Raw genomic sequence first — 144179 nt, 5'->3', positions numbered from 1 at the left:
ACAAGAAAGGAGCAAAGCAAACCGTCACATCCATAGTCTGGTGTGTACATTTGAGATTTGTAGCAGCTCTTTTTTCTTCCTCTTGGACCCAGCTTTGCTCTTGGACAAGCTGCATGGCAGAGGGTTGCTGGGCTGCTGTGGTATTGTCTGAAGAGTAGACAAAGGCTGGTGTTTGAGGGACACTCCAGGCAGCAGAGAGCTCCTGCCTGGGCTGCCTTTTGCTTCTCAGCACTGAACAGCTTCTCTGTTCTTGCTGCTGTTCTGTTCCTAGGGGTTTTGGAACCGTTTGTAAGGCCTTGGACGCTGCCACGGGACAAGCGGTAAGTGCCAACAGCCCTTGCAGATTTTGCAGCTCTTGAGCGCTTTCCCTTGGGATGTGATCTGTGGCCAGAGCGTTGTGTTACCTGTCTTTGCTGCAAAGGCTGCCTAGAGGCAGGCTGAAAAATGCATTTTGGACAGACTTTGTCTCGCACATTCTGAATCAATGTGAGGATGGCAGTGGTTTCTTTCCAAGAAGGCCATGCTATCTTGGACTGCCTGGATAAGTGTGCAGAGATTAGTTGATGGCAGCAGCCGTCATTCTGGCCCAATTCCTCTTAAGCTGAGGTTCAGACACAGATAGGATTTGCCATTGTTTCCCATCATGAGGTACACTTTGAAAAGACCTAAAGAAGGAGAGGCCTTGTCTGGAGCGCAGTTTTGCCTTTCAGTCCTAGGGAGCCAGGGTCACATAATTACACACAGACACTCGCACGTGGATCAGTGAGAAGAAGCTGATGAAGAGCCTTAAGTAATACCGCCTTGTGTTGGTCCTTTGTTGCTGACATTCCTTTACAGAGGTGCTTTTGGTACTGAACTGACATGCTGGTGTCTTGGAGAGTCCCATGCTCTTTGGGGCTAAACATTCAGAGTGCTGAATTCTCCTTTCTGGCTCTCAGCAAATACAACTCCATCTTCCTGGTAGCTCCTTATCCACCTGCAGTGCTGTGCTCAGCAACTGCACTTGGAGGGATGTCTACAAGGAGCCTGAAAGCCCTAAGCCCTGCTTATCACCTGGAGTGCATCCGTAGTGGTCCACAGAAAGGATTCCTCATTTTTTAACACACTCAATAATTACACATCTAAACTGTGTTTAGGCATGTTCTTCAGAGATGCAAAATCCAGAAGAAGTTAGGATGTGCTAGGATGTTAATTTTCCTTTGAGTTGCCTTGGAGTTGTTCTTTTTCAGACAGCATTTTCTCTGCAATGGATTGGTGTATTTACTTTGGAGCACAATCAAGAATGGCAGCAGTTTCTGACACACTGATCAAATTCCCTAGAAATGCTAATCTGTTTTCCACAAATTGAGTTTCATTTCACAGAAGCAAAATTCCTTTGGCTTGCAAAACGCGTGTAAATGATAAGAGTAGTGATAAAGGAGGTCTTGCGGAGGAGTCTGCGAGGGCTGAGAGTGCTGTTAGCACATTGTGGCTGATGCTTTAGAGTCCCTTTTCACCGAGGTGACAAGGCATCCTGGCCTGCGAGTGCACGGAGGAAGAGGCTCTTGTAATGTCTGTTGCTAACGGCTTTCAATGTCATTGTAGGTGGCCGTAAAGGAAATTGATCTCCGGCACCAGCGCTGCAAGGAAGTATTGAAAGAAATCCTGGTCATGAGGGAAATGAGGAACCCCAATATTGTCACCTACCTAGAAAGGTAAGTAGTTCTGTATTTTTATGGGAATGCCAGTTTCCATACTTGCCAGGCAAAGGTTTCAAGCACTTTGCTCAGTGGCAGAAAATTGATCTTGCTATGATCGTCAGTCCACTCCTGTATGAGGCATGGGAGGAGATGGCATTCTTCTGGTTCCTGGCAGAAATAGCTTCAAGATTGTTCTCAGAAACCTGGCTCTCTTACTAAGCCAGCAGCCTCTATGTTCACTTGCTGAATGTTTCTTTGCTGTTTTGAGGCCTGATTTTTTTTTCTGAGTGCCGGAAGAGAAGTGCTGAGAAAGCATCACAGAAATTACTTCCCTTGTGCTGTTCCCACTATTTTCCATGGCCTTGCATGCCAAAAGAGACACATTATTTGCCGGGTTTGAGGTAGTTTTATCCTGTTTGTGGCTGTCCTTTATGCAAGGCTTCCCAAAGGGTGTTGGCAGTGCTGCACCTGCACCTCCCCTCTGAAAAAGCTGTGAAAACGCTGTCTCCTTGCTGTTGGAGTTAATGGTGCAATTTGTGTATGAAGACAATGAAGCAGCTGCTGGGATGTGTCCGCTTCCAGATCTGCCTCTGCTATCACAAACTGCTGTTTTCCCCTGCTTGCCCCCTAAGCCGTCTCCTTTCCAACGGGTGTGCAATTAGATGGCACAGATTGCAAGCCCTGGATAGCCTGGGTGGAGCGTGTCTCCATTTTATTCCGTCTTCATTTCCCAGTGACCTGGAAGCAAAACTCAGCTGTAGTCTTTTCATCCATATGGCAATTTAGCTGTGCCCATTCAGCTCTACACTGTTGTTTTCATCTTCCAGCTACCTTGCCAATGGGTTTGTCCTGCTGGTGTTGGAGTACATGGATGGAGGCTCTTTAGCAAAAGTGATCAGCGAGAAGAGGATGGCCGTAGGACACATGGCAACTGTCTGTCAGGAGGTAAGGGATCCTGCTTGTGCTTGGGATGCCTTGGACAGCCTCATAGTTCAAAAGCGCTGCTAAGTGAGTGATTCCGCGTTCAGAGCTTTCTTTCTTTTGCTTCAGAGAAGAAAGAGCATCTGGACGGAAGTGCCTGCCAGTGTCCCTGCCCTTACTAGAGTCTGCTCTTTATCTGCTTTTGGCCTCTGTGCTCTCTGCCTCTTTTCAATTTTTTTTTTCTGTTCTGCACTTTGCCCCTCCAAGCCTTTGCCCAGAACCTTTCTGCATTGCCTTCTTTGCCGGTAAGCACAAAGATGCCGGTGTGTGAGTTTTAAACCAACAGCAAAGGCCAAGAGAGACTCATCTCTCATGGGTCTCAGCGTCAAAGGAGGGCATGGCACCCACCACGGTGCTTGCTGCTGAAAACTGACAAATGACTCAAAATGTCTTTCAAATCTGCTGACCAGGCAGCCTTACAGCCCTTTACCTCCAGTCTCCCAGCTGACAAGTGATGCCCTTGGTACCCAAAGCAGGGACTTTTCCTCCTCTTTTGGCCAACCGTTGTTTGTCCTCTGAATGGGGAGAGCGCATCCGCTGCAGCAGCGGTCATTCTGACTGGCTTTGCAGGGGACAGTCTCGAGCAGCACGTGCTGTTTCCCCCTCAAAGCCAATAGGCCTTGCCTTAGAGAGATCCTGCTCTCCCAGGGTTGCAGCAGCAAGCTCTTCCTCTTGCCAGCACTCGCTGCTCCTCTGACATCCATGAATCTTCAGGAGCACTTTCCTTTTGCACGTGATGAAATCAGATCAGGCTAACTTTTGGCCTCCTGTTTCTTTTTTTCTCTCTCAGTGCCTGAAAGGCCTGGCTTTCCTTCATGCCAACCAGGTGATCCACAGAGACATCAAAAGTGACAACATCCTTCTGGGCCGGGATGGCTCCGTCAAGTTGGGTGGGTATTCTTGCTCAGGGCGCAGCTGTAGGCTGCTGGGAGTCTAGAAGAGCAACAAGTATCAAGAGGAACTGTGGTTTGTGTGTGTCCCTTCCAGAGGGAGGGAGGCAAGCCGCAGTGGAAACCTTCAGTGTAGATGAGGAGAAGCCACCACCCTGGGAATGGTGGTGGGTTTGTGAAATGGACAATTGCTAGTTTTCTTGGCTGCATCCCTGAGGAAAGAGAGCACAGCTGCTTTTCCAGCTAGATTCAGTACTACATTCTGAGACTTAGAGTGAGGAAATCTTTTCCTTGGTTTCCTACTTGAAGCAGTGTTTGTTTTTCTCCTCAGCTGATTTTGGCCTCTGTGCTCTGCTCACACCTGAGCAGAGTAAACGGAGGTCGATGGTGGGGACAACTTGCTGGATGGCACCCGAGGTGGTGAGAAGAGAGCCTTACGGTCCCAAAGTGGACACCTGGTCCCTTGGCATCGTGGGAATTGAAATGGCCAAAGGAGAGGCTCCTTATGTTTGGGAGACCAGTGACAGGGTAAGGTGCAAATATGCTTCAGAATCCGGGATCCTTCTGGTCTGTCTCCATTTGACTAAATCCCATTCCCGCAGCTTGGATGAGTTCCAAGAAGGTGCACTCCTAAAAATGTCCCTGCAGCTCACATCAGCTGTCAAGGCAAGACCTGCTGCCCCTTGGAATAGCTGGAGTTGCACTGGGGCCTTTCTACTTTTGGGGAAGAAGGCTCATCTCTAACCATCTGCTAGGCAAGAAATTGCCACTGCAGACTGGGGCTTAAAAGACGGGCTCTAGGTGAGCACTGAAGGCTGTGGAAGAATCACGTAGAGTCTTGTGTTTCCTTTCACTTCAGGCTAACCACCTGATAGGCACGCAAGGCATACCAGATGTGCACAAGCTCAGCCTACCCCCTGCCTTGTGTGAATTTCTGGGCTGCTGCCTGCAGATGGATGTGGACAGGAGAGGCTCTGCCAAGGAACTTCTGCAGGTACGAGGCAAAGGGGCTGCAGGCCAAACAGCTGCTCCCTGTCTGGGTTTGCTCCTCGGCCCAACTCCAGGGCATCAGATGGGCCCCCCACAGGGTAATCTCTGCTCTGGCTGCTTTTCAAATGAGAACCAAGAAGGATCCAAGACTAGTAAAGCTTAGAAGGGAGTGGTGGAGGTCATCTAGTCCAAAGCCCCTGCCAATAGATCAGGTTGCTCAGAGCCCCAGCTCACCTGACCTCGAATGCTGACAGCGATGGGGCACCTCCCAGCTCTCTGGGCAGCCTGAGGCAGTGTTTCAGCACTCTCCTCATAATGAGTTTCTTCCTTAGAGCCTTTCTGAATTGACTCTCTTTTAGTTTAAAACCATTCTCCCTTCTTCTCTTGCAATTGGCCCTGCTAATAGATATGTTCCCATCTTTCTTCTGAGCCCCTTCAAATATTGAATGGTGTCCTTGGAGACCTTGCCCATCTGCAAGCTAAACAAGCCCAATTCTCACAGCCGTTCCTCAGAGGAGAGCTCCCACCTTCTGGTCATTGCTGAGGCCCCCTTTTGCTCTCGGCTGCTGTTTTCAGCTTTAGCTGGTAGCAAAGGAACTGAAGTACTGCAGTGCTGGGCAAGGAGGCCTGCAGTGGGGCTTGAAGAACACAACAAAAGCACTCCCTGCCAAGCGGTTCTAGATTGCTCTGTGGGAAGGTGGGGCCTTTGCGGGGACTGACTGAGCATCCAAGGGCTTCCAGTTTGTCCTTCCTGCCCCACTCTTAGAGGTTTCTGCCAGCCAAAGAGGGACAGCTGAGCAGGATTTGTGCCAGCCTCACGTGCTGCCTGGCCCGCTCAAGTAGATGAGAACCACTGCAGCTTTGCTGCCACCTTTTGTGGCAGACAGGCAGCTGGCGACGGCGCCACTTCCTCGGCTCTCCCTGCTGTGAAGGAAGATGCCAGCCAGGCCAGGAGGAGGGGGGCATGCCAAGGCAGACACTGCTCTCCTTGCAAGCCAGAGCTGATCCATCTGCGCTCTGCCCCTTCTGTCTGTGTGTTTCTGGGCCCTAGAAGAACCCAGCTTGACCCTGTTAGAAGCTCAGTTGGAAAATACTGGTTCCTTTTCCCTTGGTCTCTTTTAATTTGTTGCTTTGGTTTCTTTTTCCCTTTGGGCAGCATCCATTTCTCAAGCTAGCGGAGCCTCTCTTCAGCCTCCTCTGAGAGCCTGATTGCTGTCATCCCTGCAGCAAAGTAATGCAGGAAGCAGAGGAGATGACAAGGACCACTTCAGCACGTAGAGAACGGAGCCTCTGAGAACAGGCAGGAATCCTGAGGAGAGAGGGCCCAGCAAACAGGCAGACTGAGACAGAGTGGGAAAAGAAGGTGCCACCTCCTTTTCTCCCATCTGCTCATCCTCCTTCTAAATTTCTGCTTAGGACAGCATAGCTGGAGGGCACAAAGTCACTAGTGATGTGCAGATTTGAGCAAGGCAGGAGTGGCATTGCAGGCGTGAAGGGAATGGGAAGGCCAGAGCTGTGTCTCAGCAGGAGGGAGCTCCCACAGGATGCCACCGGCAGAGCCAGGCTAGAGCTGTGGGAGAGGGCTGGATGTTCCCAGCTGCGGAGGAGGTGCCTGAAGCTGCTGGGAACATCCTGTGCATTCTTTGACCCATTGAGCAGGGCGCTGCGTGTGTGCTCATCTGGCCAAATTGATCAGAATAGTTGGCTTCCTGGTTTCCCTTTAGACTCCTGACATGTTGGCAGTCACTGGAGACAAAATACTTCAGAGAAATGGATTGGCTTTGGGGCTGGTTTCATACTGGTGTTGTATCATGACTGTTTCATGACTTCTACTATTCCTCCTACAGATCACTTGGGCCCCCGCCATGCAAATCTCCACTCCAGGTGCTTTTCAAATGAAAAGGAAGGAAAGATCTTCATGACCAGGAGCACTTCAGGATTCCTTTCTCCGATGCCCGCTCGGAGCCAACCTCAGAAGAAAAATCCTAGACATCCACAAGCCATTTGGAAGAATCCCTTCCTTGACCATTAGAGGCACACCTCTGTGGCTCATTGGTACACCCATGACTGGCAGCAAGAAGGGGAATGTCCAGTGCCACACCCAGCTTGGGCCGTTTAAGGTTATCCATGAGATGTCAGGACCGTGAGCAAAGCCCTGGGTGGGCTCACCTACAAATTGTGTGCAGACTTGGAGGTAGGTGCCACAGGCAAAGTCCATCAGTTTTGCCTGTCCACTGGCCAGGTGGAGGAGGACGTTGTCAGCTTTGATGTCTCTGTGCAGGACCTCGCAGCTGCTGCAGTGCCTCACAGCCTCCAGCACATGGCAGAACAGCCCCTGCACCAGTCTGCCGACAGGAGTGCCCGCACATGAATGAAATCAAAGAGGTCCTGGGATCGCTCTGGGCGCTTCATCACCAACAAGAAGTTTTGGCAGCGCCTAAACCAAGCCAGGAGCTGGACAACAGCATGCAACCCAGTGGACACCAAGCCCAGCAGTTTGATCTGGGGCACGCAGGTGCTGTTGGGCTGCAGGAAGACCACGATGCTGTCCGTGGGACTGATGCCGTGCCAGGGGTCTGGAAGCTCTCAGCCAAACTGGGATGCTCTGTGCCCTCTGCTAATCTCCCTTTGCTCTCCCTCGAGGCTTTCTGGTGGCTTCCACCCTGCTGAGCTCAACTTATCCCGTCCAGCACACCCCGGTTTCTGCTGCTGACTCCACTCCCTCACCAGCTCACCCCAAAGATGGGTGCAATCCCCTGACACACATTTGACGGCCACCTGCTAGCCAAGGGGAGCAGCGGGCTGAGCTTCCCGCCCGCTCTGCCGAGCCCCATCCTCCTCCTCCCTCACCCTACTCTGCCCCCCGCCAGACCCCCACTCACCGGGGCGCTGTGCTCCAGGCACGTCCCCTTGCAGACGCTGCTGCAGCCGCTGCGCCCCAGCAGAGAGCCCAGCCGGTTTCACCCCTGCAGGGCCTCCTGCGCCTTCCCTGGGGCCAAAGGCGGCTGGCGGCGCTGGGCCCGGGTCCAGGAACGGCCCCCGACCGCCCCTCAAGTGTCCCAGGAGGGGAAGCTCTGTCTGAATGGGGCCCCCTATTTCTCCCGAGCTCTATCACCAGCTCTCCTAAGCAGAAATGGCAAGTTTGGAAAGAAATTGAAATGTAGGCCTTAAATGTCAGAAAGGCTCAGGAGACCCATTAGACAGTCCTAGGTGTGCTTCTGAACGAGGCATTTCACCCTGGCTGCAATAAGCACGCAATCTTCTCTCGGAAGATCTCAACTTTTATCTGAATAAACTTCTGAAATGGAAAATTCGAAATGTGAGTGTGATTCCTTTATTCCTACTGATGTGGCCACTGAAGTTTTACAGCCTTCACTGAAGAGCCTTCAGAGCAGAAGCCAAGGCAAGCACTGCAGCTGCTGCTGCTGTGCCAGACAGCCCCGGCTGGGCAGGGATGGCAGGACTGTGCCGCGGGCTGTTTCTCCTTCCACAGCTGGGCGGTGCTTTTGAGCCAGTAATGACAAGGGGTAGGAGAACAAAGGAGACTTTTCCTGTTCCAGCACTTATGGACGCATTAGGGCCACCTTCAGGGCAGAGTTCCGGCTTCCAAAAATAAAGCAGAGGGACACAGTTGGAAAATGCCTCCCTTGAGGTCTTCTCCTCTGTTGGAAAAGAGGGACCCAAGTGCCAGGAGGAGCAGCAGGGCCCGGTCCCTGCTCTGTGCCTGCAGTGAGGGGCTGCTGACGCTGGGCGGCGCCATGGGAAGGGAGAGCCCCTGCGCGGGGCGGGCGGGGCGGGGCAGCCACCAGGGGGCGCCCGGGGCGGGGCGGGGCCCCTCTGTGAGGGGGGAGAGCCTCGGGCAGCTACGCCAGGGCAAAGCACAGCGCCGGGGCAAAGCACAGCGCTGGGGCAATGCACAGCGCCGGGGCAAAGCACAGCTCCGGGGCAATGCACAGCGCCGGGGCAAAGCACAGCGCCGGGGCAAAGCACAGCGCCGGGGCAAAGCACAGCGCTGGGGCAATGCACAGCGCTGGGGCAATGCACAGCACTGGGGCAAAGCACAGCTCTGGGGCAAAGCACAGCGCCGGGGCAAAGCACAGCGCCGGGGAAAAGCACAGCACTGGGGCAATGCACAGCGCCGGGGCAAAGCACAGCACCCGGGCAATGCACAGCTCTGGGCAAAGCACAACGCTGGGGCAAAGCACAGCGCTGGGCAAAACACAGCACCCGGGCAATGCACAGCGCCGCGACAATGCGCAGCTTCAGCGCAGGCTGACCAGCAAGGGAATTTTCCCGTGGAGTTCAGGATTTAGGCCTTTTAAATGCCAGTCCTGCGCTGAGCTGGGCAAGCACAAAGCCTCCTGAAGCACCGCTGCCTCCTCTCCAGGCTTCCTGCAAGGCCTTTGCTGACTGGGTCCAATCAGCCAGGCTGGAGGCCGGCTCAGCTGATGTTGCAAAGAGCTGCTGTCCAAAACAAAAATCTACAAAAGCCAAACCAGAAAGGCAGTATTAGTTCCCAGGCCCAGTTCCGCAGAGGCAGAGCCAGATTCCTCTGCTTCCCAGAAGGATGCAGGAATAGGACATGAGGGCACTTTGTGCCCCTTACCTTCATGTCCAGCACCTTGCCATTGCAGGCCAACTTAGCTCAAAATCACAGTCACCCCTTTATCCAGAGTCTTCAGCTTGTTGGGATTTTCCCTGTGGGAGCAGCCTGGGAATGCTGCTTGCTGTCACAGGGCTTTGGTCCTTGCAGGAAACTCCAGAGACTCACTTAGGTCCCTCCTATCTAAAACATGGCCTGGGTTAGCTGCCATGAGGATGAGCAGTGTAAATCGTTCCTCAGCACATGCCAATCTCTGTAAGAAATGCTGATTCCAGTGGGATTTAGGTGTTGTTCTCAAGAGCACTGCAGGTCAGGCTTTCAGCAGCAAGACAAGAGCAGGCAGCTTGGCAGGCCTCCAGCATCCCCAGCACTCACCTGCCTTGCAAATTCCTCTGCTTCCTGTAGCCATGGGCTGAGCCCCTGGTGCTGACCTGCGGCCTTCTCCTGTTCCCCATGGCACTGGCACCTGTTTGCTCCTTCCTGTGGCATATTGTGGGGAAGTCTAGAATGAAATGACAGCAGAGCATTGCACAAAACATGAACTTTGGATCATTTGCCCCATTTGGTGGTTGCAGCCATCCCCAGCAGACATGGAGTTTGCAGTTCTGTGAGCTGTGCCATCCAGGAAGGGAAAACTAAGTTGGCCCAGGAAAAGCACGATCAAGCCACTGAGCTCCTGCAGGCCAGAAATGAGAGTGCAGCAAAGGACTGAAAAATGGAGTGCTATGCAGTATGCACTGTGGGCAGGATAGAGACTTAAAAGCCACTTCCATGGAGGAATCTGCCCTTGCCCATTTCCCACAAGCTGAAGGGAGTGGGGTTCTGCAAAGGCACCAGGAGTGCCTTCAGTGTTGGACAGAGAACTTTTTCAGGAGCAGAGCTGCCTTGGGAGCTGGACAGAAGGAGCAAATGCGCCCATGTGGGCACCCACAGAGTGAGGGCTGCTCCAAGGGCACTCCCTGCCATGCCGAGGACACGGGCACTGCCCCGTGCAGAGGAGGTGTCCCTGTCATATTGACAACACCAACGCTGTTCAGTGCCATGCAAACACCTATGGGTACTTTGTTCCTCAGGTTATTTTCCCAACTAAGGTGTTGTTCTTCCTTGAGCAAGCCCTAGAGTTTTCTGGTAGATGTTAGCCATGCAGTAAATGGGCAGGAAGGACAGGCATTCCAATTTAGGGAACTCTCAGGGATATTACCAAGGCGTGATTTTATCCACTGAATTGAAGCAAGGGTTGCTTGTTTCAGTCAGAAGCATTGGTGGCCAAAGTGCTGAGTGTGCGCTTGGTGCCTGCTTTGTGCTCCTTTGGGATCCTTTGAGCTACGGGTTATGGACTGAAGGAGAGGATTGTGCTGCTTTGGGACAGAGGAGAACTTTCCAGGCTCTCTTTTGTGTTAGCTGTAGAGAAGGTTTGGTTGCTATGCATGAATTCACAGAGCAACCCAGGGCTGCTGCTATTGTGATGTCAGTGCAGAGCTGCCACGTCACAGCATGGTGGTCATCAGGAGGTTGCCCTGGTGCACGCGAGGCCTCAGTGTCCAGAACAGCTCTTGGCGTTCTCGTTGCAGGAGGATCCTGTACAGAGGAGTTCTCTGGCAACAGTCTGTGCCCTGAAAAGGGAGTCTTTTTCTTTTGCCTGCCGTTGTACGAGTCGGCAGACTCGTCTAGGCATCCTTTTGTTTCCCCTGCGGTTGTAGGGTCTGCAGACACCTACAGGTGTCCTTTTATTTTCCTTTTCTTGTTGTACGGCCTGCAGACTTGTGCAGGTGTCTTTTGTTTTTCACTTTGTGTTTGTACAGTCCGCAGAGTGCCGCGGGTCTCCTTTTTTCCTCTTTTCCTTGCACAGTCTGGGGACTTGTGCAAGGTGGTTTTTCTTCCATTTTTGTTTTACGGCCCGACGACTGAAGCAGCCCTGCTGAAACGATGGAGCGAGTCCGTAGAGCAGTCAGCAGGGCTTTTTCAGCGATATCAGCCCGCAAAATTGTTAATGGTCTGAGACGTAAGTAGAAGTTTTTTCCTTGGGGGCAGAACAATGAAAGAAAAGTGCCATGAAGATGCCATAACTTTGGTAAAGCTCCTGGCAACAGTTTCAGCCAAAAAGGGGGTGTCCCTTGCCCAGCAGGGTGTGGACAACTTCCAAAATGCAGGCTGGAAGAGTTGTGCAGGCGTCCTTCTATAAACTGTGCAGATCTCTAAAGGAACTTAAGCAAGGCATTGTTTTTCTGCATTCCCTCCTTAAAGGATGTGCCTGTCTAACTGGCCCCCCTCTGTGCGCCACAAGAGGGATTGGCTTTGCACTGAAGGGCAAACTGCTGAGCAGATAGTGTGGGCTCCTGAACCCCAGAGCTGGGCCTGTGCTGTGTCCAAACAAAGCTGCAAGCGCCAAGAGGGGTTCAGTGGAAGCTTTTGTGGGGAATTGTTTACAGCAACCACGTGGCACATGCTGCATGCAATTTACAGAAAGAAAAGGAAGGGCAGGAAGGAGAAGAGAAGGAAGCTGCTTTAGTTGTAGGGCGGACAATGAGCTCCAATGCAGGCAGTGACTGCTAAGGAACAATTTGCATCTTCCCGGCCCCAAGTTTCTAGTTCCTTAGTGGCAAAGCCGAGCAAAAGGTAGACGCAGCCTAGGATAGTGGCCTGCAGTCCTGCTTGCTGGGCTACAGAACTGCTGCTCCCAGGAGGGAGGTTGTGAAAGGAAAATGCTCTCTGCTTGGCTGGCCTGGTTCTGTGGGATTCCTCAGCACCAGCAGTCTTGTAACAGCGCCTGGTTTGTTCTCTCTTGCCGTGGCAGGTCGCCTCAGAGGTGGAAGGAGTCAAGTCTACGGTTCAGTGAGTGGGACGGGCACCCTTGACATTCCTGGTGCCTGAGGATTATGCAGCAAGCTGCGGGCTTGCACTGTTGTAGTAGAGTGCCAGGCTGGCAGGCCAAAGGAAAGTCCACACCAGTCCACGTCTGCATGAGCACTACCAAAACAATTCCCTCAGTTTCTTCCTTTTCCCTTGAAGAGGCTTTAACTAATGTAACTAATGAAACTACGTTTAGCTGACAGAAGGCTACATGCTGATTGTAGCCTGGCTAAAATATCTCCTTCAGAAGCACATGGAGTCCTGTTGAAACATTAGTCTCATCAGCCCACTTGACATGAGTATTAGTGACTGAGGATCCCATTTGTAGTGAAATTCATGGCTTCTCACTAGGACCACTGGTGATAGAGCTCAGGAGAAATAAGGTTCTCTATGACAGCTTACTGCCTGTCCCTCATGCTGCTCTCTGTCTGCAGAGCAGCACAGTAGCAGCTGCAGCAGCAGAACCTGCTCTGGCTCGCTCTCTTCCACCAGAGGGTAAAGGGGAGGCAAGGGACAACAAACCTCCAACTGTGTTGTCAGTCCAGGCCTGAGCATCCTGCAGCAATCAGTGGCAGCTTTGGTTACTTCAGTGCAAAGCTTTGGTGCAGTGCAGAGCTGCAAGTTTCTGAGCACGCAGCATTTGCCCTTTGTGGCTGAAGATGCTGAGGGCTGGAGTTCTTCCATAACCTAGCGCTTCAGCCCAGCCACTGACACGTGGGAAATGGGGTCGGAACTCTCACACGCAGGCATCATTTTCCTGCCATTCTGACAGGGACTGTGAACTTGCCTTGGTGTCAAAAAAGCTGTAGCGTGATGTCCTTTAGTGCTGCTGGTGAGAAAGTGAGCCCCGTTGTGCACAGTGTCTGTGCAGGCTCCCTGCTGCCAGCAGAGAGAGCGGTGCCAAGGCGCAGTTCACAGCCTTGTGGGGAACACAGGAGCCACCGTTGCTGCAGGGACTTGCCCATCTCCAAGCACTGTCTGAGGAGCTACAGTCTCTGCTTTGACTACACCCTTAACTTTGACATGACCCAAGTTTGCTGAGAATCCTGAATAGCTCTGCATGGCAGAGACAAGGTCTGTGTCTGAAGGGCTGGAATGCAGTTCCTATTGGCTGCTTCCTAATGCTTGAAATCCTGAGGGGAAGCCTTCTGACCAGAGCTGAGCAGGGAAATGTTCCCTGCTTCCATTCTGAGACATTCAAAGCAACACAGGCTTAGTTGGTCACCCACATAAACAGCCCCACACAACAGCTTTTGCCTTCAGGTGAGCTGTGTGGCTGCTTGTTGCTTCTTGCAGCTCTCAGGAGGCAACTTCCCTGCTCCTCATTGCTTGTTTTCCTTTTTCTTTGTCCATTCCTTGCAGGCCCCGCTAGGAGAGCTTCTTGCCTCTCAGAACTCCTCGGCCCAGGCGGGAAAGGCAGAGAGGGAGCAGAGCACAGCTAGAGTGTGCAGTGCCCAGGAGTTCAGGTGTGGTTAAGCTTTCTCGCTTTCTCTGAGCAGGGTTGGGCATTGCTGGGCTTCAGGAGGTTCAGAGTCAAAGAAGAAATTTGGCTTTCTCATGGTTTGACGTGCTCAACATAGACAGGGGAAGGCAATCTGTGGGCAGGTCTGGCTGCCTGCTAGGACTCACTTCTCAAACCTTCTCAAACCTTGACAAAAAGTATGCTGAACTGGACCAGAGGAAAAGCAAGGGAGGTTCAGGCTGGGTTTATGGAAAGGAAACCTTTGAACTGCAGAGGCAGCAGAACAAGTGCCTCAAAGAGCTTGTGCAGATTCCACCCTTGGAAATTTGGAAACCCCGGCTGGATAGGGCCTTGAGCGGCCTGTCCAGATGCCATAGCTGACTCCAAGTGCTTGGAGCTGAAGATGGTCCTAGAGGCTCCCTGGGGTCCCTGCCGGGCTAAACCATCTTGGGATCCTTTGATTATTGGATTGCAAATCTGTACCCACGTCCTCCCCAGGCTCTAGCTTGCGGGCTCTTTCCTTGTTGCGCTAGTGAAAGCAAGAGTAATGGTGGGAGTGCTCATCTGGACTTACCAGGCCTCTCTTAGCCAAAGAGGAACTTTTGCAAGTCCGGTATCCACTGTATCAGAGAGGAGCACTAGGAGGCAGGAAGCTGCTAAGCTGAGAGTACCTGAGCTTTCTGGAAATGTTTTGTGGCTTCTGAAAGCTACTTTGACTTCCTCCCTGGTGATTCTTTCACCTGCAGAAATGACAAAGAGAGATGGTGGTCTAGAGAGGGAATGCCAGCACTCTCTTGAGGTGGAAGTAGAGGGCTGTTGGAAGCCCCTGAGACCGCCCTGTGAGGGACATGGTGTGTAGTCCTGGTCTTGCAAGGAGACTGTGTTTCAATTAAAGGCTTGCTTGTCTGTCCCCTTGTTGTAGAGGGAAGGAGCTGGCTGCATTTGAGAGCAGGCGCCACTCCTCACGAGAGAGGGTGTCGCAAGTGGCAGCAGAGACAGCCGAGGAACCACGGCTTGTGAGGAACCTGCTGAAGGAAGAGGTTCCTCTGGCGGTGCCAAAGGTACGCTCACCTTATTCCTAGGCAGCACTTAGGGACAGGGAGCTGCCCCTGGCAAGACGGGCCCCTAAGGCTGCTTCTGGCAGCAAGCCAAGACTGAGACTGTGCTGTTGTTGTTCCTCTTGAAAAATGGTGCCCCCTCCACTTCCAGGTTTGCCGCCGGCAGCGGCCACCCCACAGGGGTCTGGAGAAGCTGCTGCAGGAGTTCTCTCGCCAAGGGCACACACTGCCCCGGGTGTGCAGAGAAAAGGCGGCGCAGGCACAAGAGAACGCTGCCCTGGAAGCCCGACTGGCAGCCACGGAGCGGGACCTACGAGGCCTTTCAGAGCAGCTGGCAGAGGCCAGGTAAGGGCAGGGAGGAGCACCTGGGTGTGACATTCTTGAGGCTCTGGAATGACAAAGGGGGTGAGCATTAAGTCAGGATTTACTGCCTCCTGTTTGCGCTGCAGATGTGTCTCTGTCTGAGACGTGAAGAGACAAGAGAAAAAAGAAAAGGATACTGTGACCTGAGTGTTACTTTTCTGACAGCTCCAGCTGTCAAAGCTCTTCTGGGCGCCCGCCTGGGACCCCCTTGCACATTCCTGGGCCAAGTGCAAAGCAAGCCATCTAGGCACTGACAGGAGTACTAGGGAAACTGTGCGGATGTTTGCTGATCTCAGGAATTTCCCGCAGGCTTTGCTTTCTCCTTCAGTGCATCTTAACTTCAATCTTTCCTTGCCAAGTAGTTTAACATGGCATTCCCAGAATTCAAGGCTCTTCCATGTGAAGGTTATCAGTAGGGTGCTGATGCTTCAGGTGAAAGCTGCAGGGTTGAGCTGAAAATCTTGAGACCCTTCTGACATAACTCTTGTCAGTTATGGTGCAGGAACCTCAAGTTGCTTACAAGGAGCAGCAGAAGAAGGGAAAGGTCTTGTGGCTTCTCAACAATGTCCAGGGATTCTTGCTGAGCACTTGTCCACCCGCCTCTGTTACCTGTCAAGGTCCTTAGGCAGCTCCCTTCTTAAAGAGTGTCAAGACATTCGGGCATTGCTGGCTCCGTTTAGCAAAAATCAAGGGAGCAAGCATTCTTGTTCATGAAAATCCAGTAATTTAAATGGCAGGATAGCTGACAGCCCTCCTCCAAGACATTGCTAAATCAGAGAAAACCTAGTTCTGGTTTCTTACTCATACTCATAGAAGGTGGAGCTTCCATCTATCATTCCTTTAGTCCCTTTGAGTCACTTTGAGAGCATCTGGTAAACAAAGTATCTCTACGTGCACTAGGAATAACAGTAAACATTGAGGAGGCAGTGTTCAGGAGAAGACTGGCTTCTGTCCCCCTGCAGAGTGACTTGGAAGGGGTAATGAGCTCAGGGCTCTGAGCACAGGCTGGGCTTTTGCTTCTTGGCAGAGACTTTGTGGGCACAGCCACCCATGAGGAATGTGTCCGGCAACAGCAATTTGAGCACTGGCTGCTGAGATCAAACTCAGCTGGCCTTTCTGTGCTGGGCTAGGTCATGAGGAAAAGCTGGCCAACCACCTGGAGGTTGGCTGCTTTGCTATTTTAAGTAGCAGAAACAATCTTGCTGTAGCTGAGTTTGCATGCACACCCTTTTCCATGCTCAGGATATGTAACTGAAGGCATGTCCAGCTGGAGCAACTGCCCCTGTGCGCCAGGAACAATTTCTCTTCATCTTCACACCTTGTAGGTCAGAGAAGGAGAGCCTGCAAAGCAGCCTGCTGCATGCTCAGCAGCACGTATCAGAGCTGGAGATCACCAGGAGCCGTCTGGAAGCCCAAGTGCGCACAGCCACACGGGCCCAGGAGGTGATACTCGGTGAGAGCCTGGTGTGCTTTGTGTCTGGTGATGGCCCAGCCTAGTGCAGTTGCTCCAAAGGCAGCTCTGTCCACAGGGCTCCTGAGGAGGAAAGGAACTGAGCACAAGTCCCTCCTTGCCTGAAACTGAAAGGGCTTCAGGTCAGTAGAGTCTCTGCTAGTGTAGTCTCTGACTGTTGCCGTTTGTCATGTTTGCAGAGGATGTGAAGGGCCTCCGTCAGGAGCTGCAAGCTGTAAGATCTCTCAGCAAGCAGCAGTGTGAAGAAATGGCTGAAGAGCTCCGCTGGGCAGAAGAGCAGTGCTGCAAGGCTCTCAGACACTGGCAATCTGCTCAGGAAGAGGAAAAAAGGAAGCTCCAGCAAGAAATGGTAAGCGACAATACGTCCCGGAAGTTTTCAGGCAAGCTTGGTGGGCTGGCTTAGCAGAAGAGCAGCCTGGGTGACATGGCTGCAAGCATCTGCTGTAGGCTACACATTGCTGGGCCAGGCAGCAGAGGGCTTCAAGGGCTCCTACTAGAGAGCCTGTGAAGACCAAGAGGATGGTGCCAGGACAGTACCTGCAGCCACGGGTTCAGGCTGGGTATAAGCCAAGTTTCCCAGAGAGCGGGATGGTCACCACCCAAAGCATGGCAGCGAAGGATCTTGCCCACAGCCTCGTGCCATGCAGCAGACGGCTGCTGACCTTGCTGCACTCTGCTGCCCCAGCAACTGGGTTCCTTGCATTCTGTCCTTCCACGGTGGACAGAGAGTCTCCCCTTTGGGCTTGAAGCATATGCAACAGGCCCCGTGTTGCTGGTATTCCAGCTGGTGGCCTGTCCTGTGACTAGGGCATCGGGGTGCTGGCTTCCTCCTCATCCTGCAGTCCACCTGCAGGTTTTCCTTGATCAAAGGGCTGCGGCACTTTGAGAACACAGCCTGTGAGAGCAGACAGAAATGCTGAGCAGACAGGAAACAGGCAGCCTTCAGAGTGGGGAAGGAAGGCGGAATCTCCTTTCCTTCCACCTGCTGATGTTGGAAAAGAAATGAAATTTAGCAAAATATTTAATTATAGTGAGTTGTGTGTGAACTGGTTTGTTAAAAAGCAGTTTTGTAGCCGTTGAAAAGTGTGTTGAGTTTTGTGTGTAACCTAGCAGGTAGTCTTAGGGATTTAATAAATAATTAAACTAGTGCAAGAAAGTAAGAATGCTAACCTGTCTAGAGGCAGCATACAATGCTCTTAGAATAAGATAAGCAGAGGATTAATGATCTTGTTTGTGAACCAAGGAATGTATCACAAGGGGTCTGTGACCAGACAAGGGGAACGGGGAACTGTTTCTTGGAGGTTAGGCAAGGGGAACGGGGAAACTGTTCCTTGGAGACTTTGTTGTGAATCGCATGTATAAGAGGGAAGCACCCATACGTGAATTTGGGGGCTCGGACTTTAGGGACGTGAGTCCCCCAGTTCCCCGGGCCCTTAATAAAGCACCCACAAAACTTATCCGAGTTTTGTGTCATTTATCAATCGGGCAACACTGAGCCTCCTGTCAAGTTCTTGGTTAGAAGTGCTGGAGGGTACAAAGCCACTACTTGAGACTCTTCAGGGAGGGGGCTTGTGGCAGGGATGAAGCTGTCATTTTTTCTTTGGGGAGCACGGCTGGGACTTCATCTGGAAGTGTCTCTTCCTCTCATCAGAAGCAATGTCTGGAACGGCAGCACTTGGAGGCGCAGGCGATGCTGGAGGAACGGGAAAGCTTCCTGGCAGAGGTACAGAGGGAGCAGGAGAAAAGGCTGCTTGAGATGAAGCAGGATGTTGCCATCAGGCAACCTGAATAAGAAAAGATAGGAACCAGAGCCAGTCAAGAGGCAGCACAGAGTGTGAAAAGCGAGTTTGTGTGTTGCTTTGGTCTCCTCTGGGCTCCTTATGGGCACTGCTTGTCTGGACACTGTCTGTCTCAGCGGGACTGCCTCTTAGCCGGCCCGTGGTAAACATGAGGAGGAGAACAAAGTGTTTTTGGAAAGCGTGTGCACCTCAATCTTGGTTGCCACACAAGTGGTGTGTGGGACGTTAAAAGGCGTCTTCTCTTTGTTCCTGTGCAGCTCCAGGGTCAGAATGCTGCTCTCTTAGCCAAGGTGCACCAGCTGCAATGGGAGCTAGAGCAAAGGTGGCAGCAGCTGGAGCAGCTGAGGCAGCAGCTGAATGAGGAGCGTCTGAATGGGCAGGTGAGCGTGACCAGGCAGGCTGCAGAGGGAAGGGCAGTGATGGAGGCACGAGCTGGACATCTCAGGAAAGGGGAGGCAAGGACTACTGCAGGCACTGGGAGCACAGAGCCGGGCAGGCTCCAGCACTGTGCACCAGGAAGAAGAGTTGAGATGAAAGAGTGAGAGCTGGGTGGAGAAGCAGAATGGAAGTGCCTACGAGACTTGGAATAGAGAAGCCTGAGCATGATGGCAGGAGCTAGTGAGACTTTTCTTGACAGAATATCAAGGACAAGATGCAGGCAGAGCTGCAGAAAGCTTGGAGGATGATGAAGGCACTGGCGCAGAGGCACAAAGAAGAAATGGAAAGGATGTGCAGGATCCAGCTGCAGTACAGGCTGGCAGAACAAAGGCAGGTGAGTGAAAGAGCAGTAGGCACTGCAGTCATGCAACAAGTGGTCTCTGCTCTTCTCACCTTTCCCCTGCAGAGCAGCAGGTGGATGGGGGCAAGGCCCCTGACTGCCATGCTCTGTGGTCTGCGTTGCAGCTCGCCAGCACAACACCTACTGGGCCACTGAAGCTCAGCTTTGCTGCCCTGGGCATCAAAGCTTGTGCTTTGGCCGGTGGGCCAGCAATCCTGTGAATGTATTTCTGCTGGCTTCTTAGTGCCCACTTTGTTTATTGAGGAGTTTGCTCAGGTGAACATGGTGACCCATGCACATTCTGAACAAGTTGTCCCTTTCCACGGTGAATGCAGGTCTCAGAACGGGGTGAAATTTTAAGGTGTTCTTTCCCTTTAAGCATCTCTACTCTGGCTGGCTGTTACAAGCTGTAGTCTCTGCTTGTTTGGCTTTGACTTGTGCAGCCAAACACCAGTGTTGTTCCTGATGGCATGCCTGTGGAATGTGCTGTCAGGGGCATCTCTGCCAGCCACATTTCTGACACAAACAAATTTCTTGTCCCAGATGAACGAGGGCTCTGCCCTTGAAGGCGCCGCTGCAGCAGCACCCTCCGAAGAAGCCTCCCCTCCGCAGCCTGAGAGCCCGAGCAGGAGCAACTCGCCCTGCTCCGTCCAGGAGAGCGAGAAGCAGTGCCTGAGGCTGCTGAGTAGGTCCTGGGGATTCCTTGTGCAATCCAGCAGTGTATTATGGGGTGTGTGCCTCAGCATGAGCTGTAGCACATCTTCCTCCTGACTCTGGTGTCGGGGAGACATTCTGGACTCCCTACGGGAGCCATTGTTGTGCTTGGAGGCAGCCAGGGAGCATTTTGGGGCACTCCTTTTGCCTTTGAGGGCAGCTGGGTGTGGGTGGCCTTTGCCTGAGGTTCCATGTGCACTAAAGGCAAAAGCAGAGATTGTTTCCTGAGCAGCAGAAGGCTGCAACCTAGCCAACGACTGAGTCAGCTTGTGTGTGCTGGTCTGGCCTTATTGATCATGATAGCTGGCTTCCTAGATTGCCTTTGGACTGCATTTGGAGACAAAACACTTCAGAGAAATTGTTTGGCTCTGGGGCTGGTTTCATACTGGTGGTGTTTTCATGACTTCTACTATTCCTTCTACAGTTTGCTTGGATAAAAATTCTTCATTTTTGTTAGGGTCACCTCCTTGGAAGGAGCATCAGGTGATAGCAAAACAACAGAGGAAGGGGTCTTTTCAGCACACCCCAAATGTTAAGAAATTGTATTCTTAGAACAATCCCTGGGAATCAGAGAGCAAGAGGTGTTTTCAAAGTGCAGCCAACAAAGAAAAACACATTTTGATTTTCCAATCCCCCTTGGATAGTTCAGTTGTATGCCTAGGGAGACGCATCAAGAGACACTTCTATGTGGCAGGGCCAGATAAAACTGCCCTGCAGGCAATTGTCAGGAGGAAGCCTGCATCCCCTCTGCTGCATGTTTCTCCAGTACAAGGCACTTTGTCAGGGCTAAAGCCCAGCCGGTAAATGCTCTGGGGATACTAAGGATTGGCCTCAATGGCTGCACTCTTGGATAGCACAGCAAGGCCTTGGTGACTCTGCAGTGCAACTCAGTTGCTCCTTGACACTGGTCATAGCTGCCAGTGCAGTGCTGTCAGAGAATAAGAAGCGGGCAGGTACAGAACAGAGCCCAGTTTACTCAGTGTTGGCCATCAGCTGTAGGGACAAGAGGTGAATGGATCGACTCCTCCTTGGCTCTGAACTCAATGACACCCATGTTCTGTCTCGAGTGGGGTCAACAGCTTGTAGCAGTGCTGAGTCTGGCTCTGGCTTCTTCACAGTGCCTGTCAGTGGCCATTTGTGGGCTCTGCCCAGGTTTTTGTCATACCTGCCCTGCCACTGATGGCTGCTGTGACTGCAGGGGCTGGAGCCTTCCTTAGCTGTGAGGTTTCAGCAGCCACCGCGTTGCTGCAGCTTTGCCTGCACTCGTCAGAGGATCAGCATCTCGTTTGTGCAGGTGTCTGAGCCACGGCAGCGCCTGAGGAGCGGCGCTGTCCTTGTTCCATGTCTGGGCTGTGCCCTTTGGGAAGATGGGGCACGTGGCTGGTGTCCAAGGGGCCGAGGGCAGTGCTAGTGACTGCTGCAGCCCAGGCTGAAGACATGGACTTGTTGTTCTTCACTAAATGGGGAATGGGCAAAATCATCTTCAGAACTTAGCCTGCTCATCAAAGAAGAGGGTCCTAATTCTTACAGCCATTGTTCTTGGATGTAGCACAGCATGAGCTGCTGTTCTCTGAAAATGCCAAGGCATTCTTTAGGCAAACTGCTGAGAGGTAGAGGAAATCCCCTCCTCTCCTGGATTTCACTTTGCAATATTCCTTCAGCTCTGCAAAAAGCAGCTGTTGATAAAACTTCATCCCAGATCGCAAGGTGCATTGAAATCTTGGAATATGAAACCTTTTGTTGAATCTCACAAGAGAGTGTTATCTCCCAGGACAAGGAAGGGTCCTGATTTTTCAGCCCTCCTTCCCCTTTGTGGAGCACAACCACTTGCCACGGTGCCAGTTCTCTTCTGGTCTCTGTCTGCTCTGACGGTTTCTCCGTGGGCTTAGTCTCCTCTTCCAAGGAGTGTGCAGAATCAGACTCTGTGCAGGCCACGTGTGTTACAGAGCTGCCTGTCTTCTTACTGCGGCTGCTCTTGTTGTTGTTCTTGTTGACACTGTTGTTAGCCAACCCACCAGAAATTGCTCCGCGCCGCAGAAAGTGGAGCTGAGATTCTGATCCACTGGAAGTCAGGATCTCTGTTTTGAAGTTTGCTTCTTGCATTTTCTTTCTTTCTTTCAGGGAGTGTGGTGAGCGTGGCAGATCCAGAAAAGAAATACACTGGATGGAGAATTATTGGCAGAGGGTGAGTTCAGCCACGCTTACTCCTCCAGAACCATGGGTCACGTACGTGGCTGCTGGACTATCCAGAGGGAAGTCAGGCAAGCTGCAAGCATCTTCAGACCCTGGCTTTAGATTGTCCCTGTCTCAGTACTGGCCACAAGGCATCATCAAAGATAACTGCATGCTGGCAACCAATGTCTTGCCTGCCTCAAGCAGGCACGTGCCTGTCCCTCAAGTGTGTGGCACGAGATTCCTTATTTTCCCAGCAGACATGGTTTTGCATGATTCCAAGTAAGATGGCCCCACAACTGAAGGAAGAAAAAACTGAGAGAGCAGCTTCCCCCCTGAGAGCCGTCAGACAGCAGCTCTCAGCAGCATTTCTTTCCAATATTTTGCTGAACACAACTTTCAGTGCTCAGGACAATAGGACAGGCTGTGTGATGCTGCCTGAGTTTAGCAGACAGAATCAAAAGAGAGCTCTGAGTCCAACAGGATTGTGTGTGTTTCATTGCTTGGAAAGGCGCACCACATGCACAAGCACAACAAGAAAGGAGCAAAGCAAACCGTCACAACCATAGTCTGGTGTGTACATTTGAGATTTGTAGCAGCTCTTTTTTCTTCCTCTTGGACCCAGCTTTGCTCTTGGACAAGCTGCATGGCAGAGGGTTGCTGGGCTGCTGTGGTATTGTCTGAAGAGTAGACAAAGGCTGGTGTTTGAGGGACACTCCAGGCAGCAGAGAGCTCCTGCCTGGGCTGCCTTTTGCTTCTCAGCACTGAACAGCTTCTCTGTTCTTGCCGCTGTTCTGTTCCTAGGGGTTTTGGAACCGTTTGTAAGGCCTTGGACGCTGCCACGGGACAAGCGGTAAGTGCCAACAGCCCTTGCAGATTTTGCAGCTCTTGAGCGCTTTCCCTTGGGATGTGATCTGTGGCCAGAGCGTTGTGTTACCTGTCTTTGCTGCAAAGGCTGCCTAGAGGCAGGCTGAAAAATGCATTTTGGACAGACTTTGTCTCGCACATTCTGAATCAATGTGAGGATGGCAGTGGTGTCTTTCCAAGAAGGCCATGCTATCTTGGACTGCCTGGATAAGTGTGCAGAGATTAGTTGATGGCAGCAGCCGTCATTCTGGCCCAATTCCTCTTAAGCTGAGGTTCAGACACAGATAGGATTTGCCATTGTTTCCCATCATGAGGTACACTTTGAAAAGACCTAAAGAAGGAGAGGCCTTGTCTGGAGCGCAGTTTTGCCTTTCAGTCCTAGGGAGCCAGGGTCACATAATTACACACAGACACTCGCACATGGATCAGTGAGAAGAAGCTGATGAAGAGCCTTAAGTAATACTGCCTTGTGTTGGTCCTTTGTTGCTGACATTCCATTACAGAGGTGCTTTTGGTACTGAACTGACATGCTGGTGTCTTAGAGAGTCCCATGCTCTTTGGGGCTAAACATTCAGAGTGCTGAATTCTCCTTTCTGGCTCTCAGCAAATACAACTCCATCTTCCTGGTAGCTCCTTATCCACCTGCAGTGCTGTGCTCAGCAACTGCACTTGGAGGGATGTCTACAAGGAGTCTGAAAGCCCTAAGCCCTGCTTATCACCTGGAGTGCATCCGTAGTGGTCCACAGAAAGGATTCTTCATTTTTTAACACACTCAATAATTACACATCTAAACTGTGTTTAGGCATGTTCTTCAGAGATGCAAAATCCAGAAGAAGTTAGGATGTGCTAGGATGTTAATTTTCCTTTGAGTTGCCTTGGAGTTGTTCTTTTTCAGACAGCATTTTCTCTGCAATGGATTGGTGTATTTACTTTGGAGCACAATCAAGAATGGCAGCAGTTTCTGACACACTGATCAAATTCCCTAGAAATGCTAACCTGTTTTCCACAAGTTGAGTTTCATTTCACAGAAGCAAAATTCCTTTGGCTTGCAAAACGCGTGTAAATGATAACAGCAGTGATAAAGGAGGTCTCGCGGAGGAGTCTGCAAGGGCTGAGAGTGCTGTTAGCACATTGTGGCTGATGCTTTAGAGTCCCTTTTCACCGAGGTGACAAGGCATCCTGGCCTGCGAGTGCACGGAGGAAGAAGCTCTTGTAATGTCTGTTGCTAACGGCTTTCAACGTCATTGTAGGTGGCCGTAAAGGAAATTGATCTCCGGCACCAGCGCTGCAAGGAAGTATTGAAAGAAATCCTGGTCATGAGGGAAATGAGGAACCCCAATATTGTCACCTACCTAGAAAGGTAAGTAGTTCTGTATTTTTATGGGAATGCCAGTTTCCATACTTGCCAGGCAAAGGTTTCAAGCACTTTGCTCAGTGGCAGAAAATTGATCTTGCTATGATCGTCAGTCCACTCCTGTATGAGGCATGGGAGGAGATGGCATCCTTCTGGTTCCTGGCAGAAATAGCTTCAAGATTGTTCTCAGAAACCTGGCTCTCTTACTAAGCCAGCAGCCTCTATGTTCACTTGCTGAATGTTTCTTTGCTGTTTTGAGGCGTGATTTTTTTTTCTGAGTGCCGGAAGAGAAGTGCTGAGAAAGCATCACAGAAATTACTTCCCTTGTGCTGTTCCCACTATTTTCCATGGCCTTGCATGCCAAAAGAGACACATTATTTGCCGGGTTTGAGGTAGTTTTATCCTGTTTGTGGCTGTCCTTTATGCAAGGCTTCCCAAAGGGTGTTGGCAGTGCTGCACCTGCACCTCCCCTCTGAAAAAGCTGTGAAAACGCTGTCTCCTTGCTGTTGGAGTTAATGGTGCAATTTGTGTATGAAGACAATGAAGCAGCTGCTGGGATGTGTCCGCTTCCAGATCTGCCCCTGCTATCACAAACTGCCGTTTTCCCCTGCTTGCCCCCTAAGCCGTCTCCTTTCCAACGGGTGTGCAATTAGATGGCACAGATTGCAAGCCCTGCATAGCCTGGGTGGAGCGTGTCTCCATTTTATTCCGTCTTCATTTCCCAGTGACCTGGAAGCAAAACTCAGCTGTAGTCTTTTCATCCGTATGGCAATTTAGCTGTGCCCATTCAGCTCTACACTGTTGTTTTCATCTTCCAGCTACCTTGCCAATGGGTTTGTCCTGCTGGTGTTGGAGTACATGGATGGAGGCTCTTTAGCAAAAGTGATCAGCGAGAAGAGGATGGCCGTAGGACAAATGGCAACTGTCTGTCAGGAGGTAAGGGATCCTGCTTGTGCTTGGGATGCCTTGGACAGCCTCATAGTTCAAAAGCACTGCTAAGTGAGTGATTCCGCATTCAGAGCTTTCTTTCTTTTGCTTCAGAGAAGAAAGAGCATCTGGACGGAAGTGCCTGCCAGTGTCCCTGCCCTTACTAGAGTCTGCTCTTTATCTGCTTTTGGCCTCTGTGCTCTCTGCCTCTTTTCAATTTTTTTTTTCTGTTCTGCACTTTGCCCCTCCAAGCCTTTGCCCAGAACCTTTCTGCATTGCCTTCTTTGCCGGTAAGCACAAAGATGCCGGTGTGTGAGTTTTAAACCAACAGCAAAGGCCAAGAGAGACTCATCTCTCATGGGTCTCAGCGTCAAAGGAGGGCATGGCACCCACCACGGTGCTTGCTGCTGAAAACTGGCAAATGACTCAAAATGTCTTTCAAATCTGCTGACCAGGCAGCCTTACAGCCCTTTACCTCCAGTCTCCCAGCTGACAAGTGATGCCCTTGGTACCCAAAGCAGGGACTTTTCCTCCTCTTTTGGCCAACCGTTGTTTGTCCTCTGAATGGGGAGAGCGCATCCGCTGCAGCAGCGGTCATTCTGACTGGCTTTGCAGGGGACAGTCTCGAGCAGCACGTGCTGTTTCCCCCTCAAAGCCAATAGGCCTTGCCTTAGAGAGATCCTGCTCTCCCAGGGTTGCAGCAGCAAGCTCTTCCTCTTGCCAGCACTCGCTGCTCCTCTGACATCCATGAATCTTCAGGAGCACTTTCCTTTTGCACGTGATGAAATCAGATCAGGCTAACTTTTGGCCTCCTGTTTCTTTTTTTCTCTCTCAGTGCTTGAAAGGCCTGGCTTTCCTTCATGCCAACCAGGTGATCCACAGAGACATCAAAAGTGACAACATCCTTCTGGGCCGGGATGGCTCCGTCAAGTTGGGTGGGTATTCTTGCTCAGGGCACAGCTGTAGGCTGCTGGGAGTCTAGAAGAGCAACAAGTATCAAGAGGAACTGTGGTTTGTGTGTGTCCCTTCCAGAGGGAGGGAGGCAGGCCACAGTGGAAACCTTCAGTGTAGATGAGGAGAAGCCACCACCCTGGGAATGGTGGTGGGTTTGTGAAATGGACAATTGCTAGTTTTCTTGGCTGCATCCCTGAGGAAAGAGAGCACAGCTGCTTTTCCAGCTAGATTCAGTACTACATTCTGAGACTTAGAGTGAGGAAATCTTTTCCTTGGTTTCCTACTTGAAGCAGTGTTTGTTTTTCTCCTCAGCTGATTTTGGCCTCTGTGCTCTGCTCACACCTGAGCAGAGTAAACGGAGGTCGATGGTGGGGACAACTTGCTGGATGGCACCCGAGGTGGTGAGAAGAGAGCCTTACGGTCCCAAAGTGGACACCTGGTCCCTTGGCATCGTGGGAATTGAAATGGCCAAAGGAGAGGCTCCTTATGTTTGGGAGACCAGTGACAGGGTAAGGTGCAAATATGCTTCAGAATCCGGGATCCTTCTGGTCTGTCTCCATTTGACTAAATCCCATTCCCGCAGCTTGGATGAGTTCCAAGAAGGTGCACTCCTAAAAATGTCCCTGCAGCTCACATCAGCTGTCAAGGCAAGACCTGCTGCCCTTTGGAATAGCTGGAGTTGCACTGGGGCCTTTCTACTTTTGGGGAAGAAGGCTCATCTCTAACCATCTGCTAGGCAAGAAATTGCCACTGCAGACTGGGGCTTAAAAGACGGGCTCTAGGTGAGCACTGAAGGCTGTGGAAGAATCACGTAGAGTCTTGTGTTTCCTTTCCCTTCAGGCTAACCACCTGATAGGCACGCAAGGCATACCAGATGTGCACAAGCTCAGCCTACCCCCTGCCTTGTGTGAATTTCTGGGCTGCTGCCTGCAGATGGATGTGGACAGGAGAGGCTCTGCCAAGGAACTTCTGCAGGTACGAGGCAAAGGGGCTGCAGGCCAAACAGCTGCTCCCTGTCTGGGTTTGCTCCTCGGCCCAACTCCAGGGCATCAGATGGGCCCCCCACAGGGTAATCTCTGCTCTGGCTGCTTTTCAAATGAGAACCAAGAAGGATCCAAGACTAGTAAAGCTTAGAAGGGAGTGGTGGAGGTCATCTAGTCCAAAGCCCCTGCCAATAGATCAGGTTGCTCAGAGCCCCAGCTCACCTGACCTCGAATGCTGACAGCGATGGGGCACCTCCCAGCTCTCTGGGCAGCCTGAGGCAGTGTTTCAGCACTCTCCTCATAATGAGTTTCTTCCTTAGAGCCTTTCTGAATTGACTCTCTTTTAGTTTAAAACCATTCTCCCTTCTTCTCTTGCAATTGGCCCTGCTAATAGATATGTTCCCATCTTTCTTCTGAGCCCCTTCAAATATTGAATGGTGTCCTTGGAGACCTTGCCCATCTGCAAGCTAAACAAGCCCAATTCTCACAGCCGTTCCTCAGAGGACAGCTCCCACCTTCTGGTCATTGCTGAGGCCCCCTTTTGCTCTCGGCTGCTGTTTTCAGCTTTAGCTGGTAGCAAAGGAACTGAAGTACTGCAGTGCTGGGCAAGGAGGCCTGCAGTGGGGCTTGAAGAACACAACAAAAGCACTCCCTGCCAAGCGGTTCTAGATTGCTCTGTGGGAAGGTGGGGCCTTTGGGGGGACTGACTGAGCATCCAAGGGCTTCCAGTTTGTCCTTCCTGCCCCACTCTTAGAGGTTTCTGCCAGCCAAAGAGGGACAGCTGAGCAGGATTTGTGCCAGCCTCACGTGCTGCCTGGCCCGCTCAAGTAGATGAGAACCACTGCAGCTTTGCTGCCACCTTTTGTGGCAGACAGGCAGCTGGCGACGGCGCCACTTCCTCGGCTCTCCCTGCGGTGAAGGAAGATGCCAGCCAGGCCAGGAGGAGGGGGGCATGCCAAGGCAGACACTGCTCTCCTTGCAAGCCAGAGCTGATCCATCTGCGCTCTGCCCCTTCTGTCTGTGTGTTTCTGGGCCCTAGAAGAACCCAGCTTGACCCTGTTAGAAGCTCAGTGTGAAAATACTGGTTCCTTTTCCCTTGGTCTCTTTTAATTTGTTGCTTTGGTTTCTTTTTCCCTTTGGGCAGCATCCATTTCTCAAGCTAGCGGAGCCTCTCTTCAGCCTCCTCTGAGAGCCTGATTGCTGTCATCCCTGCAGCAAAGTAATGCAGGAAGCAGAGGAGATGACAAGGACCACTTCAGCACGTAGAGAACGGAGCCTCTGAGAACAGGCAGGAATCCTGAGGAGAGAGGGCCCAGCAAACAGGCAGACTGAGACAGAGTGGGAAAAGAAGGTGCCACCTCCTTTTCTCCCATCTGCTCATCCTCCTTCTAAATTTCTGCTTAGGACAGCATAGCTGGAGGGCACAAAGTCACTAGTGATGTGCAGATTTGAGCAAGGCAGGAGTGGCATTGCAGGCGTGAAGGGAATGGGAAGGCCAGAGCTGTGTCTCAGCAGGAGGGAGCTCCCACAGGATGCCACCGGCAGAGCCAGGCTAGAGCTGTGGGAGAGGGCTGGATGTTCCCAGCTGCGGAGGAGGTGCCTGAAGCTGCTGGGAACATCCTGTGCATTCTTTGACCCATTGAGCAGGGTGCTGCGTGTGTGCTCATCTGGCCAAATTGATCAGAATAGTTGGCTTCCTGGTTTCCCTTTAGACTCCTGACATGTTGGCAGTCACTGGAGACAAAATACTTCAGAGAAATGGATTGGCTTTGGGGCTGGTTTCATACTGGTGTTGTATCATGACTGTTTCATGACTTCTACTATTCCTCCTACAGATCACTTGGGCCCCCGCCATGCAAATCTCCACTCCAGGTGCTTTTCAAATGAAAAGGAAGGAAAGAGGCAGTGAATCAATCGGAGAAGGGGAGCACATGACCAGGAGCACTTCAGGATTTCTTTCTCCAATGCCAGCTCGGAGCCAACCTCAGAAGAAAAATCCTAGACATCCACAAGCCATTTGGAAGAATCCCTTCCTTGACCATTAGAGGCACACCTCTGTGGCTCATTGGTACACCCATGACTGGCAGCAAGAAGGGGAATGTCCAGTGCCACACCCAGCTTGGGCCGTTTAAGTTGATCGATGAGATGCCAGGACCGTGAGCAAAGCCCTGGGTGGGCTCACCTACAAATTGTGTGCAGACTTGGAGGTAGGTGCCACAGGCAAAGTCCATCAGTTTTGCCTGTCCGCTGGCCAGGTGGAGGAGGACGTTGTCAGCTTTGATGTCTCTGTGCAGGACCTCGCAGCTGCTGCAGTGCCTCACAGCCTCCAGCACATGGCGGAACAGCCCCTGCACCAGTCTGCTGACAGGAATGCCCACACATGAATGAAATCAAAGAGGTCCTGGGATCGCTCTGGGCGCTTCATCACCAACAAGAAGTTTTGGCAGCGCCTAAACCATTCCAGGAGCTGGACAACACCATGCAACCCAGTGGACACCAAGCCCAGCAGTTTGATCTCCAGGGGTACGCAGGTGCTGTTGGGCTGTGGGAGGACTGCGATCCTGTCAGTGGGGCTGATGCCGTGCCAGGGGTCTGGAAGCTCTCAGCCAAACTGGGATGCTCTGTGCCCACTGCTAATCTCACTCTGCTCTCCCCTCGAGGCGTCCTGGCGGCTTCCACCCTGCCGGGCCTCAGCTTACCCTGCCCAGCACACCCCGGTTTCTGCTGCTGACTCCACTCCCTCACCAGCTCACCCCAAAGATGGGTGCAATCCCCTGACACACATTTGACGGCCACCTGCTAGCCAAGGGGAGCAGCGGGCTGAGATTCCCGCCCGCTCTGCCGAGCCCCATCCTCCTCCCCCCTCACCCTCCTCTGCCCCCCGCCAGACCCCCACTCACCGGGGCACTGTGCTCCTGGCACGTCCCCTTGCAGACGCTGCTGCAGCCGCTGCGCCCCAGCAGAGAGCCCAGCCGGTTTCACCCCTGCAGGGCCTCCTGCGCCTTCCTTGGGGCCAAACGCGGCTGGCGGCGCTGGGCCCGGGTCCAGGAACGGCCCCCGACCGCCCCTCAAGTGTCCCAGGACAGGCAGCTCTGTCTGAATGGGGCACCAGCAGCTCGGGGTCGGTAGTTGCAATTCCGCTGGGGCCCAGGCCGGGGGACCCGTAACGCAGGCGGCGGGAGCAGCCGTGCTCCGAGTGTCCTCCCCCCGCCCCCAGACAAGCCACGGTCGAGGCGGGAGGCGTAACCGGAGCTGGCACAGGCGAGCCCAAGGGATGGCCGTGCGGCCCGAGGCCCAGCTACCGATGCCCCTCCCACCCAGGCGCGGCACAGGCAGTACGGCGAGGGCCGGCCGAAGGCGAGACCGCGGCGGGAGCCCCGGTCTAGTGAGGGTGCAGTCCCGCCCAAGGCCGGCGCGGACTGGAGGCGTGGTTCGGCCCGGCAGGTGGACGGAGAGACCGGGAAAGAAGGGGGTCGATAAGGAGTGTGCGCCGCAGCGGGAGAGGGACAGAAGGAGCTGGAGCAAGAGAGGCAGAGGGTCAGCAGAGCTGCTGCCGCTGCTGTCGCTGAAGTGCCGCGACCGTTTGTCCGTTCCCCGTTTGTCCGTTCCCCGTTCAGCCCCGCGCGCCCCGGGGCAGCGCTGGCCACTTCGCTCCGAGGCCGAACCGGGCTCGGCTGGAGTCACGGAGCAGCTCTCTCTGCCTCCCGCGCCGACGCCAAAATCGCCTTGTCGTTTAGCTTCTTCACTACTTCACAGCATAACTGTTATTTCCGGCAACCCTGCAGCTTCCCCCCGGTGCTCGCATCCCCCGGGCCTCATCCCACCCAGTCACGCCGCGCCGCCATCTCTTCCTCCCACGTAGAGTGCTGTCCGGACTTTCCCGGGGAGCATAAGTGCTGAATGAGGAGCCTGCCAGTGCCAGGCAGAGCCGGCCGCGCGGAAATGCAAAGCAGCAGATGAGGAGGGAGAAATCCAGCCCCTGCGGGGCAGCACTGCTCCCCCGACCGCTCGGGGTGGGGAGAGGGGACCGCGCCGCCGGTGCTGTGTTCTCGTCGCCGGGGTTGTTCGTGTTTTCTTGTCCAGTTCCAGGTGAGAATCGGAGAGTGTGGATAGGATTAAAAGAAAATAATTAAACCCTATTCTTGCCGTAGCTCTCACCCATCTCCCTCCTCCCTTCCCAATACTTTCACACTGAAGCAAAGGTCTTCTCTGCAAAGAAACTCTGGCTGGTTTATTTCTCCTGCTCTTTAGTGACACAGACAGTAAACCAAACCAGGTTGCATCCCAAGTCTGTTTAAACATGTCAACTTTGCCATGTTCATCTAAGACAAAGAGTCTTGACCTCTGCACAACGTCACACAAATCACCTTTGTTGCTGCTGTGTATTGTCACTGCTGAGGGTAAAATCCTATCAGAGCCTATTCCCTGTTTCTAGAACTCACACTCGACCAAAGCTCACACTGTACTCAAAGGTCTTACATTTGCATGTTTCTTGTGTTTCCAGCATTGCTTTCAAAGGAAAACAAAGGAAGGCAAATTGTGTGTAGCTAATGATTGAGAGTGTAAAACTTGCTGAGTCATGGATCTTAGCAGTAAGATGAATTTGGAATTTATGCCATGTAGAACTCGTGCAACATGGAAAAGGGGAGCATATCAGTAAAGGAACTCCTACATGTGGACATCTTGGATTCTTTCCATTTTCATTGCACTTTGGGAAAGCTGTTTCAGCTTTCCAAGAATCTTTTCCACACTCATGTCTGCTCTTTTCAAGCTCTTCTCTTTATTGGAGAGCTAGGTTGAGCTTCTGTCACAAGATACACCACCAATTGCAGCTTCTCTTGGCTTTCAACACTCTTGTGTGCAACAGGACTCTTGCAGCAGGACAATTGGTTTGAGAACTTGACAACTTGTCCAATGATTTCCTTATGGATTCGAGAGTTATGCCATTGGCTAGGTTTTCATTTAGGCTATTGTGCCCTAAGAAAGCAGGAGGTGGTACCAGGAATTGTTAGGGAATACCACCCTGGATGAACTCAGAAGGGAGCTCCAGAGCCTTCAGCCAGAAAGGCAGAGTTGAGCACTAATCATTCAAACAACTCAATATACATCTTGAAAGTGATCTGGAATATGAAGATGGTCAGACAGAGGTAGTTTGTTTCTGTGTTCAGTTTAGATAATTGTACAACTTGTGCATTTAAATAAATGCAGGGAATGACTTGGTTATCTTTATCTGTAAGAAAGGTTACTTTTCGTAAGAATTTCTAATACATTCCCTGTGCTTTTGATCTTCTTAACAAGGCCCTTTGCATCACAAATTTGTCAAGAAGTGAGAACCCTGAGCTTCTGCAACTACAGGGAAGCAAACTTGCTCCTCTGCAGTGAAACTCAGAGGGAAAGAAGAGCAGGGTGCCTGAGCACTCACTGCATGAGAGAGTTCCGACCCCATTTCCCACGTGTCAGTGGCTGGGCTGAAGCGCTAGGTTATGGAAGAACTCCAGCCCTCAGCATCTTCAGCCACAAAGGGCAAATGCTGCGTGCTCAGAAACTTGCAGCTCTGCACTGCACCAAAGCTTTGCACTGAAGCAACCAAAGCTGCCACTGATTGCTGCAGGATGCTCAGGCCTGGACTGACAACACAGTTGGAGGTTTGTTATCCCTTGCCTCCCCTTTACCCTCTGGTGGAAGAAGAGCGAGCCAGAGCAGGTTCTGCTGCTGCAGCTGCTACTGTGCTGCTCTGCAGACAGAGAGCAGCATGAGGGACAGGCAGTAAGCTGTCATAGAGAACCTTATTTCTCCTGAGCTCTATCACCAACTCTCCTGAGGAGAAATAACAAATTTTGAAAGAAATTGAAATCTGTGTCTTTAAAACAAACGTCAGACAGGCTCAGGAGACACATTAGGCAGTTCTAGGTCTGCTTCTGAACGAGACATTTCACCCTGTCTGCAAAAAGCAAGAAATCTTCTCTGGGAACATCACAACTTTTATAGCATTAAAGCCTCTGAAATGCAAAAATTTGAAACCTGACCATGATCGCTTTATTCCTACTGATGTGGACACTGAAGATTTACAGAGCCTTTGGAAGGGGAGGGATAGCACAACTGTGCCACGGGCTGTTTCTCCTTCCAAAGCTGGGCGATGCTTTTGAGCCAGTAATGACAAGTGGTCCTGCTCCAGCATTTATGGACGCATTAGGGCCACCTTCAGGGCAGAGTTCCGGCCTCCAAAAATAAAGCAGAGGGACACAGCTGGAAAATGCCTCCCTTGAGGTCTTCTTCTCTGTTGGAAAGGAGGGACCCAAGTGCCAGGAGGAGCAGCAGGGCCCGGTCCCTGCTCTGTGCCTGCAGTGAGGGGCTGCTGACGCTGGGCGGCGCCATGGGAAGGGAGAGCCCCTGCGCGGGGCGGGCGGGGCGGGGCAGCCACCAGGGGGCGCCCGGGGCGGGGCGGGGCCCCTCTGTGAGGGGGGAGAGCCTCGGGCAGCTACGCCAGGGCAAAGCACAGCGCCGGGGCAAAGCACAGCGCCGGGGCAATGCACAGCGCCGGGGCAAAGCACAGCGCCGGGGCAAAGCACAGCACCCGGGCAATGCACAGCACCCGGGCAAAGCACAGCGCCGGGGCAAAGCACAGCGCCGGGGCAAAGCACAGCTCTGGGGCAAAGCACAGCGCTGGGGCAATGCACAGCGCTGGGGCAATGCACAGCTCTGGGGCAAAGCACAGCTCTGGGGCAAAGCACAGCTCTGGGGCAAAGCAAAGCGCCGGGCAAAACACAGCACCCGGGCAATGCACAGCGCCGCGACAATGCGCAGCTTCAGCGCAGGTTGACCAGCAAGGGAATTTTCCCGTGGAGTTCAGGATTTAGGCCTTTTAAATGCCAGTCCTGCGCTGAGCTGGGCCAGCACAAAGCCTCCTGAAGCACCGCTGCCTCCTCTCCAGGCTTCCTGCAAGGCCTTTGCTGACTGGGTCCAATCAGCCAGGCTGGAGGCCGGCTCAGCTGATGTTGCAAAGAGCTGCTGTCCAAAACAAAAATCTACAAAAGCCAAACCAGAAAGGCAGTATTAGTTCCCAGGCCCAGTTCTGCAGAGGCAGAGGCCGGATTCCTCTGGTTCCCAGAAGGATGCAGGAATAGGACATGAGGGCACTTTGTGCCCCTTACCTTCATGTCCAGCACCTTGCCATTGCAGGCCAACTTAGTTCAAAATCACAGTCACCCCTTTATCCAGAGTCTTCAGCTTGTTGGGATTTTCCCTGTGGGAGCAGCCTGGGAATGCTGCTTGCTGTCACAGGGCTTTGTTCCTTGCAGGAAACTCCAGAGACTCACTTAGGTCCCTCCTATCTAAAACATGGCCTGGGTTAGCTGCCATGAGGATGAGCAGTGTAAATCGTTCCTCAGCACATGCCAATCTCCGTAAGAAATGCTGATTCCAGTGGGATTTATGTGTTGTTCTCAAGAGCACTGCAGGTCAGGCTTTCAGCAGCAAGACAAGAGCAGGCAGCTTGGCAGGCCTCCAGCATCCCCAGCACTCACCTGCCTTGCAAATTCCTCTGCTTCCTGTAGCCATGGGCTGAGCCCCTGGTGCTGACCTGCGGCCTTCTCCTGTTCCCCATGGCACTGGCACCTGTTTGCTCCTTCCTGTGGCATATTGTGGGGAAGTCTAGAATGAAATGACAGCAGAGCATTGCACAAAACCTGAACTGTGGATCATTTGCCCCATTTAGTGGTTGCAGCCGTCTCCAGCAGACATGGAGTTTGCACTTCTGTGAGCTGTGCCATCCAGGAAGGAAAAACTAAGTTGGCCCAGGAAAAGCACGATCAAGCCACTGAGCTCCTGCAGGCCAGAAATGAGAGTGCAGCAAAGGACTGAAAAATGGAGTGCTATGCAGTATGCACTGTGGGCAGGACAGAGACTTAAAAGCCACTTCCATGGAGGAATCTGCCCTTGCCTGTTTCCCACAAGCTGAAGGGAGTGGGGTTCTGCAAAGGCACCAGGAGTGCCTTCAGTGTTGGAGAGAGAACTTTTTCAGGAGCAGAGCTGCCTTGGGTGCTGGACAGAAGGAGCAAATGCGCCCATGTGGGCACCCACAGAGTGAGGGCTGCTCCAAGGGCACTCCCTGCCATGCCGAGGACACGGGCACTGCCCCGTGCAGAGGAGGTGTCCCTGTCATATTGACAACACCAACGCTGTTCAGTGCCATGCAAACACCTATGGGTACTTTGTTCCTCAGGTTATTTTCCCCACTAAGGTGTTGTTCTTCCTTGAGCAAGCCCTAGAGTTTTCTGGTAGATGTTAGCCATGCAGTAAATGAGCAGGAAGGACAGGCATTCCAATTAAGGGAACTCTCAGGGATATTACCAAGGCGTGATTTTATCCACTGAGTTGAAGCAAGGGTTGCTTGTTTCAGTCAGAAGCATTGGTGGCCAAAGTGCTGAGTGTGTGCGCTTGGTGTCTGCTTTGTGCTCCTTTGGGATCCTTTGAGCTACGGGTTATGGACTGAAGGAGAGGATTGTGCTGCTTTGGGACAGAGGAGAACTTTCCAGGCTCTCTTTTGTGTTAGCTGTAGAGAAGGTTTGGTTGCTATGCATGAATTCACAGAGCAACCCAGGGCTGCTGCTATTGTGATGTCAGTGCAGAGCTGCCACGTCACAGCATGGTGGTCATCAGGAGGTTGCCCTGGTGCACGCGAGGCCTCAGCGTCCAGAACAGCTCTTGGCGTTCTCGTTGCAGGAGGATCCTGTACAGAGGAGTTCTCTGGCAACAGTCTGTGCCCTGAAAAGGGAGTCATTTTCTTTTGCCTGCCGTTGTACGAGTCGGCAGACTCGTCTAGGCATCCTTTTGTTTCCCCTGCAGTTGTAGGGTCTGCAGACACCTACAGGTGTCCTGTTATTTTCCTTTTTTTGTTGCATGGTCTGCAGACTTGTGCAGGTGTCTTTTGTTTTTTTGCTTCTGTTTCAAAAGTCCACAGAGTGCTGCAGGTGTCCTTTTTTCCTTTTTTCCTTGCACAGTCTGGGGAGTTGTGCAAGTGAGTTTTCTTCCATTTTTGTTTTACGGCCCGACGACTGAAGCAGCCCCGATAAAAGTGAGCACAGCTGCTTTTCCAGCTAGATTCAGCACTACATTCTGAGACTTAGAGTGAGGAAATCTTTTCCTTGCTTTCCTACTTGAAGCAGTGTTTGTTTTTCTCCTCAGCTGATTTTGGCCTCTGTGCTCTGCTCACACCTGAGCAGAGTGAACGGAGGTCGATGGTGGGGACAACTTGCTGGATGGCACCCGAGGTGGTGAGAAGAGAGCCTTACGGTCCCAAAGTGGACACCTGGTCCCTTGGCATCGTGGGAATTGAAATGGCCAAAGGAGAGGCTCCTTATGTTTGGGAGACCAGTGACAGGGTAAGGTGCAAATATGCTTCAGAATCCGGGATCCTTCTGGTCTGTCTCCATTTGACTAAATCCCATTCCCGCAGCTTGGATGAGTTCCAAGAAGGTGCACTCCTAAAAATGTCCCTGCAGCTCACATCAGCTGTCAAGGCAAGACCTGTTGCCCCTTGGAATAGCTGGAGTTGCACTGGGGCCTTTCTACTTTTGGGGAAGAAGGCTCATCTCTAACCATCTGCTAGGCAAGAAATTGCCACTGCAGACTGGGGCTTAAAAGACGGGCTCTAGGTGAGCACTGAAGGCTGTGGAAGAATCACGTAGAGTCTTGTGTTTCCTTTCACTTCAGGCTAACCACCTGATAGGCACGCAAGGCATACCAGATGTGCACAAGCTCAGCCTACCCCCTGCCTTGTGTGAATTTCTGGGCTGCTGCCTGCAGATGGATGTGGACAGGAGAGGCTCTGCCAAGGAACTTCTGCAGGTACGAGGCAAAGGGGCTGCAGGCCAAACAGCTGCTCCCTGTCTGGGTTTGCTCCTCGGCCCAACTCCAGGGCATCAGATGGGCCCCGCACAGGGTAATCTCTGCTCTGGCTGCTTTTCAAATGAGAACCAAGAAGGATCCAAGACTAGTTAAGCTTAGAAGGGAGTGGTGGAGGTCATCTAGTCCAAAGCCCCTGCCAATAGATCAGGTTGCTCAGAGCCCCAGCTCACCTGACCTCGAATGCTGACAGCGATGGGGCACCTCCCAGCTCTCTGGGCAGCCTGAGGCAGTGTTTCAGCACTCTCCTCATAACGAGTTTCTTCCTTAGAGCCTTTCTGAATTGACTCTCTTTTAGTTTAAAACCATTCTCCCTTCTTCTCTTGCAATTGGCCCTGCTAATAGATATGTTTCCATCTTTCTTCTGAGCCCCTTCAAATATTGAATGGTGTCTTGGAGACCTTGCCCATCTGCAAGCTAAACAAGCCCAATTCTCACAGCCGTTCCTCAGAGGAGAGCTCCCACCTTCTGGTCATTGCTGAGGCCCCCTTTTGCTCTTGGCTGCTGTTTTCAGCTTTAGCTGGTAGCAAAGGAACTGAAGTACTGCAGTGCTGGGCAAGGAGGCCTGCAGTGGGGCTTGAAGAACACAACAAAAGCACTCCCTGCCAAGCGGTTCTAGATTGCTCTCTGGGAAGGTGGGGCCTTTGGGGGGACTGACTGAGCATCCAAGGGCTTCCAGTTTGTCCTTCCTGCCCCACTCTTAGAGGTTTCTGCCAGCCAAAGAGGGACAGCTGAGCAGGATTTGTGCCAGCCTCACGTGCTGCCTGGCCCGCTCAAGTAGATGAGAACCACTGCAGCTTTGCTGCCACCTTTTGTGGCAGACAGGCAGCTGGCGACGGCGCCACTTCCTCGGCTCTCCCTGCTGTGAAGGAAGATGCCAGCCAGGCCAGGAGGAGGGGGGCATGCCAAGGCAGACACTGCTCTCCTTGCAAGCCAGAGCCGAGTCCATCTGCGCTCTGCCCCTTCTGTCTGTGTGTTTCTGGGCCCTAGAAGAACCCAGCTTGACCCTGTTAGAAGCTCAGTGTGAAAATAATGGTTCCTTTTCCCTTGGTCTCTTTTAATTTGTTGCTTTGGTTTCTTTTTCCCTTTGGGCAGCATCCATTTCTCAAGCTAGCGGAGCCTCTCTTCAGCCTCCTCTGAGAGCCTGATTGCTGTCATCCCTGCAGCAAAGTAATGCAGGAAGCAGAGGAGATGACAAGGACCACTTCAGCAGGTAGAGAACGGAGCCTCTGAGAACAGGCAGGAATCCTGAGGAGAGAGGGCCCAGCAAACAGGCAGACTGAGACAGAGTGGGAAAAGAAGGTGCCACCTCCTTTTCTCCCATCTGCTCATCCTCCTTCTAAATTTCTGCTTAGGACAGCATAGCTGGAGGGCACAAAGTCACTAGTGATGTGCAGATTTGAGCAAGGCAGGAGTGGCATTGCAGGCGTGAAGGGAATGGGAAGGCCAGAGCTGTGTCTCAGCAGGAGGGAGCTCCCACAGGATGCCACCGGCAGAGCCAGGCTAGAGCTGTGGGAGAGGGCTGGATGTTCCCAGCTGCGGAGGAGGTGCCTGAAGCTGCTGGGAACATCCTGTGCATTCTTTATCCAATTGAGTAGTGTACTGTGTTTGTGCCTTAACATACACCTAAACGAAAACAAGCAATCGAAGCCCTATCCCTTACAGTCCTCCTATGGTTCTACTTTACCACCCTACAATCCATGGAATACTATCAATCCCCCTTTTCCGTTGTTGACGGAGTCTGTGGCTCAACATTCTTTGTTGCTCCCAGATTCCAAGGCCTGCACATAATTTTCGGCTCTATATTCCTTCTAGTATGCCTCCCACGCCTGATTAAGTACCACTTCACATTAAAGCCTGGGCCTCGCTTTGGTGTCAGAGAGACATTTTGGACTCCCAAAGAAGCCATTGTTGTGCTTTGATGCAGCCAGGGAGTGTCCTGGGGCACTCCTTTTGCCTTTGAGGGCAGCTGGGTGTGGGTGGCCTTTGCCTGAGGTTCCATGTGCACTAAAGGCAAAAGCAGGGATTGTTTCCTGAGCAGCAGAAGGCTGCAGCCTAGCCAATGACTGAGTCAGCTTGTGTGTGCTGCTCTGGCCATATTGATCAGAATAGTTGGCTTCCTCTAATGCCTTTAGACTCCTGCCCTGTCAGCAGCCATTTGAGACAAAATACTTCAGAGAAATTGTTTGGCTGTGGGGCTGGTTTCATACTGGTGTTGTGTCATGACTGCTATTGCTTCTATTATTCCTCCGAAAGATCACATGAGCCCCCACCATGTAACTCTCCACTCGAGTTGCTTTTCAAATGAAAAGGAAGGAAACATGCGGTGAATCAATCGGAGAAGTGGAGCACATGACCAGGAGCATTTCAGGATTACTTTCTCCAATGCCTGCTCAGAACCAGCATCAAAATAATAATCCTAGACACCCTCAAGGCAGTTGGAGGACTCCCTTCTTTTTCACCCAGGGAATAGTGCCTTATGTTCACTTCTGAACTGCCCATTCTTTCTTAAAAATGGACAGAAGAGCCTGGAAGAACAGTCTCCTGTGGCTGTTCTGGTGTGGCTTGGAATTGGGAATGGTGTCCTTCCTTTATCAGTTCCAACCTACACTGCTTTTGGAATGCCATCCACTGGCCAAGTTTTTTCCAGCCATGGACTTGTGGATGAGGAAGAAAGCACAATTGCATCTCCAGCCAAAAGCAATGAGGAGGTGGGCAGCCAAAATGTCCTGTGGGGACACAGGTTTTCATCTGTGCACACAGAGGCCTTGGTTCCTGCCCAGTGCAGATGGCATGTCTCCCCCGTGACTGCTCTCCCTTCCCAGGTGGCCATGGCTAAGAGATACAAGGCTCTGCAAGTGCAACCAAAGAAGGTGGGCATGTCTGCTGCCAGTACAGGAGAGGGGAAAGCAAAGAGCCTGGGTGTTGCCTGGCCAAGGAGGGACAGCACCTGCTGGACCAGCTCTTTGTCATCAGATAAGGACTGGTGGGTGGCGCCACTCCTGGGGGCCCTGTGGGGCTCAGTAATCATGAAAAGCCTCTGTGCTTGATTGATTTGTCCCTCTTTCTGTGCCTTCTGTTGTCCCAGTGCTCAGCGGCTGCTTCCCAGGGCTCTGTAGCTGGCACAGCTAATGTGCAGGAGAGCCTCATATGTCAACCTTTTCCATCTGGAAGGTCGGTCTGGAGAGTGAATTCTCCCCTCTGTTTGGTGGTAGAGGCCAGGGCCTGTCATCTGCAGTGCCAGATGGCACTGAGGGCTGCCCGGTGCCTCAGGCTGGTGTGACCCTAGAGCAAACAAGAGACAGTGGCAGGTGCTTGTTTCCAAAGTCACATTCTGCAGGGCCAATGTGCCATGTGTGTCCTTTGTCCAGCCCTGCCCCAGACCTGGGGATCAGATGCAGGCACTGCTGCTGCTGCAGTGAGGATTTGGTGGTTGGTTTCCATCCCAGCAGAACTGGTCACTTATGAAGCCGGGCGCTGATGGTGCCCTGCAGATCTCTGGGCTGCACAACTGTGAGAGAACTGTCCCTGCTTGTTGTTGCCCACCAGGGAAAGCTATGCCAGCCAAGTGTGCATCAACACAGCAAACAGGGAATACACAAGTCTACTCCATCTGTGTGAGCTGAGAGTGGTGACCTTTGAGATTAAGTGGCACAAAGTCAAATTGCTTTAGGTCCCTCTCTCTATCTCTGTGTGAGGTAATTCAGCTAAATTGGCCTTCATTACAGCAGCCTCTCAGCTCAGCAGGTTTGATAAGTTGCCATTTATCCTGAGGAATTTCTTTTTATAAATAGTGAGACCACAGGGAATTATGGTTCCAAATACTGGAACAGCTGTGGTTTCTGTTTCCCTAAGCCCTCCTTCCTGTAGCCTGTCTAACTAGTCTCTGCCTCACCTCTCCCATTTCTGATGGGGCTTGTCCATTTTTAATGGGTGGTTTCCAGGCACCATCATTTACTAAGTTCCACATTCTGTTTAAACTGTTTTGTCTTTCTTTCTTTCCATCCATTACAGCCTGTTCTCTACAGATATGTCCAGGGAAGAAATGTAGAAAATTGTTACATGCTACAATATAAAAGAATATAAGAAGAATTTTTATAAGGAGACCTAATTGTCCTTCAGGACAATTTATAGTGAGATTTAAGCACTTAAAATGCAGGCAGTATTAAGAGCTATTGAGTTGATGAATGACACTCCGATGCTTTAATTATGTGATATAATGTTCCAGGTAAAAATTTGCCACAGATGGAGATGTTCACATAAGTAAAAAAATAGTGATTTGTGTCTGCTTGTTAGAAATGTGAGAGTATGAGATGAGAACCTCTTTGTACCTCTGAAAAATTCTGTACAGAAATTGAAGCATTTCCAGCAGATGGTTTTAGCCACATTTGCCTGGAAGTCTAGAAAACACCTTTGGAGGTACATTCTTAGTCGTCTCACTGATTGGGAAGAATGTACTTCAAATTGCAATGCCCATGCTTCAAAAACCTCTGGCTAAGTAGTCTCTTTTGAAAAATGTGGTGGAATTTGTTTCTTTCTTTTTTTTTTTTTTTTTTTTTTGGAGCTGTGCTTTGGTCCAGTAAATCTGTTTGCTCTGTGTAAACTTGAAAGAAGAGATCAGACCCTGGGTTCTAAGGCAGAGTTGGTTTATTTCAGTTTGAGCTGGGTGCCACCAGAGAGGGACCCTGACCAAAGAAATCCCTGGGCCTTTATACCCTTACAGTCTGTGCACCCGACCTTCACGCACTTGTCACGTGCCCTGCATGAGCCTCTTAGTCCTATGGTGATTTATGGTCTGGGGTCTTCTGACACCTCATTGGATTCTCCACCAGGTTTGTGTGCCATTAACTGCTCTTATATTCCAGCTTGGAGCAGTCTTGGGACCCTCCAGGGTCTCAGCCCTTACCTGAAGATAACCAGTCTTTCTCTGTTTTCTCCCCTGCTTAGCCATTATGATGAGTTCATTTAAAGTTTGCCTATGTTAAGTTTTGAGCAGGGCCCTCTCATTCTAAGGTGAAAGCAAGTTACAATTAAACTTAAACCTACACAGATAGTCTTTAATATTCTATAAGTAAACTTATTTTAATCCCCAACAATAAACTCCTAGTTTACATCTAGCACCTGGTTTACAGTGCAAGTTCTGCCTATCTCAAGGCCACTCAAGTCATCTCAGCACCCTTGTTTGTTGGCTTATTTCCTTTTAATAGGGAATATTCTATTTGAGTCAGTCTGGTGTGTCATTAATGTTTCTCTTTACTCTGCTGTGATACCCCCACCTTGTAACCAATCACATACCCATCCACAAAGAATCACAAGGAGAAATCTTGCACTCTCTCAAGCATCTTTCTCCAAGTCTGAGGGGATGACCTGTTGCACCCAACTGGGACATCATTGTGGTCTGATGGACAGTTGTGAGCTGGTAATTCAAGGGCAAGAGGGGGACATATGTGCAAAACATGAAGTTGGCTACTATGTGAAATTTGGGTAGGGTAAATCCACCAAAACCCTTGTTCTTGGCTTGACACCAGAAGTTCAAACCAAGCCTGCCGTTATTTTTCTTACCTAAGGATTGGGACCTTTCTGGCAGGACAAATACCACTGTTTTGAAGCATTTGAGTATGATATTTTGTAAGAGGCCATACCACACTACAGACAGAATGAAAGGGTAATATAAACAAAAGTAAGTAAGCCCTGCTTGTATATAACAGGTAGTAATTTATAATTATGCATTGAAATTATTAAATGAAATACAAATTGAGTAAGTCTCATGTATATCCAGACGAGTTGTAAAAATGTGTTTTACAATATGTAGTATGCTCTTCAACACTATGCTTCATGAATATTGCTGTATGGCTTCCTCTGATAACATTAAACACTTCAAAATATATGTATACTTGGCATATGAGCAAAAACTGATAGTCATTCTAGGCAATGAAAGAACAATAGCATGCCTTTTATCTTACGAGTGTCAACAGAGCTTTTGACTAGATTACTTCTACTAGCTGACTTTTACATTCGAACAGGAGTCTGTCTTAATTATCCTTGTTGATCACACTGGATTACAACTTCCATTGTTGCACTGCAGCTGCCCAGCATTTTTGTTTCAAACACAATGAAATGTATATAGAATACTGCAATAAGTTACCACTTTGCTATGAGTAGCTCTTGGAAAATATAAAAAACCCTCTAAGATGTCAATAGCTAATGCATTACAATATGCATGTAGACATTATATCTACATATATCTACGAAAAAAGAAAACCCTGTGAATGAAACAACAGATTTCATTAGTTTAGTCTATACCTGTTTTGGACAATATATACACTTCTACAGCCTGTGAAGGCAGAGATGTATATCACTGTGTGATATACACATGCATAACTGTGGTAAAACAGTATTGCTGTATTATATATAGTTAGAGCTATACACAGTTCTACACAGCCCATCACATTTTGGACTCCAGCAGATTGAATTTTAGTTTTCTGTAATGCATCAATGATGAGCGAAGATTTTTTTTCTGTCTTAGGCAGCTTCTTCAGCGGAACAATCAATGCCTGCATAAGTAAATTTCTCATATAGCGTAGTATTCACATAGGTCTGGAAAGGAAATAAGCAGAGAAGATGTGATGCGAGGTGCATTACCTCAAGAACCCTAAATAATATTGAAATTATGCATAGCCTAATTATTTATATCATTTTAAGTATATATATTTACATAAAATAGAGTTTCATTCTTACCTTCCTGTCTTCTAACATCCTGTTCAGTGACACCAGTATCTGAGCAAATGATGGTCTTTCATATGGTTTTTCTTTCCAGCACTGCCTCATTAGGTCATACCTTTAAAAATCCAACACCAGCATTTGATGGTTTAGCTACATAGGTTAAAGTTACAAATACTTGATAATTTAAAGATTGTGCACATTCCACTTTTCAGAGGGAAATGGATTTCTACATAGCTGAAGTTACATTTTCCATAGTTGGTTGCTGTCACAAAAGAACTTTCTTTTACTCTGGAGTAATCAAAAAGCTCTCTTTGAGCTAAAACCCTGGTATTTTGTGTAAAGAACAGGATAACTGGCTGGAACAGAGAGCCTGAGAAAGTATTCATGGCAAATTAATATTGTATGTTGTATACAAAAGGACTTATGCACTTGTAAATTTTTTAATGTAGTTTTTATGTTTTGTGCACTTTTTAAATTTTTTATGTAGTTCTTAAATTTTCCAGTAAAAAAAATTGTTTGCCAGTTTCTTGTAGAAATCTTCTATCTTCTATATCTAAGGTTGCTGTTATTCTATTTCTTTTTTGGTTTTTTTTGTGAGGCAATACTCACACTTCATCATCACAGTTGAGAGGTTTTTCCAGTCGGTACCCTTGAGGGAGTTTTTCGTATAATTCTGCACACGTCATTCCACAATATGGTGTTCCACCTAATGTTTAACCATTGTCATAAATGGAAGCAGTTTTTAATTAAAAAAAAAGTTTAATTTCATAGTAGAAATTGAAATGACTAACATAGTAACAGCTAAATTAATCCAAAATTAGGAGGTATTATGCATCTACATTTTTATTGTAATGCTTCCTTACTGCTTGATGCACAATATGGAGGAGAAAAGAAAAATTTAGTGTCAATTTTCTCATCTGTGTGGCTGGACTAATTTTCTCTGCAATCTGAGGGCCAGGATCTGATAGTATTCAAAATATTTTTTCAATGGCATTGATGTCACTGGGCAAGTCATTCCTTCATTAGTATCATAATAAGATCTGGTATGGACTTGTGGAGCTCTTACTGTCAGCTGGTTTTGCCCATTTCTGTAGGTATTTGGTTGCTTAGACTTAATTTTCCACACTGCATCCATATCTAGTGCAAACCCATTTAGTAAGGAAAGCCAGGAACAAATCAGAAATTCAAAGTCCAGTTGGCAATGTGCACCTCAGTCAGTAGCCTCTCGTGGCCAGCAGACCATGGGCACATCTCCAGGGCAAATCACCAGAGAGGTGTAGCACAATGATTTTGAGTGGTGCAAGGCTGCATCACAGTCATGATGGGTAGAGGTATCTGCAGAAATGAACTCTAAATTTTATTTGAAGGTTAATGTTCAAAATTTTTCTTCATGAATATTTGGAGTAGGAGGTGATTACTTCCCCACCCTGCAATATGATTAAAATATAAGTCTTGATTTGAAATGCAGGAAAGCTGAGGAAAAGTCACCCACCAAACTCAAAACATGTTGTACTAAGGCTATATATCATATGATATCCTGGAATTTATATTTAGGTATGGCCTGGATTTTACAGTGTAATGAAAACATGGTCATTATGATTCTTTCTTATTTAAAATGGTACCTGGACTGAAAATTTGACAATTGCATTTCCAAGCATACTGAACCTAAATAAAATGTAGGAGAATAAAACAGAAATAAAATAGAAATCTATTGTGAAGCAATATTTTTTAAAAGACTGAGTGAATAGAGCTGCCTTGGTGCAGATTGTTTATTTGTGCAGTACAAAATTCAGATACTTACCTAAACTAACAATTTCCCATAAGAGGACACCATATGACCATCTGCAACAGAGGGATATTATGAAGTGCAACAAGAATTAATATTTTTAAATGGTAGGTAGTTTTGCTAGTGTTCAGGGAACACAGGGAAGTGTGATGTTTTTCTGTATTTTTTATAAAGTTTTGTATAATGATGGGGCTTGTAGAATCAGAAAACAGGAAAATTGGCAAAATTAATTCACTCTGAGTCAACCAAAGACATTTATCAGATTGTGAGCTTTCAGCAAATACTGAAATTACAGAATTTCTTTTCCAAATACAATTTCTAGTTTCCTAAATAAAATACTAATTTCTTCTGGATTTTCCAAATATTCATCAGGTCTCAAATTTTGAATAAGAAGTACAGCTGAAGTAGCAGGGCACATCCAAGTAGTTTGTAAACACAGAACTTGATCACACACTGAGGAAGAAATAAAAGTAACTTTTTTGTTATGGGTTTTATTTTTTGTTTCCATTGCTTACTTATGGTGACATTACTACTGAGTATTTTGAGTTAAGAGTGGATGTCTCATGCTAGTTACCAACCTTTCCTTCATATGGAAAAATATTTTTTTTTTAATGCCACTTGAACACATACTTACACATCACTATTTGTGGTGTAAACACTGTAATTCAAAGATTCAATTGCCATCCATCGCACTGGAAGCCGTCCCTAGAAATTATTTAATGAAATTTTATTTTTCACTTGCTGGTATAGCAATATTGCAGTTTATATGCCAACAATCATTCTGTGTTGCCTCAGTGAAAACTGACTTTATGCAAGTAAACTTTATCAAGTAAATAAACTTACTAAACTTGAGCTGTTTTACAGAAGAAATTCTGTATTGTGACAGTGGTGAGACACTGAAACAGGTTTCCCAGAGAAGCTGTGGATGTGGGATTGTTCAAGGCCAAGTTGAATGGGGCTCTGAGTAACCTAGCGTAGTGAAAGGTGAGGTTGGAACTAGATGGTGTTGAAGGTACCTTTCCTAACAAATCATTCCATGATCCTATGATTATATGATTTGCTTCCCAAAGGAACAGTTCACATGAAATTTAATAAAAGAATTATCCAATCAGCATCAAGGTGAAATGAAATAATACCTCAGACAATGCCTCTGACCATTGTGTTGCCTTGACAACACAGTGCTATTTCTGGTCTTTAGCTACATCATGCTTATTACATATCTTCTTTTAGATCTTCCAAGCACTAGTTCTGGACACATCCTGATGTACGTCTGGTTACCTTCTTGCTAATTTTGGCCTTGTTCAATAGAATTAGACCAGCTTGACTTATCTATTTTACTGTCATACATATTCATATAAATAATTTTAAATTACATTTTATATTATAGACATGGTATAGGATTTATTTACAAGTAGATGTATTTATGTGTATATTAATAAGTATTCATATTTTACATGGCAATTAATAAAATTTTAAAAATTGGTTCTGTAATACCCATAAATTTGCATTTTTCTTCATATGGAAACACATACTAAGAAATAAGAAAGCAAAATTAAGAAAACAGATTGTATCAATTTATGTTGATCCTTACCATGGTCTTCTTAACGTAAACTTCCTGACCTCTTGATAAGCCAAAGTCAGCTATTTTTGCAACATAATTTTCTCCAACCAAGATGTTTCTTGCTGCCAAATCTCGATGAATAAACTAAAATAATGATGATGATAATGATAACACTAATAGTAATTGTAATAGTAATAATAATAATAATAATAATAATAATAATAATGTAATAATGTAATAATGTAATAATGTAATAAAATAAGGGAATCAGTATAATTGAGTTTTACATGTATTAATTTACTGCTATATTGAAAATTTCAGCCCTTTGGAATAAGAACATAAAGAAATTGGCTTAGTATGTCACTACCAAGAACATTTAAACTTCATCTGAAAATGAAAGCTGTTAACTACCATGTTGTTTTAAGTTTTAATGCCTCTCCCTTGATTCCCCATGATGTATTTGATAAGTTTAAATAGAAACAACAAAATAAATCTCATTCAGTGTGTGCTATAGAAGCTAAAATTAAAAATTAATGTAATTAAAGGGCATATTCCCTGGAAAACTATTTTCCATGCTTTCAGTGGGTAGAGAGTTGAAGACTGACCTGTTTCTGGCTCAAGTAGTCCATCCCTCTGGCAACATCTGCTGCAAAATGCAGAAGTTGCTGAGAGGAAAGTGTAGATGCAGTACTGTTGGCAATAGCAAATGCTGGGTCTGTCTCTAGTACTCTGCTTTTCCGAAGGAAGTCCAGTAAATTTCCATGGGGAGCATATTCAATAGCAAGGTAAAGATATCCTAACAAAACACCAGATAATGAGCATATCACAAAGTAAGAGATGGTCAGTAATAGTCTTGGGCAATTTACACTACCTTGAGTGAAAAAAGAAAATAAACACTTGAGTGAAATGTCAAACAGGCAAATTTCTAGGAGTAAAGGAGAATTTTGAGCTAGTGTTGAACATAATTTCTGGAGTATTAATGTGGGCTTGTAGATCTAAACACAAGTTTATCTGACTTTTTAACAAAAGTTGCACAGAGGCCTGCTAGTGTTTCTCTGGACTGTGTGGGCTATATTGTGAGAGGGTTTTTTTAAACTAATTTTTAAAGTACATGCATTCAATAGCATCTTACCCCTATGCTCACATGCTCCCAAAAGATTGATGATGTTGGGATGATGACCAAGTTTACAAAGAACTTCAAGTTCTCCAGCAAAATCTCTGTGATCATCTTTTGAGGCATACTCTGAAAATCAAAAAAGCACACATTTACATTTTAGTTGTAACTGAGTTTATAACAATGCATTTTTTTAATTATGAGGACTCCAGGTTGCTTGGGTTATTACTTTTTCAACTCCGTAGAAAGAGAAAAACTGTAAGGTACATTAGTATTTACAGAAAAAAAAATAGGATTTTTCAATTAGAAGAAAAAATTGTGAGGAACAAGTGTCCGTAGAAGCTACTGCAGAGAAAGGAAGTATCTTAACATACCCTACCACTATTATTCTTACTTGAGAGTGTAAAATGTTGTAGCAGATAATATTAAAAGGAGCTGCTTAAAAATACTTCCATATGTGTGCCGTTGATTATTTCTGCCAGTATGCAGACATTGGCTATTTTTAAATTAATCATCACACTTAAAAGTGTTTTTCAATTTGCCTAGATAATGACCCAGAGAATTACAATAAAACATGTACATTCTTGCAGTATTGTACACATTGTAGCTCTGTCTGGAATATAGATGTCATGCCCAGTGAAGAAACAGAAACTTAATGATGCCCATGGTATGTGCATATATAGATGCTTAGATGCAGTTGTCTCTGAACAGCTGTAGTGAACAAGGTGAACTAATGCTGTTCCCCAAGACATGCTCTCTGCTCCTGTCTATCCAATGCACCTTGCCTTGCAGATGAACTCACGTGAAGCTCATACTGGTCCATGAATTGAAAAATACATGATGGTTAATCATATCAACCACTGAGGAGAAACGGAAACCAACTTTACCCGTCAGAAATACAGCTGTTGACAAATCTTGGCCTAGTGACACCTGATATAATTTAATTAGCAACTTTGAATATTTATTTTAGCTTTAAAAGAGGGCTGCTAAGCATTTTGTATGACAGAGAAACATTTGAAATACACAATCAAGAAATCTCTTTAGTCACAGAATCCCTGGTTTTTACTACCTTTCATCCTTTTTATTGCAGCATCCATGCGTAAGCCATCTTTCTTAATGCGTGCTTTCAGGACTTGCCCAAAATTACCTTCCCCAATCACATCTTGAAATTTTATGTCATTCCATTCAAGAACTGGATAAATAGTAGGATCTGGACTGTTTTTGGCTTTCCTACTCAGAGTGAGAGTACCTGAGTTAAACTGCAGAGCTGGCTCTTCCCTCTGCAACGGAATTAAGAAAATGACATTAACTGTGATTTCTACTTCACTGAGCAATGCCCTGATTGCATTTCCAAAATGCCTGTGCTCACTCATCTCCACACACACACGCCTCAATCCATCTCAATCCATCTCTTACACATACAGCAGACTGAGTACATTAGACAGTTACATCTACTTTACCTGCAACAAGCAGTTCTGCCCAGATCCACAAAATTAATCAGGCTTCTAAATTGATCCTTTTAGATCTGGGCCTCCTGAACAGTTTATAATAATTTTGAAGATGAAGTACATGGGCAAAAATAATGCGATAAAACCGATCTCAAAACCAGTTATAAGTTTCAGGTTTAAGCTTAATCTCATATTAAGTTTTAATTAAATATTGTGCTGGTCAGGCTGAGCAGGAAAGGTGATGCAAGAAGAAGCAAGAAAATAAAAAGAGAGAGGAAATTATCTTCCTCTATGCTTAAGGAGACATCTCCTCTTCAGTTACACATTCTCATGACATACTGCTGTGGGAAAAGTTTTAGGACTAGGAGACAAAGCTATTCTGTGTGGCCTGCAGTCTGATCATAGAATTGGGTGAGGTTTCTGAAAAAATCTAATTAGATATGAAGGAGCTCTTTGGGTCAGCTTCATTCTGCTCCACAGGTTCCCCTCTGGAGGCAGAGAAAAGCAGCAGAAAGTAGAATGATTTAGAGACTGCGGCAGGATACAAAGAAATATGTGTCTATAGAGAGATATCTCCTTGTGATGTTAAAATCTTCAGCAGTTTCCTCACAGCCAAAACTGTGATGTTGCCATTGATAGATCCCTGGTGTGCTGTCCCTAAGTTGAAAATGGATGAGCATGTATCAGCAGCTGCTGATGCTCAAAAGCAGCATTAAATATTCGGTAGTTTTCAAAATCAGGCATGATTTCATAGAGGCAGAACAGGCTCCTCTATTCTTTCTGGCTTGGTACTTGTTATACACAAGTGTGACAAGGCAGAAGAGGGAGCACAGCAAATGGTCTGCAAACATTTTTTCAAGTCAAGTTTTCTACCTCCTAGCCTGCAACTGTGCCCTATTAGCTTTAGCTTTGAGGTCACTAGTAGAGAAGCTTTACAACAAAGAGAAAACAGTGTTTGGGAAAGCCAGGAAAAAGAAATTGGAAGAAAACACAGGAAAAGATGAGCTAAAGTAAATAACCAAACTGACACAGGAAAGCTGGAAACCCACCACTACATTTTGGAAAGCCTGAGCCATTCGACGCTGGAAGTTGGCTCGCTTTAGCTGCAGCATGATGAGAAAGGCCAGGAGAATTGTTACACAGGTCATCCCTGCAGATCCAAGGATAGCAATAAGCAGCATTTTGCTTCCTTTTGATTCATATGGAGCTGTTGAGGAAGGACAAAAAATTCATCATGATTTTCAGCTTATTCTGAATTTAGCAATGCATTAGCCATGTATAATTGAATACTCCTCTCTTGTAAACTGTTTAAAAAGCTAAGGATACATCCTGTTGTTTTCCAAAAATGTCAGAAACAGTGAATGCTCTGAATTCCAGGTGTACAAGCACCTAAATATTCTATTTAATTCAGTCAGAGCAGAGATGAGGCCACATTCAGTGATCTAATGATCTTGCTGTATGCAGCTATTCATTTTTTGAGTCACTGGGCCCTTTTTAGTGGATATAGAGAAACGGTGCATGTTGTCACTTTATCAATACCATGCAGTGAAATAAGAATTAAATTTTGGTGGTGCTGTGTTGTGTGTCAGAATTAATAGCAAAAGAAAACTCAGATTAAAACATTAGTATTATGATAATGTCTTAGCTAACTAGTTTATACAACCAGTCCTGGTTTGTGCAAATCCAGTGTGGTGGATTAACTAACCTTTTGTTTCTGGAAGGGTCCTCAGTTCAAATGATGTGTTCGGGTTGCTCAAGCCAATGTTGTTCTGAGCATTAATCTGAACCTGGTACACAGTGTCTGGCTCGAGGCCCTTGAGCTGATATTGAGTAATGCTGGTGTTCTTTATGATAATGTCAACGTGGTTGTACCCAGCCTTGCCATAAATTTTGTAGCTGATGATGATGGAGGAGATGGAATGACCCTCAGCAGCTGTCCAAGAGATGACTGAGGATGTGTCTGTGGTGTTAGAAAACCTGATGTTGTTCGGTGCAGGAGGTATTCCTGAGAACAAACAAAACACACAAGGCATTGGCGTGTACATCCACCTCTTTCTCCTTTCCACAGAGAACAAAGCATTTTCCTCAGTGCTTTTGCTGTTCAAAGCACAATTTGTTGATGAGCTATGGTAACTGAATGCAATATGATGTGCTGTCATCCTTGTAGCAGTATTCCATACTTCCAGCAGAGGTTGGAGCGGCATTCAACATACTCTCTTGGATGAAGATACACATCCTCTGAGCTGTATGCAAGCACACCATATTTCCTTTCAGATTAATGCAAAAAGGATTGATATCCTTCTCTACTGTATCATCATTCCCTTGTAATTCCCATGTCCTGTACTTTCACTGCTTCAGAGAGCAATTACCTGTCAGGCTGTTAGAAAGAAAGGAAATTGATACCAACACTTCCAAAAATCTAATCAGAAAACCACCAGCAGGGGTGAGTGCTACACTTGCAGATGCAACCATGAATATTAAGCTAAGTACCTTCTCCTGGAAAACAGTACCCTTATGTGGTTCGTAGTGCAGTTTGGTGTCAGAGCTCAGGGAAATGGAGAGTCCCATGACAGCCATTTATACTTCCACTAACACATGTAGGATTTCAGTGAGGGCCTCCTTACATGACCTTTAAGGAGGAAGAAGCCCACCTTTCCAGTGTGTGGTAGGGGCAGTGTCACCTCTCTGCCATTCAGATGGACAGCTGTTCAGATGGTACTTCATTCAGATAGGGCGTTTGTTGTGGTGTTGTGAAAGCACAGTGCTCACACTCAGGGAGTTCAAGGGCGGTCTTCAATGTAGCACACTTAACTACTCTTTGCTCACAGGGGTTTTACCTTGCATTGTATCTTCTCTTCTTTAAGTGCTGACTATTTCTGTATGGTCATAGCCGAATTGAGTAACAAAAGAGCTTGGAGTAGTGAACTCTGATGGCTCATCATTCTGAGGAGGAAAAAATGCTACTTGTGTCAGAAGCATTAGTCGCACTGAAATGAACATGTGGATTCTCAAGCTTGTTTTTCTCCATTTAAAAGAAACCCACATTAGTAGTTCCTGACAATTTCCAGCAGAAGAATTCTTTTGGATGCTGAGCTTTCCAAATTATAGCAATAACAACCGTAAGTGATCATGAGGAACTAAGCGTTACCAAAATAAAGGATTACATTTAATGTAGTCATCAAGTGACAATTAGTCTGATCACTGGGGGTAACATGAAGAATTAAACAGAAGGATGTGAATCAGCACTTACTGTCACTGAAAGTCCATGCATATAGATAGTTGCTCCATTCTCCTTGGGACCTGGTGTTCACCCGTACCCTGCACATGTATTGCTGTCTAGGCTCAAGATCTTTAATGATCAAGGTGGACATATTTCCTGGCACTTGAGTAATAACACTGCTCTCGTCACCGTTGTCATTCACGCTCTTCCTTTCCACTTCAACACGAATATCATCCTCTGTCCTCAGTGTTAAGGGATGCCATGATAAATTCAGTGATGTCATACTTTTTGGAAAGAGAGTGATACCTTCTGGTGGAGGAAGACCTTGGAAAAGCCACAGTGAAACAGGGAACAACATTTCATGTCTGGTATCTAAGCTAAAGTAGGGGTACAGTTATTCCCAACCACTTGCCCCAGTTTGGGGTGACATAGGGTAATTCTCTCAGCCATCCTACATAATTTAGCTGAAGTTACATCTAAGAGGTGTTGATAGTCCCACAGTATTTTAGCAACAGATGATGTGCCAATAAAATGGCATCTTCAATGAGCTGGTGTTGCAGATGCACTTTTTAGATGTGAGAAGCCAACAGTTGTTGTCATGCTAGATAGGTCCTGGTGCAATCCTCATTTATTCTGTAGGTCTGTATTCAGTTTGTTTAGTTTGGGATCTGTCCTAAATTAACTAAAAACTGTCCAGCTTGTTAAACATCTTCAGTTTTAAAGTAAATTGATCTAACACTAGGAGGAAGGACTGCAAAAAAGTGATTCGTATATCCAGCTCTGTTGCATAGCCAGCCAAAATATATAATTTTTCCTTTCTTAGATGCCTCATCTCTAAATCAGGGAAAATAATAGCTCTGCTTTTTTCTGGTTTTCTTCACCTCTGTTTTTTGATTTGTTTTTTTCTTTTCCTTCCTTTTTTTTTTTTTTTTTTATAATATCCCTTTGCCTGAGATTCTTTTGAAAGAGTCTACAAGTTTTCAAGTGCAACTTTCTTTGCTCAAGTGAAAGTGTTATGACAGAGATCAGGGAACAGACAGCAGAGAAAAAGAGCTGAAATACCCCATTTGTGAGAAACCACAGTGATCCCTTACCAAGTGCAGCTGTTGTGAAGCTGGCCTGCGGTCCAGGATGGCCTTCTCCACCTTCCCCTTGCCGACTTAGCTGAACACAGAATTGATACTCTGTTTTGGGTTCCAAATTGTCCAGTCTTTTAGTTGTGCCTTTTACTGACAATAAAAGTTAAAAGTAAGTAAAGCCATGGCCTGTGTTGAAATATGTTATGGAAGAAAATGTTTGGAAAATACAAGGTAAGATACACAGACTCCTTTTTTTGTTGTTGTTCTTGATTCAGTAAGATGAACTAATTAGAAGTATAATGTAACTGTTTTTAATTTGAGCTCTAACCCCATCCAAAGGTTGCTTCACCCGCCATTCTTTCAGGACAAAACAATACTGATTGCTTAGTCAATGTCCTTTCTGTACACAGATTGTGGGTTATACTGATGTAGTGACAACTGTTCTTAAAGGTCCTGGAATGTTTCCTGTAGTATTTTAGGCTATGCATATAATTTGAAAGCATAGCTGGAGGAGGTCATCCAACTCATAAGCAGGTTTCATTTTGCCTATACCATTACTGATAAATATTTTGGTAAGTTATTAGTCTCTCTAGGGATACAATGAACACAATACAAGATGGTAGATGCCCCAGCATGTCTCCATACTGCCCACTGCTTTTGAAAATCTTCCATTTACATGGACATTTAAAACAGCTGGGCCCAATAGTGAGTGCACTTAATCCTAAGGAAGGAGGGGAAAACCTTTTGTTCCTGAAATGAATATACACTTTCAACAACCATTGGTGTAACACATCCACATGAACATTATGTGTAGTGATAAACAGTCACACATCCAGTCACAAAATTTCTATGCATTGTAGAGTCTTTTGAGGCTAATCAAGAACAGAAACACATGAAGTTTCAGTTGGTAGGTGGAGTTTGTCTTTAAGGGAATTAAAGAATATCGTCTTACCTTCCACAGACATCCAGGACTGATAACGTTTTGCTGGCTTGTACAGAAGTTTTGTTGACACAACAGGTCCATCTCCATTGTGTAACTCAGCATTGATATCAATTATGAGAAAATTATGTCCTCTGTCTGTCAGCCTCGGAGCATACTGTGGCACAGGAGGAACTGAACAAGAATGCATGTATTAAACTAATCTTTTAGCTCCCTATATCAGTAAGACTCTCGTTATTCATAGATCTGTAGGAAAATGAAAGATGCTCTTCAAAACTCGCATAAAATAGATGGGGCTTTATGCAGTAAAGCTGATAGTTAAGATATTTTAAAAAAACTTTGGGTGTTCTTCTAAATCTTGTCATCACACTAAGAATACTTTCAATATACATAATTAGTATGTTACTTATAATGGATTTCTGTTCCTATTCTAACTGTAAATATTTATTCAGGCATTTTCCAGCAGTGCAGAGAAAGCTCAGACATGCTAAAGTATAAAGCTGTGCTTAATATTAGAGAGACAAGGACACTTGAAGAAAGCTTTTACCTTTGACTGTAACTTGAAATGGTTTCTCTGCCATTCCTGCTACTGTCTGCACACTGCAAACCCAAGTTCCTGTATCACCAGGCAGGACTCGGTTAATTCTAAACATGGCTTCAGAACGATTACTGGTGGAAATTTCATCAGGCTGAAACAACAAAAAGATGTACAGGACCTGAAAAATTTGGGCATTTTGGAGTATTCCAATGATGCTTTGAGTTTAGTGATATCTATAAAAAGCATCTAAAATGGTCAACTTCATATTTTCATATGTGCCGAGAAGTTCATGGTGTACTCCAGAATACCAAAATTTCATATTATGCTTGAAAACCATAGTATGCATTAACTACAGAGAAAGTCAATATAAATATTAGAAATAGCAGAAAGCAATTGATCAGGAGCCTACCCTCAGAACAGTTCCATCTTGCTTCAAGAGTTTGAATTCTTCAGATTTAGGAAGTGGCATCCCGGTTGCTATACAAAACGGTTTGAACTCGACGCCAGAATTGAGTTCCACGGGATCTAGTAAGTTCACTATCTGAGGCGAAAGATCTGCTGAACCTACAGAAGATATATAGTATAATGTCACCCTTCTAACAGACATTTTAAAAGACAGGTTTAGGTGTGCAGGCAGTGTAGGTGTCTGGTTCTGCCTTCCCTCATGTGGGCATATGCAAGAATCACGCTTCTCAAAGACAACATTTTTGCATCATTTTATATATAATGTGAGAAGGAACAAACCCTGTGTTCACTCATCTTTCTTTTTCTGATCCCTCTCCTCTCTTTGTTGTTCACATTTTAAGCATAAACAGTCTAGCCATGGCAAAATCATGCACATATTTTGTTCTGGGTGTACAGTACCTCCTTGCTCTCTATTTTGACTGTTTGTAAGACCAGACAGATTGTAACAGTATAATTTGGCTGGTTGGATCTGGATCAGAGCCTTATTTCTCTATTTGGTTTTGTTCTTGAAAAGTTTCACAAATCAGCAGTGAATTTGTCACTTTATTTATCTAGCTAAAATAATAAATGCTGAGTGCATCTTATAGAATACCTTGTCTGAATCCAATGAGACAAGGTGTGTTCAGCTTTGTAAATTTAACTTTCTCCCAGAGAGACAGAGAAGTTTTAAACTTTGGTGTTGTCTTAGTGTCTCAGTCATCACTTTCAGGTCATGAAGCTCGTGGTATAGGCATGTATGCAGCCAACCAAGAGGTAGGTTATGATAAAATACCATGAGTTTATACAAAAAGCTGGATGTGCAGCTTCTGTCAAGGATTGATGTTAAGATCAATCAAGTCCTATGGAGTAAAGCTTGAAAATCTAATGATGTCATCCTGATAAATGCAACATGTAGGTCAGAGGCTTAAAAATACTGTATTACAATGAGGCTGTGCAGAAGTGTCTGTGCTCCTGGAAAGTAGTGCATGGAGCAAGAATACCAGCCTGGAATGGTAATGTTGTACCAGCTTTAAGATCTGTTTTAGTTACACTGGGAACAACCATTTAATACCTTACTTTACCTTTTTTTTCACATTGTGGACCATGCCATCCAAAGGAGCAGATGCAGCCCTTAAATCTGTCGCATGTTCCTCGATTGTGGCAATTACATTTGAGTTTGCAATCCGACCCATAAAACCCAGGTTTGCATTCTACAAATACATATGTTGCAGTTAGTGCAAAAGTGCTAGAAAATGGAAAATGTCTTCCAGTATTTTTCAGTCTCATTACAGAAAAAAACTCTAAACATGACTGTAAAATATATCATCTATTACTCTTCTCTGTTGGTTCCCTTCTGTATTTCCTGTGTGCAGAACATTAAGGATCCTCCCATTCTTTTTTTTTTTCACTATACCTTTATCACATTCCAGTCCCATCCATCCTGTGGCACAAGAACAACCATATGGATCTGGTAGACAGAACATAAAGTTTCTGCAGCCATAATTTTCTTTACAGGTCTCTTCACATGTTTTGCCAAAAGTGTTGGCTCCACAAGCTGTTGAAGGGAGAGAAGGAAATAATAACTCAATGGCATTGTCCATGAAAGAGCTAGTGCTTCTTATGATACTGCACTAGACAAGAGAAAACATGAATTCAAATTAAAAATAGCACTTTGATCATTCAAATATAGTAACAACCACAGCAACTTAAGCAACAGCTGTTCTAATAGTCGAGTACAGGCAGCAGAAACAATTTTCTCACTGTGAGGATCTGTCAGCCAAGTACCCTTGTTTTAGATCTATGGGGACATAAATTCAGCAATAAAGTGTGTTTACGAGTCTCTCTAATGTAAAATGAACAAGCAGTGCCATGAAACACAAATCTTAGTGGTGAATGCACACAAAACTGCTGATGTCAAGGTTTTTGCTTCGATGATAAGAGCAGCGCTATGCTGGAGTGCTTTAGTGCCAACTATTCCAACAGCTTAGCTCTAGTATTTTCAGCACTGCAATTCAGTCAAATAAAAGCATACATATTTAGCAATGAACCCAAATGATGCTTGGAGAAGTCAAAACACTGTGATGCCAGCTCTAACTTTTCCAGAATCCAAACTACTTGCCACACACACAGATTTGCACAAAAATATATACACTGTTGATGTCCCTACAGAGACAAAGCACCCTGTGAGCACATTAGCAGCTTCTTCAGAAGCAGCCAAGGAATCTCTAGCATATTTCCTAGTGCCCATGTATCCTTAAGGTGTCCTCTACCAATATGCATTTAAGTTAGTCAGCAGCACTGAGCACATGCATTTCAAGGGAGTCATAGCACAGCCCAGATTGGAAGTGACCTCCGAAGATCATCTGGTCCAGCCTTTTGTGAGAAAAGAAGCCTAGGAGATATTAGGCAGCATACTGTCCAAGTGCATATTGATCAAGAAGTGTTGGAAACATTCATCATCCCTAGCAAAATAGTCTCTACTAGGTGAAGAGAGAAAGAGAGAAATTAAATCACAGCTGCAAGAACAACCAGAACAGAATTCAGGATTCATCTCACCCAACTCTGTCCTATCTCTAGCACCAGCTGTAAATGCTGCAGCTTTCAAGAATAAAACCAGGTACTCCGTATGATGCTTCCCTCAATAATATGCCAATTTCTTTCACTGAGATCAAATTAATAAGCAATCCCTGAAAATATTATCAACTTACCTTTCTCACATGTTTTTCCCATAAAACCTGGAGGACAGATGCATTCCCCAGTATCTTCATGACAAATGCCATTGTTTGTGCAGGAAGGGCAGTGGAAGCTACAGGAAGGGCCCCATTTCTCAGCTTCACATCCTTTTATGGAAAAATATAATGACATATTCGTTGTCTTGTTATTCAGTAACCCTTCAAATTGTAATATTCTTTTCAGAGCAAACAGTAAAATACATAAAAGTGCAAGCTATATGGAACCCTACATGCCAGCCAACTGGACCATTGTTGTTAGTAAGGTAGCAGTAGCTTCAAAATCCAAATTTGGGGCATTACATTTATTTATTCACAACTCCTGGAAGTATTGTGTGGATATTCATGAATAAATGTGTATTACCATCACAAATATTTTCTATGCAATATAAGATATTTGAACAGCTATCTATTTTTTCACATCAAATTTATATTTCTTTCCAAGTTAACAGAATATAATTTTCTTTATATCTGATAGACACAGCAGCTGAGTAGCAAAGTATGTAAAATGTTTGTTGGAAAATATCCCAACTCATTCTTTCATCCAGTAGGAAGTGAACCTTAAGAGCTATTTAAAACTAAGGTAGTTTGTTAAGTTATAATAATGTATACTAAAGATGATGAACCCTAGGATAAGTGAGGTATGGATATAACCCACCATGGAGAACATGGAGACTCAGTGAAGAATTACCTCTTTTATTAATTTGTAGTGTTTGAAAAGCTGAGATGCTGAAAAAAGAGCTAACTGTCCTGGCAGTAGCTAAGATGAGCACAACTTAAATCTGATGGGGTGTGTGTTTTTTCTCTCAGCTGTTGGCATGAATATCAGCTTGTACCAAAGGCCCTTGGTACGAAACTTTCTTCTGACATAATCTGATAACAGCAAATGTCAAGAAATATTTTGGTCCTTATTTGGGCAATATGAATGAAACAAAGTGAAACAATATGTTTCATTTCAGATTAATTTTGACTATTAATCATCACCACATATTAATAGAACTTACGTCTTACAATAAGCCTCGTGTAAGCAGAAGTAAAAAGGTTTCCTCCTATGTATCTAGCAGAGTAAACCCCTGCATCTTGTGGTTGAACTTGAGGATAGGAGACTTCCAGCTCTCCTGGCACTTCATGCCTGGGCACAGAGTGGATGAAGGAGCCTGAGGAAGGAGCGCACAGATACCACAGACAGATGTCATTCACCCTCTAAATAAATACATAAGCTTACATTGGTAACCGAAGGACAGTTGGGGGAAGCAGCAGAATCTTTTTTAAAATTCATGATGAATTTTCTGACAACTCTAGCTACACTGGTTTTCCTAATTGGAGAAGTGCAAGTAAAAAGGAAGAGACATCTTGACAGGATTTAGTAGATAAACAGGACAAACAACTTCACACTCGGCTTTGAGCTTAGTGGTTAAGAGTGTTCATTTTGTTTCTTGGTCTTTTCTGAAATAAGGGATAACAATCCACATGGATTCTAGGGTGGCTGGAATTGAAGAGCAAATGCCAGCCAGGTCTAATTCAGTCTGACTAGCACAAAGATTTACTTGGGAGACAAAAGCAGGAAGAACTCAGCATGTTTTTATATTTTCCTCCCAGATTTAACACATTTCTGTTTCTTCCAGGTTTTTTCACCAAAGACCATTTTTATTTTACTCTAACACACCCTTTATTTAGATTAAAGCCATTCCCCATTGTCACTGTCAAAAGTCCCTCTCTAGGTTTCCTTCAGCTCCCATTAGCACTGGAAGGCTGCTGTAGAGGTCTCCCTCTGGACTTCTCCTGGCTGCAAATCCCAGCTTGCTCATATTAACAATCCAGTCTGATCTTAACAACCCAGATAGTCTGATCCTGTTCAGATTCACAAACTCAAATGGCTGAATGACCATTACCAATGGTACTGTCATGAATCAAATTGTCCTCATCTTCTACATTCCCTTACAGTCACACTGAAAATGCAACAACTTTTTTCTCTTTTTTTCCTTTTTTCACTTTTCTTAAATTATTTAGAAGGTAAACAGCATCAGGCAGGACCTCTGCTGTCTGTGACTATACACACTGTCAATTTGACTGTTGTCAAATTTCAGGCAGCCTAGAAACATAAAACTTTGCTGAGGATCATAACCAAAGCAGCTGAAAGACTGTAGGTCACTTTAGTCCATGACAGTCCATTCTCCATGAAAACAGGGCTAAATCAAAAGAACAAATAATTAAAGGAATTTATTTTGAAACTGTGGGGCATTTTCTAGTGTCTTTTGAGTTAAAAGTTGCAAACTTGACAACAAAGCATTAAGAAAGGCTTATGCTTACAGTCTGCTAAGCAAGGCTCGATTCTTATGACTTGTTTTCCAAGGTGTTCTGCCAATGTCTTAAAGCAACCCTGTTTAGCAGAACCATTTCTTTGTCTAGACAGCCATTGTGAGATTCTGTAAGGGGGGTGAAGTACTTGAAACAACTGAAGTGAAAGACTGCAACAGCTAAATATAGTAGAAACCTTTTCTCTTCTTTTCCAGTTTCTGTGTCAGGACTTCTCAGAAATGCTGTTTCAACATCAACCTCAGCTGAAAAACTTGACCTACTGTCTGGAGGCATTCTGAGATTTTTTGCTGAATTTCCAGATGGAATCGCAGCTAAGTGAGTACCATGATGTTAGCAGTCCTGCTCCAATATCTCATCTGGTTCTTTTCTGAGAAACTGGTGACAGGAGATCACAAAATTTTCCTAGGGACCCTGTAATGACAAGTGATGGCAAACTTGTCTGCTGTGCCCTGACACAGTTGAGTCTCTGAAGTTCAAAGAAACAGGTATTTGTGAATCTACTTTACCTATTGCCTCTTTAAAATACACCTTTTATCTATTTAACTCTTCCAGCCTGTTGAAATGCTCCAGGTAATCAGTAACTGGGGTTGAGGCTGACTCACTACATGAGTTCTTTGGCAGTGTGTTGTCCCGTCCTTACCTCATCCTGCTCTATTTACTCCCTGTTTCCTCATGGCTCACTGTAAGCTAGACTGTCAAAGATGGAGCAGAACATTACATGTGCTTTCCACAATCATAATTTGTTGTGGTTTAACAATTTGATTATGAAGGCACTATGAGTTATAGTGACCTCTATTTTTGTATTTTTCTACAGAAGGTAGAGCACAACCTGCAGAAATTTCTGAGCATCAAGTAGGAGCAACACACAGCTGAACAGAGATTACCTGTGGTTTAGGTGCCATGCTAGATAGAAGAGTTGGTGTTACAAAATTACAAAATTTACAACCGGACTAACTCTTGTAGTTAAATGAAACAAGTACTAGATTTTGTTTACAATTTTTTCTTTCTAATAGCAGAGTACTGGTGATTAATTTCTTAGCTTGAAGGGCATCATAGAAGGTAAATGGCCTCAAAAAACCTTCTGAAGAACTCAAAATATCACTTGAAGAACTGTAGAAATGCAACGAAAGATTCTGTAACTGGGCATTCACAGTGGCCCAGAAAGAAAAACAAACAACCTAAAAACAACCAGGCAAATATATGAAGGGATGTAGAAGGAAATCAAAAATTAAAACAAAAAACAAAGCAGAGATATAAAGAGAGGATCGGGCATTTTGGTGGAAAAGAAAAAGACAAAACATATTGGATCAGATCAACATATTGGATATGGAAATTCACCCCTTTAGGAGACATTAAATGTATGAGGAATGATGCCTGCTGCATCTGCACAGCATGGGAATCAGCAGCCATAACTTTCAAAGGCTTACTTGGCCCTCAACTAAAACAATTATAGCAGAAAGAGAAAAGACGAGATTCCATACCATTCTTGTAGATCACTGCATCTTCCTCTTTTGATGCCATTCTGATGAAGGAGATGTTCACATGCTCTCCCTTATTTGCTGTAACAGTTAATGCCACTGGGTGGAATGAAGCTGAAAACAGAAGTATGTGATAAATAGCAGTTACTGTCTCTATTTGGTCTCTAGCCTGATAGCTGAGAATGGTTTGCAGCATGAGCCTCACTCTGATTTTGACACCTCAATTTCTCTAGAGCATAAAGTGATTCTTTATCACCATCAGCAGCCTCAATCTATGCTTTGGCAAAGACAGAGGGCTTGCCTGTACCCCGAAACAACAGACTGCCCCTAGAACCTGAGGCATGAAAAAAAAAATTGGCTTCTGGCTAACTGGAAACAGTTTCTAACTAGGAACTCCAACTGGCTGTAAAATACTTTCCAAAGTTTCTTCATCTCTTAAGACATTTTTTAAGCAGACTGGGAAAAGTACTGGAAATTGTATTGTAGGGAACAAGCTGTCACTGGCAAATAAATACCTAAGGTGATTTAAGTTCTCTTCTACTTAAGCTTTATAATGCAGAACTGTGAGATAGTTCAGGAGACCACAGTCATGCAGGGCTGGGAGAAGGTGAGGTAGATGTAGTAGGTCTGTGTTTGTATTAGTTCACCAAATTCTGGAAATACAGAGCATGTTGGATTGCACTAAGAACCAAAGGAAAAAAATCATATTCACAGGCTGCGGGACTTTTACCAAAATACCAAAATGACGGCTTAATGAAAATAAAAATTCTATGTGAGAGACTGGTGTAGTTTAGCCAGTTTTCCAGCAGGGAAATTGAAATTCATTTTCCTGCTTAAACAGAAAGGAACTTTTCTACATTTGTTTGTAGATCTTGATTTAAACAAAAAGAAAGCAGTAGATAAAATGATTTTCCCAACATTTCTGTCTATTTCTTATCAGTACATCAGAAGATAACTGGAGAAGGGACAGAAAAGACTCAAGAAATAATAGCTCTTTCTTGAAATGGCAGTTTTAATGAAACTAGTGAAGTGATAATTTTAATTACCACATTACATTGAAACAAGTTAGAAGTTAAGGATGCTTCCTCTCATTTACTTGGAAAATCCAAAGGAAAAGTTATGAAGTGTTTTGAGGACAAATTCAGGTTTTCAGGCCATTTTTAGCTCTGATGCTTTATGTCATACTGTCATTTATATCCTCCTCTAGAATTAGCCAAATTGACTTCTTAACTATCAAGCTCCTTACCTGACAGAGAATTTGATACCTCTGTACTCTCCCTTTTAGAGCACTCAGGGGAATGATGTATTGATTTAAACCAATCCCTTTGCTTTTTCTAAATTTGGAATTTTTAGTCTTATGGGTTCCTCCTATGCAAGTTCCTCCATGTAACTCCATCTCTCTTTGTTAATCCTTCTGCTGCCACCTGCCTCCCCAGGCAGCTGAGTGGGACTACTCTGACATAAGACCCACCTGAGTTTCAGCTGAAAGGAATCCTTGAATACCCATTCATGCTCCTAGACAGCTCTGCATTTTCAGAGGTTTCATTTCACAGCAAATATTTTCGCAGCAAATATTTATTTCACAGCAAATATTTTTTAAGGAGCATATAAGGAACAGTTAATATAAACTGTTAGACAACTTATTAATAAAAAATTTGTCCTTTATCGAGAATCATGCCTCCTTTCTTGGTTTGTTTTTACAAAACTGTCAATAAAATATCCTTTGGTTCATACCAACAGTTGGAGAAAAAGAATTTGGAGCTTGTAGCTGGCTAAAATTTGGTGGGAAAGAAATACACAGAGATAGGATCAGAAAGCATAGAAAAAATTATAAAGTAACTTTCTGTCATATTTTATATGTAACAGAGCTGTAAAAATAGAGCAGACAGATTCTATATCAAAGTTTGTATGAGGCAGATACTGACAGTACCTCCACAACATTATTTTTCAAAATCTGAGGGAGTAAAAAGGATGATATTCTTGCAATAAAAGAAAGAACACTTTGATATTTACATTACAAAATAGAATTTTAAGTTAAAATAAAAATGTTTGTATCACATGATGTAAAATTAAAGAAAGAAAATCTGAGCAAGAATGAAGATATTTTTATCGATCCAAGTTAACGTCTCTCCTAGGATATTAATTCCTTGACAATTTTGACATTTTAATGTTTTATTTATCATTGGAAACAAGACAACTATTGAAAATACACAATTCTTTGCAGAATAGAGTTTCCATCCCCTGCACAGTTCTAGTGGTTTTGTTCTGAGACTTTGCCACACATTTCCATTCCTTTGTAAGCTATATACAATTGATTTCAGCAGGAGTCTTCCTGCTTCACATTAAGTATATGCTTTTGTCATTTTACCTAAACATTGGTATCTACATTTACATCTTGGAGAAACAGAAAATTCTAATATAGAATAATGAACTAAGTTTTCATTAGAAACAGGCAACAAAAACTAAAAGCAATTCCAACTTACTGTCAGCTCCCCAGTAAGAAGTCATTTATTAGTAACAAATGCATAGTGAAAAATCATTATCTATTTAAGAAAAAAATAATTCTACAGCTTTTGCAAAAAATACATCGTTAACTACAAATGATCCTAAGGGTTTTAGTTGCAGTCCTTTTTGGACCAAATTTAGTGAGACAATGCTAATTGTCTTAACAAGATATTGAACTTTTTTGTTCCATCTACTTTTCTTTGCATGTTAGGCTAAACCACAAGACTTTTCTACAGGGTATTGTTGCAATGGAAAGGAATGCACACTCCCTGTTGGGCTCAGCTCCAACGTATTTTTAGATTGTGACTTGTATTACATAATTTCACATCTCAAGTGTGTCAATTCCTTATAGAGACATAACGAACTGAGCTGCAGGACAAATGCCATAATACTCTACTACTAGCATTTCCATTATTGTCCCTTTGACAGCTCTGTGGTCGAGTTTCTGTGGGGAAAACTCAATCAGATATATTAAAATAAATATTTATTGTGTAGAGAAATTGAATAAATTGTATTTGACTAGAAGGAGAATACTCTGTGCTGTTTTATTCTAGAGATGTGTACTTATACAGAATAAGGACCACTCTCCATAAGAATATAAAGCATAAAGTGTTCCCTCTCCTTGCATGTATGAATATTACATTTGCAACTATAATGTTTCAGTATAAAAAATTCAGGAGAATGGACTTGTTACTTTCAGAATAGCAGATGGTAAAACAAATCAAGAAAATGGACCTGTTTCCATATTACACAGCAAAATTCTTCACTATATGTTCATATTTGATAATAGGTATACAATCAGGGAGATGGCAGTTCCCACTGAGTCAGTAGGGCTACCAAAATGATTAATGCTTAGTGAGTGTTTCACCAGCTTCTTGCCAGAAGGATGCAAAACAGTGGCTGGGTTTCCAGAAGTGTTTCTTCTTCCTTTGACTTTGGTGTCTCCAATGGGAAACTGCATATTTTGAACTCAATTTTTGCTGTTGAAAAACATATTCTGCCTTTAAAAATTACGAAGTTAACAACAGTTAAGTGGAAAAAGGTCTGTTTTCCAGACACATATGTTTTGCCAAACCCCACAATCTTTCCTCAACCTCTTTCTCCACTTTCTGTGCACTTTAATAGCTATGAGAATTTCTGATGTACCTCTCTCTCACCCATCTAATCTGATTAAATTATATACTTTCACTGAAGATTTGCTAGTTTGAAATTAGTTAGCGAAAACTTTTGCAGAGAAAAATCTGAGAAAGGTACTCAGACTTAGAAATTAACCTAAGAAACCTACCAACTACTGGTGTGAATGCTACTTCTGTTTAGAGCAACATCTGTCACATAAGAAGACTTCATAATTTGATTACTTAAAGTTCTCTGCTCCTAGGCCCACAGATGCCAAATGGAAAGAGCTGATCGATTCAGAAGACATTCTTCCTCCCATGCACGTTGCTCTACAACAGCTAGAAATGTGCTCAGCTTGCTGGCAGACTGCCACAGGCAGGGTCACAGTGACATTCCATGGACTATTATCTTATCTGCTCCTCACTGCACCCTCCTTTGAAACAATGGAGTTGTCAGTCTGCATCTGCAGATCTTTCTTGGTCACCAATCCAGCCCTTCAAAGACCACATTTGGTCAGAGAAAACATAAACCAAAGGAAAATGTATATATCCCACTTAGCTTGCTTTCAATCTACCCGTGTTCAAAGAAATAATAATGGGCACTAGCTGCAGCTCTTACAAATGAAAAAATCTCCTTTTATAAATTTGTTATGTAATTTCAGGAGATTCACACAACAAAAATTGCTCTTACTAAAATCTTATGAATAAAGATCAAAATTGTCAAACATCCTTACAGACCAGTTGCCAAGGCACAAAACATTACAGTACATTAAAATCTATTTTAAATTATCTTAAGTTTTGAAAACGTGATTTGCTGCAGAAAATTACTCAAAATTTGTTGTGCCTTTCTGTAGTTGATGGTGACCTCTGCTTTGGAAATTGTCCCAGAAGTCTAATGATGTCCAGAAACAAGAGAAATTTTGAACATATGTAAATACAATGTAATGGACCTTAGAAATCTCACCTTCTTGTCCCACCATATCCCTGCACATTTGCTTTTACTATTGTGCATAGCCTAAAACCAAAATCAAATGAACAGTGAAATCTGTACTGGATTTTTGTGAATAACCTTCTCAGACTGTGGAAAACTTCTCTGGGCTTCCTTTCCAGTGCTGAGAGGGATGCCTCTTTTTTTTTCCCCACATGGACACAGACAATGAAGATCCAGTGTTGCTGATCTGTAGTTTTACTAAACCTTAGGAAAGGCAATTACTTTCTGGGGTCAGGTTGCCCATTTACTTAAAACAGATAGAAAAGTGATGCTTAGCTATCTACATCTCAGACCTGTCAAACTTTAAAAATAGAAGCCTGTTTGAAATCAAGCGTCTGGCATGCAAGAAACCCAGTGGAGGAGTTGCCACATATATTATTCCATGGGGTCAGTGAGGCCACTTTAACTGCTGACTTCATGCTCCTGGCAGTAGCCAGATGCAGGCAGAACACTTAGAGATGTCTGACTAACTTCCACAAGGAAATGACTAGCACCTAGTACCAACCAGTTTCTCTGCACTGCAGAAAAATAAAAAAAAAGGCCCTGAACCAAGTCCATTTTTATTGACTCAGGTCTGGGACCCTGTTTGTGCCCACTTGCGTCAGCCAGGGGTAGCAGCCAGTCTGCAAGCAGTGCCATGGCAAGTTCAGATCTGACCACCATACTGTACCTCCCAGTGGCATCTTCATGGTATGTATCCTTGTCACCTCATCCTTGAGTTTCCCTTCACAGTAATATGCTCCAATAGTTTCACTGGCCTGTTCCCTCTTCCACACCACTGTTTTGGCTGCTGCTCTCTTGGAATCTTCATTAACTTCCAGTGGCTCCCGGTGCTGGTTTGCTACATCCTCCTGGTCCCGGCCTATCGTGATAGACTCACGGGAACGCCATTTCGAAGTGACACATGTAAGTGATGTCTCAGTGTTGCCCACCAGAGGGAAGGAATTGATCAGTATGAGGTCCAGTGCCGCTCCTACTTTGCCTAAAAAAAACCAAAACACATCAAATGGAAAAAAATTTTACTGCAGAAAGTAAAGTGATTTGATGTGGCCAATCAAATCACCAGGTAAGCTGTGTCACCCAGTGCTCAGGGTTTCTCTGGATGTTGCCGTGCACAACATTCGTGCAAAATTGGATGAACACAGATTAAGTATTCTGTTACAATGACTTGAGGATTAATTTTTTATGACACAAACAGATGGAATTTGCTCTTCTTAGAAAAGGCAGTGTGTCTTGCAAACACGTTGAATTTCTTTCAAGAGGTGTTGTAGAAGCCCAAGGAAAACCATAGATTGCCAAAGCAGATTGATCCGTGTATAGTTAGACATGCACATAAATGCCTCAAGTATGGTGCTTTTCTGGCAACAGAATTGGTGGATGATAAGATTGTCAGTTTAATAGTGTTTCCTCAATCTCCCTTACATGGATTTAGTACACATGAACTGATGTAAAGCAGGTATGACGTCAGTTATAGGAGATGGTAGTACTTTGAACACTTGCAGTATTTTTTTGCCGCTGTTTTATGAATTTGGACTAATGATTTCACAGTCAATCACATTAAATATTTGAAGCCCTAACAGACACTGACAAGGCCCATGGCACAAAGCAACTTATGCAAAAACAAAGAGAAAGTTGGCACCGCTAGTTAAATGAGGTCAGGTTTAAATCACTCAAAATTGCTTCTTTTGATCAATAGGACTGCCAGAAATACACAAAGGTGAAAGTTTCTTTGAAAATGAGAGATGCAAGCCTAATTAAAATATCTTCTAGCAGAGTGTCACAGTTTTAGCTGTTCAAATGTGCATAGTGGGAGGGAAATTCAGCTCTCCTATAATGAACAATTGGCAAATAACAGGCGTTTCCCTTTATTTTTTAAGTTCAGGGTAAGGAGAAGGGAAACACTAACATTTTTTCCAGCTGAAACAGGAAGAATAATTGATTTCTTTTATTCATCACATCTATTTTCCTGATTTTGATACAAGTATATTTTGTATTTACCTAGAGAGACCTAATATTTAGTGCCGGTCAGCTTGCAAATGTTCTCTGATGGGAAGGAAGGGGTATAGTCTTAGATAAGGAAGGTCAAAAGGTCGCAGTGCTGACTGCAGTCTTTGCGTGTGTCTGTGCAGTGCTCTGGGCCAAGGGAGGAGGTCCTCCTCTGCTTTCAATGCAAGCAACCACTCTGGGGACTGAAGTATCTTGACAGCCCATTGACGCTCACCACACCCAACCAGTCTTCCACAGCCTCCACCCTTTCATGTGCCAGCCCAGATAATTTGCAGTTACATAATGGAGAAATGAAACCTTCTGGAAACGTTGTGACGAACATTAAAGCAAATATTGCATAAACGTGCAGGTCAGTAAAGTCAGTTCATCCTGCTGCACATTGCCAACGTGAATCCTTTGAACAAAGTTAAATAGTTATGTGATAGAAATGAGGCAAATTCACACATTCATTTTATGGGACATTTGTCTCAAGGCCCTTAGTTTTGTATGAGAAGCATTTCTGTGTTTGAGAAACACAGTGTGCTTTTACTGTGGATCTGATGCATCAGCCAAAGGCCAATATAGCTCAACAATCACCAGCACTGAAAGAAGCTTCAGTTTAGATCAAGCAAAGCTCACATGCCAGGTAGAGAGATTCTTAAAATCACAAACTGCAAGATCCTGGTTTCTGCAAACTTTTGCGAAACTCAGAATCAAATCTGGATTCAAATTCTGTGACTTGACATGATTTTCTGCACTGAGGTCAGGCCCAGTGTTAGAAAGCAGAAGTGAAATATTTTTCTGCCTGGCATCCACAGGGCACAGAGCTACAGCTGCCTTTCCAATACAAATGTGTGAGCCCAAGGGCTGGTGTCCTGCAGAGGACAGCTGGTCATACAGGGCTCCAGTTCCATTTCCCCTAGTATTTCTGCATTCCTATGACTTCCACCAAAGATTGAAAGGTGAAAATAACACCTCTTTCCTCCCCTGAATCTCAGCCTTTTGATACTCTGAGAAAAAACAGTAGGAGAAGCCTGAATTTTGAGTACCAGCTTTCATGCTGCCTTTGATCCATATGTGAAGCAACATTCTACCAAAACTGGGGTATTTGCTGCATAGTATTTTCCTTGTAGTAAATTCATGCAATAAAGGTGTAGAACAAGTACACATATTGTTTTTTTAAACTTGAGAATATTCTAGGTGAATCAAAATCTATCCAGTGAATGGATAGTGTTCTGATTCACTGTCTAAAGATAGGTGGCTGTTTGTCATATTAAACACTGCAGGGTAGCCTATACACCTCAATGAGGCAGATGTAACACAGATGGAGTTTCTTCCCAGATAAACATAAGAATTTTTTGCCTCTAAAAGGATTTTATATCTATGTGTAAGTATAGAATTATATGTCAAACATGACTTTGAAGCTAAGGTTTCATAGCTGGAATATATTGCAAGCAGAAATATAAATAGTGAAAGTTTTGCACTGAGAAAAACTATGGTTGAGATATAATTTGAAAAAAAAAAAAAAGGCATTTTAGCAATATAAGGCCTTGGAGGTGATAGCAATGTTTTCTTTGACTCCACTGGGTGAGGATTCATGCAGCATCTCTTTATGATAATGCAATTTCAAATAAAAAAACTGCTCTTGCTAGAAAGGAACTTTTCTAGTCTGGCAAAATTTAGGTCACTCATGTCCTAGATGCTAATGAAGGTTTTGAGTATGTAAGAACCAAATAAGGCAACAGAATTTAGCTTTGAGAAAAGCATAAAAAATAGAGAGAGGAAGCAGCCTATCTCAGCAGCAGGGACAATCCTTGTGCTGCCTTGAAAAAGTCCTTTCACTCCTGCCCTGGTTCTTGAAGAGCAGACCTTATCAGGAAGGCAATCTGCTGTGTGGGCAAATGGATTTTGAGAAGAGAAAGAGCTTGCAGAAGGCCAATGCTGTAAATGGGAAACACCATGCAAAGAAGACCCATTGCCAAGTATTTATGACACATCACTCACTGCGCTGCAGTGCTTTGAGTCTTTCCAGCACAATGAAAATGGCATCCTCTATACAAGTTTAAATAACAGCTCACTGACTGTAGCCCAGACAGCAAAATAAACGGAGGGAAACCCTTACAGTTCCTCTTGGCCCACTCCAAATTACAGGATTGTCCTCTCTCTTGCTGGGTGATAGCTGTGTCTTTGACAACTTTTCTAGTACAGATTTCTGCTGCCCAGAGAGCCAATTGTATCCTGTGCTGCATCCAAAGCAGCGCAGCCAGGAGGGCAAGGGAGGGGATTCTGCCCCTCTGGTCTGGTGAGAGGGGAACCCTCCATCAAGCTCTGGGGTCCCGACACAGGGAGGACATCGACAGGTCCATGAGAGGTTACCTAGATGATTGGAGAGATGCTGGAGCACCTCTCCAATGAGGAAAGACTGTGAGAGTTGGGATTGTTCAGCATGGGGAAGAGATGACTCCAGGGAGACCTTATAGCACCTTCCAGTTCCTACAGGGGCTACAAGAAAGTTGGAGAGGGACTTTTGTCAAGGGCATGTAGTGACAGAATAAAGGGTAATGGCTTGAAACAACAGGAGGGTCAATTTAGATTAGATATAAGGAAGGAATTTTTCACAATGAGGGAGGTGAACCTCTAGAACAGGTTACCCAGAGAAACTGTTGATGTCTCATCCCTGGAAGTGTACAAAGCCAGGCTGGATGGAGCAGCCTGGTCTAAATGAAGCTGTCCCTGTCCATAGGGGTGAGATTGGAACTAGATGACCCTAAAAAGGTCCCTTCAGCTCAAATTATTTTTTGATTCAATGATATTGATCTGGGGAAATTGTGCTAAACAGAGAATAAATTTGTCATGCTGTGTCTGTAGGCCCTGTGTGTTCTTATTCCCTACCAAAATGCCATTCATACAGGCACAGTCATCATATTTTCTGTGCTGCATTGCACCAACAAAACTCAGCTAGGATCAGCTGAAAAAAATAGTTCTCAGAAATTCCCTAGAACACATCCCAGACATAGTTCTACTCAAAGAGCAATCAAGTCCCTGAAAAAGATTAAAATATCACTGCTCTAGATGATTATTGGTGCCAAATACTAGGGTTCATGGATAAATGTGGCAATCTTGAGCTGAGATAGTTTGATGCCATGGATGAGTACATACAGCAACTCTTAGTTCAACAAAGTCAACAAACCAACAAAAGTCTTGATTTGTCCTTTTCTCTGACAGTCCCTGCCCATATACTTCCACTGTTAACCCTTGTCTTGTCTCCAGGAAAACATGGGAAAATTCTAGGCCCCTCCTATTTAGTGTGAGGCCTTTGCAAAGTTGTCTGTTATTTGGAAAAAATGTTCAACACAGTGGCTTATGCTCCTCTTCCACAGCAAGCAGCCAGAGTTTTGACTCCATCACAGGGTAACCACACCTCACTGTCCTTCAAAGTTCATATACCATGGATAGAAGTTGTATTTGCAAAGGGTATTGAGAATTCAAAGATCTGAGGAAGGCTTTAGTTTTTAATAATGATTGGTAACAGAAGCAAAGAAATTGTTTAGACATTACACACCTAAAGATATATTATTTCCTTATATTTGTAGAACTTTACAACTTTATAACTTTATAACTGATTGCTTGAAATTACTATAAGGAGGAAGTCTTCCTCCTGGTATTTGGAGTGTAACAGATCGAGGTGAAGATCTGTTGTAGAGGTAAGCAGAAAATTAATACTTTTAAAATACTAGTTATTTAAGAGAAGATGAAAGGGCAGAAAATTCCAATTCCAGTAAATTCTACTCCATTTTTCACCAGGTGAAGCAGAGAATAGATGTAATATGGAATGCTTATGTAGTTTTTTGTTGGTTTTTTTTTTTTTTTTTTTCACTGTTATTACTTGGAACACTAATGATTCCTGCTATTAGGCATCTGGGAACAGGAATATAAAACATATAGCTACTATATTGGCAGGGAAAAAGTAGAATCTGAGCTTAGTTTTGGTGTTATGCTGAAAGTGAAACAGTCAGTTGCATATGACACTCACTGCAGGATTTAAAAATAATTTAGAGACTGGTGAAAACTTTTAAGTCATCAATCCTTCTTCCTGAAAGTTTCTTAAAATATAACAATGAACACTCCGTCTGCTTGAAATAATAAGGTTTTTATTTAGAACAAACCCAACTTGCTAAATAGCCTAAACCTCAGTATTTCTTATTGTGTCCTGCTTTGTAGTTATAACTTCAGCTGTACCCTCTCCAGTCTTATTTTTTTGGTATAAAACAATGTATGAGATTAAAAGAATTAAATTAATCTATTTAGAAATACGAATGGCGACCATACAAGCAATTTTTCTGAGGAAGTATAGCATTTGATTAATTCTTGGGGAAGTACTGAATAAACAATGATTTTTAAAAAATCAATTAACTAGACAATGTAGAAGACAATCAGGCTGGAAATATTGAAAATTAAATATGAAGAAATAAATAAAATAGAGACTATCAACATGTCTCCTCCTCCAAAAGGAAAAAAATAAGGACTCCTTACTTAATATTAAAGCTGATCAGAAACTAACCTAAAACATTAACTGTTTGGGCATATTTTTCATAGGAAGAGTAGAACATACACCAAACCAGAATCTGGCAATTTTGGATGTTTTTTCCTGGGCTCTCAACACTTATAATATTTTTGGTTCGTTCTCAAGAAAGAAAATAATCCGATGGGCTTTGAAGCCATGTATTCATTTTATGGGCTCAGTGATCTTTAAGCGTCCTGCTATCTGGAATGCAAAGATAGCAGTGGCTCAGGTAATTTCTCCCAGTGAGTCAGATTCTCTTCTGACAGCTCATTCCTCCACAGGAAAACAAGGTTGAAGTTATTATTGTCCAAAGAAAGTAAGATTCTCTACCATAGAACTGGAACATTAGGGGTGAAAAAAATGACAGAAATGCTCCTGGAAAACATCTGATAAATGAGCCAAAACCAGGTGTCCCAATAAAACCTTTTTTGTTGTTTATGTAAAGAATCTTCTTGTCGTATTTTACATTATGCTACTGTACAGCTGTGGGATGCTTCACCATTTCAATACCAAGACCACTTGCCCTTAGAAATAGGGCACTATTTGTGGGGGGAAGGTATTGTGAAACTAACAAGAGAGGGGAAATTACTGACAGGCTGTCACTATGTTGTAGTAGGAAGACCAGAGCACATGTGTGAAAAACAAAATAGTTTCAAAGCTATGAGGGCTGCCTATCTCGGTATCTGCTCATCTGCCTTTGGGTACCTCTGGTGCAGCTTAAGGAAATACCACTGCTCTCTTGTTTTCTCTGCAAGTCTGCTGTTTCACAACCTGTCAAAACAATATTTTAAGATGAAAAAGCCGGAAGAGAAACAGTGCTGCAGCTTTGTTGGGGTTTCCAGGGGAGAAGCTGTGCCGAAATATGTGTGTGTGTGTGTGTGTGTGTGTGTGTGTGTGTGTGTGTGTAACCAAAACACAAGAAAGAAAGCAAAACATGGTTTGTCATGATTTTTGCTGAATTTTCATTTGAGGGAAAACTGAAGCTGTAATATTTTGCACATTGACCACAAGTGAGTAAAATGGGAAAGAGCATAGCGGCACCAATGGTTGTTTGAATAACTAGCTGACAGTATGCCAGGTAATGCTGAAAATGTTGAAAGAGGCTGAGGAATGTGGGAAAGCTCCAGTAGGATAGGCTTGTAGCTCGGGTGTGTATGGTTGGATTTGCAGCTAGCAAAATATGGGTATCATATCATCAAGAGTGCACGTGCACATCAAAATAAATACGTCCCTAACAAGGCTGGCCCTTGTCAGTTGCATTATGAAGCTCATATTGTACTGCAAATGTGCCAAGCCAAAGTAGGTAAAATAACACAGGTAAACAATTAACCAGTGCATACAATAAGCATAAGCTTGGCTGACTGTGAGCACTGACTGCTGTGAGAATGCATTCTAATGCACTCTTGCCTGTACAGAAGGGCACCCTCGCTTTGCCACTTACTGATGTTTCAGACTGAAGTAGCTGGGAGGTGTTTCTGGTGCTAAGCACATTTTGTGACTAAGGAGGCCAAGGCCCCTGAGCAGTGGCTTGTCTGCGATGAACAGCCAGGAAATAACACAAGGGAAAATCATCAGCACAATCAGAAGTGCAGTTGGAATTACATTGCCAAAGAAGGCTTGTTATACTCCAAAGGAGAAATTAACTAAACCACTTCATTAGTCATGCTGACAGCACAAAAAAATAAATAGCAGGCAAGAAAAAAATACCAGCCTTGAAGTAAAAAGTTTGCATTTCTGAAAAGAGAAATGTCATTTGTTAATGTATCTTTCAAAAATCCTTTCAGAACATAGCAAATGCCTTATATCCTTACATTGTAAAGGGGTTAAGGTTCCAAGTGATGAATTACAAAATGGATTTTTATAGCTTTTTAACTTCTTTAAGATATGACCCTTGTTTAACAGTTGGAGAACAGTTATCAAATCTGTAATATAAACATTCAACATTTTAAACTCTTTATAGGAAATTCTCTATTTTAGATATGGGTTATTCTTTTCTGTGTGGCTCCACTGAAACTACAGTGGAACAGCATCCTAAATATAACCTACCCAGTGCAGGATAGAGACTGTCTTTGAAGGGCAGTTCTTTACTGCAGATTCTCTAAGATTTTCGTCCCTCCACTCCCAGATAGATCTTACAGGGGGACGTGGTCATGAAACTAAATCAGTTTCACACAAGTGTAGGTGCATCCAGTTTTGGTTCATTGCTGCTGTGCCTAAGCAACACACCCTCCATACCTCTATGACTTCTTGGTCTTCCAAGAGAGCTGAACAGAGATTTTTGTTTGTTTAAGAGATGGATCTAGGTCAAGCATGCTTGTGTATGTGACTGATACAGAGTCACTTTCCAGCCCAGATAATTCTCACTGAGCACATGAAGGACCAACTGCATCTCCCTGCCCTAGAGACAGCTGTTCAGTGACAGTCAGTATCTATGACTTCTGTTCTCCCTCTTGTACAGTAAAAACTTCCAGATAAAAATCTTATGGGTATCAGACAATGGGTGCAAAAATATTACAGCTTCAGTTTTCCCTTAAATGAAAATTCAGCAAAAAAGCAATCGACCCATCTTAATTATGACTAAATATAAAAACCATACAGTAGATGTGTGTTCATGTATCTATAGATGAATATTGTATCTAAAACAATAGCATATGGTAACATTTACAAATGTATTGTGGCTTCATTTCACCCTTTCAGTGCTGATTCCTTTGGTCCTGATGCAATGCCTTTTCACTCCTGACCACTCCCAGCTGTTGAAATGACTTTTGGGAACACAAGCTTCCTGAGAGCTACTCTGCATCTCTGTAGGTGTGAACCAGGCACAGTATGGCAGGCAGATGCAATTTCTGTGTCTCACAATCAAACACACTTCAGGAACAAAAGATAAATTTGTTTAAAATTCCTCCAATTCACATTACTGGTTGGATAATTTAGGTGTCAGAAAGGTTGTGCATCAGTGTAATGTCTGGTCATGTGACAAATACCTGATATTAAAACCTCACAGTTACAGTTATGAAATATCTGAGATTAAAAGGTCAGAAGTGGTTTTCCTCCATTTCTTTGAGGAAGGTTCAAAACTCCAGCACTCAGCCACACGACACTCTGAAGTTCAGCTGCCACTTTGATCTGACAACAGCCTATTTGAAGATGCTCACAGAGGCCTAGTCCCTTTAATTGTGGGAAGAATGATATTCTTGTTCACTCTCACAGGCATGGATTAGCCACCAGTTAATAAAGGTTTTCTTTTGGTTAAATTAAGCTTGAAAAGAGAAATAAAAGTCTTGAAGCAAAATTGTTAGAACTTTCCAATCTAACTAAAAATTTTGACATGTCATTTTGAAAAGCCTACAGCATTATAAAGGTGCTTGTGTGTCTGGTAAGATGTGTTAAAAGCTGTTCAACTTTCCAAATATAAAAGTAAGTCACATAATACAGATAATTTAGATTATTTTCATAACACCTACTGATCCCAAAGAAAATGCATAGAAGCCATCAGCATGGATGATAGAGAGCAATTGAATGCTATTACACTGGTTTGCTCCACTGTTACCTTTTTCTAAAAAAGCTATTATGATCTTTTGAGTCTTTTACCATATATGGATCCAGCAGCTAAATCAGAAAAAAAAAATCCTGTATTTTTAGAGAGCCACTGGATCTAAGATTATTGGAAGAGAAAAATTGCAGCACAGAAAATTCTGTCTTGGAGAATGAAGACATTTGACATTATATTTGCTTCCTGATAGAAATAGTCAAAGAAATGTTCTTTCTAATTGCAATTGTGGCTGATTTTCACCAATCCTTTACTGGTAAAGGATAAATAAAATAAAGTTCACACTTGAACATTTCTGAGAGTTAGCTCACTGTGAGAAACTGCAAGTGTATTTCTAGATAATCTGAGAACACCTGAGGATGCCAGAGGCATTTCTGAGGCAAAATGCAAGTTGTGACACTCATTCCTTTCCTTCAGAGGAATAAATAAATCTGCAGCTCTTCTTTGGTCAGAACTCAACAGACTGAACCTAGCCACAAGGTTGGCATTTGAATCCATACTTCAGGATAGATGCCAGCACAATTTTGCTTGTCTAAAATGTCAGAGACATAAACAACCAAAAGAAAAAACATGTGGCGATACTCAATCTAGTTTGAAGAATCCTAGCAGGATTAGATTCAACTCCTTATCAGTTTAATTGAACATTTGCTGTGGAATGTAGAGAGTGCAAAAGTGAGCATTTTTGTATACTTTGAATGCCACCTTCCAAACTGGATCATTAGCTCTAGCGGCTAATAAAGTACTGCTATTAAAAATAAAAAGACATAAAATCAAAGTCCATTTCTCCTAATGGGAGCCAAGTCAGTGGTTTTCACCTTGGCAAAGGGTGGAGTGGAATTTGTGCCTACCCAGCAACACACCCAGAGAAGCCCACAATCACCAGGGACAAGGTTAAGGCAGTTCAGTGTCTGTGCTCAGTGTAGATCCTCCCCTGCTCAGGGAATGTCATTCCTGCTTTCCTGAACTCCGCCTGCAGTATCTGCAGAGGAAAGCAGGCTCGCATTGTCTTCCACTGCTAGCCCCAGGAAACATGATATCATTCTCAAACAAAAGCGGGAAAGCTGACAGATCTATTGAGATGGGTGTGACTACAGCACACACCTCGCTGGTCGGCCCCTGTGGAAAATTCAGTGACTGGCAGCTCATCGGCAATGGGCTGTCTGTGCTCGCCACATTTTAATCTCTGCAAATGACTTGTTTCTCCTGCACTCGTGACTTAATGAAGGCCATTGCTGTCTGTGTCAGATAGTATATGACACCATGCAGAGAAACAGGAGGGACAAGGAAAAAGGTTGGAATAACTGGACTTTCTTTTCTTCTCCATCCATAATGCTCACAGCACCAGATATTTTCAAAAAGTATAAAGCTGGAAATGATCTGAGGACTAAATAGGTCGAATCCATGTGCAGCTAAACAACCAAGAAACTGAAGCCACGGAAGAGGAGTTGGCAATAAGAATATGCAGCCTATTACAGCAATTGCTAGATAAGAATATTTCCAAACATGATTTCAGCAGATCAAAAACTTTTTTTTTTTTTTGGTCTGCATTAACCTCTAGCCTTTTATTGATGCCAAAAGTAACATCTCAAACTCGCAATTTTATTGTTAACAGCTGTTAGCATGCTGCTAATCAGGAAGATCTGTGCAAAGTAATCATGAAGAAAGTTGCATGGAAATGAGGACTTCTGCCTTTTCTTCCTAACTTCTGGTTTTCATTGCAGGACAATTTGCAGTTCTACAGCACATTACATTTTCACTGTGAGATGGACTGGATCTATATATATCTCAATACAATGGTCAGGGGTGAGTTAAGAGTCTAAGGTTATCATATGACTTGTATTTTTCTTTTACATATTTTTACAGAAGAAACTGACTAGAGAATCAAATGGAGGATTGTTAAAGTGATACTCAAATGTGGAGCAACTCTGAATCTGATGGCAGGAGGACAGTCATCCTCAGGGCTCTGCATGTGATAGATTCAGCAAGGTATCTCAAACATAATTGCTGAAATTACTGTTAGCTGAAGTTGAATCAGTATATTTCTGTATACCTTTCTACAGATATCTCTTATGGCAACTTCTGACTTGCTGAACTAATGACATTTCCTGATAATACTATATAACCATATTTGAAGTGGTTTTAATTGATCTTGTATTTTTTTCCTTTTTGCTCACTGACTTTCATCTAAATTCCATTTGTGGAATATTGTCTAAAATCAGATACTGGAATAGCTACACACATCAAGTGTACAGCTAGTTCATAAAATCAGTCACAGAAGAAATTGACATTTAATCTGTATTTAGAATAGATTTCTTAGGGAATGACACCAATGGTTTTAAAGTTATCAGCTGTATGAAAAAAATCGTGCCATTAGACAGAAAAAAACCCCTGCTGCAACATGTGTCAACAAATTCAATAGCCGAAAGCGGCAGCAGTGGATGCTACATGTAGTTAAATCACCCCCAGTTGCTTGGCCCCAGTCCTGCCCTCACTGGCTGTAAGAGCTCTGCACAGAGAAGTGGTATCACTGAAACAAACATTAGTCCTTAAATCAGTAAAGGTAAACGTTGGAGTGAAGGGTAGACAGTCAAAGGGTAGGTGCATACTCTGTGAAAAACAAAGAAAGGCATGACAGGTCCAGTACAGCAATTAAAGACAAAGTTTACCTGAAATCAACAAGCTGAATCCACAGAGAACTAGGTGTGCTAGAGGGTCCATGCTTTCCAAAGTGTATCCATCCAGTTCTTACAGTTGCTCATGGAGTATCCTTTCCCCGGGGCAGCCCTTTAGCAGTTATTCTTCTCCTGCATGGTACACTGTTTACAAGTCACAAGCAAGAAATCAGAGCACTGGCGCAGGCTGGAACAGTCTCATTGCTGTCTGAGTACAGGGAGTTTAAGTTCCTTTTTCCTGTTTCCTTTGTAGATTAGGATGGGAAAGGCAGGATCTTAAAGGCATTTTTGTATCAGCAGGACTGCAGAGCAGTGCAAATCCCGTCCATCCAGCAATACATCAAAACAATTATCTGGAGCTACGGGAGAAGCAGGGGACTGCTGTTGTTCATAGTCAGCAGAAAAGGAACAATGATGGCATCCTCCAGTAGGCGGGAGAGGGCAAGTAAAACATCCTCCACCTAGGTACAGTAGGTGGAAAGTGTTAGTGTCTCCTTCTTGGAGACCAGGTCTGCTAACTTCTCAGGGTGCTATTGTGTTTTCCCTTATTTATTTAATCCACATGTAAGCTGCTGGCTGCAATGCATTTCTGCACACAATAATGAAAATATGAAGTAAACAGTAACAAAGCAGCCTGCTGAATCCAGTATAGACCAAACCCATCCACAATCCAGTGAACTACTCCCTTAGTTCATGTGTTTTATTGGAAACAATTTTTCTTTACATTTGACAATTGGAACCAGACTGAAAACTTGTTGTAATAATAAAGCTCACACAGAGTTATTATTACTTCAGTAGGATTAAAATGCCCATATCACTCAGGGAGGTCTTGGAAGCTATAACAAAACCCAAAGAAAAAATACAAAGAAAAGCAGAAAAAAAAATTAAATAAATGGAAAGGCAGCACTCAAATATATAAACTGAATTGAAAATAAAGAGCAATCTTATTTACCACTTTACTAAACATGATCCATTGCAATATAATATTTGGAAGTTCTGTAATCCTGCCAAGATGCCAACAGCCAGAATTACTTTTATGGAAGTACAGAAAAAGGAATGTTCAGCTTAATTTTGGAAAGGGGGCATGGGTTTATCCTACTTTAATTTCCTTTTAGCTTTGGCTTGTAGTGTAGATTTCACAGAGGAAGTCCTGCATACCCAAGATCTATTGCCATGTGGAGAGAAGTGTTACATCCACAGAAAATGGGAAGGCAGCAGCCCAGAGTTCCTCACCTATGTGTCTCCTGGCCCTCCATATAACTGAAAGCCAAATCAAGTAGAAATTTATACTGAAAATACTCTTTGGGGGCAATAACTCAGTATGAGGTACAAACATCACTAAAATTCCTTTTTGATGCTTAAAGGAGGCAGAATATAAGATATTCATGTGGTTTCGTTTTAGACTAAAAAAACCCTATATATATATTTTGTCCATTTTAGATTTTGGAGAACATCTACTCTTTTTTGACTCCTAGATGTAAAGCAGCAGTGATTACCCCTTTCCAATTGGACTTTATCTTTTATAAGTCTGCAAGCAGCGATTCCCTCCAATATCAGAATACTTACTGTATTGGCAGATACTAAGTATTATCATACTTCCTATCTTGTGGAAAACTGTTTTGTCATTCATTTAACCTCTTTATAAGTTGGCCAATCCTCAATTATTTTTTTAATATCTTTTAATTTGTTGAGGGATGGGGAGCAGGGAGGAAGGAGAGGGGAGTTAAGCAACTGCAGTCAAGGCTGTGGTTCTTCAGATTGCTATTATAAATTTAGAGGGGTTTTTAAAGTTTTCACTTAAATCTCACTTTCCTGCTGAAGAGAAATGTGCCATGTCTCCATTTGCAATACACCTAGATACAAAGCAATGCTCCTGATACTGATTTTGCAGTATGAAAAATGAGCCAGGTGAGCTGTTCATTCTTTCTGACGAACCAACTTGTATTACTGATCATTTCATCTGCCATACTAGGGCGTTATTTATCTCCAGGACAGAGTGGACAGGCTGAATATGCTGCAGCATTCCACAAATTCAAGAAGGTTGTGAAGGCCTGCTGAAGCCAGAAGAGAGGAGATACATACTTACCCAAGTCAGAATTTGTTCAAGGTACCAGCATCAGCAGGACTGTGTATTTGATTTGTTTCATTACAAAATTTCATTTTCAAAGAAGTAAAGAATAGCATCTATAATTCAGCCAACAATAATGTACTCCACTTAGGTCTGTTTCTATTTGGAAAGCTTTTCAATGCCACAGTTTAAATACTCCTCCCACTGATGTCAAAATGAATCACATGATAAACTTTGTCTACTGCAGAATTTAAAGGATTTCAATATTCTGACTTACTCTCACTCAACATTAAGTGTCTGCTAGGTCTACCTTTATTATTTTCATCCTTATATTTCATAAGATTAGAACATAAGTATTTTTTAAGGTAGGTGATATCACTTTTTTGTCCCATGAATTAAAAATTGCATGATCTGATCACCCTCTGATTGGTGATTGTCTGTCACCACCACCAAAGAGACAGTCCTTAGCTAACAGGGATACTGAGTCTCAGCTGGGACTCACTATTAATGACCTGAAGGATTCTAAATGGCCTTTGGCAAAACCAGATGGCCAGAAAAACAAACTGGGCTAAAAGTAAGGATGGCACAAGGAATAAGATATGGTACTGAGTTACTCTAACTTTTATTCCATGTCAGGCTGTTGACTACTAGGCTGTCCAATGAGCATCCTTGCTACATCCTCAGTCAGGTATGTAGCTGTATTTTGGCCCCTTAGGCCACACTCTCATATTTTCTAAAGGTACTTGGAAAGACTCCAAAAATTTCAAAAGTGTTCCTCTCTAAAACATCAGGTTTTTTTGTTGTTAGCTGTTGATTCAAACATATTCACATCTTAAACCCTGACACAATGGCATGTGTGAATTCAAATTAGTTGCATCAGGGAAACAAATTTTCTTCCAACATGTAAATAGAACCCTAGCATTAAACATGGCTTTTCATAACTCTCTTTGCTGAAGGCTAATTTTATGATATGTCAAGTGCCCTGAACTCCTGACACCAGCTTTCCTCCTTAGATAAGCTGCATAGTTGTCTCAAGGACAACCCATTCATACAGGCTGTACCACATGGAAATATGTGAAGAGGAAAAAGAAACAATGCCACTATACTTCTTTAGTCAGGTAGATGTGTTAGCAGAAATCACATATCCTCTTGCAGTGTCTGGTTGTATTCTATTTTTTGGAACCAGGCCATTACTTTGGCCTTGATGTGATGTTAATGTGTTAGTAGGAGGCAGTAAAGGAACTTCAGGAATTATTACTCATCACAGTCAGCTAATGTGAAACAAAGGCTCACAAATGATAGGGTTTAAGCTTAATTTCCCAAACAGATCATGTTCTCCTCTGCAGCATGTCCTGTGCCACTGAGGCCATCTATAGCCCCTAAGCCATCTATCTGGGACCACCTGGAAGTGAGAGGTAGCAGCCAGGAGGCCAGGCAGAGGACACGTGCAGGCAGCTGCTGGTGCAAGCACTCAGGATGAGCACTGCCCTACCACTTCAGTGGCAGAGGCAAATGCAGGGAGGTAAAGGTTTCTGGGGTACATGTCATGCAAACATGGACAGGACAGTATGGAGCAATGGTGCTGTTGAAAAGGGTAGTTTTGAGAAACTTTAGATGAGGTAGAGAAGGTAACAGTGTTTTTTGCTGTTTCTTTATGCTTTTTCTACTGTATATACATACTTAGAAGGCAATTCAGGGTTGTAAACATAGCTATAATCCACTTGTTTTGCTCCATGTTTTTGTTTTCTTTTCTAAGAAATGAGTCTGTGTATCTGTGTTTAATGGCAACAGTTGTATATCCAAATATCTTTAAGATATTGATATTAAATCTCCCCAAATGATGTACAGAAATACTACTACTACTGCTTAAAGTAAAAGGGCATGAACAAGGCAAATTTAATATTTTTTCCATCTGAAGAAATAAAGATTAATTTCATAAGCCTCTTAAAACATGTGATCTTTGAAGACCGGACTATTGTTTTCAAGGACCAGGAAATGGGTCATGTCAACTGGATCTCAGGGGTAGTTCTCAGCCATTAGGGTTACAGAAATTCATTCTTAATATCCTGTGTGCAGGACCTACTATCTTCCCTGACTTATTATCACACTGTTAGTATGATTTGATGGTGCTTTTTAATAGTGATTTTAAACAAGTACAACTTAGTGATGAATTTGCTGTCTACCTGCCTCTTCTTCCAAATTTGGGATAAGAAATCTTACAGAAATCTTGGAAATCTGAAGGCTTCATTTAGAATTTTGTCTCTCATGCATAACTGTTAAAGTCACTGATACAACTGATAATTTCTACTATAGTCACAATTTTATTTTTCTTCTTAATTGTAAGAAGTGCTGAGCCCCCCTTACATCACAAGTATTTGTGGGCAAACTTGAGTTGTATGTTGGAGACAGAGGTCTTGTACCTTACTCATCCTTTGCTGCACAGCGGAAATCTTGGGGCTGATACAGAGATACCAGTGTTCAGTGAATCAAGTTCAGTCACTTTAAATGAACATAGCTTTCAAGGAATTAGCTTTACAAGAGGAAACAAGAGTGGATAATTTTACATTTCTGGCTCTTTTTCTCTCTTTTTTTTTTTTTTTTTTTTTTTTTTTTTTTTTTTTAATGTGGAGCATTTCCTCTTATTTCACACATTTGGCATATTGTCCAGTTAGTCCTCCTTCCTTAAAGGAGGACCTCTAAGTGTTGAGCACAAGTCAGGGTACAAACGTTTCTTCCTCTGCTCCAAGATTCTGTCAATCCCAACAAATGATTGATCAAAGCTGGGATTTGAATTCAGATAATCTCTGTAGTAGTGATTGCTTAAGGGCTTTCTTCCTCTTTAATCAAAAAGACAAAGACAATAACTGTTTTGTTTGGGAGGAATCCAGTTCCCTTCTGAATGCTTGACCTGCATTTCAGAGCCTTGCTCTGCACATACAAGATATGTATCATGTGGTGTTCAGCTGCTATTCACACCATGCAGGTGTTCAAGTGAGCTCCAATTTTAGCATGACTTTCAGAATCTGAAGGGTTTTCACTCCAATTGCTACACCCACCACACCCATTATCACCATGAGAGACACTTCCAACGAGCTCACTCAAAGCAGATATTTTAAGAACAGTTACAAAGGAAGTCTAATCTCTTTCTCCTCAAACTAAGACATTCTAATGGCTTGCACCTCTTCATTAGGCCTGCTTTATGCCTTGTATTTTTGTTTTATGCTTGCAGCAGGGAAATAGAAGTGTAGAAAGAATTTACAAACACTTCACCTTGGAAACATGTCCATACAATTGTGAAACAGCACATACTAGCACTTAGAGCCATTAACTAAAGTTGTCAGGCAGAAAGAATTCTCAGTGTTCTGCCTGTCTGGAATTGCTCAAAGGAATATTGCATTGTTGCATTCTAAGCTCACTAAGAGAAATTAAACTTATTTTGAAAGAAAAACAAGGTTTTGAAAATCACCATGAAAAGTAATGAAGGCAAGATGAAACAGGAAGACCAACAAGAGGATTAGCTTTGCTTGCAGGAAAAATACAGTTTGCTTGGAGATATGATGATATCCCTGTATATATGGGAACAAGGCTGGAGTACTGTCATGCCATCATGAGCTGGGAACAACAGCAGTAATTCCTGTGCTCAAGCAAAAATAACATGGCAGCAACAGATGCTTTGATTGAAGGCTTTGAAATTGAAATGCTTCTTTTCATACAGTGTGCCATTGAAGTGAGATGTGGAAGTGACAGTAATTGTCAAACCTGGTATCCTAATGCCTCAGTGGCACCCTACTGAATGGGGACTAGGTAAGGGAACTTTTAACAAACTACATACATGTACATGGAGCTTGTTGAGATGCACCCACATGTGTAGAGAGATAGCTGACTTAAGGCATTGCAAGGTCATTCCTGAGTACCTTTTTTATTTTATGGTGGTAAGGGAGAGGCTTCTGAATACTGAAAGCTAGAATGTGTCCCTTCAGGAGAGCAAGAAGAGTGATCAGTCCAATGACAGACTGGTCAGCCTCACCTCAATCTCTGAGGAAGTTGTGAAGCAGCCAAGGGGGGGTACAATCTCCAGACACATGAAGGATGTAAAGTTGATCATGAGCAAGAAGCACCGACTTATGAAGCAGAAATTATGCTTAACCAACGTGATAGCCGTCCACAATGAGGCAACTAATAACATACAAGGAGAGAAGTGTGGATGTTGTTTACCTCAGCATAAGCAAGTTGTTTGCCAGAGTTTTCCATTAAATCCTCACAGATAAGCTGACAAAGTATGGTTACATAAGCAGGCTTGGGGCTCCCTGTGTGGTCAGTGGCCTGAAATCCAGTTGGAGGTCAGCCAGTAGTGGAATACAACAACCATGGATATGAGGGCAATATAGTTTAACCTTTTCACCAATAACCTGGATGATGGGTCAGAGATCACCCTCAGGAAGCTTGCAGATGACACAAAGCTGGGAGGAGTGGCTGATACACCATATGGGTGTAGTGCTGGTCAGAGGGATCTAAACAGGTGAAGTGGGCAGCCGAGAATGTCATGAAGTTCCACACACTGGAATTTCACACAGATGCATGCACAGTCCTGTCCCTGCAGAGGAACAATCCAGGCACCCATGCACACTGAGGGCTGAGTGGCTGGAAATCTGCTTTACTGAGAAGCACCTTGGGGCCCTTCCTGGTGTACACCAAGCTGACCAATAGCCAACAATGCACAGCAAAAGAGGCCAGCAGTATTCTGGGGCAAGTTAGGAAGAGCATTGCCAGGCAGACTGAGGGAGGTGATACTCAGCCCTGCTGAGAAAGGTGAGCAGAAGGGATTTTAAGTATCTCCACTCTGCAGATGATGACAGTTAATTCATGCCCTCTCAGTCTGAAGTCATAGCATAAAATGAATAAAAGATTGTCTGGGAAGAGAGACGTGCGTTACTGAATTCATGTCCTGACGTACACACAGGAACTTCAGTGAAAAAACATTGTCTGGTAATTAAACTGTATAAATATATATATGTGTGTGTGTGTGTGTGTGTACATACATACATGCATATATATATTATATATATATATATATATATATATATATATATATATATATATATATATAAAGAGTTAAAGGAAAAGTTATTTTCACTTGAAAAAAACCATGTAAGGGTACAATTTACACAGCTCACTACTAGGAGTGAGTTAATAATGTTCCAGAGGGAGATGAAACGCTTGCCACACAGCTTACCCCTCTGGATCTACACAGTTCTTTTCAGCCATGGGTACTATGACTGCTATCAAGGAGCATACGGGTGAATTGTTAGAGAAAGGCTGAGTGATGAGATTCTTACACAGAAACAGGTTATCTGAAGATCCTTCAGTAGAACAAGGAAGAGAACTGCATGCTGAAGAAAGGGATTTCATGACAGGCATCTCCTGGGAACGCAGCCAAAACCTGTAAGCTTTTACCATGCTACCTTACAGAATCCCTACCAAGGAATAAAACCTTCCCCTGCCCTGAGAGAAAGCAAAGTCAAAGCAATCTGTTTATTCAGTCTGCAGCTTTTTTCCATTGTACATTGCAATATGTTATTCTAGCACAAGTGGAATTCTAGCACAAGGAGATGATCTCTCTGGCTGATGGTTCGACTGGTGAGAATATTAGACTTCAACTTTATCTCTGCAAATAATGGCCTTTCTCTGGAATAGCTGAAACTCTGACAGGAAGGAAGAGACTTTAGTGGGAATTTCCCCTAGATAACAGCCCTTAGTTTATAGAAATCCTGTTCCATTATCTCTAAATATTCTAAACATATAGAGCAACACTATTCAGTATGCTGAATTAGCAAAAACAGTGCTTTCTGCACAAATCTTCAATATTTTTAGCTTACAGATCTTTTTATATTCAAAAAGACAATCATAGATTTGAGGAAATTTAGTGACAAAAATACAGAACTATTTTAATGGACTCAGAACATTTCCTAATAATTTCTCTACTCCAGTTTCATGAAATGAGGCACATAGTCCACCTCTTTTCTGGAAAACTTTTCTAAGAGAGCAGAACAGCTATAAATCCAGATCCCACTACTTTTTTGTAGTATCTTTCTATAAGACTACTAGCTTACTGTTCAGCTAAGATTTCTATCTATAATCAACTGTGCTATTTCTATTTGATCAGGACTAGCTTACAATATACCAGGTGAAAGAAATTATCAATAAGCAGTTTATAAAATACATTACATGTAGAATGTGAGATAAATATATAAATGGAATTTTTTTTTAATCTAAATGTTTTCTGAAATTTTGGTACCATGAAGCACATTGTTAGTTTCTATTTAAGCCCTGTTTTTATTCTAAGTTGAAACTCTTCCTTGTGGATTTTTGTCAGAGCTTTCATATGACACTGCTGCTTGAAACTGGAGGGAAAAACACATTGCAGAAAATACAAATAAGTTTCTCTGCTATTTCCTTTACTGGTGAATACTACAGCAGTAAAATGCTTCCCATAAAATCAATGTTAGCTATGTTTCACTACCTTTTATCAGAGTTTGCTCTTGATAATTACATTTTAAAAAATAAGAAAGTTAAGTCTCCATTAGGAAATGAAAATTTGCTGGCACTTGTTTTATTGTAAGATTTTACACTATGAAGCAATTTTGACTTTAAAAGATGCTTGTCATCATTACATGCTTTCCTTACTTGGTATAAATTGCTATTTATAGGTATGGTATGTTGATGTTACCATTTATCTTATTATGCACTTAATTTAAGATAATGCATATGACAGCGTGCCAAGCAGTCCTGTTCTGTTTGACAGAGGCAAGACTACAAGGCAATTAGAAATTCACGGTGTAAAGCAGACTGAAATCTCACATTTGAGATGCAATTCAGCAATGGGCCTCAGTAACTCACTGGGCAGTATTTCCTTTTTGTTTCTAAAATTCAGATGTTTATTTCTAAAAATTTTAAACAGTGCAAAAGGAGAGACAGTATTAAAACCTGTAACTTCTAAAAACCTGGAAAAATAATTTTAAGAATATCTTCCACCCTAGTGGTGAATAAATTATCTCAGTAGTCCAGCTTTCCACACGGCCTTTGCACATCTCTCATTGTTGGTCCATTCAGGCAGGAAGGAAATGCCTGGGTTCAGTTCTTGGTGTTCTGTAAAGCTTCTATGAGAGCTTTGTTGTATTCTTTGACCAGCTTTCTCGAATTCTTCATTATTGGCTGGTAGTCACTCTCCTGACTTTTTGCTGCTATGACTGATTAAAAGAATTAAGGAAACAAACTGCCAGTATAAATATGAGCATAATCACAGATCACAAGGGAACCACAAGACCATACATTTCCTTCTATGAAAACTGTCAAGGGATGAAAATAGTGGAAAAAACTCATACCAGGGCTAATAATAATAATAATCTACACTTATTTACTAGCTGCCATCTCACGACAAGCACTTTAGAAAAAAGGAGCGATTACATACCTAAGGCACTTTTGTTCATATATATATATATATATATATATATATATGTAGGCAATAAGTTCCTCAGGAAGGACTCTGCTTATTGTTACATTGCAAACCAAATCACAGAAGTCCCAGTCCAAGAAAGCAGCCCCGCTCCAGTAGCCCAAGATTTAAGTACTCTGTATAAGGGTCTGCAGTTGGATAGTCAATGTTTTATACTAAGTTAGGAGACACTTCAATATCCTGATCAACTTGTTTTCTTGATTTTAAAGTCTTTTCTGTTGAGAAAAACTGTGTTTAAGAGTATTGCCTTAATAAAACATTCCTGTAGAGCCTCCTTCAAAGAAGAGGTGGCTCCAAACTATATTACACTAGCCAAGACTTTTTCAGATATTTTTCTAGGAATTAGAGCATGTAGCAGATTTGAGAAATGGGATATTTGGTATTTGCAGAAAACAACATTATATGTATACACCTACATATAGCTATATGTATATGCATTAATTACTAAATAATTATCATCATCATCATCAGTATTATTTCCGTGATGGCTAGCCTAACACAGAATTGCCTGAAATACATCCCCATGCCATTTTCGTTGCTCAACACACTACACTAGATGGTGGAGTCTAGTTTTGATGTTACCTTCACCAATCACATTTGTACTGTAATCATGTAACAGTGATTTTGTGCATCTTAGAGATTTCAGATTTTTTAAATAACAACTTGTTTCTTAAATAATTTTAAAGAAGTAATTTTATTGCAGTGAATTTACTGTCCTTATAATATAAAATAAAAGCACAGCTTGGTCCTATTCAGATCTCTATAATAACTAAGCAGAAAAACAGAAAAATAGTACTGATGTGAAGAACCATCATTTGTTTAATTAAAACAAATTTCAGTGCTTTTCCTAATTTCAAAAACTATCTTATGAAAGCCAGTTGCAAATCAGCAACTAATGATTTTGCTGACATCATTACTGAAATGCAGCTTGTTAATCTGAATTCCATAGAGAGCTACAAGACAGTTCGCCACCTCAGCATGTTTTCAAACAATGTTACACTGGCAGATTAACATCAGTTAAGACTGAAGAGATGTGAAGATAAACTTTATATGTAACCTTGCAGAAAACCTGAGAAAGAAGGAAAAATTCCAGACTGCAATGCAAAGCTTATGTTTTAGGACTCTGTAAAACTCTTTCAGGCAACACATGCAAGTTTCGGTATATAAAATATCTATCAGCTAAGCAGATATTTGCAAAGGATTGCCTTTCTCCTTCTCCCCTATCTTTTGCAGCCCATTCCGTCCTGTCTTGTTCTGCTGGAGGAAACAGACTACTTCCTCAATTAATACAGTGTGTGAATTTGACTCTTACCTCTTAAAGAAAAGGATACACTCCTTCATCATAAAGTTATTTTGCTCATGGTGCTGCCACTTCCTCTCCAAATTTGTAAGCTGAAAACACAAAACCACAAAAAGAGCCAAAAATTAAAATGGTATTAATTACACATATATTTACATAAATAATTTTGTATCAGTACCTTGTACTGTATCAACTGATAAGATCAAAGTTATTTCACATAAAAACCACAGAAATGAGAAACAATGGCAAAATGCTTTTAAAGCTGCTGCTGACTAGCCTCCATATATAATTTAGTACTTCATAATTCATCTGCATAAAAACACTGTATGCAACTGCAGCAACAGATGAAAAAATCAGATGAGAATTCAAGATTTGTCATATAAAAAAGTTAACAGGCAAGTCAGAAGTAAAAAGGTGAACAATTCAGGGAGATACTAATTCTAATTATGCTTCATATCATTTAGATGGATCTCTTCTTAGAATCAGTAAAATCTAAAATCACCAGAGATACAATATTTCCTGACACTGTCTTGGACTTTGCACTACACAGAAGAAACTTCCTTACTTCCATAGTTAAGTTTCCTGTCTGATGCCAGAAGTTGTGATAAGAACAGAGCTGCAGCGAGAAGATTGTAGGAGTGTGGGTTCAGTGCTGGCACTTCTTCAATACTTTCAGCATCAACAGGAAACTAATGTGGACATTATATTGATGGCTGCTTCCTTACAATACAATTTTATATTTGTTTTTCTGATGCTACTGTTCAAGGTTCTGCATTTCAAGATATGAAGATGTTATTTTTAAAAGTAAAACTAAAAACCATTCTGAGACTAAACTTTAAGTGGAAACTGAGGTAATAAATAAAGAAAATATTGCAGTATTTTAGTTTAAAGCTTTCCTTAAGCTGGAAGAGATGAAAATAGTTTCTATGTAATTCAAACTTTAACAGTAAGACTCAGTTTATTTAGTGTATTAGTTTGCAGGAAACAAGGCAATCATTTGTTTCCAAGATTAGGTATTTCTGGCTAATTAGAATTATTATTGTCCTTTTGGTAGACATTGCTGCACTTAACACAGCCAGCAAAGGACCCTGGAACTGAAATACATGTTATCTTGCACAGAGAAAAGGAAAGATTCAGTGTATTTTTACAGTAACTGCTTGAAGACCAGCTGCCCTCTTGCAAAATTGCCCAAGTCCTCCACATTTATGAACACTATTTGTACTTCAAAATGCTTGACACATGTCAAATTATCAGCTATTATAAGACATACCTTAATTCACCCTCATTTTTTTACACTTGGGGTGTAAAAAGTAAAGAAAAAAATCCTTTTCACCCACATAAAAATAGAATTGCCACAGCTTAATGAACTGAAGAAATTACATACAACTACTATTTTTTATAAAATCCTTAGACTTATTATGCAAGTGACTTAACACTGTTTGAGTATGCATTTCTAATTTACCTAAACCCTAGAATTTGATCTTGGCAAAAAAGATTCACAGTGTCTGAAGTCTTTCACATTTTGGCATGTAGCTTTGAGGATTTGTATCATCAGCCTAGAATGATTATCATAACCCTATGCTACAAATGGACACATATGTCTCAGTCAGAGCTATGTCTTCTCATCTGCTCCGCAACACTAATTTCAAAAGAAAGTCAACTTAAACATGTGCAATATGACCTTCAGCTTTTAACTGTATTAGCAAAAAATAACAGTTCTAAAGGACAAATATCTCAAAAACATAAATCAATAAAAACCAGTGAAATGCATTTAAAAAATCAGTTTCCCTTTCCACCTTATTTTAAGGCTATCTATTTTTCTTCTGTGCATTCAAACGTATTTACCAGTAAAGTTCTGCTGCCAAAATGACAGCAATTTATGTGTGTTTATAATGAAAGAAGCCGATCAAGAAGCTATAAACGTCTTTCCTGATTCACTTTTGAAATACAAATATACATATATACCAAAGTTGTTTAAATGTGAACAGACCCTAAAACTTCAGTGCCTGCAAGGAGCAGAATTGGAAAAAGGAAAATGGAATTAATAGTACAGATTTAAAGGAAAAAAAATCACCATGACTTTAAAAGCAAGAGATCTTAACTAATTAGCAGTGACCTTTTTCTTCCCTGCAGTTTCTTTCTAAGTTCGTCCTCAAACTACTTAAGCAAAGGAAGGGCAGAAGGTAGAGAGTTCAGAGCAAGATTAACACAAACACTTAAACAAAGGACTCACATAACTTTTAGCTCAGAAAGATTTCTGCTAATAATCCAAAGTTTACAAGCCATTTGTTGGCACAATATTACCTTTTGTTTGAAAACAGCAAATACAGTTACACACTTACAACACATGACTTAGAAAACTCACTGAGAAGGAACAGATTCTGCCTGTACAAAGCTTCATGTGTATGAGAAAGCCAAAACCAAGAAACAAACAACTGAAGGAATAATATGTTACTTGACCTATACCTGAGAATGGGTCTCATTTTCTTGCAGCTCCTTCTTTAGCGTCTCATACTCTGTATTCAAATGCTCCATTACTTTCTTAAAAGCACGACTTCGTTTTGTTAATTTTTCTTTGTCATCCTCGAGTTTCTAGTTAGGGAAAAACCCAACAGAAACTGATTAATGGATGAGTTGATTTGATGTGGGCTTCAAGCACATTACTTCAATTTACCTTTTAAGATGCTACTTTTTTTCCTTTTAGAACAAGATCACATGCATATGTGTAAAGAACTCATATGCTTTTCTCTAGCACTGCATGCTCTATCCCAAAAACAATAATCAATGATTATGACCAAGCTGTATGCTTAGACAATACTGTATGAACACTTGTGGGAATGCTGTTATTAAGAATTTGTAGGAAATTCTCTTTTGCTTGTGTTCTGTGTTAGATTGCTAAATTCAAAGCTATGGGCAGTCATAAATTGCATAAGAGTTTAGCTGAATCACTAAAATAGAATGGGGAGATTTTGTGGAAGGCAGTTATTAAAAGATACCCAGCTGAATACCTGCTACATGTACCCAGTTAACAAGTCACACATATAAGCAAAATAGTATTTGGATTAATTTGCACTGATGTGCAATCCTGTTTTTCAGCTGTCAGAAGGACTGCCAGTCACAAAACTGGATTCCCCTCCACTAACTGTTCAAAAGCACACACTTTGTTTCATCCCTTTCATTACCTTTTTCTTTTCTTCTCCTGATGCTTTCAGAGCTGGCAAATTATTGTAGATCTCCAACTCTGCTTTTGTCTGTTCAATTTTGTCCTTAAGAGAAGCTAGTTCACCAACCATCTTGCCCTCCAACAGTTCCATCTTCTGTAGGTCCAGCTGCAGTTTTTGACTCTCTAGATCACCAGAAACACAATCTCTAATTAACAGTACTTTTTGTTTCAAAATACACAGCCCATTACATAAACATTTATGCTATATTTAGCCAATATAAACACTTCTGATTTTTGTATTTTTGGGAGTTGTTAATGTGAAGGAAACAAAAAATTTGATCTTCACCACCATGCCACAAGTCAGACTCACACACTACAATTACTGTATTATAATCCATAAGTGAAGAGTAATGAAAATATGATGATATGTATCACAGTGTTTCTATTTGTAATGTTTATAGCACCATGCAATTAATTGTAGCACCACAATCTTAAAGCAGTTGTGATAACTTATAAAAAGTTTATTGCAATGCAACAGAAGTGCAGACAGAACACAGACAAACCAAAGAAGTATTTTTATTAATTTTTTAGCATCATCTTCTTTTTATTTGAATATGCTGCTTGAATATGGATAAGATTTGGTTTTAGGACAACAAATAGTGAAACTTGCAGTAAACATTTGCTTTGTAGAGAAAAACATTTCCATATATCCTTCATATATTCTTCAAAAAATAAGCATCACAGCTTACAACATCAACATAGGCTACAATATATAGCATTTACTTCTGAGATGCCATTAAAAACATAGCAGACTTATGTAATTAAAAGAATTAGAACTGTGGGTGGATTATGACATAAAGAGGACTGTAAAGACTGAAACTGTCCAGACATGTGGGAAGGAAGAAACTATATATACACAAAGTAATAAAAGTACTTTGACTCAGTCTTGGGTTAAGTTACTTACCCAGAGTCAGGAAGGACTAGATGTTGGCTAGACTTAGTTTGGATGGTTTTGTGATCTGACCTGTCATTGTATTTTACTCACGTTCCTGAACTCTGAACACATAGCTATATCATCTTATGTTTCAAATCTGTGTCTAACTCAGAAGAACAACAGAGATAATGCAGTTTTCTTCCTACATTCCAAAGTATCAGGCAACATGGGCTATTGAGAGGGAAGAGACTGCACAAAAAACCTTTTCTTGGCATATGTTTGCATCTTGAGATTTGTGCTGATCTGCTGAAAAAAGGAGAGAAAATTTCCTCCCAACTTAATCAAGGAAGTATAAATCTTTTAAGGCAGAAGAAAATAGGTGTGTCCATGGGATAGAAGGAGGGTTCACCTTTCCAAAAACTATGGGTATAGTTCTGTCAGTGGACTTACATGGGAAAATCTCATCTGATCAAAACATTCAGAGCAAGATTTTGCTACTCATCTCACTGCTTTGTATTTATGCCATATACTTATATTTTATAGTGAAATACTCACTTTTATCAACATTTCTGGCATATTACAGAGCACTTTCATGATTTCTTTAGGAACCTCAAAATAAAAAAAAAGGACACACCAAGATTTCTGTACCATTTGCAATTATCCTGAGGAAGGCTTATCCATAAAGTAAGATTGAAAGTGTCCTCTATGTGCAAGGAGCATTTATATAAATATGAACAATTCCCATGCAAATTAAAAGAAGTATTTTAAATTATAATATTTTTGATTGCTTCACATGTATGTAATTCACAGTCTGCTTTCCACTGCAAAGGACTTAAGAAAACACATTCATTGTGTCTATAATATTTTATAACTGCTCAGTCTTTCACAATGAAGTTTCTGGCATTGGTCAGTGACAGATTGCAAACCATAACTGAACAGATCAGCTCTTTCCTTTCTTGTTCCTAGAGCACTGTGGTTTAAAAACAAATCAATAAATGAGAGTTTTAGATCAGAAACAGTAAAAAATAAAATTAAAAAATAGACTCAGATTGGAGAGAAATAAGAGAAAACAACTAGAGATGTTCATGAGTATTTACCTAGGTCTGATCACAGCATTTTCACTTTTTATACAGCTGTTCTAATATCTGTATTTTGTTATTTTAAAATTATACATAGTTGACCAGTTGGAATTTATTTCACATGTAAAGACTAGTGCCAACCCAAATGCCAAAAAGGCAAAAAAATTTCTTGCACTGTTCTGTCGAATACAAGTATGATGAGACTGCAATGGATATTCCTATCCATTCACACTTTCTAGAGAAAAAGGACAAAACTGGAAGGGGAAAATTTTATCCTTATCCAGCAGCAGACTCAATGAAAAAATCTCAAAACTGAAAAAACCTCAAAATTCCTCTAGGGGAAGAGACAGGAAGAGGATGCAGACCAGTTCCTTCTGATAGGCCATGAAGTTGCAGCATCTAGCATGCAGTGTGTACACAGTGGCAAATTCTCAGAACAAATTACAGTGACCCAGGGAAATGTTTTTGGGAAACTATGCCATCAGCACTTTTGTTTACCCTTCACGATTTCCTTTTCTTTTTTATTTTTTTAAGGATTCTGCTGGTGGACTTTTTATATCTTTGTTACAACAAGAAAGTGTGGAAATCCAGATTTTAATCATAACAAAAGAATTCTGAAGATGGCTGTGCTATAATTCAAAGATTAGAAGGAACTTCAACTGTGCAAATTGAGCATTCACTGTATTTCTGAGGGAATCTTGTTAAACTATCTGTGAATCACAGCTGTCAGACATTTACTTAGGAATAACTTAAATCATCTGCTGAAAATTATGTACTGTAACTTCCTCCTCTTCACTTACAGAGAAAAAAAAATTTCATTCAATAATGCCTCTATAGTACTACGTGCTTCCAAAACATCCTTATATTGGAAAAGAGTCATAAATGATGCTTATATGGAAGAACAAAAAGTCATATTTGAACTTTTATAAATATAAGGCCCAAAAATTCAAACTACACTACAACTGCAAAATGAGTATTTGCAGATGAGCAAACACTAGTGTCAAATCACACAGCAGAAAATCAATTTCTCTAAAATTTTGTGCCAAATAACTTATTTGTTCGTAACTACTTTGAAGTCACAATACTGGCTCCTATTTTGAAAATTACTGTGAAGTACAACATGATACAGCCTTCTAAGAAAATGATTTATCATTCTTAATTCCTGCCCCTTTCTTTCAGCCAAACAGACAAGGAAAGGTTTGCTGAACCAATAATGATATTGACAAAGACACAGAATTAAACAGTGCAAATAACGAACTAAAGAGATACTTCTTACAGGAATGAAATTAAACTACTGTCTGCTTTTTGAAATTACAGAGAACATCCTCAAGATACTAATAAGTATTTGAGTGTTTAGAAAATAAAGTCAAAATGAATTTTCACTCTGCAGAACTGAAGCCTTGGGATTTGAGAGCTATTCACTGTTGTCAGTTAATTGCCTGTGATACATATCCATTTGGAAAAGCATAAACCATAAGTAAGTGATACTAAGAACGACATTTACAAATAATTCATGGTTAGATAAATATGCAAGACTCTGTTTCGGTTTATTAAACACTCTATCAAGATCATGGAAGATCTTGTTTTGAGGCAAGTATTAGTAAAATAAAATTCTACCTCAATTCAAGCCCTGTATTGAAATACACATGTTAAACATATATCTGTGCAAGGAAGATGATAATTTAGTGATAATAGTAAGGTAAATATAAATAAGTATACATACCTATTATAAATACATAGCATACAATATCTAATAGATAATAGAGATAAATAAATAAATAAAACAAATAGAAATAAATTGATGAAAATAAATAACTTGTTACCCAGAAGCATTTCAATTTGTGAACTTATCACTGTATTTTAATATTTGGAGATGACTTGATATCTAATATTCAGAAATCTTCTACATGATATCAGTGAAACAATGCAGGTAGACTTTATTATTTTAAGGAATTAATTAGAAAATTCATTGATCTCACCTGTAATCAGATTCTTAGCAGTGCTCTGTGATTTCTGCATTTCATTTGATTTGAAAGTGAGGTCTTCCTGCATAATCTTCAGCTCTTGATTGGTAACAGATGAAATTTGTTTCATATGATTCAGATTCTGTGTGTTACCAACAACAATGATATGAACATGCTGTATTTTTGAAACAACAACTGGTAACTGGATAAGTAAGAAACTCTCCTGTCCTATGACACTGTCTGTTATTTGGGTGATTTAAATGTGAATGACTTGCATTCTGCCAACTTCTGATAAAAGATGTATTGACAGGCCAGTACAGATGAAATAAATATGCAGCAAATATAAACTGTGCTGTCATATAGGTCTGTTGTAAAATAAGTGACAGCATCTAAAATATACCTTATGGTATACTATATTGAAAGAGGTATGAGACAATTAAAATAATCATAGAATCAAAATATTACTCAGTTGAAAGTTTTCTATAACATAAAAAATCCATGGGAGCCAAAATCATTAAAAAGAATACAAGTCTTGAAAGTGAGAAAAATGGCAGACTGGAAATGGGAACAGTTTCTGAACTGCTACATTATTAATTTATAATACTTACATTAAATATTATGTATCAGGGTAGTTCAGACATACTTTTAGTAGAGGGACAACTGAAATATTTTTAGTTCAGTAAAACTAGTGACAGAATACCCATGAACTGAGTTTTGTAAACTGTGGATAAACAAAATATTGCAGTAGTTTTATTTGCAGTATTTGGAAATATTTATCATTATTAATGTTAGTTATAGAGAGATGCAGAGTTATAGAAATTATGAAAATATTCCTGTGTTCTGTTTACAATATCACACACTGTGCAAAACCCTTCCCCTAGAAAAAGAGAGAAATTAAACAAATCCTTTGTTTAACTACAGCTGTTGAATGTTTAATCAGCTGTAGTTTAACATGTTTAATGTTAATTTTAAGAGATAATTATGTAGATAAATATAAATATATAAAATCCACCATCCTTCTTTATCCAGCCACTCTCCTGTTTTGTGCGTCTGAAGTCCTAGCTTGCCAAAGGAGGATGAAAATGCTACATGCTTACCCTGCTTGAGTGCTCCAGGAGCGCAACAATGTTGGCTTCTATTTGCGCCTTTCTTTCCAATTCCTGATTCTTCACATCTTCAAAAGTCGCTAGAAAATCTAGGGATTAACAAACATAAAAAAGAAGGCTCTTACTTTTATGGCTGCAATGTTGTTTCCAGTCAAAACTTTGTATTATATTAGAAGCAGTACAGTTTGTGATAGGTTACTGTAATTGTTTATTTAAAAGCCAGGTGGTAGAGACCTTGAAACTTGTCAGCTTACTGACCTTGTTTCATTTGAATGCTGTGTATTTCACAGATTCATAAAAACTCTTGAATGCAAGAAAGTGCAAGAGCTCATCAAATTAATTCACTTGCTCCAAGACAAAGCCAGATCTATGTCTGTAATTCAGATGTTTGTCTACATTCTTCACAAACAGAGCTCCTAATACATACTCTACAGTTCTCCTGGATAATCTATTTCAATGCTTGGTAAGTTTGATTGGTAGGAAGTTTTTACTAATATCCAAACTGAAATCTTTCTGCACCTAGTGGTATGTTACTCCTTTTCTATCCTCCATGTATATGTAGAAATAAATTATTCCATTATTATTTGAAACAGCCTTTTTACACATTTCACAACTGTCATAAATTTTCTAAAATAAAAGACAAATTCTTTTTATATCTCCTTGCAGGTCATGCTTTCTGCATACTCCCATCAGCTTTCTTAAGGACTGACAGCCCCCTTCTTTATGAGCAGAACTCCCATCTGAAGAATTTGATGCACAGGGAAAAAAATACTTCAGATGTCAAAAAAAAATTACACTCCAATGTACACCTACTGTTGTGGTATTTTCCTTGTTGGTTTGATACTGCTCAGCCATGTTCACTTTGTCTTTCACTCTCTGAGCCATACCACAGAGCTGTACCTAATGAATCGCTCCCTGCTCTGCATTTTCGCTGTTGATTACTCCATCCAAGTGTAGAAACTTAACACTAAGTCGTTTCCAAACTTTTTGTAATTGATTTCTAACATAACAGATGTATGCTAAATTCTAACTACGTGCTCCAACATGATTTCAGCTTTTCTGATGGACCATTTTTTGTAACTCTTCTGTCAGATACTCTCTCCCAATATCCAACTGATTAAGAAAATACTGACTAACCTGAACACACTGACAATCCAACACACTGCAAAACACCACGCAGTACATCCTTTAATTTTGGCACTGAATCTTTCAAAACTAATGATTTTTTTAACTTAATGCACAATATAGATTAATAATGGACAATATTTGCCTAGCTTGAATCTAAAAAGACCACAAAACAGCAGAGGTTATATTGAAGTTAAAGTACACATAATCTGCTACACCTTCCTTTTTCTGCAGTATTTTTCTGACACAAAAAAAGGAAAAAAAGTTGTTTGTACTTGACAAATCAATACTAGTGTTATTCATATTCCCATTCCTGTAACATTTACATATTGTTAGCTTGCACAGTTTTCCCAAATTATTTCTGGGAATTGATACTAATCTGACTGGCCTGTATTTCCCTGTCCCCTCTTCTTCTACATAGGCACCATATTTCCTCTTTCCCCATCCTTAAGACTCCTGGCATGTTCCCCCACATCTCTCAGGTCTCAGGTCCCCCAAATCACTAACTGGTCTAGAATTTAGCAATAACCTTTAATGAAGGGTAGAAGCAGAACCAAAACCCAAAAAGTCAAGCCCTGCAGACTCCATCTGCATTAATATGGAAAATCCAGATCAAGTGAGCTTTTGTCTCTGCTTCTCAGGAAACCTGGCAATTTGAAAACACAGAAACTTGCTGTGTTTTTTTATTAATCTTCTTTTATTATCAGCTGAGACCTTTTTCTCAGTATCATGATAGCCATAAGTTATATAGAACATTTTTGGAGAACACTTAAAAACAGGTATTATATCCCTTGAACCTCCATGGCATGTTTACTGACCGTTATCACTTTTGCTGAGTAACAGACCAACTTTTTTGGTAAGCTGTCTCCTACAGTATGAAAGGAACAAGGTATACTTAAAGTCAGTTGTTTTCATCCTCTGTTAGTTGCTACTGAAGTCTCTACAACATTAAAACTTTATGACATATAACAAAGCTTTAGAAACATTCATCTTGAGTAAATAGATATGAGAAGTTCTAATTTTATAGAATTACATTTTATCTACAATCTTCCATGCTGAAGTTCTGCTTTAATCACTCAATCCATTATTTACAACTTTGCTTTCATAAAATAAAGTTGTGTTTCTAAGACATTTAATGGTTGATAAAAAGTCTTGAAAGATGCTCTGAATATTTGTGACTGTCATGTAAGGTATCAACTATCTTGTCTGCAGAACAAGACTGCAGAACTTCATGCAAAGATCAGCACACCAGTTCTTTGCAGATATAAATTAACTTTTTTAACAGTAAAACAAAACCTCTAATTTAGTGAAATTAGGCTTAATTATATATATATATATATATATATATATATATACACATACACAATATTAGGTAAATAATATAAGACAACTTACTGTCCATGCTCTCTTCCCTCTTCTTCAACTCCTTGTATTTCCAATTTTCTTCCCCTACAAGACATGTACCATTGATTTAACTTCATATTGCCTTAGGCCTGGATTCCTTCATGAAGGTAAAATGTCTGTCACAAAAATAAAATTTCTACATGCCTAGGAACTACAGGATTCATCCTATTTCATTTAATGTAGTCAGTTCAACTAACTATTTTATATATATCTTTATATTAAAAAAAGAAGATACCGTAATGAATCAGTCTCAATGCAATTTTGACAACCTTTCAAGGTTACAACTTCTGATAGACAGGAGGGAGATAAATACTTGGTTTGGGCAAAGGAAATTCAAAGGGGTTTCTGAAGTTAAGTGAATTTCAATAATGGAGAACAAATGCTTCTTTGTATTTGGGCACCAAAATTAGTTAACAGTTTCTGCAGCCCTGTTTAATGCATGAGCCACTTCAACTGCACTTTCACCTTTCATAAGGATATGCAGCTTGCAAGTGATAATCTCAAGGAAATAAACAGGAGAACTGTACGAGCAATGGTCTAGGAAAACAAAATGCACAGAAAGCTTTCTACAATTAAGTTGGAAACATTTCCATACACCTTCAATATACTGGTATTAGAAGTAAGGAATAACATTCATAGACAACCTATTTTTAAATTCAACTACTCATTATAATTAACTCATAATTTTAAGTATTACTAAAGTGGGACACCTGATATATCTGTCACAAGAAGATGAGACAATTCATTTTCTAGAAATAATTTTAAGTTTCAAACGTCTACATTTTTAATTGAGTTAATGACTTAGCCTGCTCTACTCTTAAGAATTCCAGTAATGGTGAGCCATGAAACAGAGTTACATAATCTGTCAAGTGTTTATAGAAAAAATATTTGAAGTCCACAATTTTGAGATGTCTTTTCAGTAAGTTTCCTTTCAAATACACCACTAATACACAACTGTCTTAACCTCCTCTTCAATGTATGAAGGATTAAGTCTGTTGCATTATGAGTTAATGCTGGCTTTGACTACTCATTAAAAGTTTACTGCTAGTATACAGGCCAAATAATATGTGGGTGAATTATTTACTTATATAGATTTTTTCCAGTAAAACCTAAAAATAGTTATTCCAGCATCGTATGTTTAGTCTTTGTCCGGCTCAGAAATATTTCTAACACTGAAATACTTATCCTAAAATGTTAAATAATCCTTTGTTAAAATGTCTGGGTATTTTTTACTGGCTATTTCACCTGATATTTACATAAAAAACTTTGGAGCTGAATTTTGGGAATGCTATGTAATAATGTTTAAATACTGATCCAGAAGTAAAGTCACTGGGGAGGGAGAGAGCACAGGAATTTCAAGGATACACACCAAGATACTGATTTAGAGCAGAAGTATGAATGGCCCTCTGTGATCTTCTCTCCATTCACTAGGGAAGGCAGCACAGGCAGTTTACATTTCTGTGTCTTAAAGCTACTCTTTATGAGTATCTTTAGTCCCTCTGTGTTACACAAAGAGGTACAATTCCCTCTATATTATACCTCTAAGTAACTCGATTCTGAATATTTTGACTGGTTCTGATATGCTGACAAAGAGCATGTGCTTTTTCCTACATATGCTTCAAACTCTTCTTCAACAAATTTATTTTTCTAAAACAAGAGACAGTCAAGCAACGAATGACTCTGTGTGTGCACTAAACTATAAAATGTGAAAAGCAACTCACTTCTTACCTTCTGTATTTCTCCAAAGTTAAAATAAAAAAATAGTTGCAAGCCAAACAAAAAGGAAAAACTGAAGAACAATAAAGTTTGCAATGATATTATCTGGAAACACAAAGCTAATAAAGCAGTCTTAATGAATTATTTCCAAAAATATGAAGTATCTGTAGAAATATGAAATATTTTGCCAGGCAAAAGATGATAAACAGATGTCTGAAACATTTGCTTAGAGGCAGATTTTTAGATATTTATTCATCTGGAATAAACTTACAGCTAGATTTTACGTTGATTGCACAAGGAAAGGCATAAAGTAAGAAGAACATAATTCCTCAATCCTACAGAAGTTAAAAATTTTGTAAAGACTTTCAGAATGCAGGCATATATTTATCTAATTCCTATCTGAACAAGATTTCTTACAATCAAAAGAAGGTTTTCCTTTGCATGGATCTTCCTTTTATCTATAACCTTTTACAGCTTTTTTAGGGCCCATGCTCAAACTGAAGTTACTTCCTCCAGAAGAGAAAGTAACCACAGAACCACAACTTCCAGTGCTAGGACAAATTCCAAACTAACCTAGCCTAAGCATCAGCAGCATGTGTTTGCTGGAGGTCAGTGTAAGCTAAGGCCATTACCAGGCAGCTTACAAACTCTTCTTGCCAAGATTAACCCAAGAAGTTTCAAAGACAGATAAAAATAATACTGAACTCAGTCTACTTTACACATTGCTATTAAGTATCCTCAATTCCACATTTGCTGACAGTCTAACAGACAATGTAAAAGGTAAAATTAATTAAAGCATTTCTAAATATGAGTTTGTTCTGCAGTGCTTCCAGTAAGTTAAACTTCTATTTCCCAAAAAATATTAAAAATAAAATGAAACAGAAAACCAGCCAGCTGTCCTATTATTTTATACAGTAATTTTCAACATGAACTTGTTGAATGTACCACTAAAGGTGGGTACTCCCCATTTGTTATGTCTGAAAAGAAAAGGCTGTATCTGTAGGCACAGAACTTCTCATGTTGATGAGTTTTCACTTACCGCATAAGCCTCAAAATTTTAAGCAACTCCTAGGTATAACAGTTTGTTATAGAACAATCAGATGCAGCTCTGCATAGTCTGCTACAACTCTAATCATATTACCTCGATGGTTCTCCAGATCTGTATCAAGTCGTTGAATGACCTTTTTAAAATAATCTATTTTTTCTTTTACTTCTGCCAACCTAACAAATAGATAATGAAAGTCAAGGTTAAAACCGTGTTGTAAAAGACTTACTTTATTTTAGACAAAACTGAAAAGTCAAGAATAAAAATAGAAACTATAGATTTAATCAAACCCGAAAGAATAACGGGATTCTTGTTATTATAAAAGGTATATGTAAATCATCTGTCACTTAGTCCTCTGTTTATTAAACAGAAGTTCTGTAGCTCCTCTTTATTAAAAAAACAATTTTTGTTGAGTCATCAGTAATTCTTAACTTACTCAACTAGTCCCTCTGCTGGTTGCTATTCTTAGAAGTACAACATAACTGTTGTACCTCCAAAGAAGTACAATATAACTGTTAAACAGCAATAACTGTATTTAGAAAAATCCACTAAGAAATTTCAAAATAAATCACTCTGCTATGCAATCAATCAAAGTGTGAAATGAAACTACCTTTAACATATTTCTACACAAAATCTCAAATATAATTCTTTGTTATTGTTATTTATTAAAAAAATCTGTTAAACAACTCATTATCCAATTAAAATCCATTAAAAACTAACAAATAATTATAGTTGGAAATATTGCTTAAAAGAATTTAATATTGTTTCTAAGAGATTTTATTAATTATCTCAGTTTTTCTTTCAAGAAAGAGAAATCAAAAGGCTCAAAACCAGAAAATATTGTACTTTTTTATCTCCCCCTCAACACATTACTATTTATTATAAAATTTACTTGACTTTCTGGCCAGTCTTTGGAAAGACCCACTACCTAAGAATCAAGAAGCAATGCCCTACTACTCTTTAGAATGGTACTTCTGTAACTCTTAGGCTTTAAGAACACAAAAACAAACTTAAAAATGTGACTGCAGTGTAATAACGGTTAAATTTCATAGCTGTCTCAGAGGAGCATCTCTTACAAATCAATGTCTTCTTCAGCATTAAACAAGTTTAAATTAGTGCTATTACAAATCTATATTGTCAAGGTGTGTTCCTAAGGGATGGAAGTATCTTATTATGCAGATCTAAATGTCTTATCACTACGAAACTTGTTTACCTGAAACAGAAGAACATATTCTATTCTCTGTGGAAGGTTAGATTAGTACAGGTTTGAAGATGTGGTGATGTTCTAAAAGTCTATAGAAATAGACTTTGTGAAGGAACACAACCATATGTCTTTAGGGTGTACATGTAATTTATAGCAACTGTATAATGGAGTTACTCACTGTCTTTCCATGCTTGCAATTTTTTGACTATCATCTTTAACCTACAAAAAAGTTCAACAACTTTAATATACGAAATTAAATCTACAAATGAAAAAAGGAAAATTATATAAAAATCTGAATTCAAAATACAGAGAATAGAAAATTAGCATTTGAAATCACAAATTTGTGACGCAGTCCAACAAAAAGTGAAGATTTAGGCATTATGTCCTCCAAATGGTTAAAAATCATACTTTAAAAAATGAAATACACTTACCATTGGTCATTCAGACCAATAATCTATAAAGTATCAATGGTCAGTTACAATATAGGCCATTGTAAACTGATCCAATTACTCCTGGACTAGTATACCTGTTCAGTACCTCACAAGGATACTCTCTGGAATTAGGTTACAAGAGCTGTTCAACTGGATCTGTTTTCCCAACCAACATGTCTCATAAATAGGAGCAAGTGAACCACCTGAAAACCTCACCATACCAAATTTGTTTTCTTAAAATAATAGAATGGTTTAGGTTAGAAAAGACTTTAAAGATCGCCTGTTTCCAACTCACACTTCCTTCTACTCCCCAGTCCTGCCATGGGCAGGGATGCCATCCACTCGATCAGGTTGCTCAGGATCCCCATCCAACCTGGCCTTGAATGCTTCAAGGGGTGGGGCATCCACATATTCCAGCACCTCACCATCCTTACAATAAAGAATTTTGTCATAACATCTAGTCTAAATCTTCTATCTTTTAGTTTAAAAGAGTTTCCCCCATCCTGTAATTTTCTGCCTGCGTAAAAGTCACTCGTCCACTTTTTTATAAGCCTTCTTTAGGTACTGGACTTTGCCATCAGGTCTCTTCAGAGCTTTCTCTTCTCCAGAATGAACAGCTCCAACTCTTTTATCTTGTCTTCATAGAAGACGTGCTCCAGACCTGAGATTATCTTCACAGCCTTCCTCTGAACCCACTACAATAGTTTTGGCTGGACCTGAAATATCCCAACTATTTTTAATGTCAGATTATTTGCACTGCCTAGAGGACAGATAAAGGCAAAGTTCAAACCTAAGTATTTTCAAGTATTATCACCCCTAATAATGCTGGCTTGGAGAATCTTTGACGTAACAACATCTCCTATTCTTGCCTGCTTTAGTAATCTCTCTCTTTCCTCCTGTGGAGACTCCATGTTCTTATCCTCAGCAATCATTCGATCTCGATGTTCCTTGAGCTCATGGAGCTTTTCATACAACTGCACAGCTTCCTGTTTCACCGCAGAGTGTGCTATTTCCTGTTGGGAAAAGCAAACACCTACTAGCTGTTTTCAGATGGGAAGAGACCATTGTGGCAATCATGTTTTAGTACAGCAACACTTACCTATACATTGCAAGTGAAGCTTGTTTCTTACAAAAAGCACAGAGACAGTAAAAAGCACTTTATAAAGTACTTTATAAAAAGTAAAATTCATAATCCATATTGTCAATATTTCATTTTCTGGAATAGAATATCCCAATCAGTTACTTCTTGATTTACAAGTTCCTCCTTGGGCCAATTTTCTGAGGAGATTTATTACTTCACAGTTGCAGGGGATTTCAAACTATGTACAACATTCAAAAGGACTGAAAAATATCTAGCAGTATTTGAAAATTATACTTTCTGACTATATGCTTCAGGTCATAGATCCTTTTATTCATGAAAGACCCAGTATGAAAAAAAAAATCCCTCAATAAGATATTTTTACCCAAAACTGATTAGAAATTATTAGTGGAAACCAGAAAGGCAGATTTGCCTTCCCATACTAAAGCATGATCCTACAGTATCTGAAAATTTAAGGAAAAGAAATTACGCATATTTTTTCGATTGTATTATTCTTTACACTAGCATTCAGCGAAGGTTAGTATAGAGACCACTTGTTATCATACATACAGCTCTTAGACTCTCTTCCTTCACATTTAGTGCATCCAATTCCTGCTGTTGAACAACCAATTCCTAAAGCAAAATGCAAAATTCAGATAAAAATTACTACTTAAGTAACTTTTTGATCTAAACTTTAGTATGTATCAAATACTGTAAACTGTCCCATTGCTGCTCTTAAAAATTTGTAACACAAGACTCTGTCCAGCGCCTTCACATAACTCAGATGTAGTAAACACTTGCTTTCAGCATCCAACTTTTCCATTACTCTTATCATTGTTATTTGCAGTTGGGCTACTACCAAAAAATTGTTTGCACTTTTTCTAATTTTTTTTTCAGTCAGTACCACTGGTAGAATTTACTATCTGTATTTCAGGAGTTTAGAGTCAAATTTTAAAATCTGAATCACGACAGTTTCTTCATAGTCCAGAAAGAGACAGGTAAGCCCTGACTACTGATTCAGCTCATTCTAAGACAGATAGGAAACATGGAACTCATCTCTGTACAGACCATACAGAGGAACTTTTAAGACACCATGCTTGAACTAGATCGTCCCAGGGAGCTTAGAAGTGTTACTCTTGTTGTTAACATACAGATTAGTGAAGTAACAAACATTTTATACAGCCCAGTTATTTTTTTTTATACATTCAGACATGCAATAACAATAATAACAATAATAATAATATTAGAAAAAGCTAGTCAGATTCACTTTTTTACACAAGAAGAAAACTTTCTACTCAAGTGAACTACAAAAATTGCTGGGGTTATTTTTCCTTTTCTCCTGCTTTTTACACATGATGAAACATCTAAGTATCCCAATGGCTTTTAAAAACTGCATGTCAAACCCTAAATTCAAACAGAAAATTGTGAACATTATTTCTTCCTAAAGCATGAAATACAAGAAGGCAAAGCACTTGGTCTCAGCCAATTGCCTAATTTCCACTTCTACCTGGAAGATACCAGCAAGCTTTTTTATTGTATTAGTCTGTTGTCAATTTTGTCAATTTCTTCAGTATTTAAATTTTATCTAAACCCCAAAAAGCAAGTTTAAGAAATATTTTAGGTAAGCATAATGGAACAAGCCAACCTGGGAGAGTTTCTCATTAGCAGCTTTTATCTCCAGATATTTAGCCTGATTTTCCTGTGACATGTCTTTCATTATGTCATCTGCCACAATCTTTTCACGCTCGATATCTTCTTCTACAGCTTGAATTAACTTTTCTGTGCTGTAAAAATATAATGTTTTTGTAACTTTTACTGGTAAATACATATTGTAAACACTTATTTCAAACTCCAGTACTCCTTCAGCTTCACTGACGTGCTCAGTGTAACAGAAAAAGTCCAGATGCTATAAAAGGGTGTTACCAACTTGTATCCAATCTTCTTGGAACTGAATTAGCAATACAAACGTTCACAAAATGTAGAGAAGATGAAGAATTCTCTGCCTTTATAATACCCACATGGTATTTTCCAACATTCCCATAGTGTCTATCTGCACTGGTCTCAACACTTGCAAAAGTATGGTACTACCTCTCAATCAGGGAATTTCTGGAGTAACAACAAGCAGTTTGAAGATAGGAAGTAGATAAGAAATTTGTGAAAGCACATAAAGAAAACATAATACAGATATCAGGATTTGACAGCATCAGATGATGATGATGAACAGATTACTTTTTGCAAAGAATTGTTAATTACTTTAGAATGGAGAGTGGTTTCAGAGGTCTGAGCAGTGTAGTTTTTTAACTATGCAATAATTAGGACATTTGATATTTTTTACATTCTTGAATCAGGACTTTATTCTTGTTAGAAAATGGATAGCTTGCAAATTCAAAAACTTTACCATTCCAGCTATAGTGAGCTACAAGCAACTGTCTTAGCAGAGAACTGTTAAAGAACTGTTCTCACTGTTTTATGGTAAGTCTAGTAATTTCTGTGAAATTCCTGAAAACTAGAGAGTCAACTTGAAAACATACTTAAAGGAAATTAAAACTGAGACCCTGAAGAGTATACCTTAATTCCCTTCATTGTTCATGAAAGACTGCTAAAATGGTTTGCTTGTTTCCAGAGTGATTTCTCCTGTTAAAAATTACAAAACTGCAAAATACTTCCTGCAGGACTTTTTTTCATCTGTTTTCCATTAACTTTTCCTGAGTTGCAAGATGACAAGTTATAAATTGTGTAAATGACACTATTGAATCAAAGAGTACAGACAAAAATGACCTCAAGTTTAAGAGATGAGGCAAAATAGTGGAACTGCACAATGATAATTTCAGGGTAAGGAAATAATGAAAATATTGTAGAAGCAGGGTAGAACTGACATTGGAATGGACTTCTGAAGGTTGTCTGATCCAACCTGCACACTACTCGAAGCAGGTGTCAGTGTCTTTTTTAGGTTTTCAGTATCTTGAAGGATGGATATACCACAATGTATATCCATTGCTTTGGGCAAAGCTTTGATGTTTGTTTACTCTTACAAACAGAAGAGTTTTCTCTGATATTTAAAGGGACTTTGCTGTTCTTAATTTTCAGTTATTCTCCTGCCCTTAGGGATCACTGAGATCAGCTCCATCTTCTCAACCCCTGCTCATCAGGTATTTACTTCGATAAAATATCCACTTAGCCTTTTCTTCTGGAGATTAAACAATGACAGTTCTCTCAGCCTTATCCCACAGTATTCATCACTTACAAGGAATTCTCAAGAGTTTCAAAAATGTAACCACTTCCAACCAGCTTAGAAGAAAGATCCACAATCTCCAAGACATTGAGGATATTATGTAGCAATTCTGTCAGGTTAGCAGGCCATGCAGCAAAAATGCTTCAGACCTGATGATGATGAAACAAATAAAAATCATGATCTCCCACTTAGTTTGGCATATTTGGAGTGCACTGGGACTGTATAAGAAATACTGGATAGTTGTAACGTGACATTAAATTTAATACCCTCTCGAAACTAAAACTAATTTATACAGACCCGCTCCAAATATGAGTCCCTCACTGCATGAACAACAGTTTATAAATGGTTAATTATGTTACATGTGTTAATGGAAAAGAGATTTTCTTAAGCTACATAAGTAGTTTGATCCAAGACCTTTTGGAAGGCATGGAGCTAGGAGATGTCAGGGAGCTTTCATGTTACTTGTTTACTGAGTGCGCTTCATGCCTCAGTGTGGACCTAGGAAAGCTGTTGCAAGATCTTAGCAGTGATAGTTTCTCTCAAATCAAGCCCAACTGCGGACATGGAAGAAAGAAAATTGAGAAAGTGCAGTAAAAAATCCAACAAAATGCTAAGGGTGCTGATTTTCAGAAGAAATCTCCACTCCAGATGTAATTCTCCTGGAGACATTGTAATATGGCTTAGAGGGATCTTGTATTTGAATACAAACACAGGGCCTTTCCTGGAGATCACTGGAACCTTCAAAAGAGTGGGAATACAGTTTTCTACATGTATAGCAACACCACACTTGAGGGCAGTGAGGTCTCCAAGCTCTATAGCATTTCTCTCATCTTTGCCAGAGATTTAAAGTGTGCAAGACAGGACAAGGAAAGAAACTTTTTTTTCCAGCCCCCTCTATTTAAAGTGTGTGGACATATTACAATGTAGCCTCTTTACATGAGGTAATTCTCCTTTTCTTACATGATATATACTCCTGGCTAAATACTTCAAGATGATCCAGTATGTCCTTGAGACTAGAAATGTCTGACTTACAGTGACGCTTCTTCTCTGGCACAAACCTTGAGAGGGGAGGCTGCAACTTAATGATTTTTCAAGAGGCAATAAAAAAAATCAGCAATGGCTGTCACAGAAATACAATTCATTACCAGAAATAATTTGAACGCTATGCATGAAGTTGAATCAGGGATGAGGCTTGGAAAAATTGTAGAATGTTTTGAGATATTATGCAAAACAAAAGCACCAATAACAACAAAGACATAGTGAAGTAAAACAACTTATAATGCCACATATTGGAGAGGAATGGAGATAGAAAGGAGATGAACTGCTCTGTAGTTTGGTGATATGTACTGGACAGAATGAGTACTAATGCAAGTAAAAATGCATAGGACACAGCACTTGTATATCAATATAATCCCTTTTTTTCAACCTGTACATAGAAATTCACTCCAGAGAAAGTATGATTTGTTTTTATAACTTCCTGAAATACAGCCCTAATTACAGACATCCTTACAGGGCACATAATTCTCTGTAAATAATGACCTTTATCTATGACCCTGCAGCTCCTCTGACAATGGTATTTCCAAAACACAAGTATTAAAATGGAGTTAACTAGCTACTAGGAAGCTTCATTTTGGTATGCACACATCCTTACATTTTCTTCATTTGATGAATGATCAAATTAAAAATGCAAGTCTTTTTCTGTCTCCATAATTTCTTTAACTGATTATAACTCAACTTGCTTGTAAATCACCTGTGGCATTTAAACTCACTGCTTCCTCTACGATCTGGAACTTGACACTTCAGCATACTACAGTTAGACTTTCCTATTGGCTGCTGATCCAATTAAATCCAAGATGATTATAAGAAGTTGCTCAACTTAGTCAATCTTTTGCTAAGGATTTTCTAGGTTTATTATTTTTTTACACTGCCTGGTTATTCATCAGGTACAAAGGTTGAAGAAAAACAAAGTGCTGTTTCACCATATAATTTCTTGCCACCACACTGAAAAATCTACACATGTGTACATATGATACCTCTCAGAAGCAACCAAAAGGTAAGATACTTGGCAAGTCTAATTCAAAATGCAGGCAAAGATTTATTACCGTAACTTTGTTGCTAGACAGGAAGCCAACCCTTCTCAAAGTACATTAAAATTTCAGGAATTACTATGAACCTTGGACATGCTGAGTTGTTAAGTAAATTCTACTCTATTAAAAAGCTGGGGAACAGACTCTGAAAACCAGATCAATTCTATAAACAATCACCTTCCCAGAAAATTAATTACATTATCTTTAAATCATATCGTTTTCAAAGTTTTCAGAAAGAAAATTTTAAGAAGGCTCTTCTAATTACAAGGAAATATCAAAGTGCTACCAGTGTATTGCCAGTGTTTTGCCAGGCTAAGTCTCTTTTCAAAGCACTTAGTTTAAGCAGCAGCTCATAAAAACTGGTTCCAGTAAAATGCTAAACTGCAACTAAAATTACAGATTCTTTCCTGTTCTTTTACTGATTACACAAGTTCACACACAAAAAATGCAGGTAGTCACATTTGTAAGAAATCCCTACCTTTTCAGCAGAAACTTAAGTAAGAGCTAGGAGTTATGTTTTGTAATATGTGCAACTTAGATTTTTCAACTTGTTATTAATGTACACATTAACATTAAAAACAATACCTAATATATTTTCCCATTCTATTTAAGACAGCTCTTGTCTTCTAATCTGAAGACTACAATAATACTATTAATCTGTATTTATAAATTGCCAGGTTAAGATCTGCTCTGTTTCTGAACTTATAGGAAGCAGTATCTTTAAAGTAAAAATATGCTGCAAGATCCAGATGTTAAAATGGCCATTTTGGGAGTTCTTAAAGAGCATCATGTCTTCCATTAACAAGACACAAACTGAGTAAAAAAACATGCAGGCCACCAGTACCACCACTGACAAGTGCAAAACTTAATACAGAACATAATTCCACAGGGGCTGCTGCTAGCATCTCTTATCCCTGCCAGGGATAATGGCTAAATGGTAAAAGGTTTATGAACTCCCTCTGTATTCAGTATAAGTTTCTGACAGAAGTAGAAATACACAATGGATCAGAGCATTTTAAGTGGCATTTATCTTCCTCTTCTTTCCAAGAAGTTATGAAATTTCCAGGCTGATTCAATTTAGGTGAATAAGGTCAATCCTCTGGCATGCAAATATATAGAAGTTATCAAATAGACTTAATCAGTTTGTTCTATGACCTCATTTATTTCATTATGAACAGCAAAGGCTTTCCAGCACTCATTTTAAGGACTGGTGGAGGTTTTGAAAATCTGACAGGCTGCCTATGTTTAGCATTGTTTGTAATTAAACTTCCTCATATAATTTCCCCCACTCTTTTCTATTAAATTCAGTGAATATTCTGTACAGCTCACTTTAAACAAGTATCTTACACTTTACCTTTTGCGTTTCTATTACTTTGCAAGATAGAAATCTGGCAAGGAGATACTAATATTAACTTGACACCCTATCTTTTCAGATAAGAAAAGATTAATTAAGAAAAACTGGAAAAATTAAAGGTTCATTACCTTTTACATAACATTTTCATTCAAGTATAATGAATGGCATAAACAGGGACTAACTTAACATCTCACAAATATGGTGTAACATTTCTGCTCAAAATTAGTAGATACTACAAATAGTGTCTGATTCAAAGGCAATGACTGAGAGATCCTTTCTTTGAGAGATGTTAATGTCACAGTAAATACCATTTGTAGGACCTTTCCTAACTTTCAAAAAATAAGGCTTGAATCTATACAAGAATTCTGTCAATAGAGATTGAACCATGTTTACTTAGTTCCAAAGATCAGAGCAACAACTATACCTTCATGACAGAAAAGTGCCAGTTTATGTCATGTTATAGGTCACATTATGGACAAGAAAGAGATGAAAAGATTTATCTTCTAAGTAAATATTCACAAAAATGCTTAGTAACTTACATAAGAATGTAAAAGAAATCTGACTGGAGAAACCAACAATTCTCTAGTAGAGCACTCTGCCTCTGTCAGAGCAACAAGCGAAATTGTATGGGGAAAGCAAGCAAGCTTCAATCCTTTCTGCAGTTTACTCCAATCATAGCCTTCCAGTAAGCATAACTGCTTTAACAGGGATAATAATGAGTACAGCCCTGCCAATTTGTTTTATACATTTATGATACTCTTCTCTATTAACCTGTCTAATCAATCCCTTTTCTAGTTGCTGATACAGTCTGCAGACTGGATTTTAGGTTTGGCTCAATTAAGTGAAAGCTGAATTCATTAATTCTGATAACCCCTGTTTTTTCAATTAATTTTGCATTACAAAGTATTTATGTAGAACAAAATTTATTAAACTATCATTGAAATAACTGTATCTATTAATTTCTTAAACAATCACTACAAAAGACACAGGTATAATTCTAATCTTGATATGTAAAAGTGTTGTTTTTTACTAGGCTTCAAACATGAAACTCTACTGGCTTGTGATATGGGCTGGAACATTGTTTTTGAATCCAGTCACTGCTGACTGCAACATTACATCCCAAACCGTAAGTTTTACATTGATCTGAACTACCCTTACTTTTGAAAGATACACTTGAAGTAGAAGGCATTTTAAAAACTGTTTCATAAACATAAAAGTCCTGAAGAAAGAAATACAAAAATGCAAGTAAGAAGTGGTTTTCTGTGTAATGGACAATTAGCTGATGATAGTCATTGTAAGTGGGTAAATAACACTGAAGCATATTTGAGATTATTTTGTATCTCAAATTCTTCCAAACAACAGGAATGCCTCTTTACATATTTAAATAAATATACTCTTTTCAGAAAACAAAAATATTTCAAAGTATTGAGAGTAAAGCCTCAAATCAAAAAAGACTCTAGCTATGCTAACCTTTAACACAGAAAACCAAAATGAAGTTAAGTGCCATAGCATTCATATATATAACAAAAGTTTAGTCGAAGGTCTGCTCTAAACATGTTATTTTAAATTAAGAGTAAACGTAAATTAAAAAAAAACAAAACAGTTTAGAAACTATATTTTAATTAATTTACAGTCTTGAGTAAATCTCCTCTATGACACCTTCTTTCCAGATTATGTAGGAAAGGAATTCTTTTTACACCCAACAAATAATACAATCCAAATATTAATATTAATTCCAAAATGGTATGACAAACTGGTTACATTTTGGATGATCATCACATAAAGACTCATATACCTAAGCACTAAGTCGTCTGGAACATCAGGTCTCTAGACACTAGGAGGATTCATTCCACTCTCTCACCAGACCATGAATTAATTAAGAAAGATGTAGATAAAACTTAATGAAGAGCAATATAACTTTTCTTTTAAAGTGACAGCATTAAAAAATAGAAGATAATTTTCTCTTGCCTTTAAGAAACCTCACTGAGACACCATCTTTAGCAGACTTTTCTATGGTATTTAATTGTTGTCATTCTCTTTTTTCAACAGGTTGCTTGTGAGGAGTCGGCAAAGAACCTCTTTAATATCTCCCTCAACCTTTTTCAAAATGTTACTAAATTAAGCCTCAAAAAGATCAAAATCACTTTAGAAGATCATGACAAAGAGATTCTTGGGTGTTTTATTAACCTCACTGAACTTTATCTGAATGAAAACAACATTACTGTACTGAACAATAACAGCTTCTACAATCTGAAAAATCTCCTAACTCTGGATATTAGCAACAACTGTATTAGCACAGTTCATAAAGCAGCATTTTCAGGATTACATCAACTCTCAGTGTTGAATCTATCCTATAACATGATTGCTCAACTGGATTCTGATACATTTACTTCTCTAGAAAGTCTGAGAGTTTTAAATCTACAGTATAATTTTCTGAAATATTTTCATATAAAATCATCCTTTAAACTGACTAAAATTGCTTTAGCTGGAAACCCATGGATCTGCTCCTGTGACCTCCTTGACTTACAGATATGGCTAACTGCCTCCAATGTGACATTGGGTAAGTTTTGGTAAGAGCAGCATTTAATATTTTTTTACATCAAATAACTTTACTGTGAAAACTTTTTTTTCTGATGTAGATAAAACCAATCATCAATTTACCCATATTATGCAGTAATACAATAGCTATCCATGAGATTTTTTTCAAGTGCCAAAAAATTACCAGCATCTCATAGCCTTTTCACTGCTCACATTCACAGAAAATGAAAGCAACACCACATGTAAATTCACAAACATGGAAAAAATCTCCATCAAGATGGCAGCTATCCAACCAGCTGACTGCATAACTGAAAATACTCCTTTAGAAAACCCTGTAACTTCCACTCCTGCTGTTAATCTTAGAAGTAGCACCTTAACAGCTCTGACTCCAAACAACATCACTGGAAACAATGGAACACGTGCAGGTAATACACAGATATTTCACTTTACTGCTTATGAGCTGTCTGACTTGCTGTTCAATGACTTTATAGTGTTTTGCATCCCTAGTACACTCTGACTTTTCCATAAAAGCCAGGGCTACAAAGCAGGCATATCTCTATGTCCTGGTAAACAGTCACAGACATTGCAGTGAATATTAAGGTCTATTGAGTAGGTGTTCAAAACAGATAAACCCCACAACTCTCAAATTATACTAAAAAATGATGATGAAATTTCAAAGCCCTAAAATTCAGATAATTGTCTAGATCTCTGCCTAACAGAACGAGGGAAAAAACTTTCAAAAAAAATTGCTTTTTCCAAAATAACTGCTTTCTAGATGTAGTTGTCTTTCTAAAACATGATAGCATGAACTTACAGATTTTACTCCCATCCTAACTGTGCTCAGTATAAAGGATGTGAATGTGCCTGCTACACATTCTCTGGAAATTTCAGTGATAGTCTCCTCACCTTTCAATGTTAATCTGACATGTCAGTTAACCCTTCCATCCTGAAATGCTTTACTTCCTTCTTCTGGTTAAAGCAAGAAAATTATCTACAGATATATACACAAATTATAAGCTTACCACTGTGACACATTTCTTTAGCTGCATCACCTTATAATTTATTTATAGGGTAGTGGCGAGTACTCAAAAGCAGCTTCTAGATAAAAACTACTTGCAACTACAGTTTACTGAAATTTTTATTGTTAAAGAAGCAGAGCTGAAAGGATATGCCAAATAAAAGGCATGATATTTTAGGGTTCAGACATTATCATCATATAAAAAGTAAAGCCTGGGAAATAGAATTTGAAGGCAATTACTGATTATTTTTTTCCAAAGGTTATTCTTGGAATTTAACTTTTGGAAAAAAAAATATTTATATGTATTTATTATCTTTTATATGCCCCCAGAGCTTTGTCTTTGAAATAGATTTTGAAACAATTATTTTTTATAAATATGCAAGGTAGATTTATATTGCTGGGAAACATACTATGCACATACATTATTAGTCTCTGTTACTGACTCCCTAACAACACAGCAACAACAAAGCTCTGGAGACACTCAGTCATTCCCCTACCAATGTTTACTTGGTGAATTTTCAATTTAACTATGAAAAAAATCATACTTGAACTCTTACTAGTATTCCTCATGAAGATTACTCTTCTTTTTTTCCTGTTTTTTTAAAGAGTTACCACTTGTTGGCAAAAGCTGGACCTTCCTAGCAGGCGTCCTAGGGTTTGTCCTAGGCACCACACTCTTGATTCTCACTGCTGTAAAATGCCCAGCATGGTATCACTACTTGATCAGCTACCGTCACCGTCGTCTGGAAGAAAATGACTCAGAGATGTTTGAACAGGAGTTCTCAGCTGACATGAGTCCTTCTCCTTCAACATCGGGCACAAGCAGTGAAGAACCCATTGTAATATTTGAGAAAGTTCATGCATGTAGAGAGGAAGAAGATGGATTTATTGAGGATAAATACATAGATATTTATGTAAATGAGGAGCATTAATGTCTTAAACAATGGATGTTGAACTGACATTTAAAAAATGTAGTACACTTGTACTTCAATTTTATGCTTTATTACATGCAATATAGAATGCAGCCTATCTCCTTTCATCTTGCCAAATTCTTGAAAAGATTTTGCTGCATCAATCAGGAAGTTAAAAAAATGGGGTCACATGCATGCACTATTGGCACAACAAATACTTTAGAACTTGCAAAAATACTCATAATCCACTTTTTATAAAAACATATTTGGCTACTTATATTGGGGGGCTTACTATATATTCTTTAACATGCACAAAGTAGCAGGTGAAATTGGCATAATTATTAATGCTGCATTGTGAAGAGGTCTAGAAGAGAAAAATAATTTCTCTAAAATGCTGAAGCAGACCACAGCCAGACTAGGGGCTGGCTCCAAATCAATCAGAGCTGTAACAGCTCTGAAGTCTATTAGGCAAAACTAACACAATCAGAGAAGGGAGCATTTGGGTACTTTTTGACCCAAATTAGCACAGCAAGAAAGACCAACTGCTGTATTCCCAAAAATGTGTATGTACAGTGCAATAAAAAATTATCCTTACTGCATTGCTACTGAATCAAGTACTTTCTCTTCATATTTTCTTAACACTTAAAAATTAATTCTTTCAGGGTGGAACAGAGAAACTTGTGAGCTGTTGAAACCTACAGTATTAATACAATGTGACATTATTAACTGGTAAATTTGTTGCTTTGGAGTGGTTATTGATACATAAAATCTCATTGCTGTGATTGCTTTCACTGGCAACAAGCAGGATCATATCTTCTCCTGAACCTATCTTGTCCCTAATTTAACTACCCCAAAAACTCACTCTCAGCCTATCACTACACAAGCCATTCTCATGGCTTACAAATTCTTATTTCAAGCATCTCACCATCCTCATCTGTCCCTCTGCACAAACCTACGTTACTAGCCAAGCAAAGGTCTACTTCCCTGCTTGCTTTCTTCACTCTGCTGCTCCACAACAAAACTCCCAGAACTTGACAGCAGACTGCAAAAAGACAGGAGTCTCTAGTGCCACCTAGCCCTTCCTGGATGGCAGGGTAACTATCTTCAGAAGAGTTACTACAGTTTAATGCTAGGAACTCCAACTACAACCTGGCACTAATGTTTATCATCTTGAAATTGTTCACACGCATTGCACTGGTATGGTAGCATGTAACACCTCAATTTTCCCAAGCTGAGTTATGAGAAGTTGAGTTATTCAAAAATGAAAAACATACATGTAAATTTACTTACGCTTGTCTTTCTGTGAAAATTTTATCTATATTCTGAGTGTCTCGGTCATTCTGAACCTTTAACTTAAAAAAAAATAAAATAAAATACAATCAAGTTTGTAATAAATCATGGAATCATATAGGTTGGAAAATGTCTCTTAAGATCATCAAGTCTAACCCTTAACTCAGCACTGACAAGTCCACAAACAAACCACAACAACATGTACACATCTTCTAAATACTTCCAGAGAAATTGATTCACCTCTTATTTCTGTGGGATTTATTCCTGAAACACTTCCTAATATACTGTTTAAAACCACACAGATGGGATGAAAAGCATTCTTCTCTTTATGACACAGACATTGTACCTTTATTATTCAACCAAATGCAAACAAAAAAAAAAACTTATTTTGACCAAGAAATATTCAGGTGATCTTTCAAGTTACCAAAACAACCTTTACTGAAACTGGTTTCTTTTGTTTATGGAAAAATTGATCATAAGAAAGAAAATCTGCATAGTGCCATTCATGCCTTAACACTTAAAAGGCTGTATTAGAAATAAACAAGGAAAGCAAAGGAAGAACACAACTCTTTGATATTGTGGTGGCTATGTCAGAGACCTAGTTAATATTTTTACACTGGAGACATTTAGAAGGCTGAAGATAAAAGAGAACTTAATGTCCAGAAGATCAGGCAGCTTTACAAGGCAATACAGTCTGCTTAAATTTGGCTGTCTAAGACTAGTGTTTTGTGCTCCCAAAAAATAAAAAAGATAATTTAACACTCATAATTTGGGGTGACAACAGCCTTCTCAGATGTAAATCACAAAAAACCATCATGGGACAGTTAACACAAGACTTCAGGCAATTTTCTTACTGCTAACATGTTGCCAACATTACGAATAACTTAATTTGAAAAAAATGGCTTTTTTATATATGTCACACATTCAAAGCACCAAGAAAGTAACACATCCTTTCACTGTTAAAGCATAGCAAATATCCTAATTCTTACCATATTGTAATCACGGATCACTTCTGCCATATCTGTACTGGTGTTAAGTATATCCACAACCTGAAACAAGAAAGAATTCCAACCTGTTACTGCTCTCCTTTTCCTAAAAAAAACCCAAAAGTCAGACAAAAGGTTCATGAAAATAGCAAATTTTGGTTATTGCAATTGGAAAAAACATGATTTGGCAATCTGAATAGATGACATGTCATTTTTAGAAATAATCATCATTATATGTCGCTGTTCTAAGCACTGAAATATTACACAACACCAGTTTCTTAAATCCATATGCAGATGCTTCTCCCAATGTATAGTACACTTTTTGTTTACCTGTTTCCATCTCTTTCCTTGCCAATAACTGAATAAAGGCAGTATTAACTAGTAAATTTTCACATAGAAAGGTCAAAAAATTATTCAGAATAAAGCACAAGCAGCAAGAGAATAAATAGGAGCATTCAGTATCAAAATTCGACAGCAGCATACCATGTTGTAGTCTGCTAGTTGACCTTGAAAATCTTTGATTTCACCAGCTAAAGCCTCTGCCCTAAATATGAAACAAAAAGGTCAAACTTCAGATGGTAAAGATTTGCACATAAAATAAAATAATGAAAAATTATTATTAACTAAAATTAAAAATAAAATAATGAAAAAAACAACTACTTAGTGATTCCTTGAAGCCTGCTCAATACTCAAAAACAGTCTTGTGACTTAGAAAGTTAGCACTGCATTAGCTGCAATTTATCTCACCGTTTTTCATAGGACAAATAGACAGATTTCTCTTGCTTGTACATTTCTACTTCTTCCTGCAGCTTGTTAATTTCTGTTGTAAGTTCATTTATTTTACTTCTGAAAAAAATAAAGTAAAAAGAATCATCAACATTTGGATATCCAACTAAAGCACAGCTAAAACAGTAAACACATTTTACGATAGGATGTTTGCAATTAGTATCTCTCACACTGCACTTTGTTTCAACTCAGCATTTCTAAGGAGATGTAAGTGTAGAAAAAAGCAAAATGGTTCTATCAATTAAAGTCCTAAGTAGCTGCTGGAAAACCTTGGTATGAAATAAAATGTTTTAATTAGCTTTTTGTCTCTGCTGGCAAAACAAATGTGGAAATAAAAAAAAACACAGTCTAATTTCACAGAATGTGGGTACCATCCATATTTAAAATTACATATTTTAGGACTAATTATTCAACAATTAGTCCTAATTTTATCAGTTGCTCAATAATACGAGCAACTGATAAAATCCTGCATGCAATAGTTTGCACAAGGTCTTGCCTTTGCCATTGCTAGCTGAATGTATAATCCAAGCAAATAATCTGAAATGTATAATAAAAAATTTTTGTTTTGCAATGGTACTTGTTACAAATGGAGCTATCAGACCTAATAAACCTTGGAGCTGGAAGCTCAGAATCACTAACCCTCCCCTTACTAACACTGTGAGAGAGCATTTAACTTAGCAAGCCTAACAAGAAAAGCTCAAGGGAATCTACTTCCCTTCCTCCTACAGAATATCTATACGCAAATAACCTTCACTTTTACAGCAGCACTCCTATAAAAGTTCATTATACATGAACACCACTTATTTCATGCTATTTTCAAGCTCCAACTCTGTGTCTAAAAGGGAACAGACCATTAAATGTGTGCTGTTAAGACATACCTCAGCACGCCAAGGTAGTATGTTTTATCCAATATCTGTCTCTGAGGACCTGATAAAAGAAAGCAATATGATATTTTGCTTTAGATGAACTGTAAATTAGGAAAACAATTTGCAAAATTTACATTAAAAAATGTACAACTAATATCTTTTGGTGTCCCTATATAGTTATTATGTAATTTTTAAAAAGAAGACATTTTTGGACTGCTGTGAAGATAAACATTACTAATACAAATATAAACATAGTTACGATGTAACAGAGTATTTTAAGTATTCTGTAGTAATGGAAGAAGACACAATAACCTTGTTTTATTCTTTTGAGTTATTTTTAAAGACAGCTCAGTTACAGAAAAATGCTTATGTTTGGCTACCAAGACTAATCACAGAAACAGGGACGCTTTAATTTTCTCTTTCTTTTTGCTCCTCCTTTTAATCACAGCTCCTCACTCTGCAATTTACACAATGATGAAAAGCTTCCCTTTAAAAACCTAAATATTCTTTCAAAATATTTGCAGACATCTTGAGGGTTATTTTCAGTATAAAATACCTTTCACTGCAGTTTTTATTCCACTTAATCCCTGTTGAGTCACTGGGCGGTCTGCAACTTTAATCTGAGATGATAAGACTCCTCCAGGAGTCAAAGAACCACCACGAGAACCAGGTCTTGCTGTACTAGGAGGCATCTATAAAAACACAAATGAAAAATCTACCACGTCTGAAATATAACTTTATTATCCTTAAGCAATTGCAAAAGCAGTTAAAAACTTCAGTTAGTCTCTTCACTCTTTCTGTAGGAACCTTTTAGCATTTACATCTCTTCAAGGAAGCCAAGCTTCAGATGAATGTCTGCTGTAGAAGGTAAGGTATTACTTTTGAGCAGCTGTTCATTGTTCCATCTATCAGCAACATTAATGCTATTTAGGTCTCCCAGTTGAACTCTGGATGCTGGGTGTCCCTGATCTACTCCAGGGAAGGTTAGCAAAACTTTATACAAAACTGAAATCTTAAGTTCTTCTCAAAAAAAAACTTCTCCTCACTCTGGTCTTGGCACTAAAAAAAAAATAAGATTAGCAAAAACAAACAAACAAATCTAAAGACATAAAAATTAATGATATATTTTTAATATTTTCTAACATACCGCTGTTCCTACTCTGCCTGCTGACGGAGTCCTTGATGAAGAGGCAGGCCTTGATGAAGAGGTCAGTCCTATTCCTGATCTTAAGACAGAACGAGCTGTGGGAGGTCTGTTACCGCTGGCCATACTCGTTTCCTTTTTAACTTCTCTCTGGTAAGAAAAGAAATCATCCTTTGATTTGCACAAGGTCCTTAAAACTATGAGAAACCGACTCTTTAAAGCATAACTCTTACTACAATGTTATGGGGGGGTAGTTTTGGTTTTTTTAGCAATTTGCAAAGTACTTCCTTACTGGATGGTACGAGACCATGAGCGGCAGGGCTCGGGAAAGACCATTTAATGTAAGCTGAGGCAGCACTCTCTTTTCAGTGTTTAATGAGCTCTCAGCTTATTCTTGTAGCATTTATTGTTTCACTATCTGAAAGCAAATCTTTAATGAAACAAACTGGAAGTGAGCAACTGGTGCAAATACTCATTCTGGTTATCTACAGAGGGTCCGTAAACCATCACCCATCACTATAGCAATCCCAAACCGCGCTGTCCCTCACAAACCCCGGCAACATTCGCCACCCCCGAAGGAGCCCATCAAGGAGCCCATCCCAGCCGCACAGCAGCGCGGAGCCAGCGCCGCGACCGCCCGGGAGGGCCCCGTCCCCTCACCGCGCCCCTCAGCCGCCATCAGCCCGCGGGCAACGCCGCCGTATCGCAGCAACCGCTCGCGGGGATATCGCGATGGCCGCAAATCTCGCTCCAGCCGGCCGTGCCTCCCAAAGACTACGATTCCCAGAGGGCCTGGCGAGGGAAGAGCGGCGGCACAACCTCCTGCGTGAAGCGCAGTGCTTGCCGGGATAAGGAGCCTCGCCTCGGTCCGGCGGCGCGCCCTGTGACGGCACATCCGGCACGACTTCCGGCGGCGCGCAGTCCGTGCTGTGTCAGGCCGGCGCTGTCGCCATGGCGGGTGAGGGCAGCACGTTCCGGCTGCGCTGCTCCCTGCTGGGGCACGGGCAGGACGTGCGCGGCCTCACCCGCGGCCTCTTCCCGGAAGGCAGCTTCGTGTCCGTCTCGCGGGACAGAACCGCGCGGCTCTGGGCCCCTGACGGGTGAGTGCTGGGCCGCGGCGGAGAGCGTGGAGGTGGCGCCACAGGGGCTCCGCCCGTGCCCCGCCGAGTTCGTCCGTGCAGCTGAGTTCTCCTCAGGGGCTGCCGGCACAATCGTTGGACCGAGAGAGGTGGCGGACGGCGGGAGCCTGTTCGCAGGCGGCGCTCGTGGTTGGCATTGTCACTTGTCGAGAGTCACATTAGGGACCTTCAAGATCAGCTAGTCCCAGTCCCTGAGCTACGGGCATGGACACCTTTCGCCAGAACACTTTGCTCAGAGCCCTGTCCATCCTGGCCTTTAACACTCCCGAGGATGGGATATTCTCAACTTCTCTGCAGGGGCACTGTAGGCCCGTTTAGGTACTGGAAGGTTGCTATGAGGTCTCCATGTAATTTTCTCTTTTCCAGGCTGAGCAGGCCTAACTTCTGCATGCCTTTGGGGAAAGTTGTATGCTTTAAAGCCGTTTGCTGCACATCTGTGTTGTAGTGTGCTTTGGAAATGGGAACAATGCCATTAGTTCTAGGCGTCTTTTTTTCTAAGTGGTATCAATAACGTTGTTTCTACCTCATAGTATTCAGTGCCCAAGTAATCCTGCTAAGTAACAGTGCTGCTATTTTGACAGTAAGGCACTGTGCTTTGAAAAAAAGCACACAAAACTACTCCATCCATTCTCACCCTTGTTAAACAAGCTTCTTTAAGTATTAAATGGAATATGAAAATAAACTGTACAGAAAATTAAATACACAAAGACATAGAAAAAGAGAAAATACCCCAAGATTAATTTTTCTGATATTCCACTAATATGTCTCCTGCTAATTTGTGTAGTTGAATACACAGAGTCAAATTTTCAGCATATTGCCTTGACCAGAAGCAGACCAGATACACTGCTAAGCAATGTGTGTAGGAGATGTGGGGTATTGCTGGAAGCTACAGGATGTACCTCCTCCCAGACTATAGTTGTGTATTGTGATCTGTATTCTGAAGTTACTAGAAGTTACTGAAGAACATGGATGTTCTTCCCATTGCGTTCATGTAAAATATAAATAATTGGCAAATTTGCTGAGTGCTTACATGTCTCTTCGTATTGCTCTCTGGAGCTCTGCGACTGAGGTGAAGGAAAACTAATCTTATTAAGTGGGTCTTACTGAGTCTCTTATCACAAGACAAAGAACTTGCTAAATTGCACAGAAATTTGCAGGAGGAAAGGAATTTAGTTCTAACCCACAGTTTTTGAGAACTTTGTGAGGAAGAAGACATAACTTACTTGTATCAACTGCAAATGTTGATATTGATTATGCTTCTCTGCTTTGAAGGCTCAGGGACTACAGTAGTCAGGGTTCAGTGGGTGAGCACACTGCTGTGTGCTGTTTTGGTTCAGCTTTTCCAAGAAGAGATGTTGCTCCTGTGATTTGTTCTATGTGCGCCAAGGGGAGATCTTTTAGAATCTAGAGAGTATCGTGATTTTCTTACATATTTCAAGCTTGCCAAGCTTTAGGGTTTGAAGGATAACGGTATGATATCATGTGATAGCTTTTGTTTTTGAAGGAGGGTGAATAAACACAGGCAAACATAACAAGCACACAACACCACAACCTACATGTTTATTCTATGGGAATAAGTAGCTTTTTTGCATTAGTGCTGTAACTGCTGAGATTGGCTGAGCATGAAGAAATGAAGGTGCTGGTTGAGTCAGTTATGATCTGTTTAACTTTTATTCCTCTGTAGTGCTCCTAATGAAGAGGCAGTGAATACACTTGACTGGCAGTAAACTACATTTCTGTGCTCTTACTTTAGCATGTACTTGGACATACATTTGAGTTTTCAGACAAAAAAAAGATGGCATAAAGACAAACTGTAGCTATTTCTCATCAAATTTGGCAGAGTGTTTGCCAATGAGCAAGAAAGAACAAAAGTCCTTCCAGGCCTATCACTACATTGAAAAATAAGTGGAAAGCTTTAGTATTGTGTATGGGGAAGAATTCTGGTATTACAGCGATCTGATGAGGTCTTCAGGGTCAGAGAAGTGGACGAGAATCTTGGTTCGTGATCAGAAGGCTGGATTTATTGATATATGATATATAATACATTATTACTACACTAAAAAGAATAAATAGAGAAGTTGCAGAGGCTGCTAAGCTAAGAATAGAATAGGAAAGAATGAATAACAAAGCAGAAAGCAAGGACAAGCTCTCCTGTGAGTGCAAATCCAAACACTCACAGAAGCCAAATCACCGCTGCACCTGTTGCATTCCACACCAGCTGATAACAATTGTTTACATTCTTCTGGGGCCTCAGCTTCCCAGAAGATGAACAAATCCCAAAGAAAGGATTTCTATGAAAAAATGTCTGCGACATTCTGGGATGTAATTTCATTCTTTCTAGGCCATCTATAGTACTTATTCAGCACAAGACAAGCATAGTTGTTAATTAATAAGAGCTGTAATTTATTCAAAGTGCTGTTTCTGTCATGATTCTAAACTGATTATTATCTATGTTTTAGTCTTAACAGGGGTTTTACTGAGATGCACTGTATGAGTGGCCACTCAAATTTTGTATCTTGCGTGTGCATCATACCTCCAAGTGACCTCTACCCTCGTGGGCTGATTGCAACTGGTGGCAATGATCATAATATTTGCATTTTCACAGCTGACAACTCAGCTCCTCTTTACGTCCTTAAGGGTCATAAAAACACAGGTATGTAGTAATTGTACTTTGAGGATTTTTGCATAAAAGTTAACGTGATTTATTAGAGAGGAAATTAAATCAAATTTATGAAACTCAGTTTTGATTTATTTGGTATATAATGTAGCAAACTGTTTAATTATGTTCTCTGCAAGTAGGATTTTATAATCAATCTTAATTCATGCAGTGACCATTCATTGCAAGGACTTCCAAGTTTGTCCTGATGAATGTTTGAACTTTCACTGTCTCTCTAAATTCCTGGCAATTGACAGAATGATTACCCTTTTGTCAAGAATTGCACTTTACTTCTTCATGTATTAATTTTTTTGTCAAAGCTGATACAAGTGGAAAAAAAATGAGCTTCCTAAATAAACTTCCTCTGTCCATTTTGTTACTTAGATGAGTATTTAATATTAATTGGTGCTTTAAATACAGAGCTTTACACTGTGTAAATTGCAGATTACCTTTCTACTAAATCTTTGAATCTCACCACAGTTTCTTGGTGGTAGTATTTTGCCCTCCAAGAAGGTGAGCTAAGTGTTTTTCATATGAAATAACTTCTTGAAGACATCAATTAATACCTTTCTGTCTCTTAAAAATGTCCCATTTGCATTAATTGTGTGTCTTGGCTAGTTATCTCACCTGTTTGTCTTCATATTCTAGTCCAAGAGAAGAGATCTGTGACTGAGAGAAGTATAAAAATATGAATGGCAAAAATATTTCAATTTTTTAAACGTAAAATTAAGAGAATTTTAAGCAGCTTCTTTCTGGGTTGCAGTGCAAGTACAGTTCACTTAATTCTTCTCTAGACTCCTCAACACTAAATATGCTACTAATACCAAATAAATCCTCTTAAATGAATCTCTTGAAATTACTTAAGATTTGTGGCAGTGCAGGGTACTTGTCAGTTCTGACTTAAATGTTCATTCCAGTTTGCAGCCTTTCATCTGGGAAATTTGGCACATTATTAAGTGGATCATGGGATACAACAGCAAAAGTCTGGTTGAATGACAGATGTATGATGACATTACAGGTATGAAGTTCCTCTACGTGAATGTGAAATAACTACTCTGAATTTGATTCTGACATGTCTTAACAATGTTGGGTTTTTTGCAGGGTCACACAGCTGCAATATGGGCAGTGAAGATACTTCCAGAACAGGGATTAATGTTGACTGGTTCTGCTGACAAAACTATAAAACTGTGGAAGGCAGGCAGATGTGAAAGAACATACACCGGTAAATGTTGCTGCAGTTGATAATTTCATTGGTGTGGTCTGTTCTTGTCAAAAGAGAACAAACATTAAAATCTTACAAAAACATAGATAAACTGAACAATATTTAGGCAGGATTTTGAAAGTAAACTACTTCTTGAAGTAGTTATATGTCCAGAGGCCACATGACTTCTGAAAACAAGATATTTTTCACAGAATTGTGAGCATTTTTTTTTTTTTCTAACTATTCCAACAAAGATTTTTTGCCTGGATTTAGATGTGAGCTATACAGAAATGGTATACTGCTGCTAATGAAGACAATAACTGCATTAAAATTTGCTCTTTGTTTTGTAAAGGACATGAAGATTGTGTGAGAGGTTTAGCTATTCTCAGTGAAATGGAGTTCCTTTCCTGTGCTAATGATGCTAGTGTTCGAAGATGGCAGATCTCTGGCGAGTGTCTGCAGGTGTATTATGGACATACAAATTACATATACAGCATTTCTGTCTTCCCTCGATGTAAAGGTAGGATTCCTTTCCAACTGTTACACGACATTTTTCAAAATGAAATGAGAGGGTGTGTATTCTGATTTTCTGTGCCACTGCCACAACTGAAGAACACCAGTAGCGTTTAATTTTTTTCTTACACCTAGTGCAAATAAGTGTAAGAAAATACACCTATTTGCACTAGGTGTAAGGAAAAAATAAAATACATTGAGATTGACTCCAAGTTGCACTGCTGTCAAAATTGCTCTGGCAGTATGTGGGATGAAAGGTCCTGGGTTATTCCTGATTGAAAGCTTAAATAAAACTTAGATGAAACAGTAGGCAAAACTGTTGTCTTGGCTGCCACCTGTATTTCAGTGCTGTTGCAGAGTAGTAAAATAGTAATGTGTGGCATGCCAGTTTGAGATAATGTAAATTTAAATACTTCCACAATGTGCATTATATGTAGTTTAGGTTAAGAATTTCTTGTTATGAGGCTTAATTACGTTTGTTTTCAGAGTTAGAGATTTAGAGGTTCAGAACTAACTGTTGAGCCAGTTGCAGAAGAAATTCCAAGTATTTCCAAGTATTGGACACTTGCACATTTGTTCAATAGGTCAAGTGCAAGTATATGGGTTAGTACATATATTGTAGACCTCCTATGCCTTAAAATCCCTCATTGAGTAGTTTGTAGACTTTTAAAATTGCTTTATGTGTGTTTCCTAATAAAGCAGGCTTACCTTCCAAATGGTACCTTAAATGTGAACTTAAGCAACTGTAGTGCAAGATGAAACTATGATGAGTATAAAATTGTTCAAGCCCTTTAAAGGATGAAGGGATCTTTTTTGTTTTGGGCACAGTTTTATTCACTGTTTGGCTGCTTAATCTGCAATTTATGCACTTTGGATTTTTTGAGAAGGCAAATGAACAGTGGGGTGTTTTTGCTCTCTACTTGTAATTGAGAGAATTACTAAATTGCAGAAAGATTCTTTCACTGTTGTGATTTTTAGATACCTAGTTTCAGAATAGCATCCATTATCACAGTGTGCTAAAAATGTACTTTAGAACTTTTTTGTATCTTTTTATTTTCAGATTTTGTAACAACTGGAGAGGATAGATCTCTTAGAATCTGGAAACAAGGGGAATGTGCTCAAACAATCAGACTCCCAGCTCAGTCTGTGTGGTGCTGCTGCGTCTTAGACAATGGTGACATCGTAGTTGGTGCAAGGTATCCCAAGTTTTACTTTCAATATATTTGTAAATCCAAATCTGATAACACTTGAAGAAATCACCAGCATCACTTTGGATGTCAGTTTCATTTATATTTAAAAATAAATCCATCAGAGTGTATGTGTGTTAAATTTAAACATGCACTGCACTACATCCATGAAGTAATTTTTTTATGTCATTCATAGAGGTAGAGTGAGTTCTTTGGAAATGTGGTAAATCATGAATAGACTTGAGAATAAATTTAGAAAACATGGTATAAAAACACTTTGCATAAGCATATTGTATCTTGACATTAAAGTGTTTCTGAAGACAGGGTTACCTGCTTGATTCCTTCTCTGTATGATTTTAGTATGAGAGTGAATTCCTTTCATAGCTATAATTGGGAGGAGTAATTGAAAATAGTGATGGTTTATTGCGACATAGAAGTCACCATTAGAATTTATCACAAAATATCACAATGACATTTAAAATAGTATTTCTATTCTAATCTTTTCTCTCCATTCAGTGATGGAATTATAAGGGTGTTTACAGAGTCCTTGGAACGTACAGCAAGTGCTGAAGAGATTCAGGCTTTTGAAAATGAGCTTGCTCAAGCATCCATTGACCCTAAAACTGGTGATTTAGGAGATATCAATGCTGATGACCTTCCTGGAAGAGAACACCTTAAGGATCCTGGTAAGTTACTATACTTCTGTCATGTCAGAGGTGCCTCCAAATATTGGTTGGAGGTATTGAAGCATCTGATGGTTTCCAAACTTAAAGCTTTAATCCCTTTTGATAGGGTTACTGAAGAAAATGGCTTAATTTTGCTCTGGTATCGTTTCACAGATTCTTTTGGAAACAGGACTCAAGGTTTTTTGGTTTTGGGGGTTTTCTTATTCTCCCATGAGATAATTTAGAAAAAGGTGGAATTGATGCTACATTATGTTTGAGATATTTTCTATCTGTTCTGCCAGCTGTACCAAGAGTATGTGAAACAGGTAATTTGTAAAAGGAATACTGAATATGCAGTTTTTTTTCTTAATAAAATTAGAAATGCAAATTTTCTGCTTTAGCTTTTGGCTTGAAAGGTGGTCTTGATGGGCTCGGTTCACACTGTGTAGGTACTTGAGAATGCAGTAGAATCAGTAGTAAACATTATTCTTAAACAGACAAATACTTCTTCCTAAGGTGAAGTAACTGGTGACTTCAGCCCTTGGCTATGATTAGGAAGTGGCGTAGATCTTAGATCCGTATGAAACTTTGCATCTTGTTAGACTATGGGAGAATGTCACTTTTCTTAATTGGTATCTCACTGAGAAGCTGATAAACTTCTAAAATACTTGACCTAAGTATTGGTTTGGCCACTTAGTCGGCTGGCAGATACTGTTACCATAATTGTAAAATGCTCCTTAAGAAATCTGATATTCTTGTTGTGAGATGTAGTATTTTGTCTGGTTTTTGCTGGGATAGAGTTGATTTTCTCCATAGTAGCTATTATGAGGCTGTGTCTTGGATTTGTGCTTGAAAACAGGGCTGATAACACAGCATTGTTTTTGTTATTGCTGAGCAGAGCTTACACAGAGCCAAGGCCTTTGTAGCTCCTCACCACCCCACCGGTGAGGAGCCGAGGGTGTGCAGGGAGCTGGGAGGGGACGCAGCTGGGACAGCTGACCCCAACTGACCCAAGGAATATCCCCATACCCATCCGCATATAGACTAGGGGGAAGAAGAAGGAAGTGAGAGGGGATATGGAGTGAGAGGGGTTTGGAGTGTTGGCGTTTGTCTCTCCAAGGAATTGTTGAGCCTGATGGAGCCTTGCTCCTCTGGAGACAGCTGAACACCTGACTGCCCATGGGAAGTGGTGTATGAATTCCTTGTTTTGCTTTGCTTATAGTTTTTGATTTACCTTTTTGCATGTAGTTTTTTATTTACCTTTTTAATTGTATCTCAATTGCCAAAGTTTTCACTTCTGTTCATCTCATTCTTTCCTGCACCCCAACCATGAAGGCAATGAGTGTGTCTGTGTGGTGCTTAGTTGCCATCTGGGGTTAAACCATATATATGCTGTGCTGTTGTTTCAAGTGTTGTTGAACTATTTTAAAATTTTTAATGCAGAGCAACATTTGAATATTTTTCTCTCCTAAAGTAAATAATATCCTTGAAATTGTTTAAATTCCTGCCTACAGGAACAAGAGATGGACAGACACGGCTTATTAAAGATAATGGGAAAGTAGAAGCATATCAATGGAGTGTAAGTGAAGGAAGATGGATAAAGATCGGTGATGTTGTTGGTTCTTCTGGAGCCACACAACAAACGTCTGGAAAACTTTTATTTGAAGGAAAGGTATGTGCAAACTTTAATTTGTTTCATTCTTTCCTAAGTAACTGGTCTTTGTTCAGATAAAATATAATTTAGAAAACAGGTATTTAAAAAATATCTGTATTAGAAAACACGATTTTTTTGGATACCTTTGATATCAGAGGTAGAAGTCTAAGTGAGTACAGTATATTACTTAGAAAACACATTTTGTAAAATGAGCACGCTAATGGACACAAATTATTTTGGAGAAAGGTAAACCATTAGTAGAGAAGTTGTCAAGTTCTATTGTATGTATTGTTAATACCTTGAGAAGTTAGTTTAAATATCCTTCCCAAAGGAAATGAACTTTATAATGCAAGGCTTACCTAAAATGTTAGGTACCAGACTTTCTGTCCTGCTTCTCTATAGTAACTATTGAACTTAAAGGTAAACTAACCTAAAGACATACAAGCTAAAAAATGTTTCCTTTACAGAAATATACACAGAAAAGCTTGTCAGGGTCCACCACAGAAGAAATGCCTCCAAAATACTGATTTTCACTCTCACAGATTTTAAAGAAGCATTAGGAAGTCATTTGCTAGCATTAGAAGTGTGCTTTTAAGAGTCAAGAAGAGAGAGAAGAAATCAAATCAAGCAATCAATCAAATTGATTGCTCTATAGCGTTGGAGGGAGCCGGAGGTGTCAGTGAAAGTGACCTGATGCATCTTTACTTTGTAATATATGTGTACGCTTATTACAATGATATGTTGTTTTACTCTGCTCTTCTTGAGCAGAGAATTCTGGAAAATACAGGCTTAAGTCTGTGATGGTTTTGACTGAGACACAGTTTGTATTCTTAGCAGTTGGTACAATGCTGTGTGTTTTGGATATAGTATAGCAACAGTGTTACAACACACTGATGTTTTGGCTATTGCTAAGTAATGTTTAGTGTTTAACCTAAATCAGCAAATGTTTACTTGCAGTCTCTCAGGAGAGTATTGCTGATATGTTGTGGAAGTAGCAGTGGTTTAAATTTTTAGGCTTAGGTTAGACTACATTTAATAGATCATTATGTAAAAAGTGCTGGAAGACTTCTAATGTGTTTTTATTTTTATTCCACTTAAAGGAATATGACTATGTTTTCACCATTGATGTAAATGAAAATGGGCCTTCCTACAAACTGCCATATAACATCACTGATGATCCCTGGCTGACTGCATACAACTTCCTGCAAAAGAATGATTTAAATCCTATGTTTCTGGATCAGGTGGCCAAGTTTATTATGGACAACACTAAGGGGCAAACACTGTTCAGTACAAGTAATCAATTTTCAGATCCATTTACAGGTAAATATTTTAAACTTAAATGATGACATTAGATACTCTTCCGAGTTTTGTGTCTTCAGCACACTGACTGACCTTCGACACCATCATTAGTGAAGATGTGGAGCAGAACTGGATGCAGTACTGACTCCTGGGGTACACCACCAGTGGCTGGCTTCCAGTAAATGTAGTAGCACTGGCCACCATGCTCTGGCTACGGTTGTTCCAATCCATTTCACTTCCATAGAATCACTAAGATTGGAAAAGACCTCTAAGAATATTGAGTTCAGTCATTAACTGACCACTTCCATGTTCACCCCTAAATCATATCCTCATATTTGCATAGTTCTTTGGATACTTCAGGGATGATGATTCAGACACTTCCTTGGACAGCCTATTCCAATGCCAGACCACCCTTCCAGTATAGAACTTTTTCCTTATATCGAATCTAAACCTCTCCTGGTGCAGCTTGAGACCACTTCTTTGCATCCGTTTACTGGGAGAAGAGACTGACGCCCACCTTGATACCTTTCAAATTCTTATAGAGAGCAGTAAGGTCCACCTGCGCCACTTAAACATCCCCAGTTCCTTCAAGTGCTTCTCATAAGACCTGTGCTCCAGATACTTCACCAGCTGCATTGCCCTTTTCTGGACTTGCCTGCAATACCTCAATGTGTTTGTTGTCATGAGGGGCCCAGAACTGACCACAGGATTTGAGGTGTGGCTTCACCAGGGCCATGTACAGAGGGACAGTCACAGCCCTGGTCCTGCTGGGATAAAAGCCAAGGTACTGTTGTCCTTGGCCACATAGGCACACTCCTGGGTCATGGTCAGGCAGGTGATGATCAGCATTGCCAGGTCCTTTTCTTCTGGGCAGCTTTCCAGCCACTCTGCCCCCGGCCTGTATCTCTGCACAGGGTTGTTGTCACCCGGGGGAGGACCCAGTACTTGTCCTTGTTGAGCGTCATAGAATTGTCTGCCCAGACAGACTTCAGTGTTGTAGGTCTTGAACTTCTTCTACAGATACTTTCATATCTTTAAATGATTGAGGGCAAAGGGTTTTTTTTCGTTCTGAAAAAAACAAACCCAAAAAACAAAGAATATTCAGCAAAATTCTAATCAAGCCAGTCGTATTTTTCAGTCTAGTCTTTTTTTTCCAGTGAAAGAAAAGTCCAGTTTTCATACAAGAAGTGCCAGATGCTGTTAGGGCAATTAATAAAATACAAAAATTTAGCCAGAGAATTAGTCAAAATACATAAATGTGAACCTTTTTCAGGCAGGAAATGGAACTAGAACAAGTTGATTACTGATAAGCTAAACCATTAATTACAATGTTTACCATTGTAAAGTAATGTTTAACCATTAATTACCATTAATTTACAATGTTAATCAATTACATTTAGCTTATCACATCTACAAAACAAACTAATTCAATTAATTTCACAAAGATGAATTTTTGAAGAAAATAGCATTAACATAATTGAGCTAAATCTTTTTCTTGCAAGGGACTGAAAATGGGAGTACAGGCTTGTTGGTTTATATGTAACTCTGAGAGTTGCAGTTATCCCAGAAGTAATTAATTTGGAAAAGACCTCTGAGATCAAGTCTAACCTATAACTGAACAGCACCATGTCAGCTAAACCATGGTACTAAGTGCCACACATTCAGTCTTCCCTTTAACACCTCCACGACCTCCCTGCTCAGCTCATTCCAGTATCTAATCACCCTTTCTGTGAAAGAATTCTTCTTCATGTCCAACCTAAACCTCCCCCAGTGCAGTTTAAGGCTATGCCCTCTCCTCCTATCACATTGCCCATCACATTGCCTGGGAGAAGAGGCCAATCTCCAGCTGGCTATAGCTGTCTTTCAGGAAGTTGTAGAGTGAGGTATGGTGTCCCCTGAGCTTTCTCTTCTCCAGGCTAAACAACCCCAACTCCCTCAGCTGTTCCTCTTAGGATAGGCAGTCCAGACCTTTCACCAGCTTTGTTACCCCTCTCTGGATTTTAATAACAGCAAGGTGTGTTTAATAGTCATTACTTTTCTGACTGTTTGACTAGGTGCTGGACGTTATGTTCCAGGCTCTTCATCTGGATCAAGTGCAATACCTGGAGCAGACCCATTTACAGGTAATGGGAAATTCATATCTGTCTTCTGGCTAGCACTTAAGATACGCATTTCAGTCGTTTTCTGTTGCATTATGTGTTTAGCCCCAGACAGCTGTTTCTTACAGTTCTCTGTTTGGGGCAGTAGTGTGGAACAGCCTGGTAAGATGGGTTCTGCCACTGCAAAGCATACTGAGATCTGTTCAGTTGAGGTAAGCCCTCTGCTGTTGGGTCTGCCTCATGTCACTCTGTCCACTACAGCAGAAGAGTAAGGACCTAAACCTTTTGTTTTGCCAGACTTCATAGTCATGAACCACACAAGATTAGGTATATTTATAGAGGTAGTTCTCTATTTTCATTTTTACTTGGTTTTTTTACATGATCTTTATTGGTAGCATGCTCCCCCTATTTTATATTCTGATCCTCACTGGTATAGCTATTGTAAAGTCCTCCTCACTAATTTAGTAATTGTGTTTGCAAAAACATTCCTAGTTCCAGCCCTGCATTGGTAGACTTCTCCCATCCCTGATTAGGAGCTCTTATTCCTCAAAGAGGTTCCTATAATCACTTGATGCCAAGATCTTGCCTGCAAAACCAGCCATGCAGTTAGTTGCGGACCCACTTGATAAGTCCATTTGTATTCAAGCATTTCTGCATTGTTCAGAGTAACAAAGAAATGGCCTGAACTCTTCAGCCTTGTTCTCAGAGCCCTCTAATCACTCTTGAAATCCTCCAAGACCTCCTTGGCAAAACCATTGATTGCCATGTGGAAGAGTAGCAGGGTAGCAGTCTGAAGGCCAGGCAAGGCTTGGCAGTGTCTCTTTGGCATCCTGGGTCCTTGCCCCAGCAGACACATACCACACAAGTTACCAGGCCATATGCATAGGCAGGTGCCTCCCCACCATGCAGGAGGTTACTCTGCTTCCCATCACTGCTGCTTGCCTTTCCTGTTTTTGCAGACATGAGGTGTAGTTTCAGCTGGCTTGTAACACATCACTGCTGGGTGTTGGTCCACACCAGTGCCAGAGCGCTCACTGCCTGCTCTGCAGTTGCAGATCCACTGATAGAGCAGAAGCCTTTGTGCTGTTACTTCCCCGTCTTGACAGGCTTCTGTGTCCAGCTGTTTCTCCTCCATGGCTTTTGTGGCTCTGTGGTCTCTGCAGATGGAGGCCTCACTGAGGCCTCAGTGTGAAAGAGTCCAACTCCCACAGGAGAGCCACTGCCAGGACAGTGTGCCCTCCTACTGGAACTTGTCATAGATAAGGTATCTGCTGTGCTGAAGCCTTCTTCACCTGTGAGTGCCAGAGATCCCACAGTGTCCCACAGTGATGACACAGTGTCTCCCAGCTGTGGGCTTACAACTTGTGAATGCTGTCATCACCAACATCCTCACACAGGCATTGAGATTTAATCCTCAAAGAGATGTTGAACACTACTTTGTAATTCCTTTAAGTGCAGAAAAATAATTTTTAATAGTTTTGTTTGAAAAGTAGTAACTAAATACAGGTATACATAACCTCTTTATTGGTGGTGGTGTTTAAAAACTTGACATCTTTGTTAGGAGCTGGTCGGTACGTTCCTGGTTCAGCATCAAACACAGTTCCTCCAGTGGGCGGGGTTGATCCATTTACAGGTAAGAGAAAATGTCTGCCAGTGAAAAACATTCCTGATTGTTGGGTTTATTTTCTTTTTCTCTAACATGAATTCTGCATTGATGCAAATTCATACTTTATCAAAAATAGCAGATTGAAGCTGCTTATACTCTGAAATTAATCATAAAAGCGGGATAAGAGAGCCTTCCTTTGCATGCAGGAATCATGCACACAAGCTTTAAAATGTATAATAATAATAATAATCTTAGAGGATTATTGATCTCCTAGTAGTTGTGTTGTTGATCAGAGAAACTGATACATAGTTAATGGGCATTATGCAATATCAGCCACTAGACTTGTGAGTTTAAGAAATAATAATGGGTGCTGATAAAAGCTTTATATTGCTCATTAAAAAAAGACATTTCAGGCTACTATTGCATGTGCCCTAACTTGGTCATGTCTGCAATGTAATGTCTTCTAATATGTAAACAGTTTCATTATGAAAATAATAAAAATACAAGATTTCAGGGGCAAAAGGGATATTTTTCCTAAAAAGATCATTGCCATTTTTGTGTTAACTACAATAGCTGTTGCTATAAGTGACTGTGTATTTAGTTCACATAATTAAGAAATGACTGTTAATAATTTCAACTTGTAAACTTATACATGAGGGGGGAACAGTTTGTGAAGATATTGCTTTCAGTTTTAACCCCTGAATGTAAAAGTAATGTAAGAAATGACAGCTGTTTGCATAGACATTCAGGGTTTCTCTCAAGAGATATTTTTCCAAGTAATGTCCAGCAGTAGAGAGTTACGGTTAGGACATCATTCTATATCAGACACCTTGGTACACTGTTAAATGCTCTGTATTGCCCTTCTGTAGGAATGGATGCCTACCAGTCAGCTGCAGCTAAAGTTGAAAATATTTATTTTCCGAAGAAAGATGCGGTCACCTTTGACCAGGCCAATCCTACACAGATACTGGGTCAGTGTTTTAATATTAAGGATTTTTTTTTATATTTTTGAAGTAATTTGACTAACTGAGCTTTTTAAAAAAAACATTTCCTTAATGCTAGATCCATTACAATAATCTAATGATTTGGTTTATAAATCACACTGAAGATTGAATATAGCACATGTCATAAGCAAAACATGATCACATGATTGAAGTAAAAATAAAAAAATTGTGATCACACTAAGAACATAGACCTTTAACGTTTTTACTACTTAATAAAAGAGTAAAAATAAATTGTATTTCAGTTATGAAAGCTCTGTTGTTCTTATGACTCCTTTCTGCATTTTTATCTTTATGTAGGCATTTTCTAAAATTTTTCTACAAATTCTGAATCTTTGTCACATTATTAAAGTGGAATTATTAGTAGCAATCATTGTGATAATTAAAATCTTGAAATGAGAAATTATCAAATTGGAAAACATGTTTAAAAAAATCTGCCGCCCCCCCACCCAAAACCACTCAATTGCAATAGTTGTTACTTGTTTATAAAGTGCTTTTGTGGCATTTCATTTGAGATCTCGATTTCTGAAGTTCTGTTTTGGGAAAGTTGTGCCTCTTCTTTTGGTATTATAGGCAAATTAAAGGAACTTAATGGCAGTGCAGCTGAAGAACATAAGCTTACTGAAGATGACTTGATAATCCTAGAAAAGTTACTGTCTGCAACATGCAACACCTCTACGGAAACACCTACAGCACAGCAACTTCAGACTTTATGGAGAGCAATTAACTGGCCAGAAGGTAAACTCTTGCAATTGTGTTTAGCGTCATCTCATCAGTACTTCACCATGAATGAAAAGTCTTGTCATGCTGTATGTTACAGTGAGTTAGTCCCAAACACTTGATAGCCCAAGCAGAAAAGAGAAGATGAATAAAATGTGCTGACAGCAGTGATCAGCTTCAGGGGTAAATTTGGTAATTGGTTGTCAAGTTTTGTTGGCAAAATAATTAATATAAAGAGGAAACTTGATATAAAAGTCAATTACGATTATTTCATTAGCAGGGCCATCCTCAAAAAGATGTGAGACTTGTCAGGAAATAGAGTAAGGAAGTACAAACTTGGCATTCTAAGCTGTTAGCAAATGAGAGATGAAATTATGAGATAAATTATGGGGGAAAAAAATCAAAAGTAGCTCCTGTTTAATATGGTAGATAAAAAGTTACTGATGCTATGCTATAGGACCAAAACTGCATTAGTGAAATGACATGCTGGAAGAATGGAAGCGGAGGTGATATAATTACATTTAATAATATTGTCAGCAATGATGGCTTGGAAAAGCTATTTTGGTTGTTACAGCACATTCTGGAAGAAACGATTGTTTGCATATAGAAATATCTGAGAATGGTTAAAGTTAACTGCTTTTTTAAAATTTCAGTTAAAGATTTACTAATAGGAAAAACATTTCAATATTAAAAATTCATGCTCATTTTATAATATCACTTAATCAAACAGAGTTTTGCTCAAAGAGGAGCTGGTGATGGCCAATGTCATACCTTCCAGACTCTTTGTATTGTACAAGGCATTAATTCTGAAGATGCTGCATATGTGCAGGAAAAAAACCTCTAATAAGATAAGTAGTTGGGCAGGTTTAGCTTTGATTTAGTTGAAAGCATTGGATACCAGTAGTAGATACAAGTAGACATATGTATTCAGAATCTGGGAAAGGAGGGACATTACAAGGTTTCAGTTCAGTTTCCTTACAATGATTTCCAGCTCTTCATTTTGGAATATATTTTTTATTTTCTTCTCTTGTAAGCAGTTTTGTACCTATACTGTACTGTAAGTTATGGAATGAGGACAAAGGGAGATGCTGTCTATGTAGGGGAGTTCAGTCACTGAACTTTCAGCTTTCAGAGACTTTTTTGGATTAGTTACCATATCTTGTGCTTATCTTCAGTGTTATCAGTTTGAGATTTTAGACAAAGAAAAGATTTTAAGATTTCTGCAAAGCCCTATGTTAATCCTAAATTAAGGATTATGGATTTTTTAATGATAATTGAAGCGTGACTAGAATGGATTTGTCAATATTTGTCTTTATGAATGTGAAACAATTTATGCTTTACTTACGCATGAAACTGTTACTGTCTATTCCCAAACCTGCAGGGCTAAGAAGGTCTGCATCTGAAAGAAACTCACTGATAAATTTACACATAATTTTAGTATTAATACTAAAATTTTGTTTTGTTTTGTTTCTTAGATATTGTCTTTCCAGCGCTAGACATTCTTAGATTGTCTGTCAGGCATCCCACTGTGAATGAAAACTTCTGCAGTGAAAAGGAGCATGTACAGTTTATCATCCTTCTTCTTAAATTTCTGAATCCTAAAGGCAAACAAGCAAACCAGCTGTTGGCACTTAGAGCTCTTTGCAATTGTTTTGTCAGCCATGCAGGCCAGAAGCTCATGATGGAACAGAGAGATGAAATAATGACACAAGCAATAGAAACAAAATCAGGCAATAATAAGAACATCCACATTGCACTGGCCACACTGACATTGAACTATGCTGTATGTTTACATAAAGTCAACAACGTTGAGGGCAAAGCTCAATGTTTATCAGTAATCAGCACAGTTATGGAAGTTGTTCAAGATCTTGAAGCTATTTTTAGACTGCTTGTGGCTCTTGGGACGCTAATCAGTGATGATACAAATGCTGTGCAATTAGCTAAGTCTCTGGGAGTTGATTCTCAAATAAAAAAGTATGCCTCTGTATCAGAACCAGCTAAAGTAAAAGAATGTTGTAGGTTTGTTCTTAATCTGTTATAATAATTTTCCTAGCACTTGGAAGACAGTGTATGCAGAAAAAAAGATGCTTTTGTTCATATTTTATGACAGACTATACTTGGGGAAAATACTGTGGATTAATTACACTTGTTGCAAGATACAGAGCAAATAAAACTTTTTTCACTGCTTGTCATTGGACTGCTTTTCTGAAGTGATCAGTGCACAGAAACTTTGCAAGGAGTCTGGACATTGCTCATAAAAAATAGGACACAAAGAAGTCAAACTATATCAGTACAGGTCATCCAGACAGAAAGGTAGGAAATGGCTGTTATTTAGTGACTGTCAACTCTGACACCCACCCCAAACACATTCTGTGTTCCAGCATGATTCGTCTGTTTCTTCACTGTGGGGTTTATTTCAGTGGATGAGGGGCCCTGAGATCTCCTTAAGTTCAGCAGTGCATTTCACAAGCTTATTAGTTTACCTCAGTTAATATTAACCCTTGTCAAATAGCCTGGTAAGGAAATTTTTCAGCAGCTTTCTCCACTTCCTTTTGAAACAACTTTTATGGCTCTTATGTCTTTTAACCTAGGGCTAGATGACTTTTTGGGGGGTAGAACCTCTACCTGCCACATGGATGTTGTGTTTCCCTCATAAATTTGTATCTTGCAGCTTGTAAAATGGCGTGAACTTCTAGAGAAGCCTTTATCTTGACTTTTTAATTTCTAAGGACAGGAATAGCCCACTAGTTAATAGCAGGTGTCTTATTCCATGTTGTGAAATCTAGATTATTAAAATAGGTCATCTTGAAGAGTGGGAGAGCTGTCTACACCTAGAGAACAGATTGAGCAGCAGAAGCTTGAAGAAGCTTCCTAAAGGTGGTTGGTGTACCCTGCCTGTCAGTGTTTTGAGTGTTTTGAGGCATTTGGACAATGTCCTTGATAAGAGGCTCTAATTTTTGTCCAGAAAATGGTCAGATCTCTTTACAACTGAAATACTCTGTTGTAAACTGCACAAACTATTTGAAGTCAAGTCTTATGAAGCAGCTTTAACTTCGTAACTGTGGTGACTGTTGACAGGGAAAATAATAGTTTGCAACTTACTCCAGCAGATCTAAGATGTTCAGCAGAAAATGGAAATGTTATTTTCTACTACTGCAAGCATTACAATTGGGTTCAGAATTAAGATGAGCTAAAGAGTATCAATGTTTAAGTTGCATTTTTCATTAGACTAATAAAATGGAAAACGGGAAAAAAGGGGCAAAATTCTGGCACATGAACTCCACATCCCATGATACCTGCCTATATTAGATGTGAAGAATTTTGTGACCAAGCGCGCTTAACTTTTGTTTGCTCCAGCTACCTGAACTAAGTTACTACACTGCTTCCAGCAAACTCTGTCTCTCAGATCTTTAGTTGCACACTTGTACAGTTACACTTTGGATGGATTTCCAGATAAATACCCTCACAGTCTTGATCATGGTCTGAGTCACACACTTTCTGATTTGATCTATTGGAGGTTCATATATGAGGCAGTCCAACAAATTATTTGTGATTTACAGTGCTTGATAGATGAACCCCTTCCTGGGAAAGCATCTAAGAAACTATCTTTAGGAAACATGAAACATGTCTGTGAAATAATGTGCCTGTCTGTTGAATTTTGGTTGCCTACTATACAATTGTTCTTGAAGCTTCAGCTTTCTAATGTTGTGCTCTTCAACTGTGTTTGTACCTGTGCTATTTTCAGAAATTATACTTGTCTTAATATTTTTGGTTTATTATTGTGGGATTGCTCTGTTACAGATTATCTCTTTACGTGAAAATTGTTACGAATTTCTCAGACCAAAAATTAATGTTTATATTAATAAACATACTCTGGCAACTCCCAAGAAATGGTATATTAAAAGGTATTACAAAATTTACTTAAACTTGCAGAGAAATGATGAGGCACAGCAAAAAATCCTTCTGGGGACTGCAGCATTAAGTGTTAGGTGAGATAAACAAAGCAGGCCAGGATTGTTTGGAGAGAAATATACCTGCTGCCACAGGGTACTGTGATACCAACCCATCCATGATCTAGCATCATCTGAGGAAGCAGGGATTGGGGAATTGCTTTTGCTTTTAAATGGCACTCTTTAGAACTCCATTGTGGTTCATGTCAGTATCCACATGCATAAACGAAAATGCATGTAAGGGTACTGCACAATCTGCTGCTGGGGTCATCAATAAGAAGAATTCCGTAGGAATGTCAGCAGGATGAAATTACTGTTGCAGTGCAAGAATGTTATATCTGTAGTGGGAAATGTGCCAGACATGAGATCCACAGGGTACAATAAAAAAATTTTGAGAAAAATTTTGAGACCAGAGGCCATTGAAAATAAGTATGTGCCTCGCACGCAACTGGGAGCTGGCTTACTATCTACAGTAGTACATTTTGACTAAGTTGATCTGCGTGCTAAGTGTTCCTGATTTCATTTATCAGGGGAATAGTTGAAGTATACATTTGAGAGATTTCAAGAGCCCCTTGAAGAGAAGCTGTGTCTTCTGCTAAGAATTTAAAGTCTCTCAGTAGATGACACAATTCTTTTGGCATCTTTTTCTAAGATACGAAGATTTTAGAAAGAATAGCCAACAGCACACAGTAGCATCTCACATTAAAGCATTGCTGTTAGGCATGGCTCGGGTTTTATGAAGTGGAAAAACTTTGGATCTACTTAGGCCAAAGCTCAGGACAAGTATAAAATGCCTTCCTAAGGAACTAAATAAGGAGTCAAAACAGACTTCTGTCAGCACCAACTGCTGGACTTTCCAAGATAGAAGAAGACTACAGTAACACAAATTGGTCTAATCTATCACAAGGTTTCTTTAATGTCTGTTATTATGATGCGCCTTGCTCATATCAGGACCTAAGTAAGCAGTGTTAATTACTCAGTTGTGTTCAGGCTACAGCCAGAAATAGACTAACTTCAGTCTGCAAACCTATTTTACTAAAAGCAGTACATTGAGCCGTACATTCATGAATGTACACTGAGCTGTACATTCATTAATAATTGGATGCAGTGACTTTTTTATAATGTAACATGCTATAATAATCTACAGGAGGAGCCTTACTATAGATCAGTATTACAGAGGCAACTCCAAATGCTTTAGGAAATGTAATAACCTGCTAGTTTCAATTGTGTGAAGTATTTTGCTTAAAAATACTTAGTTAAGCTTCTTAGCTGAATGTGATCCATTACTGTATGCTGTGATCACTTGCCTCTTTTTGTCACTTTCTCCTTAAACCATCAAAAATTCCAAAGTCTAGGAACAGTAGATGTTTCCCATTTTTTCAAAATGTGTCCTAAATAGACTGAAATTAAATGTTTGGCAACAAGATTCCCTATGCAACTGTTGAAAGCCTGAAGAGTATCTGGGTGTTTTCAGATGTCCTATTCTTACAGTGGTTTTTTGATGCTTATTCACTGTAGAGATTGAGGTTTCAAATTTGGTGGGAAATTTTGTTTCTAGACTTTCCAGTTGCAAAGATAAATTTGCAA

The 144179-nt window shown here is 41.2% G+C and overlaps 4 protein-coding genes across 7 annotated transcripts; 2 read left to right on the top strand and 2 right to left on the bottom strand.

Annotated features, from left to right (window-relative positions):
* Positions 1–41436: 41436 nt before the first annotated feature.
* On the bottom strand, positions 41437–79644 carry TEK (TEK receptor tyrosine kinase). Of its 2 annotated transcripts, XM_058044500.1 has the most exons (23): positions 79555–79644; positions 67459–67770; positions 62181–62291; positions 59385–59537; positions 58360–58491; positions 57066–57206; positions 56734–56862; positions 55617–55771; positions 55217–55358; positions 54682–54843; positions 53745–53879; positions 52681–52974; positions 51136–51435; positions 50480–50637; positions 49052–49262; positions 48001–48111; positions 47474–47664; positions 46899–47012; positions 45942–46012; positions 45323–45363; positions 44131–44227; positions 43537–43636; positions 41437–43395 (listed from the first exon to the last, which is right to left on the bottom strand). In XM_058044500.1, the coding sequence occupies exons 1-23, from the start codon at positions 79604–79606 to the stop codon at positions 43321–43323; spliced, it is 3387 nt and encodes a 1128-aa protein (XP_057900483.1). In that variant the 5' UTR covers positions 79607–79644; the 3' UTR covers positions 41437–43320. The 2 variants fall into 2 exon arrangements, with proteins under 2 accessions (XP_057900483.1, XP_057900484.1); XM_058044501.1 differs by lacking the exon at positions 52681–52974.
* IFT74 (intraflagellar transport 74) lies at positions 79644–123609 on the bottom strand. Of its 3 annotated transcripts, none has more exons than XM_058044505.1 (20): positions 123563–123609; positions 122906–123052; positions 122315–122450; positions 121771–121819; positions 120854–120952; positions 120590–120650; positions 120110–120169; positions 119121–119182; positions 108336–108474; positions 107261–107323; positions 106482–106625; positions 105360–105400; positions 104074–104153; positions 101208–101261; positions 98679–98776; positions 97597–97723; positions 93624–93787; positions 92908–93033; positions 90454–90533; positions 79644–79704 (listed from the first exon to the last, which is right to left on the bottom strand). In XM_058044505.1, exons 2-20 carry the CDS (start codon positions 123026–123028, stop codon positions 79644–79646), a joined length of 1767 nt encoding a protein of 588 aa, XP_057900488.1. In that variant the 5' UTR covers positions 123029–123052; positions 123563–123609. The 3 variants fall into 3 exon arrangements, with proteins under 3 accessions (XP_057900488.1, XP_057900486.1, XP_057900487.1); XM_058044503.1 differs by lacking the exon at positions 79644–79704 and adding an exon at positions 86810–88875 and having other exon boundaries at positions 90473–90533; XM_058044504.1 differs by lacking the exons at positions 79644–79704; positions 123563–123609 and adding exons at positions 86810–88875; positions 123455–123531 and having other exon boundaries at positions 90473–90533.
* LRRC19 (leucine rich repeat containing 19) lies at positions 111921–117907 on the top strand. The gene is made up of 5 exons (XM_058044506.1): positions 111921–111975; positions 114397–114489; positions 115413–115923; positions 116123–116326; positions 117526–117907. The coding sequence occupies exons 1-5, from the start codon at positions 111949–111951 to the stop codon at positions 117849–117851; spliced, it is 1161 nt and encodes a 386-aa protein (XP_057900489.1). The 5' UTR covers positions 111921–111948; the 3' UTR covers positions 117852–117907.
* A 200-nt stretch (positions 123610–123809) lies between the features above and the next one.
* On the top strand, positions 123810–140834 carry PLAA (phospholipase A2 activating protein). The gene is made up of 14 exons (XM_058043852.1): positions 123810–124002; positions 126501–126694; positions 127615–127715; positions 127799–127919; positions 128251–128418; positions 129472–129607; positions 130115–130284; positions 131778–131935; positions 133018–133237; positions 135271–135339; positions 136877–136948; positions 137791–137892; positions 138496–138660; positions 140118–140834. Exons 1-14 carry the CDS (start codon positions 123854–123856, stop codon positions 140681–140683), a joined length of 2391 nt encoding a protein of 796 aa, XP_057899835.1. The 5' UTR covers positions 123810–123853; the 3' UTR covers positions 140684–140834.
* The last annotated feature ends 3345 nt before the right edge of the window (positions 140835–144179 follow it).

This window comes from Melospiza georgiana, chromosome Z (assembly GCF_028018845.1).
Source record: "Melospiza georgiana isolate bMelGeo1 chromosome Z, bMelGeo1.pri, whole genome shotgun sequence".
NCBI classification, from domain to species: Eukaryota; Metazoa; Chordata; class Aves; order Passeriformes; family Passerellidae; genus Melospiza; species Melospiza georgiana.
Note: the sequence above shows the minus strand (reverse complement) of the source record. Positions and strands in the feature narration are given on the sequence as shown.

Excerpts from the sequence above, each read along its gene's own strand:
- TEK (XM_058044500.1), bottom strand. The coding sequence starts at position 79,606 with ATGGACCCTCTAGCACACCTAGTTCTCTGTGGATTCAGCTTGTTGATT. Across the intron at positions 54,844-55,216 it reads ATTTCAAGTTACAGTCAAAG|TTCCTCCTGTGCCACAGTAT; the intron begins GTAAAAGCTTTC and ends ATTCTTGTTCAG. Across the intron at positions 53,880-54,681 it reads GTCCTGGATGTCTGTGGAAG|TAAAAGGCACAACTAAAAGA; the intron begins GTAAGACGATAT and ends TTTTATTGTCAG.
- LRRC19 (XM_058044506.1), top strand. The coding sequence starts at position 111,949 with ATGATACCTCTCAGAAGCAACCAAAAG. Across the intron at positions 111,976-114,396 it reads CTCTCAGAAGCAACCAAAAG|GCTTCAAACATGAAACTCTA; the intron begins GTAAGATACTTG and ends GTTTTTTACTAG. Across the intron at positions 115,924-116,122 it reads TGCCTCCAATGTGACATTGG|AAAATGAAAGCAACACCACA; the intron begins GTAAGTTTTGGT and ends TCACATTCACAG.
- IFT74 (XM_058044503.1), bottom strand. The coding sequence starts at position 123,028 with ATGGCCAGCGGTAACAGACCTCCCACAGCTCGTTCTGTCTTAAGATCA. Across the intron at positions 106,626-107,260 it reads AGGAAGAGAGTCTAAGAGCT|GAAATAGCACACTCTGCGGT; the intron begins GTATGTATGATA and ends TTTTCCCAACAG. Across the intron at positions 98,777-101,207 it reads GAGGGAAGAGAGCATGGACA|ATTTTCTAGCGACTTTTGAA; the intron begins GTAAGTTGTCTT and ends GTTAATCCCTAG.
- PLAA (XM_058043852.1), top strand. The coding sequence starts at position 123,854 with ATGGCGGGTGAGGGCAGCACGTTCCGGCTGCGCTGCTCCCTGCTGGGG. Across the intron at positions 124,003-126,500 it reads CGGCTCTGGGCCCCTGACGG|TCTTAACAGGGGTTTTACTG; the intron begins GTGAGTGCTGGG and ends TCTATGTTTTAG. Across the intron at positions 137,893-138,495 it reads CAATCCTACACAGATACTGG|GCAAATTAAAGGAACTTAAT; the intron begins GTCAGTGTTTTA and ends TTGGTATTATAG.